The following is a 144,179-nucleotide window of genomic DNA, read 5'->3' as shown; positions in this document are numbered from 1 at the left end:
GGCCAGACGGAGCCCGACAGGGTTCGACAAAGCCTGACAGGGCTCGATGGAGCCCGACAGGGCCCAAGGAAACCCGACAGGGCTCGATAGAGTCCGACAGGGCCCGAGGAAACCCGACAGGGCCCGACGGAACCCGAGAGGGCCCAAGGAAACCCGACAGGGCCCGACGGAGCCTGACGGGGACCGAGGAAACCCGACAGGACTCGACGGAGCCTGACAGGGCCCAAGCAAACCCGACAGGGCCCGAGCAAACCTGACAGGGCACGAAGGAGCCCTACAGGGCCCGAGCAAACCCAACAGGGCCCAACGGATCCCGACAGGGCCCAAGCAAACCCGAAAGGGCCCGACGGAGCCTGACAGGGCTCGATGGAGCCCGACAGGGCCCGAGGAAACCCGACAGGGCTCCACGGAGCCCGATAGGGCCCGAGCAAAACCGACAGGGCCTGACGGAGCCTGACAGGGCCCGAGCAAACCCGACAGGTCCCGAGCAAACCCGACAGGGCCCGACGGAGCCTGACAGGGCTCGATGGAGACCGACAGAGCCCGAGGAAACCCGACAGGGCCCGACGGAGCCCGATAGGGCCCGAGCAAACCCGACAGGGCCTGACGGAGCCCGACAGGGCCCGAGCAAACCCGAAAGGGCCCGACGGAGCCTGACAGGGCTCGATGGAGCCCGACAGAGCCCGAGGAAGTCCGACAGGGCCCGAGCAAACCCGACAGGGCCCAAGCAAACCCGACAGGGCCTGAGCAAACCCGACAGTGCCTGAGCAAATCCGACAGGGCCCGAGCAAACCCGACAGGGCCCGACGGAGCCTGACAGGGCTCGATGGAGACCGACAGAGCCCGAGGAAACCCGACAGGGCCCGACGGAGCTCGATAGGGCCCGAGCCAACCCGACAGGGCCTGACGGAGCCTGACAGGGCTCGATGGCGACCGACAGAGCCCGAGGAAACCCGACAGGGCCCGACGGAGCCCGATAGGGCCCGAGCAAACCCGACAGGGCCTGACGGAGCCCGACAAGGCCCGAGCAAACCCGAAAGGGCCCGACGAAGCCTGACAGGGCTCGATGGAGCCTGACAGGGCCCGAGGAAACCCGACATGGCCCGACGGAGCCCGATAGGGCCCAAGCAAATCCGACAGGGCCCGATGGAGCCCGACAGGGCTCGAGCAAACCCGACAGGGCCTGAGCAAATCCGACAGGGCCTGACGGAACCCGACAGGGCCCGAGCAAACCCGAAAGGGCCCGACGGAGCCTGACAGGGCTCGATGGAGCCCGACAGGGCCCGAGCGAATCTGACAGGGCTCGACGGAGCCCGACAAGACGCGGGCAAACCCGACAGGGCCCGAGCAAACCCGACAGGGCCTGACAAGGCCCGACAGGGCCTGAGCAAACCCGACAGGACCCGCAAAGCCTAACAGGGTCCGATGGAGCCCGACAGGGCCCGAGCAAACCCGACAGGGCTCGATGGAGCCCGACAGGGCCCGAGGAAACCCGACAGGGCGCGACGGAGCCTGACAGGGCCCGAGCAAACCCGACAGGGCTCGACAATGCCCGACAGGGCCCGAGTAAACCCGACAGGGTCCGTCGAAGCCTGACAGGGCTTCAGCAAACCCGACACGGCCTGAGCAAACCCGACAGGGCCCGACGGATCCCGACAGGGCCTGAGGAAACCAGACAGGGCCCGACGGAGCCCGACAGGGCCCTAGCAAACCCGACAGGGCCCGATCAAACCCGATAGGGCTTGACGGAGCCTGACAGGGCCCGAGCAAACCCGACAGGGCCCGAGCAAACCCGACAGAGCCCGAGCAAACCCGACAGGGCCCAACGGAGCCCGACAGAGCCCGAGCAAACCCGACAGGGCCCGACAAGGCCCGACAGGGCCCGAACAAACCTGACAGGACCTGACGAAGCCTGACAGGGCCCGACAGAGCCCGACAGGGCCCGAGGAAACCCGACAGGGCCCGACGGAGCCCGACGGGGCCCGAGCAAACCCGACAGGGCCCGACGGAACCCGACAGGGCCCGAGCAAACCCGACAAGGCCCGAGGAAATCCAACAGGGCCCGACGGAGCCTGACAGGGCCCGAGCAAACCCGACAGGGCTCCACGAAGCCCGACAGGGTATGAGCACACTCGACAGGGTCTGATGAAGCCTGACAGGGCTTCAGCAAACCTGACAGGGCCCGAGCAAACTCGACAGGGCCAGACGGAGCCCGACAGGGTTCGACAAAGCCTGACAGGGCTCGATGGAGCCCGACAGAGCCCGAGGAAACCCGACAGGGCCCGACGGAGCCTGACAGGGCCCGAGCAAACCCGACAGGGCTCGACGGAGCCTGACAGGACCCGAGCAAACCCGACACGGCCCGAGCAAACCTGACAGGGCTCGAAGGAGCCCGACAGCGCCTGAGCAAACCCGACAGGGCCCGACAGAACCCGACAGGGCCCGAGCAAACCCGACATGGCCCGAGCAAACCCGACAGGGTTCGACAAAGCCTGACAGGGCTCGATGGAGCCCGACAGGGCCCAAGGAAAACCGACAGGGCCCGACGGAGCCTGACGGGGACCGAGCAAACCCGACAGGACTCGACGGAGCCTGACAGGGCTCGATGGAGCCCGACAGGGCCCGAGGAAACCCGACAGGGCCCGACGGAGCCCGACAGAGCCCGAGCAAACCCGACAGGGCCCGACAAGGCCCGACAGGGCCCGAGCAAACCTGACAGGACCTGACAAAGCCTGACAGGGCCCGACGGAGCCCGACAGGGCCTGAGCAAACCCGAAAGAGCCCGACGGAGCCTGACAGGGCTCGATAGAGTCCGACAGGGCCCGAGGAAACCCGACAGGGCCCGACGGAACCCGAGAGGGCCCAAGGAAACCCGACAGGGCCCGATGGAGCCTGACGGGGACCGAGCAAACCCGACAGGACTCGACGGAGCCTGACAGGGCCCAAGCAAACCCGACAGGGCCCGAGCAAACCTGACAGGGCACGAAGGAGCCCTACAGGGCCCGAGCAAACCCAACAGGGCCCAACGGATCCCGACAGGGCCCAAGCAAACCCGAAAGGGCCCGACGGAGCCTGACAGGGCTCGATGGAGCCCGACAGGGCCCGAGGAAACCCGACAGGGCTCCACGGAGCCCGATAGGGCCCGAGCAAAACCGACAGGGCCTGACGGAGCCTGACAGGGCCCGAGCAAACCCGACAGGTCCCGAGCAAACCCGACAAAGCCCGACGGAGCCTGACAGGGTTCGATGGAGACCGACAGAGCCCGAGGAAACCCGACAGGGCCCGACGGAGCCCGATAGGGCCCGAGCAAACCCGACAGGGCCTGACGGAGCCCGACAGGGCCCGAGCAAACCCGAAAGGGCCCGACGGAGCCTGACAGGGCTCGATGGAGCCCGACAGAGCCCGAGGAAGTCCGACAGGGCCCGAGCAAACCCGACAGGGCCCAAGCAAACCCGACAGGGCCTGAGCAAACCCGACAGTGCCTGAGCAAATCCGACAGGGCCCGAGCAAACCCGACAGGGCCCGACAGAGCCTGACAGGGCTCGATGGAGACCGACAGAGCCCGAGGAAACCTGACAGGGCCCGACGGAGCTCGATAGGGCCCGAGCCAACCCGACAGGGCCTGACGGAGCCTGACAGGGCTCGATGGCGACCGACAGAGCCCGAGGAAACCCGACAGGGCCCGACGGAGCCCGATAGGGCCCGAGCAAACCCGACAGGGCCTGACGGAGCCCGACAGGGCCCGAGCAAACCCGAAAGGGCCCGACGAAGCCTGACAGGGCTCGATGGAGCCTGACAGGGCCCGAGGAAACCCGACATGGCCCGACGGAGCCCGATAGGGCCCGAGCAAACCCGACAGGGCCCGATGGAGCCCGACAGGGCTCGAGCAAACCCGACAGGGCCTGAGCAAATCCGACAGGGCCTGACGGAACCCGACAGGGCCCGAGCAAACCCGAAAGGGCCCGACGGAGCCTGACAGGGCTCGATGGAGCCCGACAGGGCCCGAGCGAATCTGACAGGGCTCGACGGAGCCCGACAAGACGCGGGCAAACCCGACAGGGCCCGAGCAAACCCGACAGGGCCTGACAAGGCCCGACAGGGCCTGAGCAAACCCGACAGGACCCGCAAAGCCTGACAGGGTCCGATGGAGCCCGACAGGGCCCGAGCAAACCCGACAGGGCTCGATGGAGCCCGACAGGGCCTGAGGAAACCCGACAGGGCCCAACGGATCCCGACAGGGCGCAAGCAAACCTGACAGGGCCCGACGGAGCCCAACAGGGCACGAGAAAACCCGACAGGGCCTGACGGAGCCTGACAGGGCCCGAGCAAACCCGACAGGGCCCGAGCGAATCTGACAGGGCTCGACGGAGCCCGACAAGACGCGGGCAAACCCGACAGGGCCCGAGCAAACCCGACAGGGCCTGACAAGGCCCGACAGGGCCTGAGCAAACCCGACAGGACCCGACAAAGCCTGACAGGGTCCGATGGAGCCCGACAGGGCCCGAGCAAACCCGACAGGGCTCGATGGAGCCCGACAGGGCCCGAGGAAACCCGACAGGGCGCGACGGAGCCTGACAGGGCCCGAGCAAACCCGACAGGGCTCGACAATGCCCGACAGGGCCCGAGTAAACCCGACAGGGTCCGTCGAAGCCTGACAGGGCTTCAGCAAACCCGACACGGCCTGAGCAAACCCGACAGGGCCCGACGGATCCCGACAGGGCCTGAGGAAACCAGACAGGGCCCGACGGAGCCCGACAGGGCCCTAGCAAACCCGACAGGGCCCGATCAAACCCGATAGGGCTTGACGGAGCCTGACAGGGCCCGAGGAAACCCGACAGGGCCCGAGCAAACCCGACAGAGCCCGAGCAAACCCGACAGGGCCCAACGGAGCCCGACAGAGCCCGAGCAAACCCGACAGGGCCCGACAAGGCCCGACAGGGCCCGAACAAACCTGACAGGACCTGACAAAGCCTGACAGGGCCCGACAGAGCCCGACAGGGCCCGAGCAAACCCGAAAAGGCCTGACGGAGCCTGACAGGGCTCGATAGAGCCCGACAGGGCCCGAGGAAACCCGACAGGGCCCGACGGAGCCTGACGGGGCCCGAGCAAACCCGACAGGGCCCGACGGAACCCGACAGGGCCTGAGCAAACCCGACAAGGCCCGAGGAAATCCAACAGGGCCCGACGGAGCCTGACAGGGCCCGAGCAAACCCGACAGGGCTCGACGGAGCCCGACAGGGTATGAGCACACTCGACAGGGTCTGACGAAGCCTGACAGGGCTTCAGCAAACCTGACAGGGCCCGAGCAAACTCGACAGGGCCAGACGGAGCCCGACAGGGTTCGACAAAGCCTGACAGGGCTCGATGGAGCCCGACAGGGCCCGAGGAAACCCGACAGGGCCCGACGGAGCCTGACAGGGCCCGAGCAAACCCGACAGGGCTCGACGGAGCCTGACAGGACCCGAGCAAACCCGACACGGCCCGAGCAAACCTGACAGGGCTCGAAGGAGCCCGACAGGGCCTGAGCAAACCAGACAGGGCCCGACAGAACCCGACAGGGCCCGAGCAAACCCGACATGGCCCGAGCAAACCCGACAGGGTTCGACAAAGCCTGACAGGGCTCGATGGAGCCCGACAGGGCCCAAGGAAAACCGACAGGGCCCGACGGAGCCTGACGGGGACCGAGCAAACCCGACAGGACTCGACGGAGCCTGACAGGGCTCGATGGAGCCCGAGAGGGCCCGGGCAAACCCGACAGGGCACGCTGGAGCCCGACAGAGCCCGAGCAAACCCGACAGGGCCCGACAAGGCCCGACAGGGCCCGAGCAAACCTGACAGGACCTGACAAAGCCTGACAGGGCCCGACGGAGCCCGACAGGGCCTGAGCAAACCCGAAAGAGCCCGACGGAGCCTGACAGGGCTCGATAGAGTCCGACAGGGCCCGACGGAACCCGAGAGGGCCCAAGGAAACCCGACAGGGCCCGACGGAGCCTGACGGGGACCGAGCAAACCCGACAGGACTCGACGGAGCCTGACAGGGCCCAAGCAAACCCGACAGGGCCCGAGCAAACCTGACAGGGCACGAAGGAGCCCTACAGGGCCCGAGCAAACCCAACAGGGCCCAACGGATCCCGACAGGGCCCAAGCAAACCCGAAAGGGCCCGACGGAGCCTGACAGGGCTCGATGGAGCCCGACAGGGCCCGAGGAAACCCGACAGGGCTCCACGGAGCCCGATAGGGCCCGAGCAAAACCGACAGGGCCTGACGGAGCCTGACAGGGCCCGAGCAAACCCGACAGGTCCCGAGCAAACCCGACAGGGCCCGACGGAGCCTGACAGGGCTCGATGGAGACCGACAGAGCCCGAGGAAACCCGACAGGGCCCGACGGAGCCCGATAGGGCCCGAGCAAACCCGACAGGGCCTGACGGAGCCCGACAGGGCCCGAGCAAACCCGAAAGGGCCCGACGGAGCCCGACAGGGCTCGATGGAGCCCGACAGAGCCCGAGGAAGTCCGACAGGGCCCGAGCAAACCCGACAGGGCCCAAGCAAACCCGACAGGGCCTGAGCAAACCCGACAGTGCCTGAGCAAATCCGACAGGGCCCGAGCAAACCCGACAGGGCCCGACGGAGCCTGACAGGGCTCGATGGAGACCGACAGAGCCCGAGGAAACCCGACAGGGCCCGACGGAGCTCGATAGGGCCCGAGCCAACCCGACAGGGCCTGACGGAGCCTGACAGGGCTCGATGGCGACCGACAGAGCCCGAGGAAACCCGACAGGGCCCGACGGAGCCCGATAGGGCCCGAGCAAACCCGACAGGGCCTGACGGAGCCCGACAAGGCCCGAGCAAACCCGAAAGGGCCCGACGAAGCCTGACAGGGCTCAATGGAGCCTGACAGGGCCCGAGGAAACCCGACATGGCCCGACGGAGCCCGATAGGGCCCAAGCAAATCCGACAGGGCCCGATGGAGCCCGACAGGGCTCGAGCAAACCCGACAGGGCCTGAGCAAATCCGACAGGGCCTGACGGAACCCGACAGGGCCCGAGCAAACCCGAAAGGGCCCGACGGAGCCTGACAGGGCTCGATGGAGCCCGACAGGGCCCGAGCGAATCTGACAGGGCTCGACGGAGCCCGACAAGACGCGGGCAAACCCGACAGGGCCCGAGCAAACCCGACAGGGCCTTGCAAGGCCCGACAGGGCCTGAGCAAACCCGACAGGACCCGCAAAGCCTAACAGGGTCCGATGGAGCCCGACAGGGCCCGAGCAAACCCGACAGGGCTCGATGGAGCCCGACAGGGCCCGAGGAAACCCGACAGGGCGCGACGGAGCCTGACAGGGCCCGAGCAAACCCGACAGGGCTCGACAATGCCCGACAGGGCCCGAGTAAACCCGACAGGGTCCGTCGAAGCCTGACAGGGCTTCAGCAAACCCGACACGGCCTGAGCAAACCCGACAGGGCCCGACGGATCCCGACAGGGCCTGAGGAAACCAGACAGGGCCCGACGGAGCCCGACAGGGCCCTAGCAAACCCGACAGGGCCCGATCAAACCCGATAGGGCTTGACGGAGCCTGACAGGGCCCGAGCAAACCCGACAGGGCCCGAGCAAACCCGACAGAGCCCGAGCAAACCCGACAGGGCCCAACGGAGCCCGACAGAGCCCGAGCAAACCCGACAGGGCCCGACAAGGCCCGACAGGGCCCGAACAAACCTGACAGGACCTGACGAAGCCTGACAGGGCCCGACAGAGCCCGACAGGGCCCGAGCAAACCCGAAAAGGCCTGACGGAGCCTGACAGGGCTCGATAGAGCCCGACAGGGCCCGAGGAAACCCGACAGGGCCCGACGGAGCCCGACGGGGCCCGAGCAAACCCGACAGGGCCCGACGGAACCCGACAGGGCCCGAGCAAACCCGACAAGGCCCGAGGAAATCCAACAGGGCCCGACGGAGCCTGACAGGGCCCGAGCAAACCCGACAGGGCTCCACGAAGCCCGACAGGGTATGAGCACACTCGACAGGGTCTGATGAAGCCTGACAGGGCTTCAGCAAACCTGACAGGGCCCGAGCAAACTCGACAGGGCCAGACGGAGCCCGACAGGGTTCGACAAAGCCTGACAGGGCTCGATGGAGCCCGACAGAGCCCGAGGAAACCCGACAGGGCCCGACGGAGCCTGACAGGGCCCGAGCAAACCCGACAGGGCTCGACGGAGCCTGACAGGACCCGAGCAAACCCGACACGGCCCGAGCAAACCTGACAGGGCTCGAAGGAGCCCGACAGCGCCTGAGCAAACCCGACAGGGCCCGACAGAACCCGACAGGGCCCGAGCAAACCCGACATGGCCCGAGCAAACCCGACAGGGTTCGACAAAGCCTGACAGGGCTCGATGGAGCCCGACAGGGCCCAAGGAAAACCGACAGGGCCCGACGGAGCCTGACGGGGACCGAGCAAACCCGACAGGACTCGACGGAGCCTGACAGGGCTCGATGGAGCCCGACAGGGCCCGAGGAAACCCGACAGGGCCCGACGGAGCCCGACAGAGCCCGAGCAAACCCGACAGGGCCCGACAAGGCCCGACAGGGCCCGAGCAAACCTGACAGGACCTGACAAAGCCTGACAGGGCCCGACGGAGCCCGACAGGGCCTGAGCAAACCCGAAAGAGCCCGACGGAGCCTGACAGGGCTCGATAGAGTCCGACAGGGCCCGAGGAAACCCGACAGGGCCCGACGGAACCCGAGAGGGCCCAAGGAAACCCGACAGGGCCCGACGGAGCCTGACGGGGACCGAGCAAACCCGACAGGACTCGACGGAGCCTGACAGGGCCCAAGCAAACCCGACAGGGCCCGAGCAAACCTGACAGGGCACGAAGGAGCCCTACAGGGCCCGAGCAAACCCAACAGGGCCCAACGGATCCCGACAGGGCCCAAGCAAACCCGAAAGGGCCCGACGGAGCCTGACAGGGCTCGATGGAGCCCGACAGGGCCCGAGGAAACCCGACAGGGCTCCACGGAGCCCGATAGGGCCCGAGCAAAACCGACAGGGCCTGACGGAGCCTGACAGGGCCCGAGCAAACCCGACAGGTCCCGAGCAAACCCGACAAAGCCCGACGGAGCCTGACAGGGTTCGATGGAGACCGACAGAGCCCGAGGAAACCCGACAGGGCCCGACGGAGCCCGATAGGGCCCGAGCAAACCCGACAGGGCCTGACGGAGCCCGACAGGGCCCGAGCAAACCCGAAAGGGCCCGACGGAGCCTGACAGGGCTCGATGGAGCCCGACAGAGCCCGAGGAAGTCCGACAGGGCCCGAGCAAACCCGACAGGGCCCAAGCAAACCCGACAGGGCCTGAGCAAACCCGACAGTGCCTGAGCAAATCCGACAGGGCCCGAGCAAACCCGACAGGGCCCGACAGAGCCTGACAGGGCTCGATGGAGACCGACAGAGCCCGAGGAAACCTGACAGGGCCCGACGGAGCTCGATAGGGCCCGAGCCAACCCGACAGGGCCTGACGGAGCCTGACAGGGCTCGATGGCGACCGACAGAGCCCGAGGAAACCCGACAGGGCCCGACGGAGCCCGATAGGGCCCGAGCAAACCCGACAGGGCCTGACGGAGCCCGACAGGGCCCGAGCAAACCCGAAAGGGCCCGACGAAGCCTGACAGGGCTCGATGGAGCCTGACAGGGCCCGAGGAAACCCGACATGGCCCGACGGAGCCCGATAGGGCCCGAGCAAACCCGACAGGGCCCGATGGAGCCCGACAGGGCTCGAGCAAACCCGACAGGGCCTGAGCAAATCCGACAGGGCCTGACGGAACCCGACAGGGCCCGAGCAAACCCGAAAGGGCCCGACGGAGCCTGACAGGGCTCGATGGAGCCCGACAGGGCCCGAGCGAATCTGACAGGGCTCGACGGAGCCCGACAAGACGCGGGCAAACCCGACAGGGCCCGAGCAAACCCGACAGGGCCTGACAAGGCCCGACAGGGCCTGAGCAAACCCGACAGGACCCGCAAAGCCTGACAGGGTCCGATGGAGCCCGACAGGGCCCGAGCAAACCCGACAGGGCTCGATGGAGCCCGACAGGGCCTGAGGAAACCCGACAGGGCCCAACGGATCCCGACAGGGCGCAAGCAAACCTGACAGGGCCCGACTAAGCACAACAGGGCACGAGAAAACCCGACAGGGCCTGACGGAGCCTGACAGGGCCCGAGCAAACCCGACAGGGCCCGAGCGAATCTGACAGGGCTCGACGGAGCCCGACAAGACGCGGGCAAACCCGACAGGGCCCGAGCAAACCCGACAGGGCCTGACAAGGCCCGACAGGGCCTGAGCAAACCCGACAGGACCCGCCAAAGCCTGACAGGGTCCGATGGAGCCCGACAGGGCCCGAGCAAACCCGACAGGGCTCGATGGAGCCCGACAGGGCCCGAGGAAACCCGACAGGGCGCGACGGAGCCTGACAGGGCCCGAGCAAACCCGACAGGGCTCGACAATGCCCGACAGGGCCCGAGTAAACCCGACAGGGTCCGTCGAAGCCTGACAGGGCTTCAGCAAACCCGACACGGCCTGAGCAAACCCGACAGGGCCCGACGGATCCCGACAGGGCCTGAGGAAACCAGACAGGGCCCGACGGAGCCCGACAGGGCCCTAGCAAACCCGACAGGGCCCGATCAAACCCGATAGGGCTTGACGGAGCCTGACAGGGCCCGAGGAAACCCGACAGGGCCCGAGCAAACCCGACAGAGCCCGAGCAAACCCGACAGGGCCCAACGGAGCCCGACAGAGCCCGAGCAAACCCGACAGGGCCCGACAAGGCCCGACAGGGCCCGAACAAACCTGACAGGACCTGACAAAGCCTGACAGGGCCCGACAGAGCCCGACAGGGCCCGAGCAAACCCGAAAAGGCCTGACGGAGCCTGACAGGGCTCGATAGAGCCCGACAGGGCCCGAGGAAACCCGACAGGGCCCGACGGAGCCTGACGGGGCCCGAGCAAACCCGACAGGGCCCGACGGAACCCGACAGGGCCTGAGCAAACCCGACAAGGCCCGAGGAAATCCAACAGGGCCCGACGGAGCCTGACAGGGCCCGAGCAAACCCGACAGGGCTCGACGGAGCCCGACAGGGTATGAGCACACTCGACAGGGTCTGACGAAGCCTGACAGGGCTTCAGCAAACCTGACAGGGCCCGAGCAAACTCGACAGGGCCAGACGGAGCCCGACAGGGTTCGACAAAGCCTGACAGGGCTCGATGGAGCCCGACAGGGCCCGAGGAAACCCGACAGGGCCCGACGGAGCCTGACAGGGCCCGAGCAAACCCGACAGGGCTCGACGGAGCCTGACAGGACCCGAGCAAACCCGACACGGCCCGAGCAAACCTGACAGGGCTCGAAGGAGCCCGACAGGGCCTGAGCAAACCAGACAGGGCCCGACAGAACCCGACAGGGCCCGAGCAAACCCGACATGGCCCGAGCAAACCCGACAGGGTTCGACAAAGCCTGACAGGGCTCGATGGAGCCCGACAGGGCCCAAGGAAAACCGACAGGGCCCGACGGAGCCTGACGGGGACCGAGCAAACCCGACAGGACTCGACGGAGCCTGACAGGGCTCGATGGAGCCCGAGAGGGCCCGGGCAAACCCGACAGGGCACGCTGGAGCCCGACAGAGCCCGAGCAAACCCGACAGGGCCCGACAAGGCCCGACAGGGCCCGAGCAAACCTGACAGGACCTGACAAAGCCTGACAGGGCCCGACGGAGCCCGACAGGGCCTGAGCAAACCCGAAAGAGCCCGACGGAGCCTGACAGGGCTCGATAGAGTCCGACAGGGCCCGACGGAACCCGAGAGGGCCCAAGGAAACCCGACAGGGCCCGACGGAGCCTGACGGGGACCGAGCAAACCCGACAGGACTCGACGGAGCCTGACAGGGCCCAAGCAAACCCGACAGGGCCCGAGCAAACCTGACAGGGCACGAAGGAGCCCTACAGGGCCCGAGCAAACCCAACAGGGCCCAACGGATCCCGACAGGGCCCAAGCAAACCCGAAAGGGCCCGACGGAGCCTGACAGGGCTCGATGGAGCCCGACAGGGCCCGAGGAAACCCGACAGGGCTCCACGGAGCCCGATAGGGCCCGAGCAAAACCGACAGGGCCTGACGGAGCCTGACAGGGCCCGAGCAAACCCGACAGGTCCCGAGCAAACCCGACAGGGCCCGACGGAGCCTGACAGGGCTCGATGGAGACCGACAGAGCCCGAGGAAACCCGACAGGGCCCGACGGAGCCCGATAGGGCCCGAGCAAACCCGACAGGGCCTGACGGAGCCCGACAGGGCCCGAGCAAACCCGAAAGGGCCCGACGGAGCCTGACAGGGCTCGATGGAGCCCGACAGAGCCCGAGGAAGTCCGACAGGGCCCGAGCAAACCCGACAGGGCCCAAGCAAACCCGACAGGGCCTGAGCAAACCCGACAGTGCCTGAGCAAATCCGACAGGGCCCGAGCAAACCCGACAGGGCCCGACGGAGCCTGACAGGGCTCGATGGAGACCGACAGAGCCCGAGGAAACCCGACAGGGCCCGACAGAGCTCGATAGGGCCCGAGCCAACCCGACAGGGCCTGACGGAGCCTGACAGGGCTCGATGGCGACCGACAGAGCCCGAGGAAACCCGACAGGGCCCGACGGAGCCCGATAGGGCCCGAGCAAACCCGACAGGGCCTGACGGAGCCCGACAGGGCCCGAGCAAACCCGAAAGGGCCCGACGAAGCCTGACAGGGCTCGATGGAGCCTGACAGGGCCCGAGGAAACCCGACATGGCCCGACGGAGCCCGATAGGGCCCGAGCAAACCCGACAGGGCCCGATGGAGCCCGACAGGGCTCGAGCAAACCCGACAGGGCCTGAGCAAATCCGACAGGGCCTGACGGAACCCGACAGGGCCCGAGCAAACCCGAAAGGGCCCGACGGAGCCTGACAGGGCTCGATGGAGCCCGACAGGGCCCGAGCGAATCTGACAGGGCTCGATGGAGCCCGACAAGACGCGGGCAAACCCGACAGGGCCCGAGCAAACCCGACAGGGCCTGACAAGGCCCGACAGGGCCTGAGCAAACCCGACAGGACCCGCAAAGCCTAACAGGGTCCGATGGAGCCCGACAGGGCCCGAGCAAACCCGACAGGGCTCGATGGAGCCCGACAGGGCCCGAGGAAACCCGACAGGGCGCGACAATGCATGACAGGGCCCGAGTAAACCCGACAGGGTCCGTCGAAGCCTGACAGGGCTTCAGCAAACCCGACACGGCCTGAGCAAACCCGACAGGGCCCGACGGATCCCGACAGGGCCTGAGGAAACCAGACAGGGCCCGACGGAGCCCGACAGGGCCCTAGCAAACCCGACAGGGCCCGATCAAACCCGATAGGGCTTGACGGAGCCTGACAGGGCCCGAGGAAACCCGACAGGGCCCGAGCAAACCCGACAGAGCCCGAGCAAACCCGACAGGGCCCAACGGAGCCCGACAGAGCCCGAGCAAACCCGACAGGGCCCGACAAGGCCCGACAGGGCCCGAACAAACCTGACAGGACCTGACGAAGCCTGACAGGGCCCGACAGAGCCCGACAGGGCCCGAGCAAACCCGAAAAGGCCTGACGGAGCCTGACAGGGCTCGATAGAGCCCGACAGGGCCCGAGGAAACCCGACAGGGCCCGACGGAGCCCGACGGGGCCCGAGCAAACCCGACAGGGCCCGACGGAACCCGACAGGGCCCGAGCAAACCCGACAAGGCCCGAGGAAATCCAACAGGGCCCGACGGAGCCTGACAGGGCCCGAGCAAACCCGACAGGGCTCGACGAAGCCCGACAGGGTATGAGCACACTCGACAGGGTCTGACGAAGCCTGACAGGGCTTCAGCAAACCTGACAGGGCCCGAGCAAACTCGACAGGGCCAGACGGAGCCCGACAGGGTTCGACAAAGCCTGACAGGGCTCGATGGAGCCCGACAGAGCCCGAGGAAACCCGACAGGGCCCGACGGAGCCTGACAGGGCCCGAGCAAACCCGACAGGGCTCGACGGAGCCTGACAGGACCCGAGCAAACCCGACACGGCCCGAGCAAACCTGACAGGGCTCGAAGGAGCCCGACAGCGCCTGAGCAAACCAGACAGGGCCCGACAGAACCCGACAGGGCCCGAGCAAACCCGACATGGCCCGAGCAAACCCGACACGGTTCGACAAAGCCTGACAGGGCTCGATGGAGCCCGACAGGGCCCAAGGAAATCCGACAGGGCCCGACGGAACCTGACGGGGACCGAGCAAACCCAACAGGACTCGACGGAGCCTGACAGGGCTCGATGGAGCCCGAGAGGGCCCGGGCAAACCCGACAGGGCACGCTGGAGCCCGACAGAGCCCGAGCAAACCCGACAGGGCCCGACAAGGCCCGACAGGGCCCGAGCAAACCTGACAGGACCTGACGAAGCCTGACAGGGCCCGACGGAGCCCGACAGGGCCTGAGCAAACCCGAAAGAGCCCGACGGAGCCTGACAGGGCTCGATAGAGTCCGACAGGGCCCGAGGAAACCCGACAGGGCCCGACGGAACCCGAGAGGGCCCAAGGAAACCCGACAGGGCCTGACGGAGCCTGACGGGGACCGAGCAAACCCGACAGGACTCGACGGAGCCTGACAGGGCCCAAGCAAACCCGACAGGGCCCGAGCAAACCTGACAGGGCACGAAGGAGCCCTACAGGGCCCGAGCAAACCCAACAGGGCCCAACGGATCCCGACAGGGCCCAAGCAAACCCGAAAGGGCCCGACGGAGCCTGACAGGGCTCGATGGAGCCCGACAGGGCCCGAGGAAACCCGACAGGGCTCCACGGAGCCCGATAGGGCCCGAGCAAAACCGACAGGGCCTGACGGAGCCTGACAGGGCCCGAGCAAACCCGACAGGTCCCGAGCAAACCCGACAGGGCCCGACGGAGCCTGACAGGGCTCGATGGAGACCGACAGAGCCCGAGGAAACCCGACAGGGCCCGACGGAGCCCGATAGGGCCCGAGCAAACCCGACAGGGCCTGACGGAGCCCGACAGGGCCCGAGCAAACCCGAAAGGGCCCGACGGAGCCTGACAGGGCTCGATGGAGCCCGACAGAGCCCGAGGAAGTCCGACAGGGCCCGAGCAAACCCGACAGGGCCCAAGCAAACCCGACAGGGCCTGAGCAAACCCGACAGTGCCTGAGCAAATCCGACAGGGCCCGAGCAAACCCGACAGGGCCCGACGGAGCCTGACAGGGCTCGATGGAGACCGACAGAGCCCGAGGAAACCCGACAGGGCCCGACGGAGCTCGATAGGGCCCGAGCCAACCCGACAGGGCCTGACGGAGCCTGACAGGGCTCGATGGCGACCGACAGAGCCCGAGGAAACCCGACAGGGCCCGACGGAGCCCGATAGGGCCCGAGCAAACCCGACAGGGCCTGACGGAGCCCGACAGGGCCCGAGCAAACCCGAAAGGGCCCGACGAAGCCTGACAGGGCTCGATGGAGCCTGACAGGGCCCGAGGAAACCCGACATGGCCCGACGGAGCCCGATAGGGCCCGAGCAAACCCAAAAGGGCCCGACGGAGCCTGACAGGGCTCGATGGAGCCCGACAGGGCCCGAGGAATCCCGACATGGCCCGACGGAGCCCGATAGGGCCCGACCAAACCCGACAGGGCCCGATGGAGCCCGACAGGGCTCGAGCAAACCCGACAGGGCCTGAGCAAATCCGACAGGGCCTGACGGAACCCGACAGGGCCCGAGCAAACCCGAAAGGGCCCGACGGAGCCTGACAGGGCTCGATGGAGCCCGACAGGGCCCGAGCGAATCTGACAGGGCTCGATGGAGCCCGACAAGACGCGGGCAAACCCGACAGGGCCCGAGCAAACCCGACAGGGCCTGACAAGGCCCGACAGGGCCTGAGCAAACCCGACAGGACCCGCAAAGCCTAACAGGGTCCGATGGAGCCCGACAGGGCCCGAGCAAACCCGACAGGGCTCGATGGAGCCCGACAGGGCCCGAGGAAACCCGACAGGGCGCGACAATGCATGACAGGGCCCGAGTAAACCCGACAGGGTCCGTCGAAGCCTGACAGGGCTTCAGCAAACCCGACACGGCCTGAGCAAACCCGACAGGGCCCGACGGATCCCGACAGGGCCTGAGGAAACCAGACAGGGCCCGACGGAGCCCGACAGGGCCCTAGCAAACCCGACAGGGCCCGATCAAACCCGATAGGGCTTGACGGAGCCTGACAGGGCCCGAGGAAACCCGACAGGGCCCGAGCAAACCCGACAGAGCCCGAGCAAACCCGACAGGGCCCAACGGAGCCCGACAGAGCCCGAGCAAACCCGACAGGGCCCGACAAGGCCCGACAGGGCCCGAACAAACCTGACAGGACCTGACGAAGCCTGACAGGGCCCGACAGAGCCCGACAGGGCCCGAGCAAACCCGAAAAGGCCTGACGGAGCCTGACAGGGCTCGATAGAGCCCGACAGGGCCCGAGGAAACCCGACAGGGCCCGACGGAGCCCGACGGGGCCCGAGCAAACCCGACAGGGCCCGACGGAACCCGACAGGGCCCGAGCAAACCCGACAAGGCCCGAGGAAATCCAACAGGGCCCGACGGAGCCTGACAGGGCCCGAGCAAACCCGACAGGGCTCGACGAAGCCCGACAGGGTATGAGCACACTCGACAGGGTCTGACGAAGCCTGACAGGGCTTCAGCAAACCTGACAGGGCCCGAGCAAACTCGACAGGGCCAGACGGAGCCCGACAGGGTTCGACAAAGCCTGACAGGGCTCGATGGAGCCCGACAGAGCCCGAGGAAACCCGACAGGGCCCGACGGAGCCTGACAGGGCCCGAGCAAACCCGACAGGGCTCGACGGAGCCTGACAGGACCCGAGCAAACCCGACACGGCCCGAGCAAACCTGACAGGGCTCGAAGGAGCCCGACAGCGCCTGAGCAAACCAGACAGGGCCCGACAGAACCCGACAGGGCCCGAGCAAACCCGACATGGCCCGAGCAAACCCGACACGGTTCGACAAAGCCTGACAGGGCTCGATGGAGCCCGACAGGGCCCAAGGAAATCCGACAGGGCCCGACGGAACCTGACGGGGACCGAGCAAACCCAACAGGACTCGACGGAGCCTGACAGGGCTCGATGGAGCCCGAGAGGGCCCGGGCAAACCCGACAGGGCACGCTGGAGCCCGACAGAGCCCGAGCAAACCCGACAGGGCCCGACAAGGCCCGACAGGGCCCGAGCAAACCTGACAGGACCTGACGAAGCCTGACAGGGCCCGACGGAGCCCGACAGGGCCTGAGCAAACCCGAAAGAGCCCGACGGAGCCTGACAGGGCTCGATAGAGTCCGACAGGGCCCGAGGAAACCCGACAGGGCCCGACGGAACCCGAGAGGGCCCAAGGAAACCCGACAGGGCCTGACGGAGCCTGACGGGGACCGAGCAAACCCGACAGGACTCGACGGAGCCTGACAGGGCCCAAGCAAACCCGACAGGGCCCGAGCAAACCTGACAGGGCACGAAGGAGCCCTACAGGGCCCGAGCAAACCCAACAGGGCCCAACGGATCCCGACAGGGCCCAAGCAAACCCGAAAGGGCCCGACGGAGCCTGACAGGGCTCGATGGAGCCCGACAGGGCCCGAGGAAACCCGACAGGGCTCCACGGAGCCCGATAGGGCCCGAGCAAAACCGACAGGGCCTGACGGAGCCTGACAGGGCCCGAGCAAACCCGACAGGTCCCGAGCAAACCCGACAGGGCCCGACGGAGCCTGACAGGGCTCGATGGAGACCGACAGAGCCCGAGGAAACCCGACAGGGCCCGACGGAGCCCGATAGGGCCCGAGCAAACCCGACAGGGCCTGACGGAGCCCGACAGGGCCCGAGCAAACCCGAAAGGGCCCGACGGAGCCTGACAGGGCTCGATGGAGCCCGACAGAGCCCGAGGAAGTCCGACAGGGCCCGAGCAAACCCGACAGGGCCCAAGCAAACCCGACAGGGCCTGAGCAAACCCGACAGTGCCTGAGCAAATCCGACAGGGCCCGAGCAAACCCGACAGGGCCCGACGGAGCCTGACAGGGCTCGATGGAGACCGACAGAGCCCGAGGAAACCCGACAGGGCCCGACGGAGCTCGATAGGGCCCGAGCCAACCCGACAGGGCCTGACGGAGCCTGACAGGGCTCGATGGCGACCGACAGAGCCCGAGGAAACCCGACAGGGCCCGACGGAGCCCGATAGGGCCCGAGCAAACCCGACAGGGCCTGACGGAGCCCGACAGGGCCCGAGCAAACCCGAAAGGGCCCGACGAAGCCTGACAGGGCTCGATGGAGCCTGACAGGGCCCGAGGAAACCCGACATGGCCCGACGGAGCCCGATAGGGCCCGAGCAAACCCAAAAGGGCCCGACGGAGCCTGACAGGGCTCGATGGAGCCCGACAGGGCCCGAGGAATCCCGACATGGCCCGACGGAGCCCGATAGGGCCCGAGCAAACCCGACAGGGCCCGATGGAGCCCGACAGGGCTCGAGCAAACCCGACAGGGCCTGAGCAAATCCGACAGGGCCTGACGGAACCCGACAGGGCCCGAGCAAACCCGAAAGGGCCCGACGGAGCCTGACAGGGCTCGATGGAGCCCGACAGGGCCCGAGCGAATCTGACAGGGCTCGACGGAGCCCGACAAGACGCGGGCAAACCCGACAGGGCCCGAGCAAACCCGACAGGGCCTGACAAGGCCCGACAGGGCCTGAGCAAACCCGACAGGACCCGCAAAGCCTGACAGGGTCCGATGGAGCCCGACAGGGCCCGAGCAAACCCGACAGGGCTCGATGGAGCCCGACAGGGCCCGAGGAAACCCGACAGGGCGCGACGGAGCCTGACAGGGCCCGAGCAAACCCGACAGGGCTCGACAATGCCCGACAGGGCCCGAGTAAACCCGACAGGGTCCGTCGAAGCCTGACAGGGCTTCAGCAAACCCGACACGGCCTGAGCAAACCCGACAGGGCCCGACGGATCCCGACAGGGCCTGAGGAAACCAGACAGGGCCCGACGGAGCCCGACAGGGCCCTAGCAAACCCGACAGGGCCCGATCAAACCCGATAGGGCTTGACGGAGCCTGACAGGGCCCGAGGAAACCCGACAGGGCCCGAGCAAACCCGACAGAGCCCGAGCAAACCCGACAGGGCCCAACGGAGCCCGACAGAGCCCGAGCAAACCCGACAGGGCCCGACAAGGCCCGACAGGGCCCGAACAAACCTGACAGGACCTGACGAAGCCTGACAGGGCCCGACAGAGCCCGACAGGGCCCGAGCAAACCCGAAAAGGCCTGACGGAGCCTGACAGGGCTCGATAGAGCCCGACAGGGCCCGAGGAAACCCGACAGGGCCCGACGGAGCCCGACGGGGCCCGAGCAAACCCGACAGGGCCCGACGGAACCCGACAGGGCCCGAGCAAACCCGACAAGGCCCGAGGAAATCCAACAGGGCCCGACGGAGCCTGACAGGGCCCGAGCAAACCCGACAGGGCTCGACGAAGCCCGACAGGGTATGAGCACACTCGACAGGGTCTGACGAAGCCTGACAGGGCTTCAGCAAACCTGACAGGGCCCGAGCAAACTCGACAGGGCCAGACGGAGCCCGACAGGGTTCGACAAAGCCTGACAGGGCTCGATGGAGCCCGACAGGGCCCGAGGACACCCGACAGGGCCCGACGGAGCCTGACAGGGCCCGAGCAAACCCGACAGGGCTCGACGGAGCCTGACAGGACCCGAGCAAACCCGACACGGCCCGAGCAAACCTGACAGGGCTCGAAGGAGCCCGACAGGGCCTGAGCAAACCAGACAGGGCCCGACAGAACCCGACAGGGCCCGAGCAAACCCGACATGGCCCGAGCAAACCCGACAGGGTTCGACAAAGCCTGACAGGGCTCGATGGAGCCCGACAGGGCCCAAGGAAAACCGACAGGGCCCGACGGAGCCTGACGGGGACCGAGCAAACCCGACAGGACTCGACGGAGCCTGACAGGGCTCGATGGAGCCCGACAGGGCCCGGGCAAACCCGACAGGGCACGCTGGAGCCCGACAGAGCCCGAGCAAACCCGACAGGGCCCGACAAGGCCCGACAGGGCCCGAGCAAACCTGACAGGACCTGACAAAGCCTGACAGGGCCCGACGGAGCCCGACAGGGCCTGAGCAAACCCGAAAGAGCCCGACGGAGCCTGACAGGGCTCGATAGAGTCCGACAGGGCCCGAGGAAACCCGACAGGGCCCGACGGAACCCGAGAGGGCCCAAGGAAACCCGACAGGGCCCGACGGAGCCTGACGGGGACCGAGCAAACCCGACAGGACTCGACGGAGCCTGACAGGGCCCAAGCAAACCCGACAGGGCCCGAGCAAACCTGACAGGGCACGAAGGAGCCCTACAGGGCCCGAGCAAACCCGACAGGGCCCAACGGATCCCGACAGGGCCCAAGCAAACCCGAAAGGGCCCGACGGAGCCTGACAGGGCTCGATGGAGCCCGACAGGGCCCGAGGAAACCCGACAGGGCTCCACGGAGCCCGATAGGGCCCGAGCAAACCCGACAGGGCCTGACGGAGCCTGACAGGGCCCGAGCAAACCCGACAGGTCCCGAGCAAACCCGACAGGGCCCGACGGAGCATGACAGGGCTCGATGGAGACCGACAGAGCCCGAGGAAACCCGACAGGGCCCGACGGAGCCCGATAGGGCCCGAGCAAACCCGACAGGGCCTGACGGAGCCCGACAGGGCCCGAGCAAACCCGAAAGGGCCCGACGGAGCCTGGCAGGGCTCGATGGAGCCCGACAGGGCCCGAGGAAGCCCGACAGGGCCCGAGCAAACCCGACAGGGCCCAAGCAAACCCGACAGGGCCTGAGCAAACCCGACAGTGCCTGAGCAAATCCGACAGGGCCCGAGCAAACCCGACAGGGCCCGACGGAGCCTGACAGGGCTCGATGAAGACCGACAGAGCCGAGGAAACCCGACAGGGGCCGACGGAGCTCGATAGGGCCCGAGCCAACCCGACAGGGCCTGACGGAGCCTGACAGGGCTCGATGGCGACCGACAGAGCCCGAGGAAACCCGACAGGGCCCGACGGAGCCCGATAGGGCCCGAGCAAACCCGACAGGGCCTGACGGAGCCCGACAGGGCCCGAGCAAACCCAAAAGGGCCCGACGAAGCCTGACAGGGCTCGATGGAGCCTGACAGGGCCCGAGGAAACCCGACATGGCCCGACGGAGCCCGATAGGGCCCGAGCAAACCCGACAGGGCCCGATGGAGCCCGACAGGGCTCGAGCAAACCCGACAGGGCCTGAGCAAACCGACAGGGCCTGACGGAACCCGACAGGGCCCGAGCAAACCCGAAAGGGCCCGACGGAGCCTGACAGGGCTCGATGGAGCCCGACAGGGCCCGAGCGAATCTGACAGGGCTCGACGGAGCCCGACAAGACGCGGGCAAACCCGACAGGGCCCGAGCAAACCCGACAGGGCCTGACAAGGCCCGACAGGGCCTGAGCAAACCCGACAGGACCCGCCAAACCCTGACAGGGTCCGATGGAGCCCGACAGGGCCCGAGCAAACCCGACAGGGCTCGATGGAGCCCGACAGGTCCCGAGGAAACCCGACAGGGCGCGACGGAGCCTGACAGGGCCCGAGCAAACCCGACAGGGCTCGACAATGCCCGACAGGGCCCGAGTAAACCCGACAGGGTCCGTCGAAGCCTGACAGGGCTTCAGCAAACCCGACACGGCCTGAGCAAACCCGACAGGGCCCGACGGATCCCGACAGGGCCCGAGCAAACCCGACAAGGGCCGAGGAAATCCAACAGGGCCCGACGGAGCCTGACAGGGCCCGAGCAAACCCGACAGGGCTCGACGAAGCCCGACAGGGTATGAGCACACTCGACAGGGTCTGACGAAGCCTGTCAGGGCTTCAGCAAACCTGACAGGGCCCGAGCAAACTCGACAGGGCCAGACGGAGCCCGACAGGGTTCGACAAAGCCTGACAGGGCTCGATGGAGCCCGACAGGGCCCGAGAAAACCCGACAGGGCCCGACGGAGCCTGACAGGGCCCGAGCAAACCCGACAGGGCTCGACGGAGCCTGACAGGACCCGAGCAAACCCGACACGGCCCGAGCAAACCTGACAGGGCTCGAAGGAGCCCGACAGGGCCTGAGCAAACCAGACAGGGCCCGACAGAACCCGACAGGGCCCGAGCAAACCCGACATGGCCCGAGCAAACCCGACAGGGTTCGACAAAGCCTGACAGGCTCGATGGAGCCCGACAGGGCCCAAGGAAAACCGACAGGGCCCGACGGAGCCTGACGGGGACCGAGCAAACCCGACAGGACTCGACGGAGCCTGACAGGGCTCGATGGAGCCCGACAGGGCCCGGGCAAACCCGACAGGGCACGCTGGAGCCCGACAGAGCCCGAGCAAACCCGACAGGGCCCGACAAGGCCCGACAGGGCCCGAGCAAACCTGACAGGACCTGACAAAGCCTGACAGGGCCCGACGGAGCCCGACAGGGCCTGAGCAAACCCGAAAGAGCCCGACGGAGCCTGACAGGGCTCGATAGAGTCCGACAGGGCCCGAGGAAACCCGACAGGGCCCGACGGAACCCGAGAGGGCCCAAGGAAACCCGACAGGGCCCGACGGAGCCTGACGGGGACCGAGCAAACCCGACAGGACTCGACGGAGCCTGACAGGGCCCAAGCAAACCCGACAGGGCCCGAGCAAACCTGACAGGGCACGAAGGAGCCCTACAGGGCCCGAGCAAACCCAACAGGGCCCAACGGATCCCGACAGGGCCCAAGCAAACCCGAAAGGGCCCGACGGAGCCTGACAGGGCTCGATGGAGCCCGACAGGGCCCGAGGAAACCCGACAGGGCTCCACGGAGCCCGATAGGGCCCGAGCAAAACCGACAGGGCCTGACGGAGCCTGACAGGGCCCGAGCAAACCCGACAGGTCCCGAGCAAACCCGACAGGGCCCGACGGAGCCTGACAGGGCTCGATGGAGACCGACAGAGCCCGAGGAAACCCGACAGGGCCTGACGGAGCCCGACAGGGCCCGAGCAAACCCGAAAGGGCCCGACGGAGCCTGACAGGGCTCGATGGAGCCCGATACGGCCCGAGCAAACCCGACAGGGCCTGACGGAGCCCGACAGGGCCCGAGCAAACCCGAAAGGGCCCGACGGAGCCTGACAGGGCTCGATGGAGCCCGACAGGGCCCGAGGAAGCCCGACAGTGCCCGAGCAAACCCGACAGGGCCCAAGCAAACCCGACAGGGCCTGAGCAAACCCGACAGGGCCCGACGGAACCCGACAGGGCCCGAGCAAACCCGACAAGGCCCGAGGAAATCCAACAGGGCCCGACGGAGCCTGACAGGGCCCGAGCAAACCCGACAGGGCTCGACGAAGCCCGACAGGGTATGAGCACACTCGACAGGGTCTGACAAAGCCTGACAGGGCTTCAGCAAACCTGACAGGGCCCGAGCAAACTCGACAGGGCCTGACGGAGCCTGACAGGGCTCGATGGCGACCGACAGAGCCCGAGGAAACCCGACAGGGCCCGACGGAGCCCGATAGGGCCCGAGCAAACCCGACAGGGCCTGACGGAGCCCGACAGGGCCCGAGCAAACCCGAAAGGGCCCGACGAAGCCTGACAGGGCTCGATGGAGCCTGACAGGGCCCGAGGAAACCCGACATGGCCCGACGGAGCCCGATAGGGCCCGAGCAAACCCGACAGGGCCCGATGGAGCCCGACAGGGCTCGAGCAAACCCGACAGGGCCTGAGCAAATCCGACAGGGCCTGACGGAGCCCGACAGGGCCCGAGCAAACCCGAAAGGGCCCGACGGAGCCTGACAGGGCTCGATGGAGCCCGACAGGGCCCGAGGAAACCCGCAGGGCCCCACGAAGCCCGATAGGGCCCGAGCAAACCCGACAGGGCCTGACGGAGCCTGACAGGGCCCGGGCAAACCCGACAGGGCACGCTGGAGCCCGACAGAGCCCGAGCAAACCCGACAGGGACCGACAAGGCCCGACAGGGCCCGAGCAAACCTGACAGGACCTGACAAAGCCTGACAGGGCCCGACGGAGCCTGACAGAGCCCGAGCAAACCCGACACGGCCCGAGCAAACCGGACAGGGCTCGAAGGAGCCTGACAGGGCCCGAGGAAACCAGACAGGGCCCGACAGAGCCTGACAGGGCCCGAGCAAACCCGACATGGCCCGAGCAAACCTGACAGGGTTCGACAAAGCATGACAGGGCTCGATGGAGCCTGACAGGGCCCAAGGAAACCCGACAGGGCCCGACGGAGCCTGACAAGGCCCGAGCAAACCCGACAGGGCTCGACGGAGCCTGACAGGGCCCGAGCAAACCCGACAGGGCCCAACGGATCCCGACAGGGCGCAAGCAAACCTGACAGGGCCCGACGGAGCCCAACAGGGCACGAGAAAACCCGACAGGGCCTGACGGAGCGTGACAGGGCCCGAGCAAACCCGACAGGGCCCGAGCGAAACTGACAGGGCCCGACCGAGCCCGACAGGACAGGGCAAACCCGACAGGGCCCGAGCAAACCCGACAGGGCCTGACAAGGCCCGACAGGGCCTGAGCAAACCCGACAGGACCTGACAAAGCCTGACAGGGCCCGTCGGAGCCCGACAGGGCACGAGCAAACCCGACAGGGCCTGACGGAGCCTGACAGGGCCCGAGCAAACCCGACAGGGCCCGAGCGAATCTGACAGGGCTCGACGGAGCCCGACAAGACGCGGGCAAACCCGACAGGGCCCGAGCAAACCCGACAGGGCCTGACAAGGCCCGACAGGGCCTGAGCAAACCCGACAGGACCCGCCAAAGCCTGACAGGGTCCGATGGAGCCCGACAGGGCCCGAGCAAACCCGACAGGGCTCGATGGAGCCCGACAGGGCCCGAGGAAACCCGACAGGGCGCGACCGAGCCTGACAGGGCCCGAGCAAACCCGACAGGGCCCGAGCGAATCTGACAGGGCTCGACGGAGCCCGACAAGACGCGGGCAAACCCGACAGGGCCCGAGCAAACCCGACAGGGCCTGACAAGGCCCGACAGGGCCTGAGCAAACCCGACAGGACCCGCCAAAGCCTGACAGGGTCCGATGGAGCCCGACAGGGCCCGAGCAAACCCGACAGGGCTCGATGGAGCCCGACAGGGCCCGAGGAAACCCGACAGGGCGCGACCGAGCCTGACAGGGCCCGAGCAAACCCGACAGGGCTCGACAATGCCCGACAGGGCCCGAGCAAACCCGACAGGGTCCGTCGAAGCCTGACAGGGCTTCAGCAAACCCGACACGGCCTGAGCAAACCCGACAGGGCCCGACGGATCCCGACAGGGCCTGAGGAAACCAGACAGGGCCCGACGGAGCCCGACAGGGCCCTAGCAAACCCGACAGGGCCCGACAGAGCCTGACAGGACCCGAGCAAACCCAACAGGGCCCGAGCAAACCCGACAGGGTTCGACAAAGCCTGACAGGGCTCGATGGAGCCCGACAGGGCCCGAGCAAACCCGACAGGGCCCGACGGAGCCTGACAGGGCTTCAGCAAACCCGACAGGGCCCGAGCAAACCCGACAGGGCCTGACGGAACCTTGACAGGGCCCGAAGAAACCCGACAGAGCCCGACGGAGCCCGAGAGGGCCCGAGCAAACCCGACAGGGCCCGAGCAAACCTGACAGGGCTTGTCGGAGCCTGACAAGGCCTGAGTAAAACCGAAAGGGCCCGAACAAACCCGACAAAGCTCGACGGAGCCCGACAGGGCCCGAGCAATCCCGACAGGGCCCGACAACGTCCGACAGGGCCCGAGCAAACCCGACAGGGCCCGACAAAGCCTGACAGGACCCGACGGAGCCCGACAGGGCCCGAGCAAACCCGACAAAGCCTCACAGAGCCTGACAGGGCTCGATGGAGCCCGACAGGGCCCGAGGAAACCCGACAGGGCTAGACGGAGCCCAACAGGGCCCGAGCAAACCCGACAGGGCCCGACGGAGCCCGACAGGGCCCCAGCAAACCCGACAGGGCCCGAGCAAACCCGACAGGGCCTGACGGAGCCTGACAGGGCCTGAGCAAACCCGACAGGGCTCGACGGAGCCTGACAGGGCCTGAGCAAACCCGACAGGGCCCGAGCAAACCTGATAGGGCCCGACGGAGCCCGACAGGGCCCGAGCAAACCTGACAGGGGTCGACGGAGCCTGACAGGGCCTGAGCAAACCCAACAGGGCCCGAGCATTCCTGACAGGGGTCGACGGAGCATGACAGGGCCTGAGCAAACCCGGGAGGCCCGAGCATACCTGACAGGGGTCGACGGAGCCTGACAGGGCCTGAGCAAACCCGACAGGACCCGACAAAGCCTGACAGGGTTCGATGGAGCCCGACAGGGCCCGAGCAAACCCGACATGGCTCAACGGAGCCCGACAGGGCCCGAGCAAATCCGACAGTGCCCGAGCAAACCCGACAGGGCCCAACGGAGCCCGACAGAGCCCGAGCAAACCCGACAGGGCCCGACAAGGCCCGACAGGGCCAGAACAAACCTGACAGGACCTGACAAAGCCTGACAGGGCCCGACGGAGCCCGACAGGGCCCGAGCAAACCCAAAAAGGCCCGACGGAGCCGGACAGGGCTTGATGGAGCCCGACAGGGCCCGAGGAAACCCGACAGGGCCCCACGAAGCCCGATAGGGCCCGAGCAAACCCGACAGGGCCTGACGGAGCCTGACAGGGCCCGGTCAAACCCGACAGGGCATGCTAGAGCCCGACAGACCCCGAGCAAACCCGACAGGGCCCGACAAGGCCCGACAGGGCCCGAGCAATCCCGCCAGGGCTCGACGGAGCCTGACAGGGCCCGAGCAAACCCGACACGGCCCGAGCAAACCTGACAGGGCTGGAAGGAGCCCGACAGGGCCCGAGGAAATCAGACAGGGCCCGACAGAGCCTGACAGGGCCCGAGCAAACCCGACAGGGCCTGACGGAGCCTGACAGGGCCCGAGCAAACCCGACAGGGCCCGAGCGAATCTGACAGGGCCTGACGGAGCCCGACAGGGCCTGAGCAAACCCGACAGGGCCTGACAGGGCCCGACAGGGCCTGAGCAAACCCGACAGGACCCGACAAAGCCTGACAGGGTCCGATGGAGCCCGACAGGGCCCGAGCAAACCCGACAGGGCTCGATGGAGCCCGACAGGGCCCGAGGAAACCCGACAGGGCGCGACGGAGCCTGACAGGGCCCGAGCAAACCCGACAGGGCCTGACGGAGCCCGACAGGGCCCGAGCAAACCCGAAAGGGCCCGACGAAGCCTGACAGGGCTCGATGGAGCCCGACAGGGCGCGGGCAAACCCGACAGGGCACGCTGGAGCCCGACAGAGCCCGAGCAAACCCGACAGGGCGCGACGGAGCCCGACAGGGCACGAGCATACCCGACAGGGCCTGACGGAGCCTGACAGGGCCCGAGCAAACCCGAAAGGGCCCGAGCGAACCTGACTGGGCTTGACAAAGCCTGACAGGATGCGGGCAAACCCGACAGGGCCCGAGCAAACCTGACAGAACCCAACAAAGCCTGACAGGGTCCGATGGAGCCTGACAGGGCCCGAGCAAACCCGACAGGGCCCGAGCAAACCTGACAGGGCTCGATGGAGCCCGACAGGGCCCGAGGAAACCCGACAGGGCACGACGGAGCCTGACAGGGCCCGAGCAAACCCGACAGGGCTCAACGGAGCCCGACAGGGCCCGAGCAAACCCGACAGGGTCCGACGAAGCCCAACAGGGCTTCAGCAAACCCGACAGGGCCCGAGCAAACCCGACAGGGTCCGACGGAGCCCGACAGGGCCCGAGGAAACCAGACAGGGCCCGACGGAGCCCAACAGGGCCCTAGCAAACCCGACAGGGCCCGAGCAAACCTGACAGGGCCTGACGGAGCCTGACAGGGCCCGAGCAAACCCGCCAGGGCTCGACGGAGCCTGACAGGGCCTGAGCAAACCCGACAGGGCCCGAGCAAACCTGACAGGGCCCGACGGAGCCCAACAGGGCCCGAGCAAACCCAACAGGGACCGACGGAGCCCGACAGGGCCCGAGCAAACCTGACAGGGCCCGACGGAGCCCGACAGGGCCCGAGCAAACCTGACAGGGGTCGACGGCGCCTGACAGGGCCTGAGCAAACCCGACAGGGCCCGAGCATACCTGACAGGGGTCGACGGAGCCTGACAGGGCCTGAGCAAACCCGACAGGACCCGACAAAGCCTGACAGGGTTCGATGGAGCCTGACAGGGCCCGAGCAAACCCGACATGGCTCGACGGAGCCCGACAGGGCCCAAGCAAATCCGACAGGGCCCGAGCAAACCGGACAGGGCCCGACGGAGCCCGACAGGGCCCGAGCAATCCCGACAGGGCCCGAGCAAACCCGACAGGGCCCGACAAAGCCTGACAGGGCCCGACGGAGCCCGACAGGGCCCGAGCAAACCCGACAAAGCCTCACAGAGCCTGACAGGGCTCGATGGAGCCCGACAGGGCCCGAGGAAACCCGACAGGGCTAGACGGAGCCCGACAGGGCCCGAGCAAACCCGACAGGGCCCGACAGAGCCCGACAGGGCCCCAGCAAACCCGACAGGGCCCGAGCAAACCCGACAGGGCCTGACGGAGCCTGACAGGGCCTGAGCAAACCCGACAGGGCTCGACGGAGCCTGACAGGACCTGAGCAAACCCGACAGGGCCCGAGCAAACCTGATAGGGCCCGACGGAGCCCGACAGGGCCCGAGCAAACCTGACAGGGGTCTACGGAGCCTGACAGGGCCTGAGCAAACCCAACAGGGCCCGAGCATTCCTGACAGGGTTCGACAAAGCCTGACAGGGCTCGATGGAGCCTGACAGAGCCCAAGGAAACCCGACAGGGCCCGACGGAGCCTGACAGGGCCCGAGCAAACCCGACAGGGCTCGACGGAGCCTGACAGGGCCCGAGCAAACCCGACAGGGCCCGAGCAATCCTGACAGGGCACGAAGGAGCCCGACAAGGCCTGAGCAAACCCGACAGGGCCCAACGGATCCCGACAGGGCGCAAGCAAACCTGACAGGGCCCGACGGAGCCCAACAGGGCACGAGAAAACCCGACAGGGCCTGACGGAGCCTGACAGGGCCCGAGCAAACCCGACAGGGCCCGAGCGAATCTGACAGGGCCCGACGGATCCCGACAGGACAGGGCAAACCCGACAGGGTCCGAGCAAACCCGACAGGGCCTGACAAAGCCTGACAGGGCCCGACGGAGCCCGACAGTGCACGAGCAAACCCGACAGGGCCTGACGGAGCCTGACAGGGCCCGAGCAAACCCGACAGTACCCGAGCGAATCTGACAGGGCTCGACGGAGCCCGATAAGACGCGGGCAAACCCGACAGGGCCCGAGCAAACCCGACAGGGCCTGACAAGGCCCGACAGGGCCTGAGCAAACCCGACAAGACCCGCCAAAGCCTGACAGGGTCCGATGGAGCCCGACAGGGCCCGAGCAAACCCGACAGGGCTCGATGGAGCCCGACAGGGCCCGAGGAAACCCGACAGGGCGCGACCGAGCCTGACAGGGCCCGAGCAAACCCGACAGGGCTCGACAATGCCCGACAGGGCCCGAGCAAACCCGACAGGGTCCGTCGAAGCCTGACAGGGCTTCAGCAAACCCGACACGGCCTGAGCAAACCCGACAGGGCCCGACGGATCCCGACAGGGCCTGAGGAAACCAGACAGGGCCCGACGGAGCCCGACAGGGCCCTAGCAAACCCGACAGGGCCCGAGCAAACCCGACACGGCTTGACGGAGCCTGACAGGGCCCGAGCAAACCCGACAGGGCTCGACGGAGCCTGACAGGGCCCGAGCAAACCCGACAGGGCCCGATGGAGCCTGACAGGGACCGAGCAAACCCGACAGGGCTCGACGGAGCCTGACAGAGCCCGAGCAAACCCGACACGGCCCGAGCAAACCGGACAGGGCTCGAAGGAGCCCGACAGGGCCCGAGGAAACCAGACAGGGCCCGACAGAACCCGACAGGGCATGAGCAAACCCGACATGGCCCGAGCAAACCCGACAGGGTTTGACAAAGCCTGACAGGGCTCGATGGAGCCCGACAGGGCCCAAGGAAACCCGACAGGGCCCGACGGAGCCTGACGGGGACCGAGCAAACCCGACAGGACTCGACGGAGCCTGACAGGGCTCGATGGAGCCCGACAGGGCCCGGGCAAACCCGACAGGGCACGCTGGAGCCCGACAGAGCCCGAGCAAACCCGACAGGGCCCGACAAGGCCCGACAGGGCCCGAGCAAACCTGACAGGACCTGACAAAGCCTGACAGGGCCCGACGGAGCCCGACAGGGCCTGAGCAAACCCGAAAGAGCCCGACGGAGCCTGACAGGGCTCGATAGAGTCCGACAGGGCCCGAGGAAACCCGACAGGGCCCGACGGAACCCGAGAGGGCCCGCGGAAATCCGACAGGGCCCGACGGAGCCTGACAGGGCCCGAGCAAACCCGACAGGGCCCGACAGAGCCCGACAGGACCCGAGCAAACCCAACAGGGGCCGAGCAAACCCGACAGGGTTCGACAAAGCCTGACAGGGCTCGATGGAGCCCGACAGGGCCCGAGGAAACCCGACAGGGCCCGACGGAGCCTGACAGGGCCCGGGCAAACCCGACAGGGCATGCTAGAGCCCGACACACCCCGAGCAAACCCGACAGGGCCCGACAAGGCCCGACAGGGCCCGAGCAATCCCGCCAGGGCTCGACGGAGCCCGACAGGACCCGAGCAAACCCAACAGGGCCCGAGCAAACCCGACAGGGTTCGACAAAGCCTGACAGGGCTCGATGGAGCCCGACAGGGCCCGAAGAAACCCGACAGGGCCCGACGGAGCCTGACAGGGCCCGAGCAAACCCGACATGGCCCGAGCAAACCTGACAGGGTTCGACAAAGCCTGACAGGGCTCGATGGAGCCTGACAGAGCCCAAGGAAACCCGACAGGGCCCGACGGAGCCTGACAGGGCCCGAGCAAACCCGACAGGGCTCGACGGAGCCTGACAGGGCCCGAGCAAACCTGACAGGACCTGACAAAGCCTGACAGGGCCCGACGGAGCCCGACAGGGCCTGAGCAAACCCGAAAGAGCCCGACGGAGCCTGACAGGGCTCGATAGAGTGCGACAGGGCCCGAGGAAACCCGACAGGGCCCGACGGAACCCGAGAGGGCCCGCGGAAATCCGACAGGGCCCGACGGAGCCTGACAGGGCCCGAGCAAACCCGACAGGGCCCGACAGAGCCCGACAGGACCCGAGCAAACCCAACAGGGGCCGAGCAAACCCGACAGGGTTCGACAAAGCCTGACAGGGCTCGATGGAGCCCGACAGGGCCCGAGGAAACCCGACAGGGCCCGACGGAGCCTGACAGGGCCCGGGCAAACCCGACAGGGCCTGACGGAGCCTGACAGGCCCCGAGCAAACCCGACAGGGCCCGAGCGAATCTGACAGGGCCTGACGGAGCCCGACAGGGCCTGAGCAAACCCGACAGGGCCTGACAAGGCCCGACAGGGCCTGAGCAAACCCGACAGGACCCGACAAAGCCTGACAGGGTCCGATGGAGCCCGACAGGGCCCGAGCAAACCCGACAGGGCTCGATGGAGCCCGACAGGGCCCGAGGAAACCCGACAGGGCGCGACGGAGCCTGACAGGGCCCGAGCAAACCCGACAGGGCCCGAGCAATCCTGACAGGGCACGAAGGAGCCCGACAGGGCCTGAGCAAACCCGACAGGGCCCAACGGATCCCGACAGGGCGCAAGCAAACCTGACAGGGCCCGACGGAGCCCAACAGGGCACGAGAAAACCCGACAGGGCCTGACGGAGCCTGACAGGGCCCGAGCAAACCCGACAGGGCCCGAGCGAATCTGACAGGGCCCGACGGAGCCCGACAGGACAGGGCAAACCCGACAGGGTCCGAGCAAACCCGACAGGGCCTGACAAGGCCCGACAGGGCATGAGTAAACCCGACAGGACCTGACAAAGCCTGACAGGGCCCGACGGAGCCCGACAGGGCCCGAGCAAACCCGACAGGGCCTGACGGAGCCTGACAGGGCCCGAGCAAACCCGACAGGGCCCGAGCGAATCTGACAGGGCTCGACGGAGCCCGATAAGACGCGGGCAAACCCGACAGGGCCCGAGCAAACCCGACAGGGCCTGACAAGGCCCGACAGGGCCTGAGCAAACCCGACAAGACCCGCCAAAGCCTGACAGGGTCCGATGGAGCCCGACAGGGCCCGAGCAAACCCGACAGGGCTCGATGGAGCCCGACAGGGCCCGAGGAAACCCGACAGGGCGCGACCGAGCCTGACAGGGCCCGAGCAAACCCGACAGGGCTCGACAATGCCCGACAGGGCCCGAGCAAACCCGACAGGGTCCGTCGAAGCCTGACAGGGCTTCAGCAAACCCGACACGGCCTGAGCAAACCCGACAGGGCCCGACGGATCCCGACAGGGCCTGAGGAAACCAGACAGGGCCCGACGGAGCCCGACAGGGCCCTAGCAAACCCGACAGGGCCCGAGCAAACCCGACAGGGCTTGACGGAGCCTGACAGGGCCCGAGCAAACCCGACAGGGCTCGACGGAGCCTGACAGGGCCCGAGCAAACCCGACAGGGCCCGATGGAGCCTGACAGGGACCGAGCAAACCCGACAGGGCTCGACGGAGCCTGACAGAGCCCGAGCAAACCCGACACGGCCCGAGCCAACCGGACAGGGCTCGAAGGAGCCCGACAGGGCCCGAGGAAACCAGACAGGGCCCGACAGAACCCGACAGGGCATGAGCAAACCCGACATGGCCCGAGCAAACCCGACAGGGTTTGACAAAGCCTGACAGGGCTCGATGGAGCCCGACAGGGCCCAAGGAAACCCGACAGGGCCCGACGGAGCCTGACGGGGACCGAGCAAACCCGACAGGACTCGACGGAGCCTGACAGGGCTCGATGGAGCCCGACAGGGCCCGGGCAAACCCGACAGGGCACGCTGGAGCCCGACAGAGCCCGAGCAAACCCGACAGGGCCCGACAAGGCCCGACAGGGCCCGAGCAAACCTGACAGGACCTGACAAAGCCTGACAGGGCCCGACGGAGCCCGACAGGGCCTGAGCAAACCCGAAAGAGCCCGACGGAGCCTGACAGGGCTCGATAGAGTGCGACAGGGCCCGAGGAAACCCGACAGGGCCCGACGGAACCCGAGAGGGCCCGCGGAAATCCGACAGGGCCCGACGGAGCCTGACAGGGCCCGAGCAAACCCGACAGGGCCCGACAGAGCCCGACAGGACCCGAGCAAACCCAACAGGGGCCGAGCAAACCCGACAGGGTTCGACAAAGCCTGACAGGGCTCGATGGAGCCCGACAGGGCCCGAGGAAACCCGACAGGGCCCGACGGAGCCTGACAGGGCCCGGGCAAACCCGACAGGGCCTGACGGAGCCTGACAGGCCCCGAGCAAACCCGACAGGGCCCGAGCGAATCTGACAGGGCCTGACGGAGCCCGACAGGGCCTGAGCAAACCCGACAGGGCCTGACAAGGCCCGACAGGGCCTGAGCAAACCCGACAGGACCCGACAAAGCCTGACAGGGTCCGATGGAGCCCGACAGGGCCCGAGCAAACCCGACAGGGCTCGATGGAGCCCGACAGGGCCCGAGGAAACCCGACAGGGCGCGACGGAGCCTGACAGGGCCCGAGCAAACCCGACAGGGCCTGACGGAGCCCGACAGGGCCCGAGCAAACCCACAAGGGCCCGACGAAGCCTGACAGGGCTCGATGGAGCCCGACAGGGCGCGGGCAAACCCGACAGGGCACGCTGGAGCCCGACAGAGCCCGAGCAAACCCGACAGGGCTCGACGGAGCCTGACAGAGCCCGAGCAAACCCGACACGGCCCGAGCCAACCGGACAGGGCTCGAAGGAGCCCGACAGGGCCCGAGGAAACCAGACAGGGCCCGACAGAACCCGACAGGGCATGAGCAAACCCGACATGGCCCGAGCAAACCCGACAGGGTTTGACAAAGCCTGACAGGGCTCGATGGAGCCCGACAGGGCCCAAGGAAACCCGACAGGGCCCGACGGAGCCTGACGGGGACCGAGCAAACCCGACAGGACTCGACGGAGCCTGACAGGGCTCGATGGAGCCCGACAGGGCCCGGGCAAACCCGACAGGGCACGCTGGAGCCCGACAGAGCCCGAGCAAACCCGACAGGGCCCGACAAGGCCCGACAGGGCCCGAGCAAACCTGACAGGACCTGACAAAGCCTGACAGGGCCCGACGGAGCCCGACAGGGCCTGAGCAAACCCGAAAGAGCCCGACGGAGCCTGACAGGGCTCGATAGAGTGCGACAGGGCCCGAGGAAACCCGACAGGGCCCGACGGAACCCGAGAGGGCCCGCGGAAATCCGACAGGGCCCGACGGAGCCTGACAGGGCCCGAGCAAACCCGACAGGGCCCGACAGAGCCCGACAGGACCCGAGCAAACCCAACAGGGGCCGAGCAAACCCGACAGGGTTCAACAAAGCCTGACAGGGCTCGATGGAGCCCGACAGGGCCCGAGGAAACCCGACAGGGCCCGACGGAGCCTGACAGGGCCCGGGCAAACCCGACAGGGCCTGACGGAGCCTGACAGGCCCCGAGCAAACCCGACAGGGCCCGAGCGAATCTGACAGGGCCTGACGGAGCCCGACAGGGCCTGAGCAAACCCGACAGGGCCTGACAAGGCCCGACAGGGCCTGAGCAAACCCGACAGGACCCGACAAAGCCTGACAGGGTCCGATGGAGCCCGACAGGGCCCGAGCAAACCCGACAGGGCTCGATGGAGCCCGACAGGGCCCAAGGAAACCCGACAGGGCGCGACGGAGCCTGACAGGGCCCGAGCAAACCCGACAGGGCCTGACGGAGCCCGACAGGGCCCGAGCAAACCCACAAGGGCCCGACGAAGCCTGACAGGGCTCGATGGAGCCCGACAGGGCGCGGGCAAACCCGACAGGGCACGCTGGAGCCCGACAGAGCCCGAGCAAACCCGACAGGGCTCGACGGAGCCTGACAGAGCCCGAGCAAACCCGACACGGCCCGAGCAAACCGGACAGGGCTCGAAGGAGCCCGACAGGGCCCGAGGAAACCAGACAGGGCCCGACAGAACCCGACAGGGCATGAGCAAACCCGACATGGCCCGAGCAAACCCGACAGGGTTTGACAAAGCCTGACAGGGCTCGATGGAGCCCGACAGGGCCCAAGGAAACCCGACAGGGCCCGACGGAGCCTGACGGGGACCGAGCAAACCCGACAGGACTCGACGGAGCCTGACAGGGCTCGATGGAGCCCGACAGGGCCCGGGCAAACCCGACAGGGCACGCTGGAGCCCGACAGAGCCCGAGCAAACCCGACAGGGCCCGACAAGGCCCGACAGGGCCCGAGCAAACCTGACAGGACCTGACAAAGCCTGACAGGGCCCGACGGAGCCCGACAGGGCCTGAGCAAACCCGAAAGAGCCCGACGGAGCCTGACAGGGCTCGATAGAGTCCGACAGGGCCCGAGGAAACCCGACAGGGCCCGACGGAACCCGAGAGGGCCCGCGGAAATCCGACAGGGCGCGACGGAGCCTGACAGGGCCCGAGCAAACCCGACAGGGCCCGACAGAGCCCGACAGGACCCGAGCAAACCCAACAGGGGCCGAGCAAACCCGACAGGGTTCGACAAAGCCTGACAGGGCTCGATGGAGCCCGACAGGGCCCGAGGAAACCCGACAGGGCCCGACGGAGCCTGACAGGGCCCGGGCAAACCCGACAGGGCATGCTAGAGCCCGACAGACCCCGAGCAAACCCGACAGGGCCCGACAAGGCCCGACAGGGCCCGAGCAATCCCGCCAGGGCTCGACGGAGCCCGACAGGACCCGAGCAAACCCAACAGGGCCCGAGCAAACCCGACAGGGTTCGACAAAGCCTGACAGGGCTCGATGGAGCCCGACAGGGCCCGAAGAAACCCGACAGGGCCCGACGGAGCCTGACAGGGCCCGAGCAAACCCGACATGGCCCGAGCAAACCTGACAGGGTTCGACAAAGCCTGACAGGGCTCGATGGAGCCTGACAGAGCCCAAGGAAACCCGACAGGGCCCGACGGAGCCTGACAGGGCCCGAGCAAACCCGACAGGGCTCGACGGAGCCTGACAGGGCCTGAGCAAACCCGACAGGGCCCGAGCAATCCTGACAGGGCACGAAGGAGCCCGACAGGGCCTGAGCAAACCCGACAGGGCCCAACGGATCCCGACAGGGCGCAAGCAAACCTGACAGGGCCCGACGGAGCCCAACAGGGCACGAGAAAACCCGACAGGGCCTGACGGAGCCTGACAGGGCCCGAGCAAACCCGACAGGGCCCGAGCGAATCTGACAGGGCCCGACGGAGCCCGACAGGACAGGGCAAACCCGACAGGGTCCGAGCAAACCCGACAGGGCCTGACAAGGCCCGACAGGGCATGAGTAAACCCGACAGGACCTGACAAAGCCTGACAGGGCCCGACGGAGCCCGACAGGGCCCGAGCAAACCCGACAGGGCCTGACGGAGCCTGACAGGGCCCGAGCAAACCCGACAGGGCCCGAGCGAATCTGACAGGGCTCGACGGAGCCCGATAAGACGCGGGCAAACCCGACAGGGCCCGAGCAAACCCGACAGGGCCTGACAAGGCCCGACAGGGCCTGAGCAAACCCGACAAGACCCGCCAAAGCCTGACAGGGTCCGATGGAGCCCGACAGGGCCCGAGCAAACCCGACAGGGCTCGATGGAGCCCGACAGGGCCCGAGGAAACCCGACAGGGCGCGACCGAGCCTGACAGGGCCCGAGCAAACCCGACAGGGCTCGACAATGCCCGACAGGGCCCGAGCAAACCCGACAGGGTCCGTCGAAGCCTGACAGGGCTTCAGCAAACCCGACACGGCCTGAGCAAACCCGACAGGGCCCGACGGATCCCGACAGGGCCTGAGGAAACCAGACAGGGCCCGACGGAGCCCGACAGGGCCCTAGCAAACCCGACAGGGCCCGAGCAAACCCGACAGGGCTTGACGGAGCCTGACAGGGCCCGACGGATCCCGACAGGGCCTGAGGAAACCAGACAGGGCCCGACGGAGCCCGACAGGGCCCTAGCAAACCCGACAGGGCCCGAGCAAACCCGACAGGGCTTGACGGAGCCTGACAGGGACCGAGCAAACCCGACAGGGCTCGACGGAGCCTGACAGAGCCCGAGCAAACCCGACACGGCCCGAGCCAACCGGACAGGGCTCGAAGGAGCCCGACAGGGCCCGAGGAAACCAGACAGGGCCCGACAGAACCCGACAGGGCATGAGCAAACCCGACATGGCCCGAGCAAACCCGACAGGGTTTGACAAAGCCTGACAGGGCTCGATGGAGCCCGACAGGGCCCAAGGAAACCCGACAGGGCCCGACGGAGCCTGACGGGGACCGAGCAAACCCGACAGGACTCGACGGAGCCTGACAGGGCTCGATGGAGCCCGACAGGGCCCGGGCAAACCCGACAGGGCACGCTGGAGCCCGACAGAGCCCGAGCAAACCCGACAGGGCCCGACAAGGCCCGACAGGGCCCGAGCAAACCTGACAGGACCTGACAAAGCCTGACAGGGCCCGACGGAGCCCGACAGGGCCTGAGCAAACCCGAAAGAGCCCGACGGAGCCTGACAGGGCTCGATAGAGTGCGACAGGGCCCGAGGAAACCCGACAGGGCCCGACGGAACCCGAGAGGGCCCGCGGAAATCCGACAGGGCCCGACGGAGCCTGACAGGGCCCGAGCAAACCCGACAGGGCCCGACAGAGCCCGACAGGACCCGAGCAAACCCAACAGGGGCCGAGCAAACCCGACAGGGTTCGACAAAGCCTGACAGGGCTCGATGGAGCCCGACAGGGCCCGAGGAAACCCGACAGGGCCCGACGGAGCCTGACAGGGCCCGGGCAAACCCGACAGGGCCTGACGGAGCCTGACAGGCCCCGAGCAAACCCGACAGGGCCCGAGCGAATCTGACAGGGCCTGACGGAGCCCGACAGGGCCTGAGCAAACCCGACAGGGCCTGACAAGGCCCGACAGGGCCTGAGCAAACCCGACAGGACCCGACAAAGCCTGACAGGGTCCGATGGAGCCCGACAGGGCCCGAGCAAACCCGACAGGGCTCGATGGAGCCCGACAGGGCCCGAGGAAACCCGACAGGGCGCGACGGAGCCTGACAGGGCCCGAGCAAACCCGACAGGGCCTGACGGAGCCCGACAGGGCCCGAGCAAACCCACAAGGGCCCGACGAAGCCTGACAGGGCTCGATGGAGCCCGACAGGGCGCGGGCAAACCCGACAGGGCACGCTGGAGCCCGACAGAGCCCGAGCAAACCCGACAGGGCGCGACGGAGCCCGAGAGGGCACGAGCATACCCGACAGGGCCTGACGGAGCCTGACAGGGCCCGAGCAAACCCGAAAGGGCCCGAGCGAACCTGACTGGGCTTGACAAAGCCTGACAGGACGCGGGCAAACCCGACAGGGCCCGAGCAAACCTGACAGAACCCAACAAATCCTGACAGGGTCCGATGGAGCCTGACAGGGCCCGAGCAAACCCGACAGGGCCCGAGCAAACCTGACAGGGCTCGATGGAGCCCGACAGGGCCCGAGGAAACCCGACAGGGCGCGACGGAGCCTGACAGGGCCCGAGCAAACCCGACAGGGCTCAACGGAGCCCGACAGGGCCCGAGCAAACCCGACAGGGTCCGACGAAGCCCAACAGGGCTTCAGCAAACCCGACAGGGCCCGAGCAAACCCGACAGGGTCCGACGGAGCCCGACAGGGCCCGAGGAAACCAGACAGGGCCCGACGGAGCCCAACAGGGCCCTAGCAAACCCGACAGGGCCCGAGCAAACCTGACAGGGCCTGACGGAGCCTGACAGGGCCCGAGCAAACCCGCCAGGGCTCGACGGAGCCTGACAGGGCCTGAGCAAACCCGACAGGGCCCGAGCAAACCTGACAGGGCCCGACGGAGCCCAACAGGGCCCGAGCAAACCCGACAGGGACCGACGGAGCCCGACAGGGCCCGAGCAAACCTGACAGGGCCCGACGGAGCCCGACAGGGCCCGAGCAAACCTGACAGGGGTCGACGGCGCCTGACAGGGCCTGAGCAAACCCGACAGGGCCCGAGCATACCTGACAGGGGTCGACGGAGCCTGACAGGGCCTGAGCAAACCCGACAGGACCCGACAAAGCCTGACAGGGTTCGATGGAGCCTGACAGGGCCCGAGCAAACCCGACATGGCTCGACGGAGCCCGACAGGGCCCAAGCAAATCCGACAGGGCCCGAGCAAACCGGACAGGGCCCGACGGAGCCCGACAGGGCCCGAGCAATCCCGACAGGGCCCGAGCAAACCCGACAGGGCCCGACAAAGCCTGACAGGGCCCGACGGAGCCCGACAGGGCCCGAGCAAACCCGACAAAGCCTCACAGAGCCTGACAGGGCTCGATGGAGCCCGACAGGGCCCGAGGAAACCCGACAGGGCGCGACGGAGCCTGACAGGGCCCGAGCAAACCCGACAGGGCTCGACAATGCCCGACAGGGCCTGAGCAAACCCGACAGGGTCCGTCGAAGCCTGACAGGGCTTCAGCAAACCCGACACGGCCTGAGCAAACCCGACAGGGCCCGACGGATCCCGACAGGGCCTGAGGAAACCAGACAGGGCCCGACGGAGCCCGACAGGGCCCTAGCAAACCCGACAGGGCCCGAGCAAACCCGACAGGGCTTGACGGAGCCTGACAGGGCCCGAGCAAACCCGACAGGGCTCGACGGAGCCTGACAGGGCCCGAGCAAACCCGACAGGGCCCGATGGAGCCTGACAGGGACCGAGCAAACCCGACAGGGCTCGACGGAGCCTGACAGAGCCCGAGCAAACCCGACACGGCCCGAGCAAACCGGACAGGGCTCGAAGGAGCCCGACAGGGCCCGAGGAAACTCAGACAGGGCCCGACAGAACCCGACAGGGCATGAGCAAACCCGACATGGCCCGAGCAAACCCGACAGGGTTCGACAAAGCCTGACAGGGCTCGATGGAGCCCGACAGGGCCCAAGGAAACCCAACAGGGCCCGACGGAGCCTGACGGGGACCGAGCAAACCCGACAGGACTCGACGGAGCCTGACAGGGCTCGATGGAGCCCGACAGGGCCCGGGCAAACCCGACAGGGCCCGACAAGGCCCGACAGGGCCCGAGCAAACCTGACAGGACCTGTCAAAGCCTGACAGGGCCCGACGGAGCCCGACAGGGCCTGAGCAAACCCGAAAGAGCCCGACGGAGCCCGACAGGGCCCGAGGAAACCCGACAGGGCCCGACGGAACCCGAGAGGGCCCGCGGAAATCCGACAGGGCCCGACGGAGTCTGACAGGGCCCGAGCAAACCCGACAGGGCCCGCCAGAGCCCGACAGGACCCGAGCAAACCCAACAGGGCCCGAGGAAACCCGACAGGGTTCAACAAAGCCTGACAGGGCTCGATGGAGCCCGACAGGGCCCGAGGAAACCCGACAGGGCCCGACGGAGCCTGACAGGGCCCGAGCAAACCCGACAGGGCCCGAGCAAACCTGAAAGGGCTCGACGGAGCCTGACAGGGCCCGAGCAAACCCGACAGGGCCCGAGCAAACCTGACAGGGCACGAAGGAGTCCGACAGGGCCCGAGCAAACCCGACATGGCCCAACGGATCCCGACAGGGCCTGAGCAAACCTGACAGGGCCCGACGGAGCCTGACAGGGCCCGAGCAAACCCGACAGGGCCTGACGGAGCCTGACAGGGCCCGAGCAAACCCGACAGGGCCCGAGCGAATCTGACAGGGCCCGACGGAGCCCGACAGGGCCTGAGCAAACCCGACAGGGCCTGACAGGGCCCGACAGGGCCTGAGCAAACCCGACAGGACCCGACAAAGCCTGACAGGGTCCGATGGAGCCCGACAGGGCCCGAGCAAACCCGACAGGGCTCGATAGAGCCCGACAGGGCCCGAGGAAACCCGACAGGGCGCGACGGAGCCTGACACGGCCCGAGCAAACCCGACAGGGCCTGACGGAGCCCGACAGGGCCCGAGCAAACCCGCAAGGGCCCGACGAAGCCTGACAGGGCTCGATGGAGCCCGACAGGGCCTGGGCAAACCCGACAGGGCCCGACGGAGCCCGACAGGGCACGAGCATACCCGACAGGGCCTGAGGGAGCCTGACAGGGCCCGAGCAAACCCGAAAGGGCCCGAGCGAACCTGACTGGGCTTGACAAAGCCTGACAGGACGCGGGCAAACCCGACAGGGCCCGAGCAAACCTGACAGAACCCAACAAAGCCTGACAGGGTCCGATGGAGCCTGACAGGGCCCGAGCAAACCCGACAGGACCCGAGCAAACCTGACAGGGCTCGATGGAGCCCGACAGGGCCCGAGGAAACCCGACAGGGCACGACGGAGCCTGACAGGGCCCGAGCAAACCTGACAGGGCTCAACGGAGCCCGACAGGGCCCGAGCAAACCCGACAGGGTCCGACGAAGCCCAACAGGGCTTCAGCAAACCCGACAGGGCCCGAGCAAACCCGACAGGGTCCGACGGAGCCCGACAGGGCCCGAGGAAACCAGACAGGGCCCGACGGAGCCCAACAGGGCCCTAGCAAACCCGACAGGGCCTGAGCAAACCCGACAGGGCCTGACGGAGCGTGACAGGGCCCGAGCAAACCCGCCAGGGCTCGACGGAGCCTGACAGGGCCTGAGCAAACCCGACAGGGCCCGAGCAAACCTGACAGGGCCCGACGGAGCCCAACAGGGCCCGAGCAAACCCGACAGGGACCGACGGAGCCCGACAGGGCCCGAGCAAACCTGACAGGGCCCGACGGAGCCCGACAGGGCCCGAGCAAACCTGACAGGGGTCGACGGCGCCTGACAGGGCCTGAGCAAACCCGACAGGTCCCGACAAAGCCTGACAGGGTTCGATGGAGCCTGACAGGGCCCGAGCAAACCCGACATGGCTCGACGGAGCCCGACAGGGCCCAAGCAAATCCGACAGGGCCCGAGCAAACCGGACAGGGCCCGACGGAGCCCGACACGGCCCTAGCAAATCCGACAGGGTCCGACGAAGCCTGACAGGGCTTCAGCAAACCCGACAGGGCCCGAGCAAACCCGACAGGGCCTGACGGAACCTTGACAGGGCCCGAGGAAACCCGACAGAGCCGAACGGAGCCCGAGAGGGCCCGAGCAAACCCGACAGGGCCCGAGCAAACCTGACAGGGCTTGTCGGAGCCTGACAGGGCCTGAGTAAAACCGAAAGGGCCCGAACAGACCCGACAAAGCTCGACGGAGCCCGACAGGGCCCGAGCAATCCCGACAGGGCCCGACAAGGCCCGACAGGGCCCGAGCAAACCCGACAGGGCCCGACAAAGCCTGACAGGGCCCGACGGAGCCCGACAGGGCCCGAGCAAACCCGACAAAGCCTCACAGAGCCTGACAGGGCTCGATGGAGCCCGAAAGGGCCCGAGGAAACCCGACAGGGCTAGACGGAGCCCGACAGGGCCCGAGCAAACCCGACAGGGCCCGACGGAGCCCGACAGGGCCCCAGCAAACCCGACAGGGCCCGAGCAAACCCGACAGGGCCTGACGGAGCCTGACAGGGCCTGAGCAAACCCGACAGGGCTCGACGGAGCCTGACAGGGCCTGAGCAAACCCGACAGGGCCCGAACAAACCTGATAGGGCCCGACGGAGCCCGACAGGGCCCGAGCAAACCTGACAGGGGTCGACGGAGCCTGACAGGGCCTGAGCAAACCCAACAGCGCCCGAGCATACCTGACAGGGGTCGACGGAGCCTGAGAGGGCCTGAGCAAACCCGACAGGGCCCGAGCATACCTGACAGGGGTCGACGGAGCCTGACAGGGCCTGAGCAAACCCGACAGGACCCGACAAAGCCTGACAGGGTTCGATGGAGCCCGACAGGGCCCGAGCAAACCCGACATGGCTCAACGGAGCCCGACAGGGCCCGAGCAAACCTGACAGAGGTCGACGGAGCCTGACAGGGCCTGAGCAAACCCGACAGTGCCCGAGCAAACCCGACAGGGCCCAACGGAGCCCGACAGAGCCCGAGCAAACCCGACAGGGCCCGACAAGGCCCGACAGGGCCAGAACAAACCTGACAGGACCTGACAAAGCCTGACAGGGCCCGACGGAGCCCGACAGGGCCCGAGCATACCCAAAAAGGCCCGACGGAGCCTGACAGGGCTCGATGGAACCCGACAGGGCCCGAGGAAACCCGACATGGCCCGACGGAGCCCGACAGGGCCCGAGCCAAACCGAAAGGGCCCGACAGAGCCTGACAGGGCTCGATGGAGCCCGACAGGGCCCGAGGAAACCCGACAGGGCCCGATGGAGCCCGACAGGGCCCAAGCAAACCCGCCAGGGCCTGAGCAAACCCGACAGTGCCTGAGCAAACCCGACAGGTCCCGATGGAGCCCGACAGGGCTCGAGCAAACCCGACAGGGCCTGAGCAAATCCGACAGGGCCTGACAGAGCCCGACACGGCCCGAGCAAACCCGAAAGGGCCCGACGGAGCCTGACAGGGCTCGATGGAGCCCAACAGGGCCCGAGGAAACCCGACAGGGCCCCACGAAGACCAATAGGGCCAGAGCAAACCCGACAGGGCCTGACGGAGCCTGACAGGGCCCGGGCAAACCCGACAGGGCATGCTAGAGCCCGACAGAGTTCGAGCAAACCCGACAGGGCCCGACAAGGCCCGACAGGTCCTGAGCAATTCCGCCAGGGCTCGACGGAGCCTGACAGGGCCCGAGCAAACCCGACACGGTCCGAGCAAACCTGACAGGGCTCGAAGGAGCCCGACAGGGCCCGAGGAAACCAGACAGGGCCCGACAGAGCCGGACAGGGCCCGAGCAAACCCGACATGGCCCGAGCAAACCTGACAGGGTTCGACAAAGCCTGACAGGGCTCGATGGAGCCTGACAGGGCCCAAGGAAACCCGACAGGGCCCGACGGAGCCTGACAGGGCCCGAGCAAACCCGACAGGACTCGACAGAGCCTGACAGGGCCCGAGCAAACCCGACAGGGCTCGACGGAGCCTGACAGGGCCCGAGCAAACCCGACAGGGCTCGACAGAGCCTGACAGGGCCCGAGAACCCGACAGGGCCCGAGCAAACCTGACAGGGCACGAAGGAGCCCGACAGGGCCCGAGCAAAAACGACAGGGCCCAACGGATCCCGACAGGGCGCAAGCAAACCTGACAGGGCCCGACGGAGCCCAACAGGGTACGAGAAAACCCGACAGGGCCTGACGGAGCCTGACAGGGCCCGAGCAAACCCGACAGGGCCTGAGCGAATCTGACAGGGCCCGACGGAGCCCGACAGGACAGGGCAAACCCGACAGGGCCCGAGCAAACCCGACAGGGCCTGACAAGGCCCGACAGGGCCTGAGCAAACCCGACAGGACCTGACAAAGCCTGACAGGGCCCGACGGAGCCCGACAGGGCACGAGCAAACCCAACAGGGCCTGACGGAGCCTGACAGGGCCCGAGCAAACCCGACAGGGCCCGAGCGAATCTGACAGGGCTCGACGGAGCCCGACAAGACGCGGGCAAACCCGACAGGTCCCGAGCAAACCCGACAGGGCCTGACAAGGCTAGACAGGGCCTGAGCAAACCCGACAGGACCCGACAAAGCCTGACAAAGTCCGATGGAGCCCGACAGGGCCCGAGCAAACCCGACAGGGCTCGATGGAGCCCGACAGGGCCCGAGGAAACCCGACAGGGCGCGACGGAGCCTGACAGGGCCCGAGCAAACCCGACAGGGCTCGACAATGCCCGACAGGGCCCGAGCAAACCCGACAGGGTCCGTCGAAGCCTGACAGGGCTTCAGCAAACCCGACACAACCTGAGGAAACCCGACAGGGCCCGACGGATCCCGACAGGGCCTGAGGAAACCAGACAGGGCCCGACGGAGCCCGACAGGGCCCGAGCAAACCCACAAGGGCCCGACGAAGCCTGACAGGGCTCGATGGAGCCCGACAGGGCGCGGGCAAACCCGACAGGGCACGCTGGAGCCCGACAGAGCCCGAGCAAACCCGACAGGGCGCGACGGAGCCCGACAGGGCACGAGCATACCCGACAGGGCCTGACGGAGCCTGACAGGGCCCGAGCAAACCCGAAAGGGCCCGAGCGAACCTGACTGGGCTTGACAAAGCCTGACAGGACGCGGGCAAACCCGACAGGGCCCGAGCAAACCTGACAGAACCCAACAAAGCCTGACAGGGTCCGATGGAGCCTGACAGGGCCCGAGCAAACCCGACAGGGCCCGAGCAAACCTGACAGGGCTTGATGGAGCCCGACAGGGCCCGAGGAAACCCGACAAGGCGCGACGGAGCCTGACAGGGCCCGAGCAAACCCGACAGGGCTCAACGGAGCCCGACAGGGCCCGAGCAAACCCGACAGGGTCCGACGAAGCCCAACAGGGCTTCAGCAAACCCGACAGGGCCCGAGCAAACCCGACAGGGTCCGACGGAGCCCGACAGGGCCCGAGGAAACCAGACAGGGCCCGACGAAGCCCAACAGGGCCCTAGCAAACCCGACAGGGCCCGAGCAAACCTGACAGGGCCTGACGGAGCCTGACAGGGCCCGAGCAAACCCGCCAGGGCTCGACGGAGCCTGACAGGGCCTGAGCAAACCCGACAGGGCCCGAGCAAACCTGACAGGGCCCGACGGAGCCCAACAGGGCCCGAGCAAACCCGACAGGGACCGACGGAGCCCGACAGGGCCCGAGCAAACCTGACAGGGCCCGACGGAGCCCGACAGGGCCTGAGCAAACCTGACAGGGGTCGACGGCGCCTGACAGGGCCTGAGCAAACCCGACAGGGCCTGAGCATACCTGACAGGGGTCGACGGAGCCTGACAGGGCCTGAGCAAACCCGACAGGACCCGACAAATCCTGACAGGGTTCGATGGAGCCTGACAGGGCCCGAGCAAACCCGACATGGCTCGACGGAGCCCGACAGGGCCCAAGCAAATCCGACAGGGCCCGAGCAAACCGGACAGGGCCCGACGGAGCCCGACAGGGCCCGAGCAATCCCGACAGGGCCCGAGCAAACCCGACAGGGCCCGACAAAGCCTGACAGGGCCCGACGGAGCCCGACAGGGCCCGAGCAAACCCGACAAAGCCTCACAGAGCCTGACAGGGCTCGATGGAGCCCAACAGGGCCCGAGGAAACCCGACAGGGCTAGACGGAGCCCGACAGGGCCCGAGCAAACCCGACAGGGCCCGAAGGAGACCGACAGGGCCCCAGCAAACCCGACAGGGCCCGAGCAAACCCGACAGGGCCTGACGGAGCCTGACAGGGCCTGAGCAAACCCGACAGGGCTCGACAAAGCCTGACAGGACCTGAGCAAACCCGACAGGGCCCGAGCAAACCTGATAGGGCCCGACGGAGCCCGACAGGGCCCGAGCAAACCTGACAGGGGTCGACGGAGCCTGACAGGGCCTGAGCAAACCCGACAGGACCCGACAAAGCCTGACAGGGTTCGATGGAGCCCGACAGGGCCCGAGCAAACCCGACATGGATCAACGGAGCCCGACAGGGCCCGAGCAAACCTGACAGAGGTCGACGGAGCCTGACAGGGCCTGAGCAAACCCGACAGTTCCCGAGCAAACCCGACAGGGCCCAACGGAGCCCGACAGGGCCCGAGGAAACCCGACAGGGCCCGACGGAGCCTGACGGGGACCGAGCAAACCCGACAGGACTCGACGGAGCCTGACAGGGCTCGATGGAGCCCGACAGGGCCCGGGCAAACCCGACAGGGCACGCTGGAGCCCGACAGAGCCCGAGCAAACCCGACAGGGCCCGACAAGGCCCGACAGGGCCCGAGCAAACCTGACAGGACCTGACAAAGCCTGACAGGGCCCGACGGAGCCCGACAGGGCCTGAGCAAACCCGAAAGAGCCCGACGGAGCCTGACAGGGCTCGATAGAGTCCGACAGGGCCCGAGGAAACCCGACAGGGCCCGACGGAACCCGAGAGGGCCCGCGGAAATCCGACAGGGCCCGACGGAGCCTGACAGGGCCCGAGCAAACCCGACAGGGCCCGCCAGAGCCCGACAGGACCTGAGCAAACCCAACAGGGCCCGAGCAAACCCGACAGGGTTCGACAAAGCCTGACAGGGCTCGATGGAGCCCGACAGGGCCCGAAGAAACCCGACAGGGCCCGACGGAGCCTGACAGGGCCCGAGCAAACCCGACATGGCCCGAGCAAACCTGACAGGGTTCGACAAAGCCTGACAGGGCTCGATGGAGCCTGACAGAGCCCAAGGAAACCCGACAGGGCCCGACGGAGCCTGACAGGGCCCGAGCAAACCCGACAGGGCCCAACGGATCCCGACAGGGCGCAAGCAAACCTGACAGGGCCCGACGGAGCCCAACAGGGCACGAGAAAACCCGACAGGGCCTGACGGAGCCTGACAGGGCCCGAGCAAACCCGACAGGGCCCGAGCGAATCTGACAGGGCCCGACGGAGCCCGACAGGACAGGGCAAACCCGACAGGGTCCGAGCAAACCCGACAGGGCCTGACAAGGCCCGACAGGGCATGAGCAAACCCGACAGGACCTGACAAAGCCTGACAGGGCCCGACGGAGCCCGACAGGGCACGAGCAAACCCGACAGGGCCTGACGGAGCCTGACAGGGCCCGAGCAAACCCGACAGGGCCCGAGCGAATCTGACAGGGCTCGACGGAGCCCGACAGGGCCCGAGGAAACCCGACAGGGCCCGACGGAGCCTGACAGGGCCCGGGCAAACCCGACAGGGCATGCTAGAGCCCGACAGACCCCGAGGAAACCCGACAGGGCCCGACAAGGCCCGACAGGGCCCGAGCAATCCCGCCAGGGCTCGACGGAGCCTGACAGGGCCCGAGCAAACCCGACACGGCCCGAGCAAACCTGACAGGGCTGGAAGGAGCCCGACAGGGCCCGAGGAAACCAGACAGGGCCCGACAGAGCCTGACAGGGCCCGAGCAAACCCGACAGGGCCTGACGGAGCCTGACAGGCCCCGAGCAAACCCGACAGGGCCCGAGCGAATCTGACAGGGCCTGACGGAGCCCGACAGGGCCTGAGCAAACCCGACAGGGCCTGACAAGGCCCGACAGGGCCTGAGCAAACCCGACAGGACCCGACAAAGCCTGACAGGGTCCGATGGAGCCCGACAGGGCCCGAGCAAACCCGACAGGGCTCGATGGAGCCCGACAGGGCCCGAGGAAACCCGACAGGGCGCGACGGAGCCTGACAGGGCCCGAGCAAACCCGACAGGGCCTGACGGAGCCCGACAGGGCCCGAGCAAACCCGAAAGGGCCCGACGAAGCCTGACAGGGCTCGATGGAGCCCGACAGGGCGCGGGCAAACCCGACAGGGCACGCTGGAGCCCGACAGAGCCCGAGCAAACCCGACAGGGCGCGACGGAGCCCGACAGGGCACGAGCATACCCGACAGGGCCTGACGGAGCCTGACAGGGCCCGAGCAAACCCGAAAGGGCCCGAGCGAACCTGACTGGGCTTGACAAAGCCTGACAGGACGCGGGCAAACCCGACAGGGCCCGAGCAAACCTGACAGAACCCAACAAAGCCTGACAGGGTCCGATGGAGCCTGACAGGGCCCGAGCAAACCCGACAGGGCCCGAGCAAACCTGACAGGGCTCGATGGAGCCCGACAGGGCCCGAGGAAACCCGACAGGGCGCGACGGAGCCTGACAGGGCCCGAGCAAACCCGACAGGGCTCAACGGAGCCCGACAGGGCCCGAGCAAACCCGACAGGGTCCGACGAAGCCCAACAGGGCTTCAGCAAACCCGACAGGGCCCGAGCAAACCCGACAGGGTCCGACGGAGCCCGACAGGGCCCGAGGAAACCAGACAGGGCCCGACGGAGCCCAACAGGGCCCTAGCAAACCCGACAGGGCCCGAGCAAACCTGACAGGGCCTGACGGAGCCTGACAGGGCCCGAGCAAACCCGCCAGGGCTCGACGGAGCCTGACAGGGCCTGAGCAAACCCGACAGGGCCCGAGCAAACCTGACAGGGCCCGACGGAGCCCAACAGGGCCCGAGCAAACCCGACAGGGACCGACGGAGCCCGACAGGGCCCGAGCAAACCTGACAGGGGTCGACGGCGCCTGACAGGGCCTGAGCAAACCCGACAGGGCCCGAGCATACCTGACAGGGGTCGACGGAGCCTGACAGGGCCTGAGCAAACCCGACAGGACCCGACAAAGCCTGACAGGGTTCGATGGAGCCTGACAGGGCCCGAGCAAACCCGACATGGCTCGACGGAGCCCGACAGGGCCCAAGCAAATCCGACAGGGCCCGAGCAAACCGGACAGGGCCCGACGGAGCCCGACAGGGCCCGAGCAATCCCGACAGGGCCCGAGCAAACCCGACAGGGCCCGACAAAGCCTGACAGGGCCCGACGGAGCCCGACAGGGCCCGAGCAAACCCGACAAAGCCTCACAGAGCCTGACAGGGCTCGATGGAGCCCGACAGGGCCCGAGGAAACCCGACAGGGCTAGACGGAGCCCGACAGGGCCCGAGCAAACCCGACAGGGCCCGACGGAGCCCGACAGGGCCCCAGCAAACCCGACAGGGCCCGAGCAAACCCGACAGGGCCTGACGGAGCCTGACAGGGCCTGAGCAAACCCGACAGGGCTCGACGGAGCCTGACAGGACCTGAGCAAACCCGACAGGGCCCGAGCAAACCTGATAGGGCCCGACGGAGCCCGACAGGGCCCGAGCAAACCTGACAGGGGTCGACGGAGCCTGACAGGGCCTGAGCAAACCCAACAGGGCCCGAGCATTCCTGACAGGGGTCGACGGAGCCTGACAGGGCCTGAGCAAACCCGACAGGGCCCGAGCATACCTGACAGGGGTCGACGGAGCCTGACAGGGCCTGAGCAAACCCGACAGGACCCGACAAAGCCTGACAGGGTTCGATGGAGCCCGACAGGGCCCGAGCAAACCCGACATGGATCAACGGAGCCCGACAGGGCACGAGCAAACCTGACAGAGGTCGACGGAGCCTGACAGGGCCTGAGCAAACCCGACAGTGCCCGAGCAAACCCGACAGGGCCCAACGGAGCCCGACAGAGCCCGAGCAAACCCGACAGGGCTCGACAAGGCCCGACAGGGCCAGAACAAACCTGACAGGACCTGACAAAGCCTGACAGGGCCCGACGGAGCCCGACAGGGCCCGAGCAAACCCAAAAAGGCCCGACGGAGCCTGACAGGGCTCGATGGAGCCCGACAGGGCCCGAGGAAACCCGACAGGGCCCCACGAAGCCCGATAGGGCCCGAGCAAACCCGACAGGGCCTGACGGAGCCTGACAGGGCCCGGGCAAACCCGACAGGGCATGCTAGAGCCCGACAGACGCTGAGCAAACCCGACAGGGCCCGACAAGGCCCGACAGGGCCCGAGCAATCCCGCCAGGGCTCGACGGAGCCTGACAGGGCCCGAGCAAACCCGACACGGCCCGAGCAAACCCGACAGGGCCCGACGGAGCCTGACGGGGACCGAGCAAACCCGACAGGACTCGACGGAGCCTGACAGGGCTCGATGGAGCCCGACAGGGCCCGGGCAAACCCGACAGGGCACGCTGGAGCCCGACAGAGCCCGAGCAAACCCGACAGGGCCCGACAAGGCCCGACAGGGCCCGAGCAAACCTGACAGGACCTGACAAAGCCTGACAGGGCCCGACGGAGCCCGACAGGGCCTGAGCAAACCCGAAAGAGCCCGACGGAGCCTGACAGGGCTCGCTAGAGTCCGACAGGGCCCGAGGAAACCCGACAGGGCCCGACGGAACCCGAGAGGGCCCGCGGAAATCCGACAGGGCCCAACGGAGCCTGACAGGGCCCGAGCAAACCCGACAGGGCCCGACAGAGCCCGACAGGACCCGAGAAAACCCAACAGGGCCCGAGCAAACCCGACAGGGTTCGACAAAGCCTGACAGGGCTCGATGGAGCCCGACAGGGCCCGAAGAAACCCGACAGGGCCCGACGGAGCCTGACAGGGCCCGAGCAAACCCGACATGGCCCGAGCAAACCTGACAGGGTTCGACAAAGCCTGACAGGGCTCGATGGAGCCTGACAGAGCCCAAGGAAACCCGACAGGGCCCGACGGAGCCTGACAGGGCCCGAGCAAACCCGACAGGGCTCGACGGAGCCTGACAGGGCCCGAGCAAACCCGACAGGGCCCGAGCAATCCTGACAGGGCACGAAGGAGCCCGACAGGGCCTGAGCAAACCCGACAGGGCCCAACGGATCCCGACAGGGCGCAAGCAAACCCGACAGGGCCTGACGGAGCGTGACAGGGCCCGAGCAAACCCGACAGGGCCCGAGCGAATCTGACAGGGCCCGACGGAGCCCGACAGGACAGGGCAAACCCGACAGGGTCCGAGCAAACCCGACAGGGCCTGACAAGGCCCGACAGGGCATGAGCAAACCCGACAGGACCTGACAAAGCCTGACAGGGCCCGACGGAGCCCGACAGGGCACGAGCAAACCCGACAGGGCCTGACGGAGCCTGACAGGGCCCGAGCAAACCCGACAGGGCCCGAGCGAATCTGACAGGGCTCGACGGATCCCGACAGGGCCTGAGGAAACCAGACAGGGCCCGACGGAGCCCGACAGGGCCCTAGCAAACCCGACAGGGCCCGAGCAAACCCGACAGGGCTTGACGGAGCCTGACAGGGCCCGAGCAAACCCGACAGGGCTCGACGGAGCCTGACAGGGCCCGAGCAAACCCGACAGGGCCCGATGGAGCCTGACAGGGACCGAGCAAACCCGACAGGGCTCGACGGAGCCTGACAGAGCCCGAGCAAACCCGACACGGCCCGAGCAAACCGGACAGGGCTCGAAGGAGCCCGACAGGGCCCGAGGAAACCAGACAGGGCCCGACAGAACCCGACAGGGCATGAGCAAACCCGACATGGCCCGAGCAAACCCGACAGGGTTCGACAAAGCCTGACAGGGCTCGATGGAGCCCGACAGGGCCCAAGGAAACCCGACAGGGCCCGACGGAGCCTGACGGGGACCGAGCAAACCCGACAGGACTCGACGGAGCCTGACAGGGCTCGATGGAGCCCGACAGGGCCCGGGCAAACCCGACAGGGCCCGACAAGGCCCGACAGGGCCCGAGCAAACCTGACAGGACCTGACAAAGCCTGACAGGGCCCGACGGAGCCCGACAGGGCCTGAGCAAACCCGAAAGAGCCCGACGGAGCCCGACAGGGCCCGAGGAAACCCGACAGGGCCCGACGGAACCCGAGAGGGCCCGCGGAAATCCGACAGGGCCCGACGGAGCCTGACAGGGCCCGAGCAAACCCGACAGGGCCCGCCAGAGCCCGACAGGACCCGAGCAAACCCAACAGGGCCCGAGCAAACCCGACAGGGTTCGACAAAGCCTGACAGGGCTCGATGGAGCCCGACAGGGCCCGAGGAAACCCGACAGGGCCCGACGGAGCCTGACAGGGCCCGAGCAAACCCGACAGGGCCCGAGCAAACCTGAAAGGGCTCGACGGAGCCTGACAGGGCCCGAGCAAACCCGACAGGGCCCGAGCAAACCTGACAGGGCACGAAGGAGTCCGACAGGGCCCGAGCAAACCCGACATGGCCCAACGGATCCCGACAGGGCCTGAGCAAACCTGACAGGGCCCGACGGAGCCTGACAGGGCCCGAGCAAACCCGACAGGGCCTGACGGAGCCTGACAGGGCCCGAGCAAACCCGACAGGGCCCGAGCGAATCTGACAGGGCCCGACGGAGCCCGACAGGGCCTGAGCAAACCCGACAGGGCCTGACAGGGCCCGACAGGGCCTGAGCAAACCCGACAGGACCCGACAAAGCCTGACAGGGTCCGATGGAGCCCGACAGGGCCCGAGCAAACCCGACAGGGCTCGATAGAGCCCGACAGGGCCCGAGGAAACCCGACAGGGCGCGACGGAGCCTGACACGGCCCGAGCAAACCCGACAGGGCCTGACGGAGCCCGACAGGGCCCGAGCAAACCCGCAAGGGCCCGACGAAGCCTGACAGGGCTCGATGGAGCCCGACAGGGCCTGGGCAAACCCGACAGGGCACGCTGGAGCCCGACAGAGCCCGAGCAAACCCGACAGGGCGCGACGGAGCCCGACAGGGCACGAGCATACCCGACAGGGCCTGAGGGAGCCTGACAGGGCCCGAGCAAACCCGAAAGGGCCCGAGCGAACCTGACTGGGCTTGACAAAGCCTGACAGGACGCGGGCAAACCCGACAGGGCCCGAGCAAACCTGACAGAACCCAACAAAGCCTGACAGGGTCCGATGGAGCCTGACAGGGCCCGAGCAAACCCGACAGGACCCGAGCAAACCTGACAGGGCTCGATGGAGCCCGACAGGGCCCGAGGAAACCCGACAGGGCGCGACGGAGCCTGACAGGGCCCGAGCAAACCCGACAGGGCTCAACGGAGCCCGACAGGGCCCGAGCAAACCCGACAGGGTCCGACGAAGCCCAACAGGGCTTCAGCAAACCCGACAGGGCCCGAGCAAACCCGACAGGGTCCGACGGAGCCCGACAGGGCCCAAGGAAACCAGACAGGGCCCGACGGAGCCCAACAGGGCCCTAGCAAACCCGACAGGGCCTGAGCAAACCCGACAGGGCCTGACGGAGCCTGACAGGGCCCGAGCAAACCCGCCAGGGCTCGACGGAGCCTGACAGGGCCTGAGCAAACCCGACAGGGCCCGAGCAAACCTGACAGGGCCCGACGGAGCCCAACAGGGCCCGAGCAAACCCGACAGGGACCGACGGAGCCCGACAGGGCCCGAGCAAACCTGACAGGGCCCGACGGAGCCCGACAGGGCCCGAGCAAACCTGACAGGGGTCGACGGCGCCTGACAGGGCCTGAGCAAACCCGACAGGTCCCGACAAAGCCTGACAGGGTTCGATGGAGCCTGACAGGGCCCGAGCAAACCCGACATGGCTCGACGGAGCCCGACAGGGCCCAAGCAAATCCGACAGGGCCCGAGCAAACCGGACAGGGCCCGACGGAGCCCGACACGGCCCTAGCAAATCCGACAGGGTCCGACGAAGCCTGACAGGGCTTCAGCAAACCCGACAGGGCCCGAGCAAACCCGACAGGGCCTGACGGAACCTTGACAGGGCCCGAGGAAACCCGACAGAGCCCGACGGAGCCCGAGAGGGCCCGAGCAAACCCGACAGGGCCCGAGCAAACCTGACAGGGCTTGTCGGAGCCTGACAGGGCCTGAGTAAAACCGAAAGGGCCCGAACAAACCCGACAAAGCTCGACGGAGCCCGACAGGGCCTGAGCAATCCCGACAGGGCCCGACAAGGCCCGACAGGGCCCGAGCAAACCCGACAGGGCCCGACAAAGCCTGACAGGGCCCGACGGAGCCCGACAGGGCCCGAGCAAACCCGACAAAGCCTCACAGAGCCTGACAGGGCTCGATGGAGCCCGAAAGGGCCCGAGGAAACCCGACAGGGCTAGACGGAGCCTGACAGGGCCCGAGCAAACCCGACAGGACTCGACAGAGCCTGACAGGGCCCGAGCAAACCCGACAGGGCTCGACGGAGCCCGACAGGGCCCGAGCATACCCAAAAAGGCCCGACGGAGCCTGACAGGGCTCGATGGAACCCGACAGGGCCCGAGGAAACCCGACATGGCCCGACGGAGCCCGACAGGGCCCGAGCCAAACCAAAAGGGCCCGACAGAGCCTGACAGGGCTCGATGGAGCCCGACAGGGCCCGAGGAAACCCGACAGGGCCCGATGGAGCCCGACAGGGCCCAAGCAAACCCGACAGGGCCTGAGCAAACCCGACAGTGCCTGAGCAAACCCGACAGGTCCCGATGGAGCCCGACAGGGCTCGAGCAAACCCGACAGGGCCTGAGCAAATCCGACAGGGCCTGACGGAGCCCGACAGGGCCCGAGCAAACCCGAAAGGGCCCGACAAAGCCTGACAGGGCTCGATGGAGCCCAACAGGGCCCGAGGAAACCCGACAGGGCCCCACGAAGACCAATAGGGCCAGAGCAAACCCGACAGGGCCTGACGGAGCCTGACAGGGCCCGGGCAAACCCGACAGGGCATGCTAGAGCCCGACAGAGTTCGAGCAAACCCGACAGGGCCCGACAAGGCCCGACAGGTCCTGAGCAATTCCGCCAGGGCTCGACGGAGCCTGACAGGGCCCGAGCAAACCCGACACGGTCCGAGCAAACCTGACAGGGCTCGACGGAGCCTGACAGGGCCCGAGGAAACCAGACAGGGCCCGACAGAGCCGGACAGGGCCCGAGCAAACCCGACATGGCCCGAGCAAACCTGACAGGGTTCGACAAAGCCTGACAGGGCTCGATGGAGCCTGACAGGGCCCAAGGAAACCCGACAGGGCCCGACGGAGCCTGACAGGGCCCGAGCAAACCTGACAGGACTCGACAGAGCCTGACAGGGCCCGAGCAAACCCGACAGGGCTCGACGGAGCCTGACAGGGCCCGAGCAAACCCGACAGGGCTCGACAGAGCCTGACAGGGCCCGAGAACCCGACAGGGCCCGAGCAAACCTGACAGGGCACAAAGGAGCCCGACAGGGCCCGAGCAAACCCGACAGGGCCCAACGGATCCCGACAGGGCGCAAGCAAACCTGACAGGGCCCGACGGAGCCCAACAGGGTACGAGAAAACCCGACAGGGCCTGACGGAGCCTGACAGGGCCCGAGCAAACCCGACAGGGACTGAGCGAATCTGACAGGGCCCGACGGAGCCCGACAGGACAGGGCAAACCCGACAGGGCCCGAGCAAACCCGACAGGGCCTGACAAGGCCCGACAGGGCCTGAGCAAACCCGACAGGACCTGACAAAGCCTGACAGGGCCCGACGGAGCCCGACAGGGCACGAGCAAACCCAACAGGGCCTGACGGAGCCTGACAGGGCCCGAGCAAACCCGACAGGGCCCGAGCGAATCTGACAGGGCTCGATGGAGCCCGACAAGACGCGGGCAAACCCGACAGGTCCCGAGCAAACCCGACAGGGCCTGACAAGGCCCGACAGGGCCTGAGCAAACCCGACAGGACCCGACAAAGCCTGACAGGGTCCGATGGAGCCCGACAGGGCCCGAGCAAACCCGACAGGGCTCGATGGAGCCCGACAGGGCCCGAGGAAACCCGACAGGGCGCGACGGAGCCTGACAGGGCCCGAGCAAACCCGACAGGGCTCGACAATGCCCGACAGGGCCCGAGCAAACCCGACAGGGTCCGTCGAAGCCTGACAGGGCTTCAGCAAACCCGACACGGCCTGAGGAAACCCGACAGGGCCCGACGGATCCCGACAGGGCCTGAGGAAACCAGACAGGGCCCGACGGAGCCCGACAGGGCCCTAGCAAACCCGACAGGGCCCGAGCAAACCCAATAGGGCTTGACGGAGCCTGACAGGGCCCGACGGAGCCCAACAGGGCCCGAGCAAACCCGACAGGGACCGACGGAGCCCGACAGGGCCCGAGCAAACCTGACAGGGCCCGACGGAGCCCGACAGGGCCCGAGCAAACCTGACAGGGGTCGACGGCGCCTGACAGGGCCTGAGCAAACCCGACAGGTCCCGACAAAGCCTGACAGGGTTCGATGGAGCCTGACAGGGCCCGAGCAAACCCGACATGGCTCGACGGAGCCCGACAGGGCCCAAGCAAATCCGACAGGGCCCGAGCAAACCGGACAGGGCCCGACGGAGCCCGACACGGCCCTAGCAAATCCGACAGGGTCCGACGAAGCCTGACAGGGCTTCAGCAAACCCGACAGGGCCCGAGCAAACCCGACAGGGCCTGACGGAACCTTGACAGGGCCCGAGGAAACCCGACAGAGCCCGACGGAGCCCGAGAGGGCCCGAGCAAACCCGACAGGGCCCGAGCAAACCTGACAGGGCTTGTCGGAGCCTGACAGGGCCTGAGTAAAACCGAAAGGGCCCGAACAAACCCGACAAAGCTCGACGGAGCCCGACAGGGCCCGAGCAATCCCGACAGGGCCCGACAAGGCCCGACAGGGCCCGAGCAAACCCGACAGGGCCCGACAAAGCCTGACAGGGCCCGACGGAGCCCGACAGGGCCCGAGCAAACCCGACAAAGCCTCACAGAGCCTGACAGGGCTCGATGGAGCCCGAAAGGGCCCGAGGAAACCCGACAGGGCTAGACGGAGCCTGACAGGGCCCGAGCAAACCCGACAGGACTCGACAGAGCCTGACAGGGCCCGAGCAAACCCGACAGGGCTCGACGGAGCCCGACAGGGCCCGAGCATACCCAAAAAGGCCCGACGGAGCCTGACAGGGCTCGATGGAACCCGACAGGGCCCGAGGAAACCCGACATGGCCCGACGGAGCCCGACAGGGCCCGAGCCAAACCGAAAGGGCCCGACAGAGCCTGACAGGGCTCGATGGAGCCCGACAGGGCCCGAGGAAACCCGACAGGGCCCGATGGAGCCCGACAGGGCCCAAGCAAACCCGACAGGGCCTGAGCAAACCCGACAGTGCCTGAGCAAACCCGACAGGTCCCGATGGAGCCCGACAGGGCTCGAGCAAACCCGACAGGGCCTGAGCAAATCCGACAGGGCCTGACGGAGCCCGACAGGGCCCGAGCAAACCCGAAAGGGCCCGACGGAGCCTGACAGGGCTCGATGGAGCCCAACAGGGCCCGAGGAAACCCGACAGGGCCCCACGAAGACCAATAGGGCCAGAGCAAACCCGACAGGGCCTGACGGAGCCTGACAGGGCCCGGGCAAACCCGACAGGGCATGCTAGAGCCCGACAGAGTTCGAGCAAACCCGACAGGGCCCGACAAGGCCCGACAGGTCCTGAGCAATTCCGCCAGGGCTCGACGGAGCCTGAAAGGGCCCGAGCAAACCCGACACGGTCCGAGCAAACCTGACAGGGCTCGAAGGAGCCCGACAGGGCCCGAGGAAACCAGACAGGGCCCGACAGAGCCGGACAGGGCCCGAGCAAACCCGACATGGCCCGAGCAAACCTGACAGGGTTCGACAAAGCCTGACAGGGCTCGATGGAGCCTGACAGGGCCCAAGGAAACCCGACAGGGCCCGACGGAGCCTGACAGGGCCCGAGCAAACCCGACAGGACTCGACAGAGCCTGACAGGGCCCGAGCAAACCCGACAGGGCTCGACGGAGCCTGACAGGGCCCGAGCAAACCCGACATGGCCCGAGCAAACCTGACAGGGTTCGACAAAGCCTGACAGGGCTCGATGGAGCCTGACAGAGCCCAAGGAAACCCGACAGGGCCCGACGGAGCCTGACAGGGCCCGAGCAAACCCGACAGGGCTCGACGGAGCCTGACAGGGCCCGAGCAAACCCGACAGGGCCCGAGCAATCCTGACAGGGCACGAAGGAGCCCGACAGGGCCTGAGCAAACCCGACAGGGCCCAACGGATCCCGACAGGGCGCAAGCAAACCCGACAGGGCCTGACGGAGCGTGACAGGGCCCGAGCAAACCCGACAGGGCCCGAGCGAATCTGACAGGGCCCGACGGAGCCCGACAGGACAGGGCAAACCCGACAGGGTCCGAGCAAACCCGACAGGGCCTGACAAGGCCCGACAGGGCATGAGCAAACCCGACAGGACCTGACAAAGCCTGACAGGGCCCGACGGAGCCCGACAGGGCCCGAGCAAACCCGACAAAGCCTCACAGAGCCTGACAGGGCTCGATGGAGCCCGAAAGGGCCCGAGGAAACCCGACAGGGCTAGACGGAGCCTGACAGGGCCCGAGCAAACCCGACAGGACTCGACAGAGCCTGACAGGGCCCGAGCAAACCCGACAGGGCTCGACGGAGCCCGACAGGGCCCGAGCATACCCAAAAAGGCCCGACGGAGCCTGACAGGGCTCGATGGAACCCGACAGGGCCCGAGGAAACCCGACATGGCCCGACGGAGCCCGACAGGGCCCGAGCCAAACCAAAAGGGCCCGACAGAGCCTGACAGGGCTCGATGGAGCCCGACAGGGCCCGAGGAAACCCGACAGGGCCCGATGGAGCCCGACAGGGCCCAAGCAAACCCGACAGGGCCTGAGCAAACCCGACAGTGCCTGAGCAAACCCGACAGGTCCCGATGGAGCCCGACAGGGCTCGAGCAAACCCGACAGGGCCTGAGCAAATCCGACAGGGCCTGACGGAGCCCGACAGGGCCCGAGCAAACCCGAAAGGGCCCGACAAAGCCTGACAGGGCTCGATGGAGCCCAACAGGGCCCGAGGAAACCCGACAGGGCCCCACGAAGACCAATAGGGCCAGAGCAAACCCGACAGGGCCTGACGGAGCCTGACAGGGCCCGGGCAAACCCGACAGGGCATGCTAGAGCCCGACAGAGTTCGAGCAAACCCGACAGGGCCCGACAAGGCCCGACAGGTCCTGAGCAATTCCGCCAGGGCTCGACGGAGCCTGACAGGGCCCGAGCAAACCCGACACGGTCCGAGCAAACCTGACAGGGCTCGACGGAGCCTGACAGGGCCCGAGGAAACCAGACAGGGCCCGACAGAGCCGGACAGGGCCCGAGCAAACCCGACATGGCCCGAGCAAACCTGACAGGGTTCGACAAAGCCTGACAGGGCTCGATGGAGCCTGACAGGGCCCAAGGAAACCCGACAGGGCCCGACGGAGCCTGACAGGGCCCGAGCAAACCTGACAGGACTCGACAGAGCCTGACAGGGCCCGAGCAAACCCGACAGGGCTCGACGGAGCCTGACAGGGCCCGAGCAAACCCGACAGGGCTCGACAGAGCCTGACAGGGCCCGAGAACCCGACAGGGCCCGAGCAAACCTGACAGGGCACAAAGGAGCCCGACAGGGCCCGAGCAAACCCGACAGGGCCCAACGGATCCCGACAGGGCGCAAGCAAACCTGACAGGGCCCGACGGAGCCCAACAGGGTACGAGAAAACCCGACAGGGCCTGACGGAGCCTGACAGGGCCCGAGCAAACCCGACAGGGACTGAGCGAATCTGACAGGGCCCGACGGAGCCCGACAGGACAGGGCAAACCCGACAGGGCCCGAGCAAACCCGACAGGGCCTGACAAGGCCCGACAGGGCCTGAGCAAACCCGACAGGACCTGACAAAGCCTGACAGGGCCCGACGGAGCCCGACAGGGCACGAGCAAACCCAACAGGGCCTGACGGAGCCTGACAGGGCCCGAGCAAACCCGACAGGGCCCGAGCGAATCTGACAGGGCTCGATGGAGCCCGACAAGACGCGGGCAAACCCGACAGGTCCCGAGCAAACCCGACAGGGCCTGACAAGGCCCGACAGGGCCTGAGCAAACCCGACAGGACCCGACAAAGCCTGACAGGGTCCGATGGAGCCCGACAGGGCCCGAGCAAACCCGACAGGGCTCGATGGAGCCCGACAGGGCCCGAGGAAACCCGACAGGGCGCGACGGAGCCTGACAGGGCCCGAGCAAACCCGACAGGGCTCGACAATGCCCGACAGGGCCCGAGCAAACCCGACAGGGTCCGTCGAAGCCTGACAGGGCTTCAGCAAACCCGACACGGCCTGAGGAAACCCGACAGGGCCCGACGGATCCCGACAGGGCCTGAGGAAACCAGACAGGGCCCGACGGAGCCCGACAGGGCCCTAGCAAACCCGACAGGGCCCGAGCAAACCCAATAGGGCTTGACGGAGCCTGACAGGGCCCGACGGAGCCCAACAGGGCCCGAGCAAACCCGACAGGGACCGACGGAGCCCGACAGGGCCCGAGCAAACCTGACAGGGCCCGACGGAGCCCGACAGGGCCCGAGCAAACCTGACAGGGGTCGACGGCGCCTGACAGGGCCTGAGCAAACCCGACAGGTCCCGACAAAGCCTGACAGGGTTCGATGGAGCCTGACAGGGCCCGAGCAAACCCGACATGGCTCGACGGAGCCCGACAGGGCCCAAGCAAATCCGACAGGGCCCGAGCAAACCGGACAGGGCCCGACGGAGCCCGACACGGCCCTAGCAAATCCGACAGGGTCCGACGAAGCCTGACAGGGCTTCAGCAAACCCGACAGGGCCCGAGCAAACCCGACAGGGCCTGACGGAACCTTGACAGGGCCCGAGGAAACCCGACAGAGCCCGACGGAGCCCGAGAGGGCCCGAGCAAACCCGACAGGGCCCGAGCAAACCTGACAGGGCTTGTCGGAGCCTGACAGGGCCTGAGTAAAACCGAAAGGGCCCGAACAAACCCGACAAAGCTCGACGGAGCCCGACAGGGCCCGAGCAATCCCGACAGGGCCCGACAAGGCCCGACAGGGCCCGAGCAAACCCGACAGGGCCCGACAAAGCCTGACAGGGCCCGACGGAGCCCGACAGGGCCCGAGCAAACCCGACAAAGCCTCACAGAGCCTGACAGGGCTCGATGGAGCCCGAAAGGGCCCGAGGAAACCCGACAGGGCTAGACGGAGCCTGACAGGGCCCGAGCAAACCCGACAGGACTCGACAGAGCCTGACAGGGCCCGAGCAAACCCGACAGGGCTCGACGGAGCCCGACAGGGCCCGAGCATACCCAAAAAGGCCCGACGGAGCCTGACAGGGCTCGATGGAACCCGACAGGGCCCGAGGAAACCCGACATGGCCCGACGGAGCCCGACAGGGCCCGAGCCAAACCGAAAGGGCCCGACAGAGCCTGACAGGGCTCGATGGAGCCCGACAGGGCCCGAGGAAACCCGACAGGGCCCGATGGAGCCCGACAGGGCCCAAGCAAACCCGACAGGGCCTGAGCAAACCCGACAGTGCCTGAGCAAACCCGACAGGTCCCGATGGAGCCCGACAGGGCTCGAGCAAACCCGACAGGGCCTGAGCAAATCCGACAGGGCCTGACGGAGCCCGACAGGGCCCGAGCAAACCCGAAAGGGCCCGACGGAGCCTGACAGGGCTCGATGGAGCCCAACAGGGCCCGAGGAAACCCGACAGGGCCCCACGAAGACCAATAGGGCCAGAGCAAACCCGACAGGGCCTGACGGAGCCTGACAGGGCCCGGGCAAACCCGACAGGGCATGCTAGAGCCCGACAGAGTTCGAGCAAACCCGACAGGGCCCGACAAGGCCCGACAGGTCCTGAGCAATTCCGCCAGGGCTCGACGGAGCCTGAAAGGGCCCGAGCAAACCCGACACGGTCCGAGCAAACCTGACAGGGCTCGAAGGAGCCCGACAGGGCCCGAGGAAACCAGACAGGGCCCGACAGAGCCGGACAGGGCCCGAGCAAACCCGACATGGCCCGAGCAAACCTGACAGGGTTCGACAAAGCCTGACAGGGCTCGATGGAGCCTGACAGGGCCCAAGGAAACCCGACAGGGCCCGACGGAGCCTGACAGGGCCCGAGCAAACCCGACAGGACTCGACAGAGCCTGACAGGGCCCGAGCAAACCCGACAGGGCTCGACGGAGCCTGACAGGGCCCGAGCAAACCCGACAGGGCTCGACAGAGCCTGACAGGGCCCGAGAACCCGACAGGGCCCGAGCAAACCTGACAGGGCACAAAGGAGCCCGACAGGGCCCGAGCAAACCCGACAGGGCCCAACGGATCCCGACAGGGCGCAAGCAAACCTGACAGGGCCCGACGGAGCCCAACAGGGTACGAGAAAACCCGACAGGGCCTGACGGAGCCTGACAGGGCCCGAGCAAACCCGACAGGGACTGAGCGAATCTGACAGGGCCCGACGGAGCCCGACAGGACAGGGCAAACCCGACAGGGCCCGAGCAAACCCGACAGGGCCTGACAAGGCCCGACAGGGCCTGAGCAAACCCGACAGGACCTGACAAAGCCTGACAGGGCCCGACGGAGCCCGACAGGGCACGAGCAAACCCAACAGGGCCTGACGGAGCCTGACAGGGCCCGAGCAAACCCGACAGGGCCCGAGCGAATCTGACAGGGCTCGACGGAGCCCGACAAGACGCGGGCAAACCCGACAGGTCCCGAGCAAACCCGACAGGGCCTGACAAGGCCCGACAGGGCCTGAGCAAACCCGACAGGACCCGACAAAGCCTGACAGGGTCCGATGGAGCCCGACAGGGCCCGAGCAAACCCGACAGGGCTCGATGGAGCCCGACAGGGCCCGAGGAAACCCGACAGGGCGCGACGGAGCCTGACAGGGCCCGAGCAAACCCGACAGGGCTCGACAATGCCCGACAGGGCCCGAGCAAACCCGACAGGGTCCGTCGAAGCCTGACAGGGCTTCAGCAAACCCGACACGGCCTGAGGAAACCCGACAGGGCCCGACGGATCCCGACAGGGCCTGAGGAAACCAGACAGGGCCCGACGGAGCCCGACAGGGCCCTAGCAAACCCGACAGGGCCCGAGCAAACCCAATAGGGCTTGACGGAGCCTGACAGGGCCCGACGGAGCCCAACAGGGCCCGAGCAAACCCGACAGGGACCGACGGAGCCCGACAGGGCCCGAGCAAACCTGACAGGGCCCGACGGAGCCCGACAGGGCCCGAGCAAACCTGACAGGGGTCGACGGCGCCTGACAGGGCCTGAGCAAACCCGACAGGTCCCGACAAAGCCTGACAGGGTTCGATGGAGCCTGACAGGGCCCGAGCAAACCCGACATGGCTCGACGGAGCCCGACAGGGCCCAAGCAAATCCGACAGGGCCCGAGCAAACCGGACAGGGCCCGACGGAGCCCGACACGGCCCTAGCAAATCCGACAGGGTCCGACGAAGCCTGACAGGGCTTCAGCAAACCCGACAGGGCCCGAGCAAACCCGACAGGGCCTGACGGAACCTTGACAGGGCCCGAGGAAACCCGACAGAGCCCGACGGAGCCCGAGAGGGCCCGAGCAAACCCGACAGGGCCCGAGCAAACCTGACAGGGCTTGTCGGAGCCTGACAGGGCCTGAGTAAAACCGAAAGGGCCCGAACAAACCCGATAAAGCTCGACGGAGCCCGACAGGGCCCGAGCAATCCCGACAGGGCCCGACAAGGCCCGACAGGGCCCGAGCAAACCCGACAGGGCCCGACAAAGCCTGACAGGGCTAGACGGAGCCCGACAGGGCCCGAGCAAACCCGACAAAGCCTCACAGAGCCTGACAGGGCTCGATGGAGCCCGAAAGGGCCCGAGGAAACCCGACAGGGCTAGACGGAGCCCGACAGGGCCCGAGCAAACCCGACAGGGCCCGACGGAGCCCGACAGGGCCCCAGCAAACCCGACAGGGCCCGAGCAAACCCGACAGGGCCTGACGGGGCCTGACAGGGCCTGAGCAAACCCGACAGGGCTCGACGGAGCCTGACAGGGCCTGAGCAAACCCGACAGGGCCCGAACAAACCTGATAGGGCCCGACGGAGCCCGACAGGGCCCGAGCAAACCTGACAGGGGTCGACGGAGCCTGACAGGGCCTGAGCAAACCCAACAGCGCCCGAGCATACCTGACAGGGGTCGACGGAGCCTGAGAGGGCCTGAGCAAACCCGACAGGGCCCGAGCATACCTGACAGGGGTCGACGGAGCCTGACAGGGCCTGAGCAAACCCGACAGGACCCGACAAAGCCTGACAGGGTTCGATGGAGCCCGACAGGGCCCGAGCAAACCCGACATGGCTCAACGGAGCCCGACAGGGCCCGAGCAAACCTGACAGAGGTCGACGGAGCCTGACAGGGCCTGAGCAAACCCGACAGTGCCCGAGCAAACCCGACAGGGCCCAACGGAGCCCGACAGAGCCCGAGCAAACCCGACAGGGCCCGACAAGGCCCGACAGGGCCAGAACAAACCTGACAGGACCTGACAAAGCCTGACAGGGCCCGACGGAGCCCGACAGGGCCCGAGCATACCCAAAAAGGCCCGACGGAGCCTGACAGGGCTCGATGGAACCCGACAGGGCCCGAGGAAACCCGACATGGCCCGACGGAGCCCGACAGGGCCCGAGCCAAACCGAAAGGGCCCGACAGAGCCTGACAGGGCTCGATGGAGCCCGACAGGGCCCGAGGAAACCCGACAGGGCCCGATGGAGCCCGACAGGGCCCAAGCAAACCCGACAGGGCCTGAGCAAACCCGACAGTGCCTGAGCAAACCCGACAGGTCCCGATGGAGCCCGACAGGGCTCGAGCAAACCCGACAGGGCCTGAGCAAATCCGACAGGGCCTGACGGAGCCCGACAGGGCCCGAGCAAACCCGAAAGGGCCCGACGGAGCCTGACAGGGCTCGATGGAGCCCAACAGGGCCCGAGGAAACCCGACAGGGCCCCACGAAGACCAATAGGGCCAGAGCAAACCCGACAGGGCCTGACGGAGCCTGACAGGGCCCGGGCAAACCCGACAGGGCATGCTAGAGCCCGACAGAGTTCGAGCAAACCCGACAGGGCCCGACAAGGCCCGACAGGTCCTGAGCAATTCCGACAGGGCTCGACGGAGCCTGACAGGGCCCGAGCAAACCCGACACGGTCCGAGCAAACCTGACAGGGCTCGAAGGAGCCCGACAGGGCCCGAGGAAACCAGACAGGGCCCGACAGAGCCGGACAGGGCCCGAGCAAACCCGACATGGCCCGAGCAAACCTGACAGGGTTCGACAAAGCCTGACAGGGCTCGATGGAGCCTGACAGGGCCCAAGGAAACCCGACAGGGCCCGACAGAGCCTGACAGGGCCCGAGCAAACCCGACAGGACTCGACAGAGCCTGACAGGGCCCGAGCAAACCCGACAGGGCTTGACGGAGCCTGACAGGGCCCGAGCAAACCCGACAGGGCTCGACAGAGCCTGACAGGGCCCGAGAACCCGACAGGGCCCGAGCAAACCTGACAGGGCACGAAGGAGCCCGACAGGGCCCGAGCAAACCCGACAGGGCCCAACGGATCCCGACAGGGCGCAAGCAAACCTGACAGGGCCCGACGGAGCCCAACAGGGTACGAGAAAACCCGACAGGGCCTGACGGAGCCTGACAGGGCCCGAGCAAACCCGACAGGGCCTGAGCGAATCTGACAGGGCCCGACGGAGCCCGACAGGACAGGGCAAACCTGACAGGGCCCGAGCAAACCCGACAGGGCCTGACAAGGCCCGACAGGGCCTGAGCAAACCCGACAGGACCTGACAAAGCCTGACAGGGCCCGACGGAGCCCGACAGGGCACGAGCAAACCCAACAGGGCCTGACGGAGCCTGACAGGGCCCGAGCACACCCGACAGGGCCCGAGCGAATCTGACAGGGCTCGACGGAGCCCGACAAGACGCGGGCAAACCCGACAGGTCCCGAGCAAACCCGACAGGGCCTGACAAGGCCCGACAGGGCCTGAGCAAACCCGACAGGACCCGACAAAGCCTGACAGGGTCCGATAGAGCCCGACAGGGCCCGAGCAAACCCGACAGGGCTCGATGGAGCCCGACAGGGCCCGAGGAAACCCGACAGGGCGCGACGGAGCCTGACAGGGCCCGAGCAAACCCGACAGGGCTCGACAATGCCCGACAGGGCCCGAGCAAACCCGACAGGGTCCGTCGAAGCCTGACAGGGCTTCAGCAAACCCGACACGGCCTGAGGAAACCCGACAGGGCCCGACGGATCCCGACAGGGCCTGAGGAAACCAGACAGGGCCCGACGGAGCCCGACAGGGCCCTAGCAAACCCGACAGGGCCCGAGCAAACCCAATAGGGCTTGACGGAGCCTGACAGGGCCCGACGGAGCCCAACAGGGCCCGAGCAAACCCGACAGGGACTGACGGAGCCCGACAGGGCCCGAGCAAACCTGACAGGGCCCGACGGAGCCCGACAGGGCCCGAGCAAACCTGACAGGGGTCGACGGCGCCTGACAGGGCCTGAGCAAACCCGACAGGTCCCGACAAAGCCTGACAGGGTTCGATGGAGCCTGACAGGGCCCGAGCAAACCCGACATGGCTCGACGGAGCCCGACAGGGCCCAAGCAAATCCGACAGGGCCCGAGCAAACCGGACAGGGCCCGACGGAGCCCGACACGGCCCTAGCAAATCCGACAGGGTCCGACGAAGCCTGACAGGGCTTCAGCAAACCCGACAGGGCCCGAGCAAACCCGACAGGGCCTGACGGAACCTTGACAGGGCCCGAGGAAACCCGACAGAGCCCGACGGAGCCCGAGAGGGCCCGAGCAAACCCGACAGGGCCCGAGCAAACCTGACAGGGCTTGTCGGAGCCTGACAGGGCCTGAGTAAAACCGAAAGGGCCCGAACAAACCCGACAAAGCTCGACGGAGCCCGACAGGGCCCGAGCAATCCCGACAGGGCCCGACAAGGCCCGACAGGGCCCGAGCAAACCCGACAGGGCCCGACAAAGCCTGACAGGGCCCGACGGAGCCCGACAGGGCCCGAGCAAACCCGACAAAGCCTCACAGAGCCTGACAGGGCTCGATGGAGCCCGAAAGGGCCCGAGGAAACCCGACAGGGCTAGACGGAGCCCGACAGGGCCCGAGCAAACCCGACAGGGCCCGACGGAGCCCGACAGGGCCCCAGCAAACCCGACAGGGCCCGAGCAAACCCGACAGGGCCTGACGGGGCCTGACAGGGCCTGAGCAAACCCGACAGGGCTCGACGGAGCCTGACAGGGCCTGAGCAAACCCGACAGGGCCCGAACAAACCTGATAGGGCCCGACGGAGCCCGACAGGGCCCGAGCAAACCTGACAGGGGTCGACGGAGCCTGACAGGGCCTGAGCAAACCCAACAGCGCCCGAGCATACCTGACAGGGGTCGACGGAGCCTGAGAGGGCCTGAGCAAACCCGACAGGGCCCGAGCATACCTGACAGGGGTCGACGGAGCCTGACAGGGCCTGAGCAAACCCGACAGGACCCGACAAAGCCTGACAGGGTTCGATGGAGCCCGACAGGGCCCGAGCAAACCCGACATGGCTCAACGGAGCCCGACAGGGCCCGAGCAAACCTGACAGAGGTCGACGGAGCCTGACAGGGCCTGAGCAAACCCGACAGTGCCCGAGCAAACCCGACAGGGCCCAACGGAGCCCGACAGAGCCCGAGCAAACCCGACAGGGCCCGACAAGGCCCGACAGGGCCAGAACAAACCTGACAGGACCTGACAAAGCCTGACAGGGCCCGACGGAGCCCGACAGGGCCCGAGCATACCCAAAAAGGCCCGACGGAGCCTGACAGGGCTCGATGGAACCCGACAGGGCCCGAGGAAACCCGACATGGCCCGACGGAGCCCGACAGGGCCCGAGCCAAACCGAAAGGGCCCGACAGAGCCTGACAGGGCTCGATGGAGCCCGACAGGGCCCGAGGAAACCCGACAGGGCCCGATGGAGCCCGACAGGGCCCAAGCAAACCCGACAGGGCCTGAGCAAACCCGACAGTGCCTGAGCAAACCCGACAGGTCCCGATGGAGCCCGACAGGGCTCGAGCAAACCCGACAGGGCCTGAGCAAATCCGACAGGGCCTGACGGAGCCCGACAGGGCCCGAGCAAACCCGAAAGGGCCCGACGGAGCCTGACAGGGCTCGATGGAGCCCAACAGGGCCCGAGGAAACCCGACAGGGCCCCACGAAGACCAATAGGGCCAGAGCAAACCCGACAGGGCCTGACGGAGCCTGACAGGGCCCGGGCAAACCCGACAGGGCATGCTAGAGCCCGACAGAGTTCGAGCAAACCCGACAGGGCCCGACAAGGCCCGACAGGTCCTGAGCAATTCCGCCAGGGCTCGACGGAGCCTGACAGGGCCCGAGCAAACCCGACACGGTCCGAGCAAACCTGACAGGGCTCGAAGGAGCCCGACAGGGCCCGAGGAAACCAGACAGGGCCCGACAGAGCCGGACAGGGCCCGAGCAAACCCGACATGGCCCGAGCAAACCTGACAGGGTTCGACAAAGCCTGACAGGGCTCGATGGAGCCTGACAGGGCCCAAGGAAACCCGACAGGGCCCGACGGAGCCTGACAGGGCCCGAGCAAACCCGACAGGACTCGACAGAGCCTGACAGGGCCCGAGCAAACCCGACAGGGCTCGACGGAGCCTGACAGGGCCCGAGCAAACCCGACAGGGCTCGACAGAGCCTGACAGGGCCCGAGAACCCGACAGGGCCCGAGCAAACCTAACAGAGCACGAAGGAGCCCGACAGGGCCCGAGCAAACCCGACAGGGCCCAACGGAGCCCAACAGGGTACGAGAAAACCCGACAGGGCCTGACGGAGCCTGACAGGGCCCGAGCAAACCCGACAGGGCCTGAGCGAATCTGACAGGGCCCGACGGAGCCCGACAGGACAGGGCAAACCCGACAGGGCCCGAGCAAACCCGACAGGGCCTGACAAGGCCCGACAGGGCCTGAGCAAACCCGACAGGACCTGACAAAGCCTGACAGGGCCCGACGGAGCCCGACAGGGCACGAGCAAACCCAACAGGGCCTGACGGAGCCTGACAGGGCCCGAGCAAACCCGACAGGGCCCGAGCGAATCTGACAGGGCTCGACGGAGCCCGACAAGACGCGGGCAAACCCGACAGGTCCCGAGCAAACTCGACAGGGCCTGACAAGGCCCGACAGGGCCTGAGCAAACCCGACAGGACCCGACAAAGCCTGACAGGGTCCGATGGAGCCCGACAGGGCCCGAGCAAACCCGACAGGGCTCGATGGAGCCCGACAGGGCCCGAGGAAACCCGACAGGGCGCGACGGAGCCTGACAGGGCCCGAGCAAACCCGACAGGGCTCGACAATGCCCGACAGGGCCCGAGCAAACCCGACAGGGTCCGTCGAAGCCTGACAGGGCTTCAGCAAACCCGACACGGCCTGAGGAAACCCGACAGGGCCCGACGGATCCCGACAGGGCCTGAGGAAACCAGACAGGGCCCGACGGAGCCCGACAGGGCCCTAGCAAACCCGACAGGGCCCGAGCAAACCCAATAGGGCTTGACGGAGCCTGACAGGGCCCGAGCAAACCCGACAGGGCCCGAGCAAACCCGACAGAGCCCGAGCAAACCCGACAGGGCCCAACGGAGCCCGACAGAGCCCGAGCAAACCCGACAGGGCCCGACAAGGCCCGACAGGGCCCGAACAAACCTGACAGGACCTGACAAAGCCTGACAGGGCCCGACAGAGCCCGAGAGGGCCCGAGCAAACCCGAAAAGGCCTGACGGAGCCTGACAGGGCTCGATAGAGCCCGACAGGGCCCGAGGAAACCCGACAGGGCCCGACGGAACCCGACAGGGCCCGAGCAAACCCGACAGGGCCCGAGGAAATCCGACAGGGCCCGACGGAGCCTGACAGGGCCCGAGCAAACCCGAGAGGGCTCGACGGAGCCCGACAGGGTATGAGCACACTCGACAGGGTCCGACGAAGCCTGACAGGGCTTCAGCAAACCTGACAGGGCCCGAGGAAACTCGACAGGGGCAGACGGAGCCCGACAGGTTTCGACAAAGCCTGACAGGGCTCGATGGAGCCCGACAGGGCCCGAGGAAACCCGACAGGGCCCGACGGAGCCTGACAGGGCCCGAGCAAACCTGACAGGGCTCGACGGAGCCTGACAGGGCCCGAGCAAACCCGACAGGGCCCGAGCAAACCTGACAGGGCTCGAAGGAGCCCGACAGGGCCCGAGGAAACCAGACAGGGCCCGACAGAACCCGACAGGGCCCGAGCAAACCCGACATGGCCCGAGCAAACCCGACAGGGTTCGACAAAGCCTGACAGGGCTCGATGGAGCCCGACAGGGCCCAAGGAAACCCGACAGGGCCCGACGGAGCCTGACGGGGACCGAGCAAACCCGACAGGACTCGACGGAGCCTGACAGGGCTCGATGGAGCCCGACAGGGCCCGGGCAAACCCGACAGGGCACGCTGGAGCCCGACAGAGCCCGAGCAAACTCGACAGGGCCCGACAAGGCCCGACAGGGCCCGAGCAAACCTGACAGGACCTGACAAAGCCTGACAGGGCCCGACGTAGCCCGACAGGGCCTGAGCAAACCCGAAAGAGCCCGACGGAGCCTGACAGGGCTCGATAGAGTCCGACAGGGCCCGAGGAAACCCGACAGGGCCCGACGTAACCCGAGAGGGCCCAAGGAAACCCGACAGGGCCCGACGGAGCCTGACGGGGACCGAGCAAACCCGACAGGACTCGACGGAGCCTGACAGGGCCCGAGCAAACCCGACAGGGCCCGAGCAAACCTGACAGGGCACGAAGGAGCCCTACAGGGCCCGAGCAAACCCAACAGGGCCCAACGGATCCCGACAGGGCCCAAGCAAACCCGAAAGGGCCCGACGGAGCCTGACAGGGCTCGATGGAGCCCGACAGGGCCCGAGCAAACCCGACAGGGCCCGAGCGAATCTGACAGGGCCTGACGGAGTTCGACAGGACGCGGGCAAACCCGACAGGGCCCGAGCAAACCCGACAGGGCCTGACAAGGCCCGACAGGGCCTGAGCAAACCCGACAGGACCCGACAAAGCCTGATAGGGTCCGATGGAGCCCGACAGGGCCCGAGCAAACCCGACAGGGCTCGATGGAGCCCGACAGGGCCCGAGTAAACCCGACAGGGCGCGACGGAGCCTGACAGGGCCCGAGCAAACCCGACAGGACTCGACGGAGCCCGACAGGGCCCGAGCAAACCCGACAGGGTCCATCAAAGCCTGACAGGGCTTCAGCAAACCCGACAGGGCCCGAGCAAACCCGACAGGGCCCGACGGAGCCCGACAGGGCCTGAGGAAACCAGACAGGGCCCGACGGAGCCCGACAGGGCCCTAGCAAACCCGGCAGGGCCCGAGCAAACCCGACAGGGCTTGACGGAGCCTGACAGGGCCCGAGCAAACCCGACAGGGCCCGAGCAAACCCGACAGGGCCCAACGGAGCCCGACAGAGCCCAAGCAAACCCGACAGGGCCCGAGCAAACCCGACAGGACCCGACAAAGCCTGATAGGGTCCGATGGAGCCCGACAGGGCCCGAGCAAACCCGACAGGGCTCGATGGAGCCCGACAGGGCCCGAGTAAACCCGACAGGGCCCGATGGAGCCCGACAGGGCCCAAGCAAACCCGACAGGGCCTGAGCAAACCCGACAGTGCCTGAGCAAACCCGACAGGTCCCGATGGAGCCCGACAGGGCTCGAGCAAACCCGACAGGGCCTGAGCAAATCCGACAGGGCCTGACGGAGCCCGACAGGGCCCGAGCAAACCCGAAAGGGCCCGACGGAGCCTGACAGGGCTCGATGGAGCCCAACAGGGCCCGAGGAAACCCGACAGGGCCCCACGAAGACCAATAGGGCCAGAGCAAACCCGACAGGGCCTGACGGAGCCTGACAGGGCCCGGGCAAACCCGACAGGGCATGCTAGAGCCCGACAGAGTTCGAGCAAACCCGACAGGGCCCGACAAGGCCCGACAGGTCCTGAGCAATTCCGCCAGGGCTCGACGGAGCCTGACAGGGCCCGAGCAAACCCGACACGGTCCGAGCAAACCTGACAGGGCTCGAAGGAGCCCGACAGGGCCCGAGGAAACCAGACAGGGCCCGACAGAGCCGGACAGGGCCCGAGCAAACCCGACATGGCCCGAGCAAACCTGACAGGGTTCGACAAAGCCTGACAGGGCTCGATGGAGCCTGACAGGGCCCAAGGAAACCCGACAGGGCCCGACGGAGCCTGACAGGGCCCGAGCAAACCCGACAGGACTCGACAGAGCCTGACAGGGCCCGAGCAAACCCGACAGGGCTCGACGGAGCCTGACAGGGCCCGAGCAAACCCGACAGGGCTCGACAGAGCCTGACAGGGCCCGAGAACCCGACAGGGCCCGAGCAAACCTAACAGAGCACGAAGGAGCCCGACAGGGCCCGAGCAAACCCGACAGGGCCCAACGGAGCCCAACAGGGTACGAGAAAACCCGACAGGGCCTGACGGAGCCTGACAGGGCCCGAGCAAACCCGACAGGGCCTGAGCGAATCTGACAGGGCCCGACGGAGCCCGACAGGACAGGGCAAACCCGACAGGGCCCGAGCAAACCCGACAGGGCCTGACAAGGCCCGACAGGGCCTGAGCAAACCCGACAGGACCTGACAAAGCCTGACAGGGCCCGACGGAGCCCGACAGGGCACGAGCAAACCCAACAGGGCCTGACGGAGCCTGACAGGGCCCGAGCAAACCCGACAGGGCCCGAGCGAATCTGACAGGGCTCGACGGAGCCCGACAAGACGCGGGCAAACCCGACAGGTCCCGAGCAAACTCGACAGGGCCTGACAAGGCCCGACAGGGCCTGAGCAAACCCGACAGGACCCGACAAAGCCTGACAGGGTCCGATGGAGCCCGACAGGGCCCGAGCAAACCCGACAGGGCTCGATGGAGCCCGACAGGGCCCGAGGAAACCCGACAGGGCGCGACGGAGCCTGACAGGGCCCGAGCAAACCCGACAGGGCTCGACAATGCCCGACAGGGCCCGAGCAAACCCGACAGGGTCCGTCGAAGCCTGACAGGGCTTCAGCAAACCCGACACGGCCTGAGGAAACCCGACAGGGCCCGACGGATCCCGACAGGGCCTGAGGAAACCAGACAGGGCCCGACGGAGCCCGACAGGGCCCTAGCAAACCCGACAGGGCCCGAGCAAACCCAATAGGGCTTGACGGAGCCTGACAGGGCCCGAGCAAACCCGACAGGGCCCGAGCAAACCCGACAGAGCCCGAGCAAACCCGACAGGGCCCAACGGAGCCCGACAGAGCCCGAGCAAACCCGACAGGGCCCGACAAGGCCCGACAGGGCCCGAACAAACCTGACAGGACCTGACAAAGCCTGACAGGGCCCGACAGAGCCCGAGAGGGCCCGAGCAAACCCGAAAAGGCCTGACGGAGCCTGACAGGGCTCGATAGAGCCCGACAGGGCCCGAGGAAACCCGACAGGGCCCGACGGAACCCGACAGGGCCCGAGCAAACCCGACAGGGCCCGAGGAAATCCGACAGGGCCCGACGGAGCCTGACAGGGCCCGAGCAAACCCGAGAGGGCTCGACGGAGCCCGACAGGGTATGAGCACACTCGACAGGGTCCGACGAAGCCTGACAGGGCTTCAGCAAACCTGACAGGGCCCGAGGAAACTCGACAGGGGCAGACGGAGCCCGACAGGTTTCGACAAAGCCTGACAGGGCTCGATGGAGCCCGACAGGGCCCGAGGAAACCCGACAGGGCCCGACGGAGCCTGACAGGGCCCGAGCAAACCTGACAGGGCTCGACGGAGCCTGACAGGGCCCGAGCAAACCCGACAGGGCCCGAGCAAACCTGACAGGGCTCGAAGGAGCCCGACAGGGCCCGAGGAAACCAGACAGGGCCCGACAGAACCCGACAGGGCCCGAGCAAACCCGACATGGCCCGAGCAAACCCGACAGGGTTCGACAAAGCCTGACAGGGCTCGATGGAGCCCGACAGGGCCCAAGGAAACCCGACAGGGCCCGACGGAGCCTGACGGGGACCGAGCAAACCCGACAGGACTCGACGGAGCCTGACAGGGCTCGATGGAGCCCGACAGGGCCCGGGCAAACCCGACAGGGCACGCTGGAGCCCGACAGAGCCCGAGCAAACTCGACAGGGCCCGACAAGGCCCGACAGGGCCCGAGCAAACCTGACAGGACCTGACAAAGCCTGACAGGGCCCGACGTAGCCCGACAGGGCCTGAGCAAACCCGAAAGAGCCCGACGGAGCCTGACAGGGCTCGATAGAGTCCGACAGGGCCCGAGGAAACCCGACAGGGCCCGACGTAACCCGAGAGGGCCCAAGGAAACCCGACAGGGCCCGACGGAGCCTGACGGGGACCGAGCAAACCCGACAGGACTCGACGGAGCCTGACAGGGCCCGAGCAAACCCGACAGGGCCCGAGCAAACCTGACAGGGCACGAAGGAGCCCTACAGGGCCCGAGCAAACCCAACAGGGCCCAACGGATCCCGACAGGGCCCAAGCAAACCCGAAAGGGCCCGACGGAGCCTGACAGGGCTCGATGGAGCCCGACAGGGCCCGAGCAAACCCGACAGGGCCCGAGCGAATCTGACAGGGCCTGACGGAGTTCGACAGGACGCGGGCAAACCCGACAGGGCCCGAGCAAACCCGACAGGGCCTGACAAGGCCCGACAGGGCCTGAGCAAACCCGACAGGACCCGACAAAGCCTGATAGGGTCCGATGGAGCCCGACAGGGCCCGAGCAAACCCGACAGGGCTCGATGGAGCCCGACAGGGCCCGAGTAAACCCGACAGGGCGCGACGGAGCCTGACAGGGCCCGAGCAAACCCGACAGGACTCGACGGAGCCCGACAGGGCCCGAGCAAACCCGACAGGGTCCATCAAAGCCTGACAGGGCTTCAGCAAACCCGACAGGGCCCGAGCAAACCCGACAGGGCCCGACGGAGCCCGACAGGGCCTGAGGAAACCAGACAGGGCCCGACGGAGCCCGACAGGGCCCTAGCAAACCCGGCAGGGCCCGAGCAAACCCGACAGGGCTTGACGGAGCCTGACAGGGCCCGAGCAAACCCGACAGGGCCCGAGCAAACCCGACAGGGCCCAACGGAGCCCGACAGAGCCCAAGCAAACCCGACAGGGCCCGAGCAAACCCGACAGGACCCGACAAAGCCTGATAGGGTCCGATGGAGCCCGACAGGGCCCGAGCAAACCCGACAGGGCTCGATGGAGCCCGACAGGGCCCGAGTAAACCCGACAGGGCGCGACGGAGCCTGACAGGGCCCGAGCAAACCCGACAGGACTCGACGGAGCCCGACAGGGCCCGAGCAAACCCGACAGGGTCCATCAAAGCCTGACAGGGCTTCAGCAAACCCGACAGGGCCCGAGCAAACCCGACAGGGCCCGACGGAGCCCGACAGGGCCTGAGGAAACCAGACAGGGCCCGACGGAGCCCGACAGGGCCCTAGCAAACCCGGCAGGGCCCGAGCAAACCCGACAGGGCCCGACGGAGCCCGACAGGGCCCTAGCAAACCCGACAGGGCCCGAGCAAACCCAATAGGGCTTGACGGAGCCTGACAGGGCCCGAGCAAACCCGACAGGGCCCGAGCAAACCCGACAGAGCCCGAGCAAACCCGACAGGGCCCAACGGAGCCCGACAGAGCCCGAGCAAACCCGACAGGGCCCGACAAGGCCCGACAGGGCCCGAACAAACCTGACAGGACCTGACAAAGCCTGACAGGGCCCGACAGAGCCCGAGAGGGCCCGAGCAAACCCGAAAAGGCCTGACGGAGCCTGACAGGGCTCGATAGAGCCCGACAGGGCCCGAGGAAACCCGACAGGGCCCGACGGAACCCGACAGGGCCCGAGCAAACCCGACAGGGCCCGAGGAAATCCGACAGGGCCCGACGGAGCCTGACAGGGCCCGAGCAAACCCGAGAGGGCTCGACGGAGCCCGACAGGGTATGAGCACACTCGACAGGGTCCGACGAAGCCTGACAGGGCTTCAGCAAACCTGACAGGGCCCGAGGAAACTCGACAGGGGCAGACGGAGCCCGACAGGTTTCGACAAAGCCTGACAGGGCTCGATGGAGCCCGACAGGGCCCGAGGAAACCCGACAGGGCCCGACGGAGCCTGACAGGGCCCGAGCAAACCTGACAGGGCTCGACGGAGCCTGACAGGGCCCGAGCAAACCCGACAGGGCCCGAGCAAACCTGACAGGGCTCGAAGGAGCCCGACAGGGCCCGAGGAAACCAGACAGGGCCCGACAGAACCCGACAGGGCCCGAGCAAACCCGACATGGCCCGAGCAAACCCGACAGGGTTCGACAAAGCCTGACAGGGCTCGATGGAGCCCGACAGGGCCCAAGGAAACCCGACAGGGCCCGACGGAGCCTGACGGGGACCGAGCAAACCCGACAGGACTCGACGGAGCCTGACAGGGCTCGATGGAGCCCGACAGGGCCCGGGCAAACCCGACAGGGCACGCTGGAGCCCGACAGAGCCCGAGCAAACTCGACAGGGCCCGACAAGGCCCGACAGGGCCCGAGCAAACCTGACAGGACCTGACAAAGCCTGACAGGGCCCGACGTAGCCCGACAGGGCCTGAGCAAACCCGAAAGAGCCCGACGGAGCCTGACAGGGCTCGATAGAGTCCGACAGGGCCCGAGGAAACCCGACAGGGCCCGACGTAACCCGAGAGGGCCCAAGGAAACCCGACAGGGCCCGACGGAGCCTGACGGGGACCGAGCAAACCCGACAGGACTCGACGGAGCCTGACAGGGCCCGAGCAAACCCGACAGGGCCCGAGCAAACCTGACAGGGCACGAAGGAGCCCTACAGGGCCCGAGCAAACCCAACAGGGCCCAACGGATCCCGACAGGGCCCAAGCAAACCCGAAAGGGCCCGACGGAGCCTGACAGGGCTCGATGGAGCCCGACAGGGCCCGAGCAAACCCGACAGGGCCCGAGCGAATCTGACAGGGCCTGACGGAGTTCGACAGGACGCGGGCAAACCCGACAGGGCCCGAGCAAACCCGACAGGGCCTGACAAGGCCCGACAGGGCCTGAGCAAACCCGACAGGACCCGACAAAGCCTGATAGGGTCCGATGGAGCCCGACAGGGCCCGAGCAAACCCGACAGGGCTCGATGGAGCCCGACAGGGCCCGAGTAAACCCGACAGGGCGCGACGGAGCCTGACAGGGCCCGAGCAAACCCGACAGGACTCGACGGAGCCCGACAGGGCCCGAGCAAACCCGACAGGGTCCATCAAAGCCTGACAGGGCTTCAGCAAACCCGACAGGGCCCGAGCAAACCCGACAGGGCCCGACGGAGCCCGACAGGGCCTGAGGAAACCAGACAGGGCCCGACGGAGCCCGACAGGGCCCTAGCAAACCCGGCAGGGCCCGAGCAAACCCGACAGGGCTTGACGGAGCCTGACAGGGCCCGAGCAAACCCGACAGGGCCCGAGCAAACCCGACAGGGCCCAACGGAGCCCGACAGAGCCCGAGCAAACCCGACAGGGCCCGAGCAAACCCGACAGGACCCGACAAAGCCTGATAGGGTCCGATGGAGCCCGACAGGGCCCGAGCAAACCCGACAGGGCTCGATGGAGCCCGACAGGGCCCGAGTAAACCCGACAGGGCGCGACGGAGCCTGACAGGGCCCGAGCAAACCCGACAGGACTCGACGGAGCCCGACAGGGCCCGAGCAAACCCGACAGGGTCCATCAAAGCCTGACAGGGCTTCAGCAAACCCGACAGGGCCCGAGCAAACCCGACAGGGCCCGACGGAGCCTGACAGGGCCTGAGGAAACCAGACAGGGCCCGACGGAGCCCGACAGGGCCCTAGCAAACCCGGCAGGGCCCGAGCAAAACCGACAGGGCTTGACGGAGCCTGACAGGGCCCGAGCAAACCCGACAGGGCCCGAGCAAACCCGACAGGGCCCAACGGAGCCCGACAGAGCCCGAGCAAACCCGACAGGGCCCGACAAGGCCCGACAGGGCCCGAACAAACCTGACAGGATCTGAGAAAGCCTGACATGGCCCGATGGAGCCCGACAGGGCCCGAGCAAACCCGAAAAGGCCCGACGGAGCCTGACAGGGCTCGATGGAGCCCGACAGGGCCCGAGGAAACCCGACAGGGCCCCACGGAGCCCGATAGGGCCCGAGCAAACCCGAGAGGGCCTGACGGAGCCTGACAGGGCCCGGGCAAACCCGACAGGGCATGCTGGAGCCCGAGAGAGCCCGAGCAAACGCGACAGGGCCTGACAAGGCCCGACAGGGCCCGAGCAAACCTGACAGGACCTGACAAAGCCTGACAGGGCCCGTCGGAGCCTGACAGGGCCTGAGCAAACCCGAAAGAGCCCGACGGAGCCTGACAGGGCTCGATAGATTCCGACAGGGCCCGAGGAAACCCGACAGGGCCCGACGGAACCCGACAGGGCCCGAGCAAACCCGACAGGGCCCGAGGAAATCCGACAGGGCCCGACGGAGCCTGACAGGGCCCGCGCAAACCCGAAAGGGCTCGACGGAGCCCGACAGGGCCCGAGCAAACGCGACAGGGTCCGTCGAAGCCTGACAGGGCTTCAGCAAACCCGACAGGGCCTGAGCAAACCCAACAGGGCCCGACAAGACCCGACAGGGCCTGAGCAAACCCGACAGGACCCGACAAAGCCTGATAGGGTCCGATGGAGCCCGACAGGGCCCGAGCAAACCCGACAGGGCTCGATGGAGCCCGACAGGGCCTGACAAGACCCGACAGGGCCTGACCAAACCCGACAGGACCCGACAAAGCCTGATAGGGTCCGATGGAGCCCGACAGGGCCCGAGCAAACCCGACAGGATCCGACGAAGCCCAACAGGGCTTCAGCAAACCCGACAGGGCCCGAGCAAACCCGACAGGGCCCGACGGAGCCCGACAGGGCCTGAGGAAACCAGACAGGGCCCGACGGAGCCCGACAGGGCCCTAGCAAACCCGGCAGGGCCCGAGCAAACCCGACAGGGCTTGACGGAGCCTGACAGGGCCCGAGCAAACCCGACAGGGCCCGAGCAAACCCGACAGGGCCCAACGGAGCCCGACAGAGCCCGAGCAAACCCGACAGGGCCCGACAAGGCCCGACAGGGCCCGAACAAACCTGACAGGACCTGACAAAGCCTGACATGGCCCGATGGAGCCCGACAGGGCCCGAGCAAACCCGAAAAGGCCCGACGGAGCCTGACAGGGCTCGATGGAGCCCGACAGGGCCCGAGGAAACCCGAGAGGGCCTGACGGAGCCTGACAGGGCCCGGGCAAACCCGACACGGCATGCTGGAGCCCGAGAGAGCCCGAGCAAACCCGACAGGGCCCGACAAGGCCCGACAGGGCCCGAGCAAACCTGACAGGACCTGACAAAGCCTGACAGGGCCCGTCGGAGCCTGACAGGGCCTGAGCAAACCCGAAAGAGCCCGACGGAGCCTGACAGGGCTCGATAGATTCCGACAGGGCCCGAGGAAACCCGACAGGGCCCGACGGAACCCGACAGGGCCCGAGCAAACCCGACAGGGCCCGAGGAAATCCGACAGGGCCCGACGGAGCCTGACAGGGCCCGCGCAAACCCGAAAGGGCTCGACGGAACCCGACAGAGCCTGAGGAAACCAGACAGGGCCCGACGGAGCCCGACAGGGCCCTAGCAAACCCGACAGGGCCCGAGGAAACCCGACAGGGCTAGACGGAGCCCGACAGGGCCCGAGCAAACCCGACAGGGCCCGAGCAAACTCGAGAGAGCCCAATGGAGCTGACAGAGCCCGAGCAAACCCGACAGGCTCCGTCGCGCCCTGTCGGATTTGCTCAGGCCCTGTCGGGTTTGTTCGAGCACTGTCGGGCTCCATCGGGCCCTGCCGGGTTTGCTCGGGCCCTATCGGGCTCAGTCGGGCCCTGTCGGGTTTCCTCGGGCCTTGTCGGGTTTGCTCAGGCCCTTTCGGGTTCCGTCGAGCCCTGTCGGGTTGCCTCGGGCCCTGTCGGACTCCACTGAGCCCTGTCAGGCTCCGTCGAACTCTTTCGGGTTTACTCGGGCCCTGGCGGGCTCCGTCGGGCCCTGTCAGGCTTTGTCAGGACGTGTCAGGTTTGCTCGGGCTCTGTCGGGCCTTGTCGGGCCCTGTCAGGTTTGCTCGGGCTCTGTCGGGCTCCAGCGTGCCCTGTCGGGTTTGCCCGGGCCCTGTCAGGCTCCGTCAGGCCCTGTCGGGTTTGCTCAGGCCCTATCGGGCTCAATCAGGCCCTGTCGGGTTTCCTCGGGCCCTGTCGGGCTCCATCGAGCCCTGTCAGGCTCCGTCGGGCCCTTTTGGGTTTGCTCGGGCCCTGTCGGGCTCCGTCAGGCCCTGTCGGGTTTGCTCGAGCCCTGTCGGGCTCCGTCGGCCCCTGTCTGGTTTCCTCGAATTCTGTCGGGCTCCGTCGGCCCTGTCGGGTTTGCTCGGGCCATGTCGGGTTTGCTGAAGCCCTGTCAGGCTTCGTCGGTCCCTGTCGGGTTTGCTCGAGCCCTGTCGGGTTCCATCGAGCCCTGTCAGGCTCCGTCGGGCCCTTTCGGGTTTGCTCGGGCCCTGTCGGGCTCCGTCGGGCCCTGTCGGGTTTGCTCGGGCCCTGTCGGGTTTGCTCGGGCCCTGTCAGGCTTTGTCAAGCCCTGTCGGGTTTGCTAGGGCCCTGTCGGGCTCCGTTGGGCCCTGTCTGGTTTCCTCAGGCCCTGTCGGGTTCCGTCGAGCCCTGTCGGGTTTGCTCGGGCCCTGTCGGGCTCCGTTGGGCCCTGTCTGGTTTCCTCAGGCCCTGTCGGGCTCCATCGAGCCCTGTCAGGTTTGCTCGGGCCCTGTCGGGTTTGCTCGGGCCCTGTCAGGCTCCGTTGCGCCCTGTCGGGTTTCCTCGGGCCCTGTCGGGCTCCATCGAGCCCTGTCGGGTTTGCTCAGGCCCTGTCGGGCACCATCGGACCCCGTCAGGCTTTGTCGGGTCCTGTCGGGTTTGCTCAGGCCCTGTCGGGCCTTGTCAGGCCCTTTCGGGTTTGCTCGGGCCTTGTCGGGTTTGCCCGCGTCCTGTGGGGCTCCGTCGGGCCCTGTCAGATTCGCTCGGGCCCTGTCGGGTTTGCTCGGGCCCTGTCAGGCTCCGTCAGGCCCTGTCGGGTTTGCTCGGGCCCTGTCAGGCTCCGTCGGGCCCTGTTAGGTTTGCTCAGGCCCTGTCGGGATCCGTTGGGCCCTGTCGGGTTTGCTCGGGCCCTGTCGGGCTCCTTCGTGCCCTGTCAGGTTTGCTCGGGCCCTGTCGGGTTTGCTCGGGCCCTGTCAGGCTCCGTCGAGCCCTGTCAGGTTTGCTCGGGCCCTGTCGGGTTTGCTCAGGCCCTCTCAGGCTCCGTCGAACCCTGTCGGGTTTGCTTGGGCCCTGTCAGGCTCCGTCAGGCCCTGTCTGGTTTGCTCGTACCCTGTCGGGCTCCGTCGGGCCCTGTAAGGTTTGCTTGGGCACTGTCGGGCTCCGTCGGGCCCTGTCAGGCTTCGTCGGGCCCTTTCGGGTTTGCTCGGGCCCTGTCGGGCTCCATCAGGCCCTGTCGGGTTTGCTCGGGTCCTGTCGGGCTCTGTCGGGCCCTGTCTGGTTTCCTCGGGCCCTGTCGGGCTCCGTCGGGCCCTGTCGGATTTGCTCGGGCCCTGTCAGGTTTGCTGAAGCCCTGTCAGGCTTCGTCGGACCCTGTCGGGTTTGCTCGGGCCCTGTCGGGCTCCGTCGAACCCTGTCGGGTTTGCTCGGGCCCTGTCGGGTTTGCTCGGGCCCTGTCGGGCTCCATCGGACCCTATCAGGCTTTGGCGGGTCCTGTCGGGTTTGCTCAGGCCCTGTCGGGCTTTGTCAGCCCCTGTCAGGTTTGCTCGCGCCCTGTCGGGCTCCGTCGGGCCCTGTCAGGTTCTCTCGGGCCCTGTCAGGTTTGCTCGGGCCCTGTCAGGCTCCGTCAGGCCCTATCGGGTTTGCTCGAGCCCTGTCGGTCTCCGTCAGGCCCTGTCAGGTTTGCTCGGGCCCTGTCGGGCCTTGTCAGGCCCTGTCGGGTTTGCTCGGGACCTGTCGGGTTTGTCCGCGTCCTGTCGGGCTCCGTCGGGCACTGTCAGATTCGCTCGGGCCCTGTCGGGTTTGCTCGGGCCCTGTCAGGCTCCGTCAGGCCCTGTCGGGTTTGCTCGTGTCCTGTCGGGCTCCGTCGGGCCCTGTCAGGTTTGCTCAGGCCCTGTCGGGATCTGTTGGGCCTTGTCGGGTTTGCTCGGGCCCTGTCGGGCTCCTTCGTGCCCTGTCAGGTTTGCTCGGGCCCTCTCGGGTTTGCTCGGGCCCTGTCAGGCTCCGTCGGGCTCTTTCGGGTTTGCTCAGGCCCTGTCGGGCTGCGTCGGGCCCTGTCAGGCTTTGTCAGGTCCTGTCAGGTTTGCTCGGGCCCTGTCGGGCCTTGTCGGGCCCTGTCGGGTTTGCTCGGGCTCTGTCGGGCTCCAGCATGCCCTGTCGGGTTTGCCCGGGCCCTGTCAGGCTCCATCAGGCCCTGTCGTGTTTGCTCGGGCCCTATCGGGCTCCGTGGGGCCCTGTCGGGTTTCATCGGGCCCTGTCGGGCTCCATCGAGCCCTGTCAGGCTCCGTCGGGCCCTTTCGGGTTTGCTCAAGACCTGTCGGGCTCCGTCGGGCCCTGTCGGATTTGCTCAGGCCCTGTCGGGTTTGCTTGAGCCCTGTCGGGCTCCATCGGGTCCTGTCGAGTTTGCTCGGGCCCTATCGGGCTCCGTCGGGCCCTGTCGGGTTTCCTCGGGCCCTGTCGGGCTCCATCGAGCCCTGTCAGGCTTCGTCGGGCCCTTTCGGGTTTGCTCGGGCCCTGTCGGGCTCCGTCAGGCCCTGTCGGGTTTGCTCGGGCCCTATCGGGGTCCGTCGAGCCCTGTCGGGTTTGCTCGGGCCCTGTCGGGTTCCATCGAGCCCTGTCAGGCTCCGTCGGGCCCTTTCGGGTTTGCTCGGGCCCTGTCGGGCTCCGTCGGGCCCTGTCGGGTTTGCTCGGGCCCTGTCGGGTTTGCTCGGGCCCTGTCAGGCTTTGTCAAGCCCTGTCGGGTTTGCTAGGGCCCTGTCGGGCTCCGTTGGGCCCTGTCTGGTTTCCTCAGGCCCTGTCGGGTTCCGTCGAGCCCTGTCGGGTTTGCTCGGGCCCTGTCGGGCTCCGTTGGGCCCTGTCTGGTTTCCTCAGGCCCTGTCGGGCTCCATCGAGCCCTGTCAGGTTTGCTCGGGCCCTGTCGGGTTTGCTCGGGCCCTGTCAGGCTCCGTTGCGCCCTGTCGGGTTTCCTCGGGCCCTGTCGGGCTCCATCGAGCCCTGTCGGGTTTGCTCAGGCCCTGTCGGGCACCATCGGACCCCGTCAGGCTTTGTCGGGTCCTGTCGGGTTTGCTCAGGCCCTGTCGGGCCTTGTCAGGCCCTTTCGGGTTTGCTCGGGCCTTGTCGGGTTTGCCCGCGTCCTGTGGGGCTCCGTCGGGCCCTGTCAGATTCGCTCGGGCCCTGTCGGGTTTGCTCGGGCCCTGTCAGGCTCCGTCAGGCCCTGTCGGGTTTGCTCGGGCCCTGTCAGGCTCCGTCGGGCCCTGTTAGGTTTGCTCAGGCCCTGTCGGGATCCGTTGGGCCCTGTCGGGTTTGCTCGGGCCCTGTCGGGCTCCTTCGTGCCCTGTCAGGTTTGCTCGGGCCCTGTCGGGTTTGCTCGGGCCCTGTCAGGCTCCGTCGAGCCCTGTCAGGTTTGCTCGGGCCCTGTCGGGTTTGCTCAGGCCCTCTCAGGCTCCGTCGAACCCTGTCGGGTTTGCTTGGGCCCTGTCAGGCTCCGTCAGGCCCTGTCTGGTTTGCTCGTACCCTGTCGGGCTCCGTCGGGCCCTGTAAGGTTTGCTTGGGCACTGTCGGGCTCCGTCGGGCCCTGTCAGGCTTTGTCGAACCCTGTCGGGTTTGCTCAGGCCCTGTCGGGTTTGCTCGGGCCCTGTCGGGCTCTGTCGGGCGCTGTCTGGTTTCCTCGGGCCCTGTCGGGCTCCGTTGGGCCCTGCCGGGTTTGCTCGGGCCCTGTCGGGTTTGCTGAAGCGCTGTCAGGCTTCGTCCGACCCTGTCGGGTTTGCTCGGGCCCTGTCGGGCTCCGTCGAACCCTGTCGGGTTTGCTCGGGCCCTGTCAGGCTCCGTCAGGCCCTATCGGGTTTCCTCGGGCCCTGTCGGGCTCCATCGAGCCCTGTCAGGTTTGCTCGGGCCCTGTCGGGCCTTGTCAGGCCCTGTCGGGTTTGCTCGGGACCTGTCGGGTTTGCCCGCGTCCTGTCGGGCTCCGTCGGGCCCTGTCAGATTCGCTCGGGCCCTGTCGGGTTTGCTCGTGCCCTGTCGGGCTCCGTCGGGCCCTGTCAGGTTTGCTCAGGCCCTGTCAGGATCCGTTGGGCCTTGTCGGGTTTGCTCGGGCCCTGTCGGGCTCCTTCGTGCCCTGTCAGGTTTGCTCGGGCCCTGTCGGGTTTGCTCGGGCCCTGTCAGGCTCCGTCGAGCCCTGTCGGGTTTGCTCGGGCCCTGTCAGGCTCCGTCGGGCCCTGTCGGGTTTCCTCGGGCCCTGTCGGGCTCCATCGAGCTTTGTCAGGCTTTGTCGAACCCTGTCGGGTTTGCTCGGGCCCTGTCGGGTTTGCTCGGGTCCTGTCGGGCCCTGTCGGGCCCTGTCGGGTTTGCTCGGGCCCTGTCAGGCTCCGTCGGGGCCTGTGGGATTCCCTCGGGCCCTCTCGGGTTCCGTCGGGCCCTCTTGGGTTCCGTCGGGCCCTGTCGGGTTTCCTCGGGCCCTGTCGGGCTCCATCAAGCCCTGTCAGGCTTTGTCGAACCCTGTCGGGTTTGCTCGGGCCCTGTCGGGTTTGCTCGGGCCCTGTCGGGCTCTGTCGGGCCCTGTCTGGTTTCCTCGGGCCCTGTCGGGCTCCGTCTGGCCCTGTCGGGTTTGCTCGGGCCCTGTTGGGTTTGCTCGGGCCCTGTCGGGTTTGCTGAAGCCCTGTCAGGCTTCGTCGGACCCTGTCGGGTTTGCTCGGGCCCTGTCGGGCTCCGTCGAACCCTGTTGGGTTTGCTCGGGCCCTGTCAGGCTCCGTCGGGCCCTTTCGGGTTGGCTCGGGCCCTGTCAGGCTTCGTCGGACCCTGTCGGGTTTGCTCGGGCCCTGTCGGGCTCCGTCGAACCCTGTCGGGTTTGCTCGGGCCCTGTCGGGTTTGCTCAGGCCCTGTCGGGTTTGCTCGAACCCTGGCGGGCTCCATCGGGTCCTGTCGGGTTTGCTCAGGCCCAATCGGGCTCCGTCGGGCCCTGTCGGATTTCATCGGGCCCTGTCAGGCTCCGTTGGGCCCTGTCAGCTTGCTCGGGCCCTGTCGGGTTTTCTGAAGCCCTGTCAGGCTTCGTCGGACCCTGTCAAGTGTGCTCGGGCCCTGTCGGGCTCCGTCGAGCTCTGTCAGGTTTTCTCGGGCCTTGTCAGGCTTCTTCGGGCCCTGTCGGGTTTGCTCGGGCCCTGTCGGGTTTACTCAGGCCCTGTCGGATTCCGTCGGGCCCTGTCGGGTTTCCTCGGGCCCTGTCGGACTCCACTGAGCCCTGTCAGGCTCCGTCGGGCTCTGTCGGGTTTGCTCGGGCCCTGGCGGGCTCCGTCGGGCCCTGTCAGGCTTTGTCAGGACGTGTCATGTTTGCTCGGGCCCTGTCGGGCCTTGTCGGGCCCTGTCGGGTTTGCTCGGGCTCTGTCGGGCTCCAGCGTGCCCTGTCGGGTTTGCCCGGGCCCTGTCAGGCTCCGTCAGGCCCTGTCGGGTTTGCTCGGGCCCTATCGGGTTCAATCAGGCCCTGTCGGGTTTCCTCGGGCCCTGTCTGGCTCCATCGAGCCCTGTCAGGCTCTGTCGGGCCCTTTCGGGTTTGCTCGGGCCCTGTCGGGCTCTGTCGGGCCCTGTCGGGTTTGCTCGGGCCCTGTCGGGCTACATCGGGCCCTGTCTGGTTTCCTCGGGCTCTGTTGGGCTCCATCGGGCCCTGTCGCGTTTGCTCGGGCCATGTCGGGTTTGCTGAAGCCCTGTCAGGATTCGTCGGACCCTGTCGGGTTTGCTCGAGCCCTGTCGGGCTCCATCGGGCCCTGTCGGGTTTCCTCGGGCCCTGTCGGGCTCCATCGAGCCCTGTCAGGCTCCGTCAGGCCCTGTCAGGTTTGCTCGGGCCCTATCGGGCTCCGTCGAGCCCTGTCGTGTTTGCTCGGGCTCTGTCAGGCTCCGTCGGGCCCTGTCGGGTTTCCTCGGGCCCTGTCGGGCTCCATCAAGCCCTGTCAGGCTTTGTCGAACCCTGTCGGGTTTGCTCGGGCCCTGTCGGGCTCTGTCGGGCCCTGTCTGGTTTCCTCGGGCCCTGTCGGGCTCCGTCTGGCCCTGTCGGGTTCGCTCGGGCCCTGTCGGGTTTGCTCGGGCCCTGTCAGGTTTGCTCGGGCCCTGTCAGGATCTGTCGGGCATGGAGACCCCCGCTTGTCCTCAGGGTCCATTGTGACATCTTGGGCACCTCCCATTGACCCCAGGACCCATTGTGACACCATGGGGACCCCCCCTTGTCACTGGGGGCCCATTGTGACACCATGGAGACCCCCGCTTGTCCTCAGGGTCCATTGTGACATCTTGGGCACCTCCCATTGTCCCCAGGACCTATTGTGACATCCTGGGGACCCCCTTGCTCCCAGGGCCCATTATGGCACCATGAGGACATCACCTTTGTCCCCAGGAACCATTGTGACATCCCAGGACCCCGCTTTGTCCCCAGGGCCCATTTTAGCACCATGGGGACCCCCTTTTACCCCAGGGCCCATTGTGGCACCATGGCAACCCCTTTTGCCCCAGGGCCCATTGTGACATTCTAGGACCCCACTTTGTCCCCAGGGCCTATTGTGACACCATGGGGACCCCTCCTTGTCACTGGGGACCCATTATGACACCATGGGGACCCCCCCTTCTTCTCAGGACTCATTCTCACATCCTGGGCACCCCCCATTGTCCCCAGGGCCCATTGTGACATCCTGGGGACCCTCATAGTCCCCAGGGCCCATTGTGACATCCCAGAACCTCCTATTGTCCCCAGGGCCCATTGTGACATCCTGGGGACCCCCATTGTTCCCAGGGCCCATTGTGACATTCCAGGACCCCCCATTGTCCCCAGGGCCCATTGTGACATCCACTGCACCCCCTTGTCCCCAGGGCCCATTGTGACATTCAGGGGACCCCTCTTTGTCCCCAGGGCCCATTGTGACATCCTGGGGACCCCCCCTTGTCACTGGGGCCCATTGTGACGTCCCAGGACCCCCCGTTGTCCCCAGGGTTCATTGTGACGTCTTAGGACCCCCCATTGTCCCCAGGGCCCATTGTGACATCCTGGGGACCCCTGTTTGTCCCCAGGGCCCATTGTGACATCCTGGGGACCCCCCCTTGTCACTGGGGCCCATTGTGACGTCCCAGGATCCCTCCTTGTCCCCAGGGCCCATTGTGACGTCTTAGGACCCCACTTGTCCCCAGGGCCCATTGTGACATTCAGGGCACCCCCTTGTCCCCAGGGCCCATTGTGACATTCCGGGGACGCCTCTTTGTCCCCAGGGCACATTGTGACATCCTGGGGACCCCCCCTTGTCACTGGGGCCCATTGTGACGTCCCAGGATCCCCCATTGTCCCCAGGGCCCATTGTGACATTCAGGGCACCCCCTTGTCCCCAGGGCCCATTGTGACATTCCGGGGACGCCTCTTTGTCCCCAGGGCGCATTGTGACGTCCCAGGACCCCCCATTGTCCCCAGGACCCATTGTGACATTCAGGGGGCCCCTTTGTCACTGGGGCCCATTGTGACATCCCAGGACCCCCCTTTGTCCCCAGGGCCCATTGTGACATCCAGGGGACCCCCTTTGTCCCCAGGGCCCATTGTGATATCGAAGGACCCCTCTGGTCCCCAGGGCCCATTATGACATCCTGGGGATGCCCCCTTATCACTGGGGCCCATTGTGACGTTCCCAGGACCCCCCATTGTCCCCAGGGCCCATTGTGACATCCTGGGGATCCCTGTTTGGCCCCAGGGCCCATTGTGACATCCCAGGACCCCCCATTGTCCCCAGGGCCCATTGCGACATTCAGGGGACGCCTCTTTGTACCCAGGGCACATTGTGACATCCTGGGGACCCCCCCTTGTCCCCAGGGCCCATTGTGACATCCCAGGACCCCACATTGTCCCCAGGGTCCATTGTGACATCCTGGGGACCCCACTTGGCCCCAGGACCCATTGTGACACTATGGGCACCCCGCCTTGTTCCCAGGGCCCATTGTGACACCGTGGGTACCACCCTTGTCCCCAGAGCCCATTGTGACATCCAGGGGACCCCCTTTGTCCCCAGGGCCCATTGTGACATCGCAGGACCCCCCCTGGTCCCCAGGGCCCATTGTGACATCCTGCGGACCCCTTTTGTCCCCACGGCCCATTGTGGCACCATGGGGACCCCCTTTGTCACTGGGGCCCATTGTGACATCCCAGGACCCCACTTTGTCCCCAGGGCTTATTGTGACACCATGGGGACCTCCCTTGTCCCCAGGGCCCATTGTGACATCCCGTGACCCCCCTTTGTCCCCAGTGCTATTGTGAAATCCTGGGGACCCCATTTGTGCCCAGGGCCCATTGTGGCACCATGGGGAACCCCTTTGTCACTGGGGGCCATTGTGACATTCCAGGATTCCACTTTGTCCCCAGGGCTCGTTCTGACACCTTGGGCACTCCCATTGTCCCCAGGGCCCATTGTGACATCCTGGGGATCCCCCTTTGTCCCCAGGGTCCATTGTGACATCCTGGGCAACCCCATTGTCCCCACGGCCCATTGTGACATCTAGGGGACCCCCTTGTCCCCAGGACCCATCGTGGCACCGTGGGGCCCTCCTTGTCACTTGGGCCCATTGTGACACCATGGGGACGCCCCCTTTGTCCCCAGTGCCCATTGTGACATCCTGCGACCCCCCTTTGTCCCCAGGGCCCATTTTGACATTCAGGGGACCCACCATTGTCCCCAGGGCCCATTGTGACATCCTGGGCAACCCCAATGTCCCCAGGGCCCATTGTGACATCTGGGGGACCCCCTTGTCCCCAGGACCCATCGTGGCACCGTGGGTGCCCTCATTGTCACTTGGGCCCATTGTGACACCATGGGGACGCCCCCTTTCTCCCCAGTGCCCATTGTGACATCCTGCGGACCCCCCCTTTGTCCCCAGGGCCCATTTTGACATTCAGGGGACCCACCATTGTCCCCAGGGCCCATTGTGACCTTCAAGGGACCCCCATTGTTCCCAGGGCCCATTGTGACGTCCTGGGGACCCCCTCTGTTCCCAGGGCTCATTGTGACTTTCAGGGGACCCCCCCCTTGTCCCCAGGGCTGATTGTGATGTCCTAGGGCCCCTCTGTGTCCCCAGGGCCCATTGTGACACTTTAGAGACCCCTCTTTGTCCCCAGGGCCCATTGTGACATCCTGGGGACCCCCCCTTGTCCCCAGGGCCCATTGTGACATCCTCGGCACCCCCTTGTCCCCAGGGCCCATTGTGATATTCAGGGGACCCCCCCCCTTGTCCCCAGGGCCCATTGTGACATCCTGGGGACCCCCTCTTGTCCCCAGGGCCCATTGTGACGTCCCAGGACCCCCCATTGTCCCCAGGGCCCATTGTGACATCCTGGGGATCCCTCCCTGTCCCCAGGGCCCATTGTGACGTCCCCGGACCCCAGATTGTCCCCAGGGCCCATTGTGACATCCTGGGGACCCCCTTTGTCACTGGGACCCATTGTGACGTCCCAGGACCCCCCATTGTCCCCAGGGTCCATTGTTACATCCTGGGGACCCCCTTGTCCCCAGGACCCATCGTGACACCATGGGGACCCTCCTTGTCACTGGGGACCCATTCCGACACCCTGGGGAGCCCCCCTTGTCCTCAGGGCCCATTGTGACATCCTGGGCATCCCCCTTTGTCCCCCGGGACCATTGTAACACCGTGGGGACCCCCTTTGTCCCCAGGGCCCATTGTGACACTGTGGGGACCCCCCTTGTCCCCAGGGCCTATTATTCCGTCCCGGGACCCCCATTGTCCCCAGGGCCCATTGTGACATCCTGGGGATCCCTCCTTGTCCCCACGGCCCATTGTGACATCCTGGGGACCCTCCTTGTCCCCAGAGCCCATTGTGACATCCAAGGGACCCCCTTTGTCTCCAGGGCCCATTGTGGCACCATGGGGACCCCCTTTGACACTGGGGCCCATTGTGACACCGTCGACACCCCCCTTTGTCCCCAGGGCCCATTGTGACATCCTGAGGACCCCCCTTGTCCCCAGAGCCCATTGTGACATCCAGGGGACCCCCTCTTGTCCCCAGGGCCCATTGTGACGTCCCAGGACCCTCCATTGTCCCCAGGGCCCATTGTGACATCCTGGGGATCCCTCCTTGTCCTCAGGGCCCATTGTGACGTCCCAGGACCGCCCATTGTCCCCAGGGCCCATTGTGAAATCCTGGGGATCCCTCCTTGTCCCCAGGGCCCATTGTGACGTCCCAGGACCCCCCATTGTCCACAGGACCCATTGTGACATTCAGGGGACCCCCTTTGTCACTGGGGCCCATTGTGACATCCCAGGACCCCACATTGTCCCCAGGGCCCATTGTGACATCCTGGGGACCCCACTTGTCCCCAGGACCCATTGTGACACTATGGGGAACCCCCTTGTCCCCAGGGCCCATTGTGACGTCCTGGGTACCACCCTTGTCCGCAGGGCTCATTGTGACGTCCCAGGACCCCCCATTGTCCCCAGGGCCCATTGTGACATCCTGGGGATCCCTCCTTGTCCGCAGGGCCCATTGTGACGTCCCAGGACCCCCCATTGTCCCCAGGGCCCATTGTCACATCCTCGGCACCCCCTTGTCCCCAGGGCCCATTGTGACATTCAGGGGACCCCTGTTTGTCCCCAGGGCCCATTGTGACATCCTGGGGACCCCCTCTTGTCACTGGGGCCCATTGTGACGTCCCAGGACCCCCCATTGTCCCCAGGGCCCATTGTGACATTCAGGGGACCCCTCTTTGTCCCCAGGGGCCATTGTGACGTCTAACGACCCCCCATTGTCCCCAGGGCCCATTGTGACATCCTGGGGATCCCTCCTTGTCCTCAGGGCCCATTGTGACGTCCCAGGACCGCCCATTGTCCCCAGGGCCCATTGTGACATTCAGGGGACCCCTCTTTGTCCCCAGGGCCCATTGTGACATCCTGGGGATCCCTCATTGTCCCCAGGGCCCATTGTGACGTCCCAGCACCCCCCATTGTCCCCAGGACCTATTGTGACATTCAGGGGAGCCCCTTTGTCACTGGGGCCCATTGTGACACCATGGAGACCCCCGCTTGTCCTCAGGGTCCATTGTGTCATCCTGGGCACCCCCTTGCTCCCAGGGCCCGTTGTGGCACCATGGGGATACCCCCTTTGTCCCCAGGGCCCATTGTGATATCCCAGGACCCCCCTTTGTCCCCAGGGCCATTGTGAAATCCTGGGGACCCCTTTTGTCCCCAGGGCCCATTGTGGCACCATGGGGAACCCCTTTGTCACTGGGGGCCATTGTGACATTCCAGGATTCCACTTTGTCCCCAGGGCTCGTTCTGACACCTTGGGGACTCCCATTGTCCCCAGGGCCCATTGTGACATCCCAGGACCCCACTTTGTCCCCAGGGCTTATTGTGACATCTGGGGGACGCCCTTGTCCCCAGGACCCATCGTGGCACCGTGGGGACCCTCCTTGTCACTTGGGCCCATTGTGACGTCCCAGAACCCGCCATTGTCCCCAGGGCCCATTGTGACATCCTGCGGACCCCCCGTTGTCCCCAGGGCCCATTGTGACATTCAGGGGACCCACCATTGTCCTCAGGGCCCATTGTGACGTCCCAGGACCCCCCATTGTCCCCAGGGCCCATTGTGACATCCTCAGCACCCCCTTGTCACCAGGTCCCATTGTGACATTCAGGGGACCCCTCTTTTTCCCCAGGGCCCATTGTGACATCCTGGGGACCCCCCTTGTCCCCAGGGCCCATTGTGACGTCCCAGAACCCGCCATTGTCCCCAGGGCCCATTGTGACATCCTGGAGATCCCTGCTTGTCCCCAGGGCCCATTGGGACGTCCCAGGACCCGCTATTGTCCCCAGGGCCCATTGTGACATCCTGGGGATCCCTCCTAGTCCCCAGGGCCCATTGGGACGTCCCAGGACCCCCATTGTCCCCAGGGCCCATTGTGACATTCAGGGGCCCCCGTTTGTCACTGGGGCCCATTGTGACATCCCAGGACCCCACTTGTCCCCAGGACCCATTGTGACACTATAGGGACCCCCCCTTGTGCCCAGTGACCATTGTGACACCGTGGGTACCACCCTTGTCCGCACGGCCAATTGTGATATCCTAGGGACACCCCCTTGTCTCCAGGGCCCATTGTGACATCCTGGGAATCCCTCCTTGTCCCCAGGGCCCATTTTGACATTCAGGGGACCCCCCATTGTCCCCAGGGCCCATTGTGACATTCAGGGGACCCCTCTTTGTCCCCAGGGCCCATTGTGACATCCTGGGGATCCCTCGTTGTCCCCAGGGCCCATTGTGACGTCCCAGGACCCCCCATTGTCCCCAGGACCTATTGTGACATTCAGGGGAGCCCCTTTGTCACTGGGGCCCATTGTGACACCATGGAGACCCCCGCTTGTCCTCAGGGTCCATTGTGTCATCCTGGGCACCCCCTTGCTCCCAGGGCCCGTTGTGGCACCATGGGGATACCCCCTTTGTCCCCAGGGCCCATTGTGACATCCCAGGACCCCCCTTTGTCCCCAGGGCCATTGTGAAATCCTGGGGACCCCTTTTGTCCCCAGGGCCCATTGTGGCACCATGGGGAACCCCTTTGTCACTGGGGGCCATTGTGACATTCCAGGATTCCACTTTGTCCCCAGGGCTCGTTCTGACACCTTGGGGACTCCCATTGTCCCCAGGGCCCATTGTGACATCCCAGGACCCCACTTTGTCCCCAGGGCTTATTGTGACATCTGGGGGACGCCCTTGTCCCCAGGACCCATCGTGGCACCGTGGGGACCCTCCTTGTCACTTGGGCCCATTGTGACGTCCCAGAACCCGCCATTGTCCCCAGGGCCCATTGTGACATCCTGCGGACCCCCCGTTGTCCCCAGGGCCCATTGTGACATTCAGGGGACCCACCATTGTCCTCAGGGCCCATTGTGACGTCCCAGGACCCCCCATTGTCCCCAGGGCCCATTGTGACATCCTCAGCACCCCCTTGTCACCAGGTCCCATTGTGACATTCAGGGGACCCCTCTTTTTCCCCAGGGCCCATTGTGACATCCTGGGGACCCCCCTTGTCCCCAGGGCCCATTGTGACGTCCCAGAACCCGCCATTGTCCCCAGGGCCCATTGTGACATCCTGGGGATCCCTGCTTGTCCCCAGGGCCCATTGGGACGTCCCAGGACCCGCTATTGTCCCCAGGGCCCATTGTGACATCCTGGGGATCCCTCCTAGTCCCCAGGGCCCATTGGGACGTCCCAGGACCCCCATTGTCCCCAGGGCCCATTGTGACATTCAGGGGCCCCCGTTTGTCACTGGGGCCCATTGTGACATCCCAGGACCCCACTTGTCCCCAGGACCCATTGTGACACTATAGGGACCCCCCCTTGTGCCCAGTGACCATTGTGACACCGTGGGTACCACCCTTGTCCGCACGGCCAATTGTGACATCCTAGGGACACCCCCTTGTCTCCAGGGCCCATTGTGACATCCTGGGAATCCTTCCTTGTCCCCAGGGCCCATTTTGACATTCAGGGGACCCCCCATTGTCCCCAGGGCCCATTGTGACATTCAGGGGACCCCTCTTTGTCCCCAGGGCCCATTGTGACATCCTGGGGATCCCTCGTTGTCCCCAGGGCCCATTGTGACGTCCCAGGACCCCCCATTGTCCCCAGGACCTATTGTGACATTCAGGGGAGCCCCTTTGTCACTGGGGCCCATTGTGACACCATGGAGACCCCCGCTTGTCCTCAGGGTCCATTGTGACATCCTGGGCACCCCCCATTTTCCCCAGGACCCATTGTGACATCCTGGCCACCCCCTTGCTCCCAGGGCCCGTTGTGGCACCATGGGGACACCCCCTTTGTCCCCAGGACCCATTGTGACATCCCAGGACCCCCCTTTGTCCCCAGGGCCATTGTAGCACCATGGGGACCCCCTTTGACCCCAGGGCCCATTGTGGCACCATGGCAACCCCTTTTGTCCCCAGGGCCCATTGTGACATTCTTGGACCCCACTTTGTCCCCAGGGCCTATTGTGACACCATGGGGACCCCTCCTTGTCACTGGGGACCCATTGTGACACCATGGGGACCCCCCCTTGTCCTCAGGACTCATTCTCACATCCTGGACACCCCCTATTGTCCCCAGGGCCCATTGTGACATCCACTGCACCCCCTTGTCCCCAGGGCCCATTGTGACATTCAGGGGACCCCTCTTTGTCCCCAGGGCCCATTGTGACATCCTGGGGACCCCCCCTTGTCCCCAGGGCCCATTGAGACGTCCCAGGACCCCCCACTGTCCCCAGGGCCCATTGTGACATTCAGGGGACCCCCTTTGTCCCCAGGGCCCATTCTGATACCGTGGGGACCCCCTTTGTCCCCAGGGCCCATTGTGACATGCTGGGGACGCTCTTTGTCCACAGGGCCCATTGTGACATCCTGGGGACCCTCCTTGTCCCCAGAGCCCATTGTGACATCCAGGGGACCCCCTTTGTCCCCAGGGCCCATTGTGGCACCATGAGGACCCTCTTTGTCACTGGGGCCCATTGTGACATCACAGGACCCCCCTTTGTCCCCAGGGCCCATTGTGACATCCTGGGGACCCTCCTTGTCCCCAGAGCCCATTGTGACATCCCAGGACCCCACTTTGTCCCCAGGGCTTATTGTGACACCATGGGGATCTCCCTTGTCCCCAGGGCCCATTGTGACATCCCATGACCCCCCTTTGTCCCTAGTGCTATTGTGAAATCCTGGGGACCCCTTTTGTCCCCAGGGCCCATTGTGACACCGTGGGGAACCCCTTTGTCACTGGGGGCCATTGTAACATTCCAGGATTTCACTTTGTCCCCAGGGCTCGTTCTGACACCTTGGGGACTCCCATTGTCCCCAGGGCCCATTGTGACATCCTGGGCAACCCCATTGTCCCCAGGGCCCATTGTGACATCCTGGGGACCCCCATTGTCCCCAAGGCCCATTGTGACATTCCAGGACCCCCCATTGTCCCCAGGGCCCATTGTGACATCCACTGCACCCCCTTGTCCCCAGGGCCCATTGTGACATTCAGGGGACCCCTCTTTGTCCCCAGGGCCCATTGTGACATCCTGGGGACCCCCGTTGTCACTGGGGCCCATTGTGACGTCCCAGGACCCCCCATTGTCCCCAGGGCCCATTGTGACATCCTGGGGATCCCTCCTTGTCCCCAGGGCCCATTGTGACGTCTTAGGACCCCCCATTGTCCCCAGGGCCCATTGCGACATTCAGGGGACGCCTCTTTGTACCCAGGGCACATTGTGACATCCTGGGGACCCCCCCTTGTCCCCAGGGCCCATTGTGACATCCTGGGGATCCCTCCTTGTCCCCAGGGCCTATTGTGATGTCCCAGGACCCCCCATTGTCCTCCGGACCCATTGTAACATTCAGGGAACCCCTTTGTCACTGGGGCCCATTGTGACATCCCAGGACCGCCCATTGTCCCCAGGGCCCATTGTGACATCCTGGGGACCCCATTTTCCCCAGGACCCATTGTGACCCTATGGGGACGCCCCCTTGTTCCCAGGGCCCGTTGTGACACCGTGGGTACCACCCTTGACCGCAGGGCTCATTGTGACATCGCAGGACCCCCCTTTGTCCCCAGAGCCCATTGTGACATACAGGGGACCCCCTTTGTCCCCAGGGCCCATTGTGACATCGCAGGACCCACCCTGGTCCCCAGGGCCCATTGTGACATCCTGGGCACCCCTTTTGTCCCCACGGCCCATTGTGGCACCATGGGGACCCCCTTTGTCACTGGGGCCCATTGTGACATCCCAGGACCCCACTTTGTCCCCAGGGCTGATTCTGACGTCCCAGGGCCCCTCTGTGTCCCCAGGGCCCATTGTGACACTTTAGGGACCCCTCTTTGTCCCCAGGGCCCATTGTGACATCCTGGAGACCCCCCCTTGTCCCCAGGGCCCATTGTGACGTCCCAGGACCCCCCTCTGTTCCCAGGTCTCATTGTGACTTTCAGGGGATCCCCCCTTGTCCCCAGGGCTGATTGTGATGTCCTAGGGCCCCTCTGTGTCCCCAAGGCCCATTGTGACGTCCCAGGACCCCCATTGTCCCCAGGGCCCATTGTGACATCCTCGGCACCCCCTTGTCCCCAGGGCCCATTGTGACATTCAGGGGACCCCTCTTTGTCCCCAGGGCCCATTGTGACATCCTGGGGACCCCCTCTTGTCCCCAGGGCCCATTGTGACGTCCCAGGACCCCCCATTGTCCCCAGGGCCCATTGTGACATCCTGGGGATCCCCCCTTGTCACCAGGGCCCATTGTGACATTCAGGGGACCCCCCTTTGTCTCCAGGACATATTGTGAGACTGTGGGGACCTCATTAGTCCCCAGGGCCCATTGTGATGTCCCAGGACCCCCAATTGTCCCCAGGGCCCATTGTGACATTCACGGGACCCCCCATTGTCCCCAGGGCCCATTCTGATATGGTGGGGACCGCCTTTGTCTCCAGGGCCCATTGTGACATCCTGGGGACCCTTCTTGTCCCCAGAGCCCATTGTGACATCCAGGGGAACCCCCTTGTCCCCAGGGCCCATTGTGGCACCATGGGGACCCCCTTTGTCACTGGGGCCCATTGTGACATCCCAGGACCCCCCTTTGTCCCCAGGGCCCATTGTGACATCCTGGGGACCCCCATTGTCCCCAAGGCCCATTGTGACATTCCAGGACCCCCCATTGTCCCCAGGGCCCATTGTGACATCCACTGCACCCCCTTGTCCCCAGGGCCCATTGTGACATTCAGGGGACCCGCCATTGTCCCCAGGGCCCATTGTGACATCCTGGGGACCCCCCCTTGTCACTCGGGCCCATTGTGACGTCCCAGGACCCCCCATTGTCCCCAGGGCCCATTGTGACATTCAGGGCACCCCCTTGTCCCCAGGGCCCATTGTGACATTCAGGGGACCCCTCTTTGTCCCCAGGGCCCATTGTGACATCCTGGGGACCCCCCCTTGTCACTCGGGCCCATTGTGATGTCCCAGGACCCCCCATTGTCTCCAGGGCCCATTGTGACATTCAGGGCGCCCCCTTGTCCCCAGGGCCCATTGTGACATTCCAGGGACGCCTCTTTGTACCCAGGGCACACTGTGACATCCTGGGGACCCCCCCTTATCCCCAGGGCCCATTGTGACATCCCAGGACCCCCCATAGTCCCCAGGGCCCATTGTGACATCCTGGGGATCGCTCCTTGTCCCCAGGGCCCATTTTGACGTCCTAGGATCCCCCATTGTCCCCAGGACCCATTGTGACATTCAGGGGGACCCCCTTTGTCTCTGGGGCCCATTGTGACATCCCAGGACCCCACATTGTCCCCAGGGCCCATTGTGACATCCTGGGGACCCCACTTGTCCCCAGGACCCATTGTGACACTATGGGGACATCCACCTGTGCCCAGGGCCCATTGTGGCACTGTGGGTACCACCCTTGTCCGCAGGGCTCATTGTGACATCCCAGGACCCCCATTGTCCCTAGGGCCCATTGTGACATTCAGGGGACCCCCCTTTGTCGCCAGGGCCCATTCTGATACCGTGGGGACCTTGTTTGTCCCCAGGGCCCATTGTGACATCCTGGGGACCCCCTTTGTCCCCAGGGCCCATTGTGGCACCATAGGGACCCACTTTGTCACTGGGGCCCATTGTGACATCCCAGGACCCCCCCTGGTCCCCAGGGCCCATTGTGACATCCGGCGGACCCCCCTTTGTCCCTAGGGCCCATTCTGACATCCTGGGGACCCGTTTCTCCCCACGGCGTATTGTGGCACCATGGGGACTCCCCCTTGTCACTGGGGGCCCATTGTGACACCATGGAGACCCCTGCTTGTCCTCAGGGTCCATTCTGACATCCTGGGCACCCCCTTGCTCCCAGGGCCCATTGTGGCACCATGGGGATACCCCCTTGTCCCCAGGGCCCATTGTGACATTCTAGGACCCCACTTTGTCCCCAGGGCCTATTGTGACACCATGGGGACCCCTCCTTGTCCTCAGGACTCATTCTCACATCCTGGGTACCCCCCATTGTCCCCAGGGCCCATTGTGACATCGTGGGGACCCCACTTGTCCCCAGGGTCCATTGTGACACTATGGGGACCCCCCCTTGTGCCCAGGGCCCATAGTGACACCGTGGGTACCACCCTTGTCCGCAGGGCTCATTGTGACATCCCAGGACCCCCCATTGTCCCCAGGGCCCATTGTGACATTCAGGGGACCCGCTTTGTCCCCAGAGCCCATTGTGACATGCTGGGGACGCTCTTTGTCCCCAGGGCCCATTGTGACATCCTGGGGACCCCCTTTGTCCCCAGGGCCCATTGTGGCACCATAGGGACCCCCTTTGTCACTGGGGCCCATTGTGACATCCCAGGACCCCCCCTGGTCCCCAGGCCCCGTTGTGACATCCTGGGGACCCCCTTTGTCCCAGGACTTCATTGTGACATCCTGGGGACCCCCCTTGTCCTCAGGGTCCATTGTGACAGCCCAGGACCTTACATTGTCCCCAGGGCCCATTGTGTTATCTGGGGGAACCCCTTGTTCCCAAGGCCCATTGTGACATCCTGGGGACCCACCCTTGTCCCCAGGGCCCATTGTGACATCCCAGGACCCCCCATTGTCCCCAGGGCCCATTGTGACATCCTCGGCACCCCCTTGTCCCCAGGGCCCATTGTGACATTCAGGGGACCCCTCTTTGTCCCCAGGGCCCATTGTGACATCCTGGGGATCCCTCCTTGACCCCAGGGCCCATTGTGACGTCCCAGGACCCCCCATTGTCCCCAGGACCTATTGTGACATCCTGGCCACCCCCTTGCTCCCAGGGCCCATTGTGGCACCATGGGGACACCCCCTTGTCCCCGGTGCCCATTGTGACATCCCAGGACCCCCCTTTGTCCCCAGGAGCCATTGTAGCACCATGGGGACCACTTTTGTCCCCAGGGCCCATTGTGACATTCTAGGACCCCACTTTGTCCCCAGGGCCTATTGTGACACCATGGGGACCCCTCCTTGTCCTCAGGACTCATTCTCACATCCTGGGCACCCGCCATTGTCCCCAGGGCCCATTGTGACATCCTGGGGACCCTCATTGTCCTCAGGGTCCATTGTGACATCCTGGGCACCCCCCATTTTCCCCAGGACCCATTGTGACATCCTGGCCACCCCCTTGCTCCCAGGGCCCGTTGTGGCACCATGGGGACACCCCCTTTGACCCCAGGGCCCATTGTGGCACCATGGCAAGCCCTTTTGTCCCCAGGGCCCATTGTGACATTCTTGGACCCCACTTTGTCCCCAGGGCCTATTGTGACACCATGGGGACACCTCCTTGTCACTGGGGACCCATTGTGACACCATGGGGACCCCCCCTTGTCCTCAGGACTCATTCTCACATCCTGGACACCCCCCATTGTCCCCAGGGCCCATCATGACATCCACTGCACCCCCTTGTCCCCAGGGCCCATTGTGACATTCAGGGGACCCCTCTTTGTCCCCAGGGCCCATTGTGACATGCTGGGGACGCTCTTTGTCCCCAGGGCCCATTGTGACATCCTGGGGACCCCCTTGTCCCCAGTGCCTATTGTGAAATCCTGGGCACCCCCTTTGTCCCCAGGGCCCATTGTGACATCCTGGGGACCTCCTTTGTCCCCAGGGCCCATTGTGACGTCCCAGGACCCCCCTTTGTCCCCAGGGTCCATTGTGACATCCTGGGGACCCTCTTTGTCCCCAGGGCCCATTGTGACAGGGTGGGGACTCCCTTTGTCCCCAGGGCCCATTGTGACATCTCAGGATCCCCCTTTGTCCCCAGGGCCCATTGTGACATCTCAGGACACCCCAATTGTTTCCAGGGCCCATTGTGACATCCTGGGGACCGCCCAGTTGTCTCCAGGGCCCATTGTGGCATCCTGGGTACCCCTTTTATCCCCGGGGCCCATTGTGACATCCTGGGGACTCCCCTTGTCACTGGGGACCCATTGTGACACCATGGGGACCACCCCTTTCTCCCCAGTGCCCATTGTGACATCCTGGGGACCCCTTTGTCCCCAGAGCCCATTGTGACATCCTGGTGAGCCCCCTTTGTCCCCAGGGCCCATTGTGACATCCCAGGACCCCCCTTTGTCACCAGGGCCCATTGTGACGTCCCAGGACCCCTCTTTGTCCCCAGGGCCCATTGTGACATCCCCGGACCCCCCATTGTCCCCAGAGCCCATTGTGACATCCTTGGGACCCCCATTGTCCCCAGGGCCCATTGTGACATTCAGGGGACAGCCTTTTTCCCAAGGGCCCATTGTGACACCATCGGGACCCCCGTTGTCCCCAGGGCCAATTGTGACACCATGGGGACCCTCCTCGTCACTGCGGACCCATTGCGACACCATGGGGACCTGCCCTTGTCCTCAGGGCCCATTGTGACATCCTGGGGACCCTCTTGTCCCCAGGGCCCATAGTTGCACCCTGGGGACCCCCTCTTTATTCCCAGTGCCCATTGTGACATCCCAGGACCCCCCTATGTCCCCAGGGCCCATTGTGACACCATGGGGACACCCCTTTGACTCCAGGGCCCATTGTCACATCCCAGGACCTCCCAATTGTCCCCAGGGCCCATTGTGACATCCTGGGGACCCGCCCTTGTCCGCAGGGCCCATTGTGAAGTCCCAGGACCCCCTTTGTCCCCAGGGCCCATTGTGACATCCTGGGGAATCCCCTTGTCACTGGGGACCCATTGTATACACCATGGGGACCCCCATTGTCCCCAGGGCCCATTGTGACATCCTGGGGAACCCCCTTGTCACTGGTGACCCATTGTGACACCATGGGGACCCCCGTTTGTCCCCAGGGCTCATTGTGACATCCCAGGACCTCCCATTGTCCCCAGGGCCCATTGTGACATCATGGGGACCGCCTTGTCCCTCTGGCCCGTTGTGGCACCGTGGGGACCTCCTTTGTCCCCAGGGCCCATTGTGACACCATGGGGACCCCTTTTGTCACTGTGGTCCAATGTGACATCCCAGGACCCCACTTTGTACCCAAGGCCCATTGTGACACCGTGGGGACCCCCCTTGTCTCCAGGACCCACCGTGGCACCGTGGGGACCACCCTTGTCACTGGGACCCATTGTAAAACTATGGGGATCCCCCCTTCTCCCCAGAGCCCATTGTGACATCCTGGGGACCCCCTTGTTCCCCATGGCCCACTGTGATGTCCCAGGACCCCCCCCTTGTCCCCAGAGCCCATTGTGACATCCTGGGGACGCCCTTTTTCCCCAGGACCCATTGTGGCACCATTGGGACCCCCTTTGTCACTGGGGCCCATTTTGACTTCCCAGGACCTCACTTTGTCCCCAGGGCCCATTGTGACTTCCGGGGGACCCCCTTTGTCACCAGGGCCCATTGTGACGTCCCCGGACCCCCCATTGTCCCCAGACCCATTGTGACATCTTGGGGACCCCCTTTGTCCCCAGGGCCCATTGTGACATTCAGGGGACAGCCTTTGTCCCCAGGGCCCATTGTGACATCCTGGAGACGCCCTTTGTCTCCAGAGCCCGTTGTGACATCTAAGGACCCCCCAATTGTGCCCAGGGCTCATTGTGACATCCCAGGACCCCCCATTGTCCCCAGGGCCCATTGTGATGTCCTAGGCCCCCCCTTTGTCCCCAGGGCCTATTTTGACATCCTGGGGACCCCCCTTTGTCCCTAGGGCCCGTTGTGACATCCTGGGGACCTCGTTTGTCACTAGGGTCCATTGTGGCACCATGGGGATGCCCTTTGTCCCCAGGACCCATTGTGACATCCTGGGCACCCCCTTTGTCCCCAGGGCCTATTGTGACAGGGTGGGGACTCCCTTTGTCCCTAGGGCCCATTGTGACATCCTGGGGACCTCGTTTGTCCCCAGGGTCCATTGTGGCACCATGGGGACCCCCTTTGTCCCCAGGGCCCATTGTGAAATCCTGGGGACCCCCTTTGTCCCCAGGACCCATTGTGACATCCTGGGCACACCCTTTGTCCCCAGGGTCCATTGTGAAATTCTGGGGACCCCCTTTGTCCCCAGGGCCCATTGTGACATCCTGGGGACCCCACTTTGTTCCCAGGACCCATTGTGATGTCCACAATGGCCCCGTTGTCCCAAGGGGTCATTGTGACATACTGGGGACCTCCTTTGTCCCCAGGGCCCATTGTGACGTCCCTGGACCCTCCATTTTTCCAAGAGCCCATTGTGACATCCTGGCGACCCCGCTTTTTCTTCAGGGCCCATTGTGGCACCATGGGGAGCCCCTCTGTCTCCAGGGCCCATTGTGACATTTAGGGGACTCATCTTTGTCCCCAGGGCCCATTGTGACATCCTGGGGACCTCCTTTGTCCCCAGGGCCCATTGTGACGTCCCAGGACCCCCCTTTGTCCCCAGGGTCCATTGTGACATCCTGGGGACCCTCTTTGTCCCCAGGGCCCATTGTGACAGGGTGGGGACTCCCTTTGTCCCCAGGGCCCATTGTGACATCTCAGGATCCCCCTTTGTCCCCAGGGCCCATTGTGACATCTCAGGACACCCCAATTGTTTCCAGGGCCCATTGTGACATCCTGGGGACCGCCCAGTTGTCTCCAGGGCCCATTGTGGCATCCTGGGTACCCCTTTTATCCCCGGGGCCCATTGTGACATCCTGGGGACTCCCCTTGTCACTGGGGACCCATTGTGACACCATGGGGACCACCCCTTTCTCCCCAGTGCCCATTGTGACATCTGGTGGACCCCCTTGTCCCCAGGGCCCATCGTGGAACCGTGGGGACCCTCCTTGTCACTAGGGCCCATTGTGACACCATGGGGACCACCCCTTTCTCCCCAGTGCCCATTGTGACATCCTGGGGACCCCACTTGTCCCCAGAGCCCATTATCACATCCTTGGGACCCCTGTGTCCCCAGGGCCCATTGTGACGTCCCAGGACCCCCCATTGTCCCCAGGGTGCATTGTGACACCGTGGGGACCCCCTTTGTCCCCAGAGCCCATTGTGACATCCTGGGGAGCCCCCTTTGTCCCCAGGGCCCATTGTGACATTTCTGGACCCCCCACTGTCTCCAGGGCCCATTGTGAACATCCTGGGGACCCCTCTTTGTCCCCAGGGCCCATTGTGACATCCTGGGCTGCCCCGTATGTCACCAGGGCCCATTTTGACACCGTGGGGACCCCCTGTTGTCCTCAGGGCCCATTGTGACATCCCAGGACCCCCAATTGTCCCCAGGGCCCATTGTGACACCATGGGGAACCCTCTTGTCACTGGGGATGCATTGTGACACAATGGGGACCCCACCTTTGTCTCAAGTGCCCATTGTGACATCCTGGGGACCCCCTTTATCCCCAGGACCCATTGTGACGTCCCAGGACCCCATTTGTCCCCAGGGCCCATTGTGACATCCCAGGGCCCCACTTTGTCCCCAGGGCCCATTGTTACAGGGTGGGACCCCCCTTGTCCCCAGGGCCCATTGTGACATCCTGGTGACTCCCTTTGTCCCCAGGGCCCATTGTGGCACCATGGGGACCCTCTTTGTCACTGGGGCCCATTGTGACATCCCAGGACCCCACTTTGTCTTAGAAGGTCACTGATCGGACTACTGGTGCATCCTGACTCTGCTTTCTCAATAAACATTGAAGAACACCTGGGGTTTGTTTGCTCCAAGGGAAAACTTCCCTGCCACGGTTCCTGGTTCCCGGTCCTGTTTCTCGGTCCGGTTTGGCTTCGCTATCAGAACAGCTGCTGCCTCCACAGCCGCGCTCAAAGTCCCCGTTGTGACACCGGGATGGCGGGAGAAGGGGGGTGGCGGGGGCGGCAGCGGCGGCGATTGGGGGGGGGCAGTCGCGGCTGGGCGGACAAGCGGCGGCTGCTGCGGCTCCTCAGGCAGCGACAGCAGCAGCGATCGGGGGGACGTGGGGGGCGGACAAGCGGCGGCTGCTGCGGCTCCTCAGGCAGCGACAGCAGCAGCGATCGGGGGGACGTGGGGGGCGGACAAGCGGCGGCTGCTGCGGCTCCTCAGGCAGCGACAGCAGCAGCGATCGGGGGGACGTGGGGGGGCGGACAAGCGGCGGCTCCTGCGGCTCCTCAGGCAGCGACAGCAGCAGCGATCGGGGGGACGTGGGGGGCGGACAAGCGGCGGCTGCTGCGGCTCCTCAGGCAGCGACAGCAGCAGCGATCGGGGGGACGTGGGGGGCGGACAAGCGGCGGCTGCTGCGGCTCCTCAGGCAGCGACAGCAGCAGCGATCGGGGGGACGTGGGGGGCGGACAAGCGGCGGCTGCTGCGGCTCCTCAGGCAGCGACAGCAGCAGCGATCGGGGGGACGTGGGGGGCGGACAAGCGGCGGCTGCTGCGGCTCCTCAGGCAGCGACAGCAGCAGCGATCAGGGGGACGTGGGGGGCGGACAAGCGGCGGCTGCTGCGGCTCCTCAGGCAGCGACAGCAGCAGCGATCGGGGGGACGTGGGGGGCGGACAAGCGGCGGCTCCTCCGGCCGCGGCCAGGACGTGGCTTCGCCGGCACCGGGGCCCGAGACCGCGCGCTGTGGGGCTGCGGGGCGGGTGTGGGGCCGGGGGTCTCCGGGGGTCCCGCAGCGGCCGCTGTGGGGCGGGATGGGGCGGCTGTGGAATTACCTGTGGGGCACTCATGGGGCTGCTGTAGGGGTCTTAAGAGGCATGTCTGGAGCACTTATGGGGCGACTATGGGGCAGGTGCTGGGCTGCTACAGCGGGACCTGTGGGGCACCCAGGTATGTGCACCCAGCACCGCGTGCACGCACACGCAGCTGCACACTGATGTGTAAGCAAACACGTGGCCACACACACGCACACTTCCACAAGCGTGCCCAGTCCCATCTATTGACAGAAAGGCGTACGTGAAATGTACTGACATGCTTGAGGGTAAACACGTGCGTGGATGTTTGGCACACTGCACACACGCACACGTCTGAACGATGATGCTCCAGCTTTAGCATAAATGGAGCTGACATCAAGGCACTCACATGTGGACAGACCAACGTTTATAGGCACTAAGGCTTTCGCGCACAGGTTCGTCCAAGAACAGGCACATACCTGCAGGCACCTCCGAATGTGTGTTCTGTGCATTCTCTTAAGGGACGCTAGATGGCAGCAAAGACCATGAAATTATTAACCTCGGTCTAACCCTAGGTTTATGACATTTTTTCTTACTATAGATGCGTTTGATGCTAAAAATTCCCCCAAATTGTAATGAATATGCGATAATTGTGTGAATACAAGCATCGCAAGAGCATCCAGTTTTTGGAGCACTTATGGAACATGATAAAGCCAGGCAGAGCCTGACAAAGCGCGACAGAGCCCAACAGGGCTTGACAGAGCCTGATAGAACTCAACAGGGGCCGACAAATCCCGACAGCGCCTGACAGCGAACAGTGGAGTCTGGCAGGGCCTGACAGAGGCTGTCACAGCACGACAGAGCCAGAGGAGCCTGACAGAGCCCAGCAAACCCGACAGGAATAGACAAGGCCTGGGTGCACAGACCTGGGTGCGTGTGGAAAGGTTTCTGCCTGTTTTCCAGTGAGGAATGGTGTGTGTGCACGTGGACAAACAGAAGGCGAAGCAGCTCCGTTCCAACACTGAAGAAGGCTGTACAGTCACGTAGACACGGGGGCTGCTCCGCTCCTGCTCTCCTGCTCTCTTGCAGGACACAGAGGCCTCAGAGCCCTGTTCAGTTCAGTTCAGTTCCATACAATGTTCACTGACTGCAAGAAAATCCCTCAAATCCCCCACAATGTGGGGCTCAAAAGGGAGTCCCCCTGAAAAGAGGGGGTCACAGTCCAAAAATGCCTGAAAATTCCTGGGGGAGGATAAAACTTATTAAACCCTGTAAATATGAGCGTGAGAATTTCAAACAGAGAGAAGTCTGTCGTTTGTATTTATATATTGCAGAATGGTATTCATGTAGATATAAAATGATTTTAAAATAAAACCCCTTTTCTACTCTGTTATATAAAGGATTTTAGAATGTAAAAAATTTCTGTTGATGGTTTTAAGAATACAAACATCTTATCTATTTGTAGATTAAAAAGTGAAGGACTTGAAAAAGAAAAAAATATCTAGATAGGAACTTAAAATGGAAAAAAGTGTGAGTAGGCAGAGCTATGTATAATTACTACGTGTTACATAGTCTAAATAGGTAATAAATATAATCTATATATATCCACTCACACCCGTATACATACCTTTAATTTATTAATAAATGTAAATCGATATCCCAGTCTAAATATATATAATTGTAAATATGTCAAAATCTGTAAATTTGAAAAGATACCTGAGTGTTAAAATGGAAGTTTAAATGTATTTAAGTGTAAATAGACACTGGATCAGAGCGCAGCGCGGGGCAAACGGGGACGGGTGATGATAGGCGGAGAGAATGGAAATTGACGTGCTTAGCTGGCCAATCAGATTGCGGAGAGGGAAGAGAAGGGGCGGGCCGCGGGGGAAGGGTTGTCTCGAGGGCTTCCCAATGCGCATGCGCAGAAATGGGCGCTGCGAGGTGCACGGGGCGCTCTCGGCGGCCACGTGCGCGCACCGTTGGAGCCCGGAGCGGACTCGCTGCGCCGCTGTTTCTGCGAGGCCCCGGGGAGCGCCCAGCCCGGCCCCGCCCGGCCCGCTCCGCTCCGTCTCAGAGCCGCCTGGAGAGCCGGGTCGGGCAGCCCCTTCTCGGCTCCACCTCTTCCCGAGCTAAGCCACGCCCCCTTGGGGCCGTGCCATGTTGACCGCACCCTCTCCCTACCCCAAGAGGCTCCTCCCATGGGGGCGTGCCCCAGAGAATGCCCACCCCCAGACCACCTCCCATGGGGCGTGACACAGAGGCTCCGCCCCCCCGAGGGGCTCCCCGTGGGCGTGCCCTCTCAGTACCCGCCCCTAGGCACTGACCCCACCCCATGTAGGCGGGGCCACACCCAGCTGCCCCCTCCCATCTGTGACCCATAACCAACCCCATAGCAGCCCTATGGCTGCCCCACAGGTCCCGCTGTAGCAGCCCAGCACCTGCCCCATAGTCGCCCCATAAGTGCTCCAGACATGCCTCTTAAGACCCCTACAGCAGCCCCATGAGTGCCCCACAGGTAATTCCACAGCCGCCCCATCCCGCCCCACAGCGGCCGCTGCGGGACCCCCGGAGACCCCCGGCCCCACACCCGCCCCGCAGCCCCACAGCGCGCGGTCTCGGGCCCCGGTGCCGGCGAAGCCACGTCCTGGCCGCGGCCGGAGGAGCCGCCGCTTGTCCGCCCCCCACGTCCCCCCGATCGCTGCTGCTGTCGCTGCCTGAGGAGCCGCAGCAGCCGCCGCTTGTCCGCCCCCCACGTCCCCCCGATCGCTGCTGCTGTCGCTGCCTGAGGAGCCGCAGCAGCCGCCGCTTGTCCGCCCCCCACGTCCCCCCGATCGCTGCTGCTGTCGCTGCCTGAGGAGCCGCAGGAGCCGCCGCTTGTCCGCCCCCCACGTCCCCCCGATCGCTGCTGCTGTCGCTGCCTGAGGAGCCGCAGCAGCCGCCGCTTGTCCGCCCCCCCACGTCCCCGCGATCGCTGCTGCTGTCGCTGCCTGAGGAGCCGCAGGAGCCGCCGCTTGTCCGCCCCCCACGTCCCCCCGATCGCTGCTGCTGTCGCTGCCTGAGGAGCCGCAGGAGCCGCCGCTTGTCCGCCCCCCACGTCCCCCCGATCGCTGCTGCTGTCGCTGCCTGAGGAGCCGCAGCAGCCGCCGCTTGTCCGCCCCCCCACGTCCCCCCGATCGCTGCTGCTGTCGCTGCCTGAGGAGCCGCAGCAGCCGCCGCTTGTCCGCCCCCCCACGTCCCCCCGATCGCTGCTGCTGTCGCTGCCTGAGGAGCCGCAGCAGCCGCCGCTTGTCCGCCCCCCCACGTCCCCGCGATCGCTGCTGCTGTCGCTGCCTGAGGAGCCGCAGGAGCCGCCGCTTGTCCGCCCCCCCACGTCCCCGCGATCGCTGCTGCTGTCGCTGCCTGAGGAGCCGCAGCAGCCGCCGCTTGTCCGCCCCCCCACGTCCCCGCGATCGCTGCTGCTGTCGCTGCCTGAGGAGCCGCAGCAGCCGCCGCTTGTCCGCCCCCCCACGTCCCCCCGATCGCTGCTGCTGTCGCTGCCTGAGGAGCCGCAGCAGCCGCCGCTTGTCCGCCCAGCCCCGACTGCCCCCCCCCAATCGCCGCCGCTGCCGCCCCCGCCACCCCCCTTCTCCCGCCATCCCGGTGTCACAACGGGGACTTTGAGCGCGGCTGTGGAGGCAGCAGCTGTTCTGATAGCGAAGCCAAACCGGACCGGGAAACAGGACCGGGAACCAGGAACCGTGGCAGGGAAGTTTTCCCTTGGAGCAAACAAACCCCAGGTGTTCTTCAATGTTTATTGAGAAAGCAGAGTCAGGATGTACCAGTAGTCCGATCAGTGACCTTCTAAGACAAAGTGGGGTCCTGGGATGTCACAATGGGCCCCAGTGACAAAGAGGGTCCCCACGCTGCCACAATGGGCCCTGGGGACAAAGGGAGTCACCAGGATGTCACAATGGGCCCTGGGGACAAGGGGGGTCCCACCCTGTAACAATGGGCCCTGGGGACAAAGTGGGGCCCTGGGATGTCACAATGGGTCCTGGGGATAAAGGGGGTCCCCAGGATGTCACAATGGGCACTTGAGACAAAGGTGGGGTCCCCATTGTGTCACAATGCATCCCCAGTGACAAGAGGGTTCCCCATGGTGTCACAATGGGCCCTGGGGACAATTGGGGGTCCTGGGATGTCACAATGGGCCCTGAGGACAACAGGGGGTCCCCACGGTGTCAAAATGGGCCCTGGTGACATACGGGGCAGCCCAGGATGTCACAATGGGCCCTGGGGACAAAGAGGGGTCCCCAGGATGTTCACAATGGGCCCTGGAGACAGGGGGGGGTCCAGAAATGTCACAATGGGCCCTGGGGACAAAGGGGGCTCCCCAGGATGTCACAATGGGCTCTGGGGACACAGGGGGTCCCCACGGTGTCACAATGCACCCTGGGGACAATGGGGGGTCCTGGGACGTCACAATGGGCCCTGGGGACAAAGGGGGTCCCCCGGAAGTCACAATGGGCCCTGGGGACAAAGTGAGGTCCTGGGAAGTCACAATGGGCCCCAGTGACAAAGGGGGTCCCAATGGTGCCACAATGGGTCCTGGGGAAAAAGGGCGTCCCCAGGATGTCACAATGGGCTCTGGGGACAAGGGGGGGTCCTGGGACATCACAGTGGGCCCTGGGGAACAATGGGGTCCCCAGGATGTCACAATGGGCTCTGGGGACAAGGGGGGATCCCCATAGTGTTACAATGGGTCCCAGTGACAAGGGTGGTCCCCACGGTGCCACGGTGGGCCTTGGGTACAAAGTGGGGTCCTGGGATGTCACATTGGACCACAGTGACAAAAGGGGTCCCCATGGTGTCACAATGGGCCCTGGGGACAAAGGAGGTCTCCACGGTGCCACAACGGGCCAGAGGGACAAGGCGGTCCCCATGATGTCACAATGGGCCCTGGGGACAATGGGAGGTCCTGGGATGTCACAATGAGCCCTGGGGACAAACGGGGGTCCCTATGGTGTCACAATGGGTCCCCAGTGACAAGTGGGGTCCTGAGATGTCACAATGGGTCCTTGGGACAATGGGGGGTCCTGGGATGTCACAATGAGCCCTGGGGACAAACAGGGGTCCCCATGGTGTCACAATGGGTCACCAGTGACAAGGGGGGGTCCCCAGGATGTCACAATGGGCCCTGGGGACAATGGGGGTCCCCATGGTGTATACAATGGGTCCCCAGTGACAAGGGGGGTCCCCAGGATGTCACAATGGGCCCTGGGGACAATTGGGGGGTCCTGGGATGTGACAATGGGCCCTGGAGTCAAAGGGGTGTCCCCATGGTGTCACAATGGGCCCTGGGGACATAGGGGTGTCCTGGGATGTCACAATGGGCACTGGGAATAAAGAGGGGGTCCCCAGGGTGCAACTATGGGCCCTGGGGACAAGAGGGTCCCCAGGATGTCACAATGGGCCCTGGGGACAAGGGCAGGTCCCCATGGTGTCACAATGGGTCCGCAGTGACGAGGAGGGTCCCCATGGTGTCACAATTGGTCCTGGGGACAACGGGGGTCCCGATGGTGTCACAATGGGCCCTTGGGAAAAAGGCTGTCCCCTGAATGTCACAATGGGCCCTGGGGACAATGGGGGTCCCAAGGATGTCACAATGGGCTCTGGGGACAATGGGGGGTCCGGGGATGTCACAATGGGCCCTGGGGACAAAGAGGGGTCCTGGGACGTCACAATGGGCCCTGGTGACAAAGGGGGTCCCCAGGATGTCACAATGGGCCCTTAGGACAAGGGGGGTCCCCAAGGTGTCACAATGGGCCCTGGGGACAATGGGGAGTCTTGGGACATCACAACAGGCCTGGGGACAAGGGGGATCTCCACCCTGTCACAATGGGCCCTGGGGACAAAGGGGGGTCCTGGGATGTCACAATTGGCCCTGGGGACAAAGGGGGTCCCCATGGTGCCACAATGGGCCCTGGGGACAAAGGGGAGTCCCCAGGATGTCACAATGGGCCCTGAGGACAAGGGGAGGTCCCCATGGTGTCACAATGGGTCCTCAGTGAGAAGGGGGTCCCCCATGGTGTCACAATGGGCCCTGGGGACAAGGGGGATCCCCAGGGTGTCACAATGGACCCTGGGGAGAAGGGTTTAGGGGGTTGTGTTAGGGGGTTGGAGGATTAGGTGGTGCAGGATTTGGGGGTGCAAGGATTTTGCGGGGCCTGATTTGTGGCTGCAGAGTCTGGGGTTGCAGGTTCCAGGGGTGCAGGATTTGGGGGTTCAGGGTTTAGGGCAGTAGGATCTTTGGGTGCAGGAGTTTGGGGTGCCGGGTTTGGGGGCCAGGATTTGGGGTTGCAGGATTTAGGGGTGCAGTGGTTTGGAGTGCAGTGTTTTGGGGTGCAGGGTTTGGGGAAGGAGGATATGGGGGTGCAGGGTATAGGAGAGCAGGATCTTGGGGTGCAGGGGTTTGGGGTGGGGGGCTTGGTAGGGCAGGATTTGGGGGTGGAAAGTTTATTGGGTAGGGCTGGGGGTGCAGGATTTGGGGGTGAAGGGGTTGTGGGGTGCAGGGTTGTGGGGTGCAGGGTTTGGGAGATCGGTACGTGGGGCTGGAGGATTTGGGGGTGCAGGGTTTGGAGCAGCAGAATCTGGGGGTGCAGAGTTGGGGGGTGCAAGATTGGGGGTAGCAGGGTTTTGGGGAGCAGGGTTTCGGGGTCAGGCTTTAGGGGGACAGGGTTTGGGGGGCAGGGTTGGGAGGGATGATTTTGGGGTGCAGGGTTTAGGGCAGCAGGATCTTGGGGTGAAGGGGTTTGGTGTGAAGGGTTGGGTAGGACAGGATTTGGGGTGCAGGTTTTTAGGGTGCAACTTGTGGGGGGCAGGATTTGGGGTACAGGGTTTGGGGGTGCAGGGTTTAGTGGTGCAGGGTTTGGGGGTGCAGGTCTTGGGGAGGCAGAATTAGGGTGCAAGACTTGAGGGTGCAGGGTTTGGGGGTTTGGGACATGGGGCTGGAGGATTTGGGGGTGCAGGATTTGGGGTGCAGTGTGTGGGGGTGTGTCCTGGTTTTGTTAAAAACAAGTTTCTTTTTTAGTGAATTTGCCTGTCAGCCAAAGCCTTCATGTCAGCTGCATTTTCCTGGAGAACCAGACACATGTTTTGGTTAAACCCAGCAAGGGAATGGAAACTTATTGACAAGCACGGATGGACATCTCGCGAGAGGGGCAACGAGAAACCGGTGAGCAACTGTGTATAACATTCCGTTCACGTGAATACTTCATATAAAAGTGGGAGATCACGAGGATCTCGTCCCCTTTGCCTTTTCCCTTTTCTCCTCATGGCCGACATCAGGAGAGGACCTTGCTGGTCGTCCCTGCGAACTGAAGCCAGTGAGAGACTGAATCCAGCTCCGGTTGGCTACAGAGTCCAATCCAGGACTTTGGGTGCTGGCTCTGCAGTTGCTGAGACTTACAAGATGGGTTTTGTATATTTGTATTATTTTCTCTATTCTTATCAGTAGCATCAGTAAAACATCTTGAACTTTTCCAACTCTCTCCCCTCTGTGCTTCTTCCCCTCCCGATCGCCTGTGCTGAGTGGGAAGGGGGGAGAGGGAGGGGCAAAAGGGGGAAGTGGGGGGGAGAGGAGGTTGACAACACATCTGGCAGGGTTTGATTGTCACCCCGCAATCCTAACCCTCGACAGATAATTGGCGCCCAACGTGGGGCCAGAGAACGGGGTAAATTTGGAGATTTTTGGCTTTTCTACTGCTCTGACGTACCTTTCAATTTTCTTGGCACGGTGCTAGCTCATAGAGTTGTGATACTCGCGCGTCTGTTTGATTCGGATATTATTTAGTCGTGATGATGATCCTGTGTGGTTTGGCACTGGTTTATTTCATTATACTGCAGCCGCTAATGAATTTCTACTCGCTTCTGCTTTACCTTGAAAAACCTCCAGGAGAGATTAAAGAGCAGAATGGCTCTATATTTGCTAATTGGTCAAGCGAATCTTTAGAAAGGCTGACTAACAATACTTTTGTGATTTCGCTGGGACAGTTTGCAAATGTTTTAGAGAACTTTGAATATCCTTGGAGCTTTGTAGAACTGTGATGGTGTTATCTGGTTTGCTGAATGTGTGTCAGTTTGTGTTACTGTTAAGAGAAATGAGGTTCAATAGGAGGTTTGCGTCTCTTTTTAGTCCTGAGATTTGCGGTGCGCCTTCGGAAGCTTTAGCAAAAAGCACTCCTGGCCGCTCGAGAAAAGGCAAAACAGCCAAAGCTGCTGCTGCAGCCACTGCCCCCCAACCGCGGCTTCGCAGGCTGAAGCTCCAGCTCCTCCGCATTGCTCCTCTGCCAAGGTCGCTGCAGATAACGTTACTTCTCCAGCCTCAAAGGCTGACAAGGCAGCCCCCCCGCCTTCACACACTGGGCACTGTTGCTGCTGTAACCACAGCAATCACTGTGACAGTCATTCAGACTCTGGAAATGAATCAAATGATGGTGAACCCATATCAGCATCAGTTGCTGGTTGTAAGAAAGTCACTGGAAAGACCACCCGTGCAGCAGGTGATGGCACAGGGCCAACATCAACCCAAGGGGCATCATCATCAGGACAGGGAGGAGATGAAGTGACCACCACTCGGTCCTTTTCTCCAGGTGAGCTGAGAGATCTGCGAAAAGACTTCAGTCGTCGTGAAGGCGAGAATATTTTAACCTGGCTGCTGCGATGCTGGGACAATGGGGCAGAAACAATTGAATTAGAAGGTGGTGAAGCCAGGCAGCTGGGATCTCTGTCAAAAGATTCCACCATTGATAGGGCAATTTCAAGAGAGTCTAATGCCGCTACTCTCTGGACCCGACTCCTGCAGCTATGAAAGTCAGATTTCCCTACAAGGAAGATTGTATATCCACGTTAGGGAAATGGAATACTATGGAGAGAGGTATCCAGTTCCTGAGAGAATGAGCTGTGCGAGAGATCATCTATCTAGGACCAAACAGCCAAGAGGGGACAGACCCAGACAGAATCAATTGTACAAAATCTATGTGGCGCAGATTTGTACAAAGTGCACCACCCGCATATGCTAAGTCATTGGCAGGAATGGTCTGGTCGGCTAGAGGTGTACAAGAAATTAATGAAGTGATTGAGCAGCTCCGGAACTTTGAGGACAGCCTTGCTGGTTCTCTACGGGCTTGTGTCTCCACTGTGGAGAAACTGTGTGAAAAATCTGATGATCGGTTTGAAAAGCTGTTGCAAGAAATCCAAGAGCTCAGAGCAGACTCGTACCGTTCACGACCTGCACAAACCTATGTTTCAGCTGTTAGGAGAAGGCGTTTCCAATCTCGAGAGAGAGGGCAGAGACAGCCCACAAAAAGAGGTTCACTGTGGTTCTTCCTACATGAGCAGGGAGAAAACATGAATAAGTGGCATGGAAGGCCGACCTCAGAACTTCAGGAACGAGTACGTGAGATAAAAGGAAAAACTCCTAGGAAGGTGGCTGCTCCAGTTTACAAAAGGAGCAGAAGAGATTGTGATGCTCTTGAAGGAACCTCTAATTCACACCCAGAGACTGTGCAAAACAGGAATTAGAGGTGCCCTGCCTCCAACCAGGTGGAGGAAAGGGATAACAGAGTCTATTGGACTGTACAAATACAATGGCCTGGTACAACACAACCCCAGGAGTACAAAGCTTTAGTGGACACTGGTGCTCAGTGCACAATAATTCCTTCTAATTATAAAGGAACACAACCCATCAATATTGTTGGAGTGACTGGGGGATCCCAGGAGCTGACTGTTGTAGAGGCTGAAATGAGCCTAACTGGAAAGAACTGGCAAAAGCATCCCATTGTGACTGGTCCAGATGCTCCGTGCATCCTTGGCACAGACCACCTCAGGAGAGGGTATTTTAAGGACCCAAAAGGGTATAGGTGGGCATTTGGTATAGCAGCTGTGGACACTGAGAAAATTGAACAACTGTCTCATTTACCGGGTCTTTCAGATGACCCCTCTGTTGTAGGACTGCTGATGGTTGACGATCAGCAGTGCCAATTGCTACCACGACGGTGCATCGCCGGCAATATCGCACCAGTCGAGACTCTTTGATTCCTATCCAGAAGCCGATCCGTCAATTGGAAAGCCAGGGTGTGATCAGTAAGACCCGCTCACCTTTTAACAGCCCAATCTGGCCAGTGCGTTAGTCTGGTGACGAGTGGAGACCAACTGTAGGCTATCGTGGCCTGAATGAAGTTACAGCACACTGAGTGCTGCTGTGCCTGACATGCTAGAACTGCAATTTGAACTGGAGTCAAAGGCAGTGAAGTGCGATGCTACAATTGACATTGCTCATGCATTTTTCTCTATTCCTGTAGCAGCAGAGTGCAGGCCGCAGTTTGCTTTCACCTGGAGGGGCATCCAGTATACATGGAATCGCTTGCCCCAGGGGTGGAAACACAGTCCTACCATCTGCCATGGGCTGATCCAGACCACGCTGGAGCAAGGTGAAGCTCCAGAACACTTGCAATATATTGATGACATCATCGTATGGGGCGACACAGCGAAAGAAGTCTTCGAGAAAGGTGAGAGAATAATTCCTATTCTTTTGGATGCTGGTTTTGCCATAAAACGGAGCAAGGTCAAGGGACCTGCACGAGAGATCCAGTTTTTAGGAATAAAATGGCAAGATGGCCGTCGTCAGATCCCGATGGATGTGATCAACAAAATTGCAGCAATGTCTCCACCTACTAATAAAAAGGAGACACAGACTTTCTTGGGCGTTGTAGGTTTTTGGAGAATGCACATTCCTGACTACAGCCACATTGTGAGCCTCTCTATCGAGTGACTCGTAAAAAAGAACCAATTTGAGTGGGGCCCTGAACAACAACAAGCCTTTGAACAAATGAAGCGTGAGGTAACTCATGCGGTGGCCCTTGGACCAGTCTGAACTGGACCAGATGTTAAAAATGTGCTCTACACCGCAGCCGGAGATAATGGACTTACCTGGAGCCTCTGGCACAAAGCACCAGGAGAAACCCGAGGTCGACCCCTAGGTTTTTGGAGTCGAGGATACAAAGGATCTGAGGCCAACTGTACTGCAACTGAAAAGGAGATACTGGCAGCATATGAAGGAGTTGGAGCTGCTTCAGAAGTGATGGGCACTGAAGCACAGCTCCTCCTGCACCTCGACTGCCGGTGCTGAGCTGGGTGTTCAAAGGGACGGTTCCCTCTCCACATCATGGCACCGATGTTACGTGGAGTAAATGGATTGCACTGATCACGCAATGAGCTCGGATTGGAAGTCCCAACCGTCCAGGGATCTTAGAAGTGATTACAGACTGGCCAGAAAGCAAAGACTTTGGGATGTCTGCAGATGAGGAGGAAGTAAAACGTGCTGAAGAAGCACCACCATATAATCCGCTTTCAGAGACTGATAAGCAGTGTGCACTGTTCACAGGTGGATCCTGTCGTCTGTAGGAAAACATCGACGGTGAAAGCTGCTGTGTGGAGTCCCACACGACAAGTTACAGAAGCCACTGAAGGACAAGGTGAATCCAGTCAGTTTGCAGCAGTGAAAGCCATCCAGCTGGCTTTGGACATTGCTGAACGAGAGAAGTGGCCAATGCTTTGTCTCTATACTGACTCATGGATGGGAGCAAATGCCTTGTGGGGGTGGCTACGGCAATGGAAGAAAAGCAACTGGCAGCGCAGAGGTGAAACCATTGGGAACCACGCTGTGGGAAGACATTGCTGCTCGGCTGGAGAGCCTGCCTGGGGAAGTTGGTCATGTAGATGCTCATGTGCCTAAAAGTCGAGCCACCGAGGAACATCGAAACAACCAACAAGCGGATCAAGCTGCTAAGATTAAAGTAGCTGAGGTGGACTTGGACTGGCAACATAAAGGTGAACTTTTCCTAGCTCGGTGGGCCCATGGTGCTTCAGGGCATCAAGGTAGAGATGCAACATATAAATGGGCTCGCGATCGAGGGGTGGATTTAACTATGGACACTATTTCACACGTTATTCATGAATGTGAAACTTGCGCCGAAATCAAACAAGCAAAACGGTTAAAGCCTGTATGGTATGGGGGGCGATGGTTAAAGTGTAAGCATGGAGAAGCTTGGCAGATTGATTATATTACACTTCCACAAACACGTCAAGGTAAGCGTTATGTACTTACAATGGTGGAAGCAACCACTGGATGGTTGGAAACATCTGCCGTACCTCATGCTACAGCCCGAAATACCATCTTGGGCCTTGAGAAGCAAGTCCTTTGGAGGCACGGTACACCAGAAAGAATTGAATCAGACTATGGTACTCATTTCAAAACCAGTATTATAGACAATTGGGCCAAAGAACATGGTATTGAGTGGGTATATCATATTCCATATCATGCACCAGCCTCTGGGAAAATTGAAAGGTACAATGGTTTGTTAAAAACTACACTAAAGGCACTTGGTGGTGGGGCCTTTAAAAACTGGGATTCACATTTAGCAAAAGCCACTTGGTTGGTCAACACCAGGGGATCAACCAATCGAGCCGGGCCTGCCCAATCAGAAATTCTATGGACTGTAGAAGGAGATAAAGTCCCTGTAGTACACGTGGAAAATATGTTAGGAAAGGCAGTCTGGGTTCCTCCTGCCTCGGGCACAGGCAAACCTATTCGTGGGATTGTTTTTGCCCAGGGACCTGGCAGCACCTGGTGGGTGATGCTTAAGGATGGAGAAGTTCGGTGTGCACCTCAAGGGGATTTGATTTTAGGTGAAAATGTGCAATGCTGAACTGTACGATGTGAATTGCCGCACTAACAATGTTTAATAAGTGTCTTTCAGATCAAGACAATGGTGATGAAACCAGCGCTGGCTTCTTCGAGTGGCGCCCGACACCTTCTTGGAAGTTGGTGTCCTTAACCCACCAACAGGGGTCATGAGATGCACTTGGACCATTTTCCCTGCCCTGGGAGACTGTGGTGACAAAATGAACTTAATGAACTTTTCAAAGGATGGTCCACTGATTAATTACTCCTGTGTATATATGTACATATGTATATATATATATATATATAGTAGTAGTGATTAATTAGATTGTATTGATAGATTGTATTGATAAGGTTTAAGTATTCAGTGAATGTCATATGATAAGGGGTGGAATGTCCTGGTTTTGGTAAAAACAAGTTTCTCTTTTAGTGAATTTTGCCTGTCAGCCAAAGCCTTCATGTCAGCTGCATTTTCCTGGAGAACCAGACACATGTTTTGGTTAAACCCAGCAATGGAATGCAAACTTATTGATAAGCACGGATGGACATCTCGCGAGAGGGGCAACGAGAAACCGGTGACCAACTGTGTATAACATTCCGTTCACGTGAATACTTCATATAAAAGCGGGAGATCACGAGAATCTCGTCCCTTTTCTCCTCATGGCTGACATTAGGAGAGGACCTTGCTGGTCGTCCCTGCGAACTGAGGCCAGTGAGAGACTGAATCCAGCTCCGGTTGGCTGCAGAGTCCAGTCCAGGACTTTGGGTGCTGGCTCTGCAGTTGCTCAGACTTACAAGATGGGTTTTGTATATTTGTATTATTTTCTCTGTTCTCATCAGTAGCATCAGTAAAATATCTTGAACTTTTCCAACTCTCTCCCCTCTGTGCTTCTTCCCCTCCCGATCGCCTGTGCTGAGTGGGAAGGGGGGAGAGGGAGGGGCAAAAGGGGGAATTGGGGGGGGAGAGGAGGTTGACAACACATCTGCCAGGGTTTGATTGTCACCCCGCAATCCTAACCCTCGACAGGGACAAAGGGGGTCCTGGGATGTCACAATGGGCCCTGGGGACAAAGGGCGGTCCTCAGGATATCACAATGGGCCCTGGGGACAAAGGGTGGTCGCCAGGATATCACAATGGGCTCTGGTGACAATGGGGTCCCCAGGATGTCACAATGGGCCCTGGGGACAAGTTGGGGTCCCCTGAATTTCACAATGGGCCCTGGGGACAAAGAGGGCTCCCCAGCATATCACAATGGGCCCTGGGGACAATGGGGGGTCCTGGGACATCACAATGGGCCCTGGGGACAAGGGGGGGTCCCCAGGATGTCACAATGGGCTCTGGGGACAAGGAGGGTCCCCAGGATGTCACAATGGGCGCTGGGGACAAAGAGAGTCCCCAGCATGTCACAATGGGCCCTGGGGACAAAGGGGGTCCCCATGGTATCAGAATGGGCCCTGGGGACAAAGAGGGGTCCCCTGAATGTCACAATGGGCCCTGGGGACAATGGGGGGTCCTGGGATGTCTCAATGAGCCCTGCGGACAAGGGTGGAACCCACGGTGTCACAATGGGCCCTGGACACAAGGGGGGGTCCCCATAGTGTCACAATGGGCCCTGTGGACAATGGGGGGTCCTGGGACGTCACAATGGGCCCTGGGGACAAGGGGGGGTCCCCAGGATGTCACAATGGGCCCTGGGGACAAGGGGGTGCAGTGGATGTCACAATGGGCCCTGGGGACAATGCGGGGTGTCCAGGATGTCAGAATGAGTCCTGAGCACAAGGGGGGGTCCCCATGGTGTCACAATGGGTCCCCAGTGACAAGGAGGGCTCCCCATGGTGTCACAATAGGCCCTGGGGACAAAGTGGGGTCCAAGAATGTCACAATGGGCCCTGGGGACAAAAGGGGTTGCCATGGTGCCACAATGGGCCCTGGGGTCAAAAGGGGTCCCCATGGGGCTACAATGGGCCCTGGGGACAAAGGGGGGTCCTGGGATGTCACAATGGGCCCTGGGGACAAAGGGGGTGTCCCCATGGTGCCACAACGGGCCCTGGGAGCAAGGGGGTGGCCAGGATGTCACAATGGGTCCTGGGGAAAATGGGGGGTGCCCAGGATGTCACAATGGACCCTGAGGACAAGCGGGGGTCTCCATGGTGTCACAATGGGCCCCAGTGACAAAGGGGGTCCCCTGAATATCACATTAGGTCCTGGGGACAATGGGGGGTCCTGGGACGTCACAAGGGGCCCTGGGGACAAGGAGGGATCCCCAGGATGTCACAATGGGCCCTGGGGACCAGAGGGGGTCCTGGGATGTCACAATGGGCCCCAGTGACAAAGGATGTCCCTATGGTGCCACAATGGGCCCTGGGGACAAAGGGGGTCCCCTGGATGTCACAATGGGCTCTGGGGACAAGGAGGGTCCCCACGGTATCAGAATGGGCCCTGGGGACAAAGGGGGGTCCCCTGGATGTCACAATGGGCCCTGGGGACAAAGGGGGTCCCCACGGTATCAGAATGGGCCCTGGGGACAAAGGGGGGTCCCCTGAATGTCACAATGGGCCCTGGGGACAATGGGGGGTCCTGGGACGTCACAATGGGCCCTGGGGACAAGGGGGTGCAGAGGATGTCACAATGGGGCCTGGGGACAATGTCAGGTCCTGGGATGTCACAATGGGCCCTGGGGACAAGGGGGGGTCCCCAGGATGTCACAAAGGGCCCTGGGGACAAAGAGGGGTCCCCTGAATGTCACAATGGGCCCTGGGGACAAGGGGGTGCAGAGGATGTCACAATGGGCCCTGGGGACAATGGGGGGTCCCCTGGATGTCACAATGGGCCCTGGGGACAAGGAGGGTGCCCAGGATGTCACAATGGGCCCTGGGGACAAAGAGCGTCCCCAGCATGTCACAATAGGCCCTGGGGACAAAGGGGGTCCCCTCGATGTCACAATGGGCCCTGGGGACAAGGGGGGGTCCCCAGGATGTCACAATGGGCCCTGGGGACAAAGAGCGTCCCCAGCATGTCACAATGGGCCCTGGGGACAAAGGGGGTCCCCACGGTATCAGAATGGGCCCTGGGGACAAAGGGGGGTCCCCTGAATGTCACAATGGGCCCTGGGGACAATGGGGGGTCCTGGGATGTCTCAATGAGCCCTGCAGACAAGGGTGGTACCCACGGTGTCACAATGGGCCCTGGGCACAAGGGGTGGTCCCCATAGTGTCACAATGGGTCCTCGGGACAAGTGGGGTCCCCAGGATGTCACAATGGGCCCTGGGGACAATGTGGGGTCCCCTGAATGTCACAATGGGCCCTGGGGACAAGGGGGTGCCAAGGATGTCACAATGGGCACTGGGGACAAAGGGGGTGCCCCCAGGATGTCACAATGGGCCCTGGGGACAATGTGGGGTCCTGGGATTTCACAATGGGCCCCAGTGACAAAGGGGGTCCCCTGAATGTCTCAATGGGTCCTGGGGACAATGGGGGGTCCTGGGACGTCACAATGGGCCCTGGGGACAAGGAGGGATCCCCAGGATTTCACAATGGGCCCTGCGGACAAGGGTGGTACCCACGGTGTCACAATGGGCACTGGGCACAAGGGGGGGTCCCCATAGTGTCACAATGGGCCCTGGGGACAAGTGGGGTCCCCTGAATTTCACAATGGGCCCTGGGGACAAAGAGGGCTCCCCAGCATATCACAATGGGCCCTGGGGACAATGGGGGGTCCTGGGACGTCACAATGGGCCCTGGGGACAAGGGGGGGTCCCCAGGATGTCACAATGGGCGCTGGGGACAAAGAGAGTCCCCAGCATGTCACAATGGGCCCTGGGGACAAAGGGGGTCCCCACGGTATCAGAATGGGCCCTGGGGACAAAGGGGGGTCCCCTGAATGTCACAATGGGCCCTGGGGACAATGGGGGGTCCTGGGATGTCTCAATGAGCCCTGCAGACAAAGGTGCTACCCACGGTGTCACAATGGGCCCTGGGCACAACGGGGGGTCCCCATAGTGTCACAATGGGCCCTGGGGACAATGGGGGGTCCTGGGACGTCACAATGGGCCCTGGGGACAATGGGGGGTCCTGGGACGTCACAATGGGCCCTGGGGACAATGGGGGGTGTCCAGGATGTCAGAATGAGTCCTGAGGACAAGGGGGGGTCCCCATGGTGTCACAATGGGTCCCCAGTGACAAGGAGGGCTCCCCATGGTGTCACAATAGGCCCTGGGGACAAAGTGGGGTCCAAGAATGTCACAATGGGCCCTGGGGACAAAAGGGGTTGCCATGGTGCCACAATGGGCCCTGGAGTCAAAGGGGGTCCCCATGGTGCTACAATGGGCCCTGGGGACAAAGGGGGGTCCTGGGAAGTCACAATGGGCCCTGGGGACAAAGGGGGTATCCCCATAGTGCCACAACGGGCCCTGCGAGCAAGGGGGTGGCCAGGATGTCACAATGGGTCCTGAGGAAAATGGGGGGTGCCCAGGATGTCACAATGGAGCCTGAGGACAAGCGGGGGTCTCCATGGTGTCACAATGGGCCCCAGTGACAAAGGGGGTCCCCTGAATGTCACAATAGGTCCTGGGGACAATGGGGGGTCCTGAGACGTCACAATGGGCCCTGGGGACAAGGAGGGATCCCCAGGATGTCACAATGGGCCCTAAGGACAAGGGGGTACCGAGGATGTCACAATGGGCCCTGGGGACAATGGGGGGTCCTGGGATGTCACAATGGGCCCTGGGGACAAGGGTGGGTCCCCCAGATATCACAATGGGCCCTGGGGACAATGTAAGGTCCTGGGCTGTCACAATGGACCCTGAGGACAAGGGGGGTCCCCAGGATGTCACAATGAAGTCTTGGGACAAAGGGGGTCCCCAGGATGTCACAATGGGCCCTGGGGACAATGGGGGGTCCTGGGACATCACAATGGGCCCTGGGGACAAGGAGGGATCCCCAGGATGTCACAATGGGCCCTGGGGACAAGGGCGTGCCGAGGATGTCACAATGGGCCCTGCGGACAATGGGGGGTCGTGGGATGTCACAATGGGCCCTGGGGACAATGGGGGGTCCCCAGGATGTCACAATGGGCCCTGGGGACAAGGGGGGGTCCCCAGGATGTCAAAATGGGCCTTTGGAAGAAGGGGGTCCCCCAGACATCACAATGGGCCCTGGGGACAATGTAAGGTTTGGGCTGTCACAATGGACCCTGAGGACAAGGGGGGACCCCAGGATGTCACAATGAAGTCTTGGGACAAAGGGGGTCCCCACGGTGTCAGAATGGGCCCTGGGGACAATGGGGGGTCCTGGGATGTCACAATGAGCCCTGGGGACAAGGGTGGTACCCATGGTGTCACAATGGGCCCTGGGCACAAGGGGGGGTCCCCATAGTGTCACAATGGGTCCTGAGGACAATGGTGGGTCCCCTGAATGTCAAAATGGGCCCTGGGGACAAAGGGGGGTCCGCAGGATGTCACAATGGGCACTTGGGATAAAGGGGGGGTCCCCATGGTGTCACAATGGGCCCAAGTGACAAGGAGGGTCCCCACGGTGCCACGATGGGTCCTGGGGACAAGGGCGTCCCCCAGATGTCACAAGGGGCCCTGGGGACAATGGGAGGCCCCAAGGTGTTCAGAACGAGCCCTGGGGACAAAGTGGAACCCTGGAATGTCACAATGGCCCCCAGTGACAAAGGGGTTCCCCATGGTGCCACAATGGGCCCTGGGGACAAAAGGGGTCCCCAGGATGTCACAATAGCACTGGGGACAAAGGGGGGTCGTGGGATGTCACAATGGGCTCTGGGGACAAGGGGGGGTTCCCATGGAGTCACAATGGGTCCTGGGGACAAAGGGTGGTCCTGGGACATTTCAATGGGCCCTGGGGACAAAGGGGGGACCCCAGGATGTCACAATGGGCCCTGGGGACAAAGGGGGGTCCCCATGGTGTCACAATGGGCCCTGGGGACAAGGGGGTCCCCCAGATATCGCAATGGGCCCTGGGGACAAAGTAAGGTCCTGGGCTGTCACAATGGGCCCTGGGGACAAGGGGGTCCCCCAGATGTCACAATGGGCCCTGGGGACCAGGGGGGATCCTGGGATGTCACAATGGGCCCCAGTGACAAAGAGGGTCCTCACGGTGCCACAATGGGCCCCAGTGACAAAGGGGGTCCCCTGGATGTCACAATGGGCTCTGGGGACAATGGGGGGTCCTGGGACGTCACAATGGGCCCTGGGGACAAGGAGGGCACCCCAGGATGTCACACAGGGCCCTGGGGACAATGGCGGGTCCTGGGACGTCACAGTGGGCCCTGGGAACAAGGGGGGGTCCCCAGGATGTCACAATGGGCCCTGGGGACAAAGACGGGTCCCCTGAATGTCACAATGGGCCCTGGGGACAAGGGGGTGCCGAGGATGTCACAATGGGCCCTGGGGAAAATGGGGGTCCTGGCACGTCACGATGGCCTCTGGGGACAAGGAGGGATTCCCAGGATGTCACAATGGGCCCTGGGGACAAGGGTGGTACCCACGGTGTCACAATGGTCACTGGGACAAGGGGGGGTCCCTATAGTGTCACAATGGGTCCTGGGGACAAGTGGGGTCCCCTGAAAGTCACAATGGGCCCTGGGGACAATGTGGGGTCCTGGGATGTCACAATGGGCCCCAGTGACAAACGGGGGCCCCTGAATGTCACAATGGGCCCTGGGGACAATGGGGGGTCCTGGGACGTCACAATGGGCCCTGGGGACAAGGAGGGATCCCCAGGATGTCACAATGGGCCCTGGGGACAACGGCGGGTCCTGGGACGTCACAATGGGCCCTGGGGACAAAGAGGGGTCCCCTGAATGTCACAATGGGCCCTGGGCACAAGGGGGTGCCGAGGATGTCACAATGGGCCCTGGGGACAATGGGGGGTCCTGGGATGTCACAATGGGCCCTGAGGACAATGGTGGGTCCCCTGAATGTCACAATGGGCCCTGGGGACAAAGGGGGGTCCGCTGGATGTCACAATGGGCACTGGGGACAAAGTGGGTGTCCCCAGGATGTCACAATGGGCCCTGGGGACAATGTGGGGTCCTGGGATTTCACAATGGGCCCCAGTGACAAAGGGGGTCCCCTAAATGTCACAATGGGTCCTGGGGACAATGGGGGGTCCTGGGACGTCACAATGGGCCCTGGGGACAAGGAGGGATCCCCAGGATGTCACAATGGGCCCTGGGGACAAGGGGGTGTCCCCAGGATGTCACAATGGGCCCTGCGGACAAGGGTGGTACCCACGGTGTCACAATGGGCACTGGGCACAAGGGGGGGTCCCTATAGTGTCGCAATGGGTCCTGGGGACAAGTGGGGTCCCCTGAAAGTCACAATGGGCACTGAAGACAATGGTGGGTCCCCTGAATGTCAAAATAGGCCCCAGTGACAAACGGGGGCCCCTGAATGTCACAATGGGCCCTGGGGACAATGGGGGGTCCCGGGACGTCACAATGGGCCCTGGGGACAAGGAGGGATCCCCAGGATGTCACAATGGGCCCTGGGGACAATGGCGGGTCCTGGGACGTCACAATGGGCCCTGGGGACAAGGGGGGGTCCCCTGGATGTCACAATGGGCCCTGGGGACAAGGAGGGATTCCCAGGACGTCACAATGGACCCTGGGGACAAGGGGGTGTCCCCAGGATGTCACAATGGGCCCTGCGGACAAGGGTGGTACCCACGGTGTCACAATGGGCACTGGGCACAAGGGGGGGTCCCTATAGTGTCACAATGGGCCCCAGTGACAAAGGGGGTCCCCTGAAAGTCACAATGGGCCCTGGGGACAATGTGGGGTCCTGGGATGTCACAATGGGCGCCAGTGACAAACGGGGGCCCCTGAATGTCACAATGGGCCCTGGGGACAATGGGTGGTCCTGGGACGTCACAATGGGCCCGGGGGACAAGGAGGGATCCCCAGGATGTCACAATGGGCCCTGGGGACAAAGAGGCGTCCCCTGAATGTCACAATGGGCCCTGGGGACAAGGGGGTGCCGAGGATGTCACAATGGGCCCTGGGGACAAGGGAGATCCCCATGGTGTCACAATAAGCCCTGGGGACAAAGTGGGGTCCTGGGATGTCACAATGGGCCCTGGGGACAATGGGGGTCCTGGGACGTCACAATGGGCCCTGGGGACAATGGAGGTCCCCACGGTGCCACGATGGGTCCTGGGGACAAGGGCGTCCCCCTAGATGTCACAATGGGCCCTGGGGACAATGGGGTTGCCCAGGATGTCACAATGGACCCTGGGGACAAAGGGGCGTGGGCAGGATGTCACAATGGGCACTGGGGACAAAGGGGGGGTCCCCATGGTGTCACAATAGGCCCTGGGGACAAAGTGGGGTCCTAGAATGTCACAATGAGCCCTGGGGACAAAGGGGGGTCCTGGGATGTCACAATGGGCCCTGGGGACTAATGTGGTCCCCACGGTGTCACAATATGTCCTGGAGACAAAGAGGGGTCCCCAGGATGTCACAATGGGCCCTTGGGACAATGGGGTTCCTGGGATGTCACAATGGGTCCCCAGTGACAAAGGGGGTCCCCAGGATGTCTCAATGGGCCCTGAGGACAATGGGAGGTCCCCATGGTGTCACAATGGGTCCCCAGTGACAAGGGAGGTCTCCACAGTGCCAGGATGGGTCCTGGGGACAAGGAGGTCCCCAGAATGTCACAATGGGCCCTGGGGACAAAGAGGCTCCCCAGGATGTCACAATGGGACCTGGGGACAAGGGGGTCTCCAGGAACTCACAATGGGCTCTGGGGACAATGGAGGTTCCCCAGGATGTTCACAATAGGCCCTGAGGACAAGGGGTGGTCCCCATGCTGTCACAATGGGTCTCCAGTGACAAGGGGGTCCCCAAGGTGTCACAATGGGCCCTGGGGACAATGGGGGGTCCTGGGACGTAACAATAGGCCCTGGGGACAAGGGGGTTCCCCACAGTGTCACAATGGTCCCGGGGGACAAAGGGGGATGCCCAGGATGTCACAATGGGCCCTGAGGACAAGGGGGGGTCCCCATGGTGTCACAATGGGTCCCCAGTGACAAGCAGGGTCCCCATGGTGTCATGATGGGTCCTGGGGACAAGGGGGTCCCCAGGATGTAACAATGGACCCTGGGGACAATGTGGGGTCCTGGGATGTCACAATGGGCCCCAGTGACAAAGGGGGTCCCCTGAATGTCACAATGGGCCCTGGGGACAATGCGGGGTCCTGGGACGTCACAATGGGCCCTGGGGACAAGGAGGGATCCCCAGGATGTCACAATGGGCCCTGGGGACAATGGGGGGTCCTGGGACGTCACAATGGGCCCTGAGGACAAGGGGGGGTCCCCAGGATGTCACAATGGGCCCTGGGGAAAAAGAGGGGTCCCCTGAATGTCACAATGGGCCCTGGGGACAAGGGGGTGCAGAGGATGTCACAATGGGCCCTGGGGACAATGGGGGGTCCTGGGATGTCACAATGGGCCCTGGGGACAAGGAGGGATCCCCAGGATGTCACAATGGGCCCTGGGGACAAGGGGGTGTCCCCAGGATGTCACAATGGGCCCTGCGGACAAGGGTGGTACCCACGGTGTCACAATGGGCACTGGGCACAAGGGGGGGTCCCTATAGTGTCGCAATGGGTCCTGGGGACAAGTGGGGTCCCCTGAAAGTCACAATGGGCACTGAAGACAATGGTGGGTCCCCTGAATGTCAAAATAGGCCCCAGTGACAAACGGGGGCCCCTGAATGTCACAATGGGCCCTGGGGACAATGGGGGGTCCCGGGACGTCACAATGGGCCCTGGGGACAAGGAGGGATCCCCAGGATGTCACAATGGGCCCTGGGGACAATGGCGGGTCCTGGGACGTCACAATGGGCCCTGGGGACAAGGGGGGGTCCCCTGGATGTCACAATGGGCCCTGGGGACAAGGAGGGATTCCCAGGACGTCACAATGGACCCTGGGGACAAGGGGGTGTCCCCAGGATGTCACAATGGGCCCTGCGGACAAGGGTGGTACCCACGGTGTCACAATGGGCACTGGGCACAAGGGGGGGTCCCTATAGTGTCACAATGGGCCCCAGTGACAAAGGGGGTCCCCTGAAAGTCACAATGGGCCCTGGGGACAATGTGGGGTCCTGGGATGTCACAATGGGCGCCAGTGACAAACGGGGGCCCCTGAATGTCACAATGGGCCCTGGGGACAATGGGTGGTCCTGGGACGTCACAATGGGCCCGGGGGACAAGGAGGGATCCCCAGGATGTCACAATGGGCCCTGGGGACAAAGAGGCGTCCCCTGAATGTCACAATGGGCCCTGGGGACAAGGGGGTGCCGAGGATGTCACAATGGGCCCTGGGGACAAGGGAGATCCCCATGGTGTCACAATAAGCCCTGGGGACAAAGTGGGGTCCTGGGATGTCACAATGGGCCCTGGGGACAATGGGGGTCCTGGGACGTCACAATGGGCCCTGGGGACAATGGAGGTCCCCACGGTGCCACGATGGGTCCTGGGGACAAGGGCGTCCCCCTAGATGTCACAATGGGCCCTGGGGACAATGGGGTTGCCCAGGATGTCACAATGGACCCTGGGGACAAAGGGGCGTGGGCAGGATGTCACAATGGGCACTGGGGACAAAGGGGGGGTCCCCATGGTGTCACAATAGGCCCTGGGGACAAAGTGGGGTCCTAGAATGTCACAATGAGCCCTGGGGACAAAGGGGGGTCCTGGGATGTCACAATGGGCCCTGGGGACTAATGTGGTCCCCACGGTGTCACAATATGTCCTGGAGACAAAGAGGGGTCCCCAGGATGTCACAATGGGCCCTTGGGACAATGGGGTTCCTGGGATGTCACAATGGGTCCCCAGTGACAAAGGGGGTCCCCAGGATGTCTCAATGGGCCCTGAGGACAATGGGAGGTCCCCATGGTGTCACAATGGGTCCCCAGTGACAAGGGAGGTCTCCACAGTGCCAGGATGGGTCCTGGGGACAAGGAGGTCCCCAGAATGTCACAATGGGCCCTGGGGACAAAGAGGCTCCCCAGGATGTCACAATGGGACCTGGGGACAAGGGGGTCTCCAGGAACTCACAATGGGCTCTGGGGACAATGGAGGTTCCCCAGGATGTTCACAATAGGCCCTGAGGACAAGGGGTGGTCCCCATGCTGTCACAATGGGTCTCCAGTGACAAGGGGGTCCCCAAGGTGTCACAATGGGCCCTGGGGACAATGGGGGGTCCTGGGACGTAACAATAGGCCCTGGGGACAAGGGGGTTCCCCACAGTGTCACAATGGTCCCGGGGGACAAAGGGGGATGCCCAGGATGTCACAATGGGCCCTGAGGACAAGGGGGGGTCCCCATGGTGTCACAATGGGTCCCCAGTGACAAGCAGGGTCCCCATGGTGTCATGATGGGTCCTGGGGACAAGGGGGTCCCCAGGATGTAACAATGGACCCTGGGGACAATGTGGGGTCCTGGGATGTCACAATGGGCCCCAGTGACAAAGGGGGTCCCCTGAATGTCACAATGGGCCCTGGGGACAATGCGGGGTCCTGGGACGTCACAATGGGCCCTGGGGACAAGGAGGGATCCCCAGGATGTCACAATGGGCCCTGGGGACAATGGGGGGTCCTGGGACGTCACAATGGGCCCTGAGGACAAGGGGGGGTCCCCAGGATGTCACAATGGGCCCTGGGGAAAAAGAGGGGTCCCCTGAATGTCACAATGGGCCCTGGGGACAAGGGGGTGCAGAGGATGTCACAATGGGCCCTGGGGACAATGGGGGGTCCTGGGATGTCACAATGGGCCCTGGGGACAAGGAGGGATCCCCAGGATGTCACAATGGGCCCTGGGGACAATGTGGGGTCCCCTGAATGTCACAATGGGCCCTGGGGACAATGGGGGGTCCTGGGACCTCACAATGGGCCCTGAGGACAATGGTGGGTCCCCTGAATGTCAAAATGGGCCCTGGGGACAAAGGGGGGTCCGCAGGATGTCACAATGGGCACTGGGGACAAAGGGGGGGTCCCCAGGATGTCACAATGGGCCCTGGGGACAATGTGGGGTCCTGGGATTTCACAATGGGCCCCAGTGACAAAGGGGGTCCCCTGAATGTCACAATGGGTCCTGGGGACAATGGGGGGTCCTGGGACGTCACAATGGGCCCTGGGGACAAGGAGGGATCCCCAGGATGTCACAATGGGCCCTGGGGACAAGGGGGTGTCCCCAGGATGTCACAATGGGACCTGCGGACAAGGGTGGTACCCACGGTGTCACAATGGGCACTGGGCACAAGGTGGGGTCCCTATAGTGTCACAATGGGTCCTGGGGACAAGTGGGGTCCCCTGAAAGTCACAATGGGCCCTGGGGACAATGTGGGGTCCTGGGATGTCACAATGGGCCCCAGTGACAAACGGGGGCCCCTGAATGTCACAATGGGCCCTGGGGACAAGGGAGATCCCCATGGTGTCACAATAAGCTCTGGGGACAAAGTGGGGTCCTGGGATGTCACAATGGGCCCTGGGGACAATGGGGGTCCTGGGACGTCACAATGGGCCCTGGAAACAATGGGGGTCCCCACGGTGCCACGATGGGTCCTGGGGACAAGGGCGTCCCCCTAGATGTCACAATGGGCCCTGGGGACAATGGGGTTGCCCAGGATGTCACAATGGACCCTGGGGACAAAGGGGGGTGCGCAGGATGTCACAATGGGCACTGGGGACAAAGCGGGGGTCCCCATGGTGTCACAATGGGTTCCCAGTGACAAGGAGGGTTCCCCATGGTGTCACAATAGGCCCTGGGGACAAAGTGGGGTCCTAGAATGTCACAATGGACCCTGGGGACAAAGGGGGGTCCTGGGACGTCAGAATGGGCCCTGGGGACAAGGAGGGATCCCCAGGATGTCACAATGGGTACTGGAGACAAAGTGGGGGTCCCCATGGTGTCACAATGGGCCCAAGTGACAAGGAGGGTCCCCACGGTGCCACGATGGGTCCTGGGGACAAGGGCGTCCCCCAGATTTCACAATGGGCCCTGGGGACAATGGGGTTGCCCAGGATGTCACAATGGACCCTGGGGACAAAGGGGGGCGGGCAGGATGTCACAATGGGCACTGGGGACAAAGGGGGGGTCCCCATGGTGTCACAATGGGCCCAAGTGACAAGGAGGGTCCCCACAGTGCCACGATGGCTCCTGGGGACAAGGGCGTTCCCCAGATGTCACAATGGGCCCTGGGGACAATGGGGTTGCCCAGGATGTCACAATGGGCCCTGGGGACAATGGGAGTCCCCAAGGTGTCAGAACGAGCCCTGGGGACAAAGTGGAATCCTGGGATGTCACAATGGCCCCCAGTGACAAAGGGGTTCCCCATGGTGCCACAATGGGCCGTGGGGACAAATGGGGTCCCCAGGATGTCACAATGAACCCTGGGGACAAACGGTGATCCTGGGACATTTCAGTGGGCCCTGGGGACAAAGGGGGGACCCCAGGATGTCACAATGGGCCCTGGGGACAAAGGGGGTCTCCAGGAAATCACAATGGGCTCTGGGGACAATGGAGGTTCCCCAGGATGTTCACAATAGGCCCTGAGGACAAGGGGTGCTCCCCATGCTGTCACAATGGGTCTCCAGTGACAAGGGGGTCCCCAAGGTGTCACAATGGGCCCTGGGGACAATGGGGGGTCCTGGGACGTAACAATAGGTCCTGGGGACAAAGGGGGTCCGCACGGTGTTACAATGGTCCCGGGGGATAGGGGGGATGCCCAGGATGTCACAATGGGCCCTGAGGACAAGGGGGGGTCCCCATGGTGTCATGATGGGTCCCAGTGACAAGGGGGTCCCCAGGATGTAACAATGGACCCTGGGGACAATGGGGGGTCCTGGGACGTCACAATGGGCCCTGGAGACAAAGGGGGTCTCCAGGATGTCACAATGGGCTCTGGGGACAATGCGGGGTCCTGGGACGTCACAATGGGCCCCAGTGACATGGGGATCCCCAGGATGTCACAATGGGCCCTGGGGACAAAGGGGGGTCCTGGGATGTCACAATGGGCCCCAGTGACAAAGGGGGTCCCCTGAATGTCACAATGGGCCCTGGGGACAATGGGGGGTCCTGGGACGTCACAATGGGCCCTGGGGACAAGGAGGGATCCCCAGGATATCACAATGGGCCCCGGGGACAAAGGGGGGACCCCAGGATGTCACAATGGGCCCTGGGGACAAAGGGGGTCCCCTGGATGTCACAATGGCCTCTGGGGACAAGGAGGGTCCCCAGGATGTCACAATGGGCCCTGGGGACAAAGGGGGGTGTCGACGGTGTCAAAATGGGCCCTGGGGACAAAGGGCGTCCCCAGGATGTCACAATGGGCCCTGGGGACAATGGGGGGTCCTGGTACGTCACAATGGGCCCTGGGGACAAGAGGGGATCCCTAGGATGTCACAATGGGCCCCTGGGACTAATGTGGTCCCCACGGTGTCACAATATGTCCTGGAGACAAAGGGGGGTCCCCAGGATGTCACAATGGGCCCTTGGGACAGTGGGGTTCCTGGGATGTCACAATGGGTCTCCAGTGACAAAGGGGGTCCCCAGGATGTCTCAGTGGGCCCTGAGGACAATGGGAGGTCCCCATGGTGTCACAATGGGTCCCCAGTGACAAGGGAGGTCTCCACGGTGCCAGGATGGGTCCTGGGGACAAGGAGGTCCCCAGGATGTCACAATGGGCCGTGGGGACAAAGAGGCTGCCCAGGATGTCACAATGGGACCTGGGGACAAGGGGGTCTCCAGGAACTCACAATGGGCTCTGGGGACAATGGAGGTTCCCCAGGATGTTCACAATAGGCCCTGAGGACAAGGGGTGGTCCCCATGCTGTCACAACGGGTCTCCAGTGACAAGGGGGTCCCCAAGGTGTCACAATGGGCCCTGGGGACAATGCGGGGTCCTGGGACGTCACAATGGGCCCCAGTGACATGGGGGTCCCCAGGATGCCACAATGGGCCCTGGGGACAATGGGGGGTCCTGGGATGTCACAATGGGCCCCAGTGACAAAGGGGGTCCCCTGAATGTCACAATGGGTCCTGGGGACAATGGGGGTTCCTGGGACGTCACAATGGGCCCTGGGGACAAGGAGGGATCCCCAGGATGTCACAATGGGCCCTGGGGACAATGGGGGGTCCTGGGACGTCACAATGGGCCCTGGGGACAAGAGGGGGTCCCCAGGATGTCACAATGGGCCCTGGGGACAAAGAGGGGTCCCCTGAATGTCACAATGGGCCCTGGGGACAAGGGGGTGCCGAGGATGTCACAATGGGCCCTGGGGACAATGGGGGTCCTGGGACGTCACAATGGGCCCTGGGGACACAGAGGGGCCCTAGGACGTCACAATCAGTCCTGGGGACAAGGTGGGGTCCCCTGAGAGTCACAATGAGCCCTGGGAAGAGAGGGGGCTCCCAAGGACATCACAATGGGCCCTGGGAACAATGGGGGGTCCTGGGACGTCACAATTGGCCCTGGGGACAAGGGGGGGTACCCATAGTGTCACAATGGGTCCTGGGGAAAATGTGGTCCCCAGGATGTCACAATGGGCCCTGGGGACAACGGGGGGTCCTAAGACGTCACAATGGGCCCTGGGGCCAAGCAGGGATCCCCAGGATGTCACAATGGGCCCTGGACACAATGGGGGGTCCTGGGACGTCACAATGGGCACCGTTGACAAGGGGGCATCCCCAGGATGTCAAAATGCGCCCTGGGGCCCAGGGGGGTCCTGCGATGTCACAATGGGCCCTGGGGACAAAGGGGGGTCCTGCGATGTCACAATGAGCCCTGCGGACAAGGGTGGTACCCACGGTGTCACAATGGGCCCTGGGAACAAGGGGGGGTCCCCATAGTGTCACAATGGGTCCTGGGGACAAGTGGGGTCCCCAAGATGTGACAATGTGTCCTGGGGGCAATGTGGGTTGCTGGGATGTCACAATGGGCCCCAGTGACAAAGGGGCCACCTGAATGTCACAATGGGTCCTGGAGACAATGGGGGGTCCTGGGACGTCACAATGGGCCCTGGGGACAAGAAGGGATCACCAGGATGTCACAATGGGCCCTGGCGACAATGGGGGGTCCTGGGACGTCACAATGGGCCCCAGTGACAAGGGGGGGTCCCCAGGATGTCACAGTGTGCCCTGGGTACAAAGAGGCGTCCCCTGAATGTCACAATGGGCCCTGGGGACAAGGGGGTGCCCTGAATGTCACAATGGGCCCTGGGGACAATGGGGGGTCCTGGGATGTCACAATGGGCCCCAGTGACAAGTGGGGGTCCCCAGGATGTCACAATGGGCCCTGGGGACAAAGAGGGGTGCCCTGAATGTCACAATGGGCCCTGGGGACAAGGGGGTGCAGTGGATGTCACAATGGGCCTTGGGGACAATTGGGGGTCCTGGAATGTCACAATGGGCCCTGGGGACAATGGGGGTCCCCAGGATGTCACAATGGGCCCTGGGGACAATGGGAGTCCCCAAGGTGTCAGAACGAGCCCTGGGGACAAAGTGGAATCCTGGGATGTCACAATGGCCCCCAGTGACAAAGGGGTTCCCCATGGTGCCACAATGGGCCCTGGGGACATAAGGGGTCCCCAGGATTTCACAATAGCACTGGGGACAAAGGGGGGTCATGGGATGTCACAATGGGCCCTGGGGACAAGGGAGATCCCCATGGTGTCACAATAAGCCCTGGGGACAAAGTGGGGTCCTGGGATGTCACAATGGGCCCTGGGGACAAAGGGGGGTCCTGGGATGTCACAATGGGGCCCAGTGACAAAGAGGGTCCTCATGGTGCCACAATGGGCCCTGGGGACAAAGGGGGTCCCCTGGATGTCACAATGGGCTCTGGGGACAAGGAGGGTCCCCAGGATGTCACAATGGGCCCTGGGGACAAAGAGCGTCCCCAGCATGTCACAATGGGCCCTGGGGACAAAGAGGGGTCCCCTGAATGTCACAATGGGCCCTGGGGTCAATGGGGTGCAGTGGATGTCACAATGGGCCCTGGGGACAATGGGAGGTGTCCAGGATGTGAGAATGAGTCCTGAGGACAAGGGGGGGTCCCCATGGTGTCACAATGGGTCCCCAGTGACAAGGAGGGGTCCCCATGGTGTCACAATAGGTCCTGGGGACAATGTGGGGTCCAAGAATGTCACAATGGGCCCTGGGGACAAAAGGGGTTGCCATGGTGCCACAATGGGCCCTGGGGTCAAAGGGGGTCCCCATGGTGCTACAATGGGCCCTGGGGACAAAGGGGGGTCCTGGGATGTCACAATGGGCCCTGGGGACAAGCGGGGGTCTCCATGGTGTCACAATGGGCCCCAGTGACAAAGGGGGTCCCCTGAATGTCACAATAGGTCCTGGGGACAATGGGGATCCTGGACGTCACAATGGGTCCTGGGGACAAGGAGGGATCCCCAGGATGTCACAATGGGCCCTGGGGACAATGGGGGGTCCTGGGACGTCACAATGGGCCCTGGGGACAAGGGGGGGTCCCCAGGATGTCACAATGGGCCCGGGGGACAAAGGGGTGCCGAGGATGTCACAATGGGCCCTGGGGACAATGGGGGGTCCTGGGATGTCACAATGGGCCCCAGTGACAAAGGGGGTCCCTATGGTGCCACAATGGGCCCTGGGGACAAAGGGGGTCCCCTGGATGTCACAGTGGGCTCTGGGGACAAAGAGCGTTCCCAGCATGTCACAATGTGTCCTGGGGACAATGTGGGGTCCTGGGATGTCACAATGGGCCCCAGTGACAAAGAAGCCCCCTGAATGTCACAATGGGCCCTGGGGACAATGGGGGGTCATGGGACGTCACAATGGGCCCCAGTGAGAAGGGGGGTCCCCAGGATGTCACAATGGGCTCTGGGGACAAAGAGGGGTCCCCTGAATGTCACAATGGGCCCTGGGGACAAGGGGGTGCAGTGGATGTCACAATGGGCCCTGGGGACAATGGGGGGTCCTGGAATGTCACAATGGGCCTTGGGTACAATGGGGGTCCCCAGGATGTCACAATGGGCCCTGGGGACAATGGGGTTGCCCAGGATGTCACAATGGGCCCTGGGGACAATGGGAGTCTCCAAGGTGTCAGAACGAGCCCTGGGGACAAAGTGAAATCCTGGAATGTCACAATGGCCCCCAGTGACAAAGGGGTTCCCCATGGTGCCACAATGGGCCCTGGGGACAAAAGGGGTCCCCAGGATTTCACAATAGCACTGGGGACAAAGGGGGGTCATGGGATGTCACAATGGGCCCTGGGGACAAGGGAGATCCCCATGGTGTCACAATAAGCCCTGGGGACAAAGTGGGGTCCTGGGATGTCACAATGGGCTCTGGGGACAAGGAGGGTCCCCAGGATGTCACAATGGGCCCTGGGGACAAAGGGGGGTCCTGGGATGTCACAATGGGCCCCAGTGACAAAGAGGGTCCTCATGGTGCCACAATGGGCCCTGGGGACAAAGGGGGTCCCCTGGATGTCACAATGGGCTCTGGGGACAAGGAGGGTCCCCAGGATGTCACAATCGGCCCTGTGGACAAAGAGCGTCCCCAGCATGTCACAATGGGCCCTGGGGACAATGGGGGGTCCCCACGGTATCAGAATGGGCCCTGGGGACAAAGGGGGTCCTCTGAATGTCACAATGGGCCCTGGGGACAGTGGGGGGTCCTGGGACGTCTCAATGAGCCCTGGGGACAAGGGGGGGTCCCCAGGATGTCACAATGGGCCCTGGGGACAAAGAGGGGTCCCCTGAATGTCACAATGGGCCCTGGGGACAAGGGGGTGCAGTGGATGTCACAATGGGCCCTGGGGACAATGGGGGGTGTCCAGGATGTGAGAATGAGTCCTGAGGACAAGGGGGGGTCCCCATGGTGTCACAATGGGTCCCTAGTGACAAGGAGGGGTCCCCATGGTGTCACAATAGGCCCTGGGGACAAAGTGGGGTCCAAGAATGTCACAATGGGCCCTGGGGACAAAAGGGGTTGCCATGGTGCCACAATGGGCCCTGGGGTCAAAGGGGGTCCCCATGGTGCTACAATGGCCCTGGGGACAAAGGGGGGTCCTGGGATGTCACAATGGGCCCTGGGGACAAAGGGGGTGTCCCCATGGTGCCACAACGGGCCCTGGGAGCAAGGGGGTGGCCAGGATGTCACAATGGGTCCTGGGGAAAATGGGGGGTGCCCAGGGTGTCACAATGGACCCTGAGGACAAGCGGGGGTCTCCATGGTGTCACAATGGGCCCCAGTGACAAAGGGGCTCCCCTGAATGTCACAATAGGTCCTGGGGACAATGGGAGGTCCTGGGACGTCACAATGGGCCCTGGGGACAAAGAGGGGTCCCCAGGATGTCACAATGGGCCCTGGGGACAAAGAGGGGTCCCCTGAATGTCACAATGGGCCCTGGGGACAAGGGTGTGCAGAGGATGTCACAATGGGCCCTGGGGACAATGGGGGGTCCCCTGAATGTCAAAATGGGCCCTGGGGACAAGGAGGGATTCCCAGGATGTCACAATGGGCCCTGGAGACAAGGGGGTGTCCCTAGGATGTCACAATGGGCCGTGCGGACAAGGGTGGTACCCACGGTGTCACAATGGTCACTGGGCACAAGGGGGGGTCCCTATAGTGTCACAATGGGTCCTGGGGACAAGTTGGGTCCCCAGGATGTCACAAGGGCCCTGGGGACAATGTGGGGTCCTGGGATGTCACAATGGGCCCTGGGGACAAAGGGGGTGTCCCCATGGTGCCACAACGGGCCCTGGGAGCAAGGGGGTGGCCAGGATGTCACAATGGGTCCTGGGGAAAATGGGGGGTGCCCAGGGTGTCACAATGGACCCTGAGGACAAGCGGGGGTCTCCATGGTGTCACAATGGGCCCCAGTGACAAAGGGGCTCCCCTGAATGTCACAATAGGTCCTGGGGACAATGGGAGGTCCTGGGACGTCACAATGGGCCCTGGGGACAAAGAGGGGTCCCCAGGATGTCACAATGGGCCCTGGGGACAAAGAGGGGTCCCCTGAATGTCACAATGGGCCCTGGGGACAAGGGTGTGCAGAGGATGTCACAATGGGCCCTGGGGACAATGGGGGGTCCCCTGAATGTCAAAATGGGCCCTGGGGACAAGGAGGGATTCCCAGGATGTCACAATGGGCCCTGGAGACAAGGGGGTGTCCCTAGGATGTCACAATGGGCCGTGCGGACAAGGGTGGTACCCACGGTGTCACAATGGTCACTGGGCACAAGGGGGGGTCCCTATAGTGTCACAATGGGTCCTGGGGACAAGTTGGGTCCCCAGGATGTCACAAGGGCCCTGGGGACAATGTGGGGTCCTGGGATGTCACAATGGGCCCCAGTGACAAACGGGGGCCCCTGAATGTCACAATGGGCCCTGGGGACAATGGGGGGTCCTGGGACGTCCCAATGGGCCCTGGGGACAAGCAGGGATCCCCAGGATGTCACAATGGGCCCTGGGGACAATGGCGGGTTCTGGGACGTCACAATGAGCCCTGGGGACAAGGGGGGGTCCCCGGGATGTCACAATGGGCCCTGGGGAAAAAGAGGCGTCCCCTGAATGTCACAATGGGCCCTGGGGACAAGGGGGTGCTGAGGATGTCACAATGGGCCCTGGGGACAATGGGGGGTCCTGGGACGTCACAATGGGCCCTGAGGACAATGGTGGGTCCCCTGAATGTCACAATGGCCCTGGAGACAACGGGGGGTCCGCAGGATGTCACAATGGGCACTGGGGACAAAGGGTGGGTCCCCATGGTGTCACAATGGGCCCAAGTGACAAGGAGGGTCCCCACGGTGCCAGGATGGGTCCTGGGGACAAGGGCGTCCCCCAGATGTCACAATAAGCCCTGGGGACAAAGTGGGGTCCTGGGATGTCACAATGGGCCCTGGGGACAATGGGAGTCCCCAAGGTGTCAGAACGAGCCCTGGGGACAAAGTGGAATCCTGGGATGTCACAATGGTCCCCAGTGACAAAGGGGTTCCCCATGGTGCCACAATGGGCCCTGGGGACAAAAGGGGTCCCCAGGATTTCACAATGGCCCTGGGGACAAAGGGGGGTCCTGGGATGTCACAATGGGCCCTGGGGAAAAAGGGGGTATCCCCATGGTGCCACAACGGGCCCTGGGAGCAAGGGGGTAGCCAGGATGTCACAATGGGTCCTGGGGAAAATGGGGGGTGCCCAGGATGTCACAATGGACCCTGAGGACAAGCGGGGGTCTCCATGGTGTCACAATGGGCCCCAGTGACAAAGGGGCTCCCCTGAATGTCACAGTAGGTCCTGGGGACAATGGGGGGTGCTGGGACGTCACAATGGGCCCTGGGGACAAAGAGGGGTCCCCTGAATGTCACAATGGGCCCTGGGGACAAGGGGGTGCAGAGCATGTCACAATGGGCCCTGGGGACAATGTGGGGTCCTGGGATGTCACAATGGGCCCCAGTGACAAAGGGGGTCCCCTGAATGTCACAATGGGTCCTGGGGACAATGGGGGGTCCTGGGACGTCACAATGGGCCCTGGGGACAAGGAGGGGTCCCCATAGTGTCACAATGGGTCCTGGGGACAATGGGCGGTCCTGGGACGTCACAATGGGCCATGAGGACAAGGAGGGATCCCCAGGATGTCACAATGGGCCCTGGGGACAATGGGGGGTCGTTAGACGTCACAATGGCCCCTGGGGACAAAGAGGGGTCCCCTGAATGTCACAATGGGCCCTGGGGAAAATGGGGGGTCCTGGGACGTCACAATGGGCCCCAGTGACAAGAGGGGGTCCCCAGGATGTCACAATGGGCCCTGGGAACAAACAGGGGTCCCCTGAATGTCACAATGGGCCCTGGGGACAAGGGGGTGCCGAGGATGTCACAATGGGCCCTGGGGACAATGGGGGGTCCTGGGACGTCACAATGGGCCCTGCGGACAAGGAGGGATCCCCAGGATGTCACAATGGGCCCTGGGGACAATGGGGGGTCCTGAGACGTCACAATGAGCCCTGCGGACAAGGGTGGTACCCAGGACGTCACAATGGGCCCTGGGGACAAGGGGAGGTCCCCATAGTGTCACAAAGGGTCCTGGGGACAAGTGGCGTCCCCAGGATGTCACAATGGGCCCTGGGGACAATGTGGGGTCCTGGGATGTCACAATGGGCCCCAGTGACAAAGGGGGTCCCCTGAATGTCACAATGGGTCCTGGGGACAATGGGGGGTCCTGGGACGTCACAATGGGCCCTGGGGACAAGGAGGGATCCCCAGGATGTCACAATGGGCCCTGGGGACAATGGGCGGTCCTGGGACGTCACAATGGGCCCTGGGGACAAGAGGGGGTCCCCAGGACGTCACAATGGGCCCTGGGGACAAAGGGGGGTGTCGACGGTGTCACAATGGGTCCCAGTGTCAAAGGGGGTCCCCATGGTGCCAGAATGGGCCCTGGAGACAAAGGGGGTCCCTTGGATGTCAAAATGGGCTCTGGGGACAAGGAGGGTCCCCAGGATGTCACAATGGGCCCTGGGGACAATGGGGGGTCCTTAGACTTCACAATGGGCCCTGGGGACAAAGAGGGGTCCCCTGAATGTCACAATGGGCCCTGGGGACAATGGGGGGTCCTGGGACGTCACAATGGGCCCCAGTGACAAGAGGGGGTCCCCAGGATGTCACAATGGGCCCTGGGAACAAACAGGGGTCCCCTGAATGTCACAATGGGCCCTGGGGACAAGAGGGTGCAGAGGATGTCACAATGGGCCCTGGGGACAATGGGGGGTCCTGGGACGTCACAATGGGCCCTGCGGACAAGGAGGGATCCCCAGGATGTCACAATGGGCCCTGGGGACAATGGGGGGTCCTGGGACGTCACAATGAGCCCTGCGGACAAGGGTGGTACCCAGGATGTCACAATGGGCCCTGAGAACAAGGGGGGGTCCCCATAGTGTCACAATGGGCCCTGGGGACAAGGAGGGATCCCCAGGATGTCACAATGGGCCCTGGGAACAATGGGGGGTCCTGGGACGTCACAATGGGCTGTGGGGACAAGGGGGGGTCCCCAGGATGTCACAATGTGCCCTGGGTTTCAAAGAGGCGTCCCCTGAATGTCACAATGGGCCCTGGGGACAATGGGGGGTCCTAAGACGTCACAATGGGCCCTGAGGACAAGGAGGGATCCCCAGGATGTCACAATGGGCCCTGGGGACAATGGGGGGTCCTGGGACGTCACAATGTGCCCCAGTGACAAGGGGGGGTCCCCAGGATGTCACAATGGGCCCTGGGGACAAAGAGGGGTCCCCTGAATGTCACAATGGGCCCTGGGGACAACGGGGTGCAGTGGATGTCACAATGGGCCCTGGGGACAAGGGGGGTGTCCCCTGAAGGTCACAATGGGCCCTGGGGAGAAAGGGGGTCCCCAGGATGTCAAAATGGGCCTTGGGGACAAAGTGGGGTTCTTGGATATCACAATGTGACACAGTGCAAAGGGGGTCCCCATGGTGCCACAATGAGCCCTGGGGACAAAGGGAGGTCCCTAGGATGTCACAATGGGCCCTTGGGACAATGGGGTTCCTGGGATGTCACAACGGGTCCCCAGTGACAAAGGGGGTCCCCAGGATGTCTCAATGGGCCCTGAGGACAATGGGAGATACCCATGGTGTCACAAAGGGTCCCCAGTGACAAGGGAGGTCCCCACGGTGCCAGGATGGGTCCTGCGGACAAGGAGGTCCCCAGGACGTCACCATGGGCCCTGGGGACAAAGGGGGTCCCCAGGATGTCACAATGGGCCCTGGGGACAAAGAGACTCCCCAGGATGTCACAATGGGACCTGGGGACAAGGGGGTCCCCAGGAACTCACAATGGGCTCTGGGGACAATGGAGGTTCCCCAGGATGTTCACAATAGGCCCTGAGGACAAGGGGTGGTCCCCATGGTGTCACAATGGGTCCCCAGTGACAAGGGGGTCCCCAAGGTGTCACAATGGGCCCTGGGAACAACGGGGGGTCCTGGGACGTAACAATAGGCCCTAGGGACAAAGGGGGTCCCCACGGTGTTACAATGGTCCCGGGTGACAAAGGGGGATGCCCAGGATGTCACAATGGGCCCTGAGGCAAGGAGGGGTCTCCATGGTGTCACAATAGGTCCCCAGTGACAAGGAGGGTCCCCATGGTGTCACAATGGGCCCTGGGGACAAGGGGGTCCCCAGGATGTAAGAATGAACCCTGGGGACAATGGGGGGTCCTGGGACGTCACAATGGGTCCTGGGGACAAAGGGTGTCTCCAGGATGTCACAATGGGCTCTGGGGACAATGTGGGGTCCTGGGATGTCACAATGGGCCCCAGTGACAAAGGGGGTGCCCTGAATGTCACAATGGGCCCTGGGGACAATGGGGGGGTCCTGGGACGTCACAATGGGCCCTGGGGACAAGGAGGGATCCCCAGGATGTCACAATGGGTCCTGGGGACAATGGGGGGTCCTGGGACGTCACAATGGGCCGTGGGGACAAGAGGGGGTCCCCAGAATGTCACAACGGGCCCTGGGGACAAAGAGGTGTCCCCTGAATGTCACAATGGGCCCTGGGGACAAGGGGGTGCAGAGGATGTCACAATAGGCCCTGGGGACAATGGGGGGTCCTGGGACGTCACAATGGGCCCTGGGGACAAGGAGGGATCCCCAGGATGTCACAATGGGCCCTGGGGACAAAGGGGGGTCCTGGGATGTCTCAATGAGCCCTGCGGACAAGGGTGGTACCCACGGTGTCAGAATGGGCCCTGGGAACAAGGGGGGGACCCCATAGTGTCACAATGGGTCCTGGGGACAAGTGGGGTCCCCACGATGTCACAATGTGTCCTGGGGACAATGTGGGGTCCTGGGATGTCACAATGGGCCCCAGTGACAAAGGGGCCCCCTGAATGTCACAATGGGTCCTGGGGAAAATGGGGGGTCCTGGGACGTCACAATGGGCCCTGGGGACAAGGAGGGATCCCCAGGATGTCACAATGGGCCGTGGGGACAAAGAGGCGTCCCCGGAATGTCACAATGGGCCCTGGGGACAAAGAGGGGTCCCCTGAATGTCACAATGGGCCCTGGGGACAATGGGGGATCCTGGGACGTCACAATGGGCCCCAGTGACAAGGAGGGGTCCCCAGGATGTCACAATGTGCCCTGGGGACAAAGAGGCGTCCCCGGAATGTCACAATGGGCCCTGGGGACAAGGGGGTGCCCTGAATGTCACAATGGGCCCTGGGGACAATGGGGTGTCCTAAGACGTCACAATGGGCCCTGGGGACAAGGAGGGATCCTGGGACGTCACAATGGGCCCCAGTGACAAGGGGGGGTCCCCAGGATGTCACAATGGGCCCTGGGGACAAAGAGGGGTCCCCAGGATGTCAAAATGGGCCCTGGGGACAATGGGGGGTCCTGGGACGTCACAATGGGCCCCAGTGACAAGGGGGGGTCCCCAGGATGTCACAATGGGCCCTGGGGACAAAGAGGAGTCCCCTGAATGTCACAATGGGCCCTGGGGACAATAGGAGGTTCTGGGATGTCACAATGGGCCCTTGGGGTTTAGAAGTCAGGTCTAAGAGTGCAGCGTTTGGGGTGCAGGGGCTTGGGGGGAAATTTAAGGTTGCAGAGTGTGGGGTTCACAGGACTGGGGCACAGGATTTGGGGGTGCGGGGTTTCAGGGTTCAGGATTTGGAGGTGTGGAGTTTTGGGGTGCAGGGGTTGGGAGTGCAGGGTGGTGGGGGTGAGAGATTTGGGTGCAGGATTTGGGGGTGCAGAGTCTTGGGAGGCAAGGATCTGGGGCTGCAGGATTTGGGGGTTCAGTGTTTAGGGCAGCACAATCTTGGGGTGCAGGGGTTTGCAGTGAAAGGTTTGGTAGGCAGGATTTGGGGTGCAGGATTCTGGGGTGCTGGGTTTGGGGTACAGGATTTGGTGTTGCAGGGATGGGGTTGAAGGGCTTGGGTTTCCAGGCCTTTGAGGTGCAGGATTTGGAGGTGCAAGGTTTGGGAGGGAATTCTTTGGGGTGCAGGGTTTGGGGGCAGCTTTAGGGGTGGAGGGTATAGGACGGAAAGATTTGGGAATGCAGGGTTTGGGGTGCAGGTTTCGGGGTTCAGGAAGGTAGGGAGGGCAGGATTAGGGGGTGCAAGGTTTCAGTTGTAGGGTTTAGGGGTGCAGAGTTTGGTAG

Source organism: Patagioenas fasciata, unplaced genomic scaffold (assembly GCF_037038585.1).
Source record: "Patagioenas fasciata isolate bPatFas1 unplaced genomic scaffold, bPatFas1.hap1 Unplaced_17, whole genome shotgun sequence".
Taxonomy (NCBI): Eukaryota; Metazoa; Chordata; class Aves; order Columbiformes; family Columbidae; genus Patagioenas; species Patagioenas fasciata.
This window is presented reverse-complemented; position numbering follows the sequence as displayed.